A 144,179-nucleotide genomic window follows, 5' to 3' on the forward strand; every position below is an offset into this window, starting at 1 on the left:
ATGGAAATGAAAAATAAAGCAGCTAAAACATGGCATTTATATGTACATTTAAGTTACTTATTTTACAATGAATATTTAAAATTCAAGTTCTGTTAAAATTAAAAAAACAAAAAACAACAAATGAAAAAACAGGATAAAGTATGTATAAAACATTAAGACCAGAGTGGAATGCCTAAGGAATGGAAGCTCGGCATTTTCTTAACCTGTAGAATGACTGAGAGTCAACAGTAAAAATGTCATTCACAGTAACATCTTCGTGTATCTCAACAAAGACAATATGGCACCCTTAACATTTCATTGTGAGGCACTTTCTTTAGTGAAGAAAACTTGATTTTTCTGGTTCGATTACCCATTTTCTTCTTTGCCCAACTCTCTCTTCGTTGCAATCGCGGACAGACGTGTGAACTCCGAACACTAAAACATAGCTTGCATCAGAGGGCTGTTGTTCACTGCTCTTTAAACCACACAGCAGGGATGAGTATGAACTATATTTTCCATTTGCATAAGACCAGTGTCTCCTTGTCACCTTTGTACCTTTGGAAAGGCCCCTTTGACAGCAGACGGCTTGTAGGCACACACACACACACACACACACACACACACACACACACACACACACACACACACACACACACACACAGTACCAAAAAACACAATTCAAGTACACAGAAAAATAGGGATATGTACACTTTAGAATGAAACACAAGCATCTAAAGCTTTTAGTCAGTATTACAGCAAGCATGTCTGTACATTCTTCATTTGGTTACCGACAGACTCACCGACTTTGAACACTGTAACTTTCTTTACGCAAAAATAGTTGCTCTGCAATACGAAAAATCTGCATTTTTCCACTACTTCCTATTCATCCTAAGTCAGTTCATCCTTAAAGCCACTTAGCTAAACCTTTAAACAATCTTAAATTGAGTGTTCACACTTCCTTGAACGTACTTCAGACTCGTTTCACGGGCAACAGGTCCTTTCGATCGTTAGCACATCTGGGACTTGTACTAGGAGGGTTGAAATCCTCCTCTTGGGCCATCCCAAAGTCATTTTTAATATAAAAAAGAAAAAACAAACAAAAACAAAATGGAAAAAAAAGATAACATTTTGTTCCATGCCTTAAACATGAGCAAGCTCAACAATTCCTGTGTGCAGTAATTCTCTTTTCACAAGCATACACACACCACTTAGACACACACGCCAGACATTTTTGTACAACATGCTCATTCACTAGACATTGGTCACACAATAGACACTACACTGACAGACTCCCATATACAGAGACACACCTGACAGACCAAAAACACACACAGCCACACGCACACACAGCTCTCACAGGTACTGATAGAAGCGCGAATGGACCACCTGGGAACTGGTGAGTTTATGTGGGTGAGCGGTGGCCGAGAGGCTCAGATTTTTGCTCTGGGGGAAGTCCCCGTTCAGCGCCTCAGCAGGATGATGTGGGGGTTCAGAAGAGGACGAGGCTCTGGGGTTCTGCTGTTCAGAGAAGTCCAGACTGACCTCGGGATTGCTGGATCGGTGGCGCTCGCGGGCGATCCAGTCCCCGATTGAGAAGTCCTGAGAGCTGCACTTAGGTTTCAGCCGGTCCACAGCTGAGAGCTCAGACCGTGAGCCGATGTGAACCTGCTGCGGCCAGTCTCCCAAGACTGACAGCTCGGCAAAGTCTCTCTGCCCGCCCATCGTGTGTCTGCGTCTGATGTTCTTCTTCTTACTGCGGCCCTCTGAGGACTGAATCCTCTGGCTGCCCACACCGAACATGTCATCCACAGACATTCGCATGCGTACCTTCAGTCTGTCTGTGATCTTCAACTTCCACGTGGGCTCTCCTTTGTCCTGCTCACTCCGGGACACAGTGCTGAGGCTTGCGGTGGAACGACCCTTAACTGACCCCGAAGAGCGTGACGGTCCAGTGGAATCTTTATCGCTACGAGCGCCGTCCAGAGAAGACTCGCTGTTGGTTTTCTGTTGGGCGGCTTTCTTTCTTGAAAGTGTGTCGCATTCGATGAGTCTGTGTGAGGGGAGGGGTCGAAGGACTTCCTGCGGTTCTCGCTGGTCGGCTTTACCCACAGTGAACACTGACAGGTCACTCTCGCTGTCCGTCTCCATTGCCCTTCCTTCGCTGATGAGCTCGCTTCTCTCATCATCAGCATCTTCTCCGCCCCTGCTCTCAGACACAGACTGCACTTCGGGACTGAGGGTGCTGAGCTCAGCTCCAGTCAGGAAAGTCATGGAGGATGTGGTGGAGTAGTCTGAGGTAATGGAGCAAACCTCCGCTCCCAGCCCGCTGGGACACATCTCTGCTCCCAGGGCACCCACCGTCTTGCCACGCCTCATTCTGGGCACTGATGCTTGAGAGCTGGTGCTGTTCATCGTTCCGAGGTCAGACACCGTGTCATCATAGTTTGATGGCGGGTCCGTGAGAGAGGACTGGTGAACCATCGGCATACGGTAGCTGAGGTCTGGGGAATGTGTAGGAGAGGGGTAGGGGGATCCAGTCTGAAGGTTGGAGGAAATGCGTTTTGGAGGCAGGGAGGGAGAGGGCTGTGACATTGAGCTGTTAGAAAGATATTCTTTCCTGTTGGTTTTGTCCAGCTGCTCCTCAGAACTGTTCTTTTCCTTCTCTTTCTCGCTGGTTTCATCTGTCTGCTGCTCCTCCTCCTCCTCCTCCTCTTCGGTCCGACTGTGCGGGGACCACAGAGGATGCTGTTGGCTCTCCTTTGGTAGCTCCTTCTTTGTAAACACAGGGTCCAGGTCATCATCTGAACTGCTAGGCTGAACTTTTTCCTTGGGCTTCTTGCGTTTGCGGTTAACGAAGAAGGAGGAGCGAATCAATTCTTTGCTACACTGATCCTTCCCTGATCCCCACAAGCCCTGATGACACACATTAAAAATGGCATTAAAACATTAAAACTGGACTTCAGACCATAAAACTAGCTTAGACACATGAATGAGAAAACAAACACAAAGGAGCACATTACCTTTGATTTGGAGGTTTCACTACATGCTGAGTCTGCATTAAAAACAAGAGATTCATTAGTAAAAGTCTCACATCTTAAGGACAGTCTCAAAGCAGACAATATACAGAAAGAAGAGGCAGATTCAAAGTTTGCTCAGAGTGAAAGTGACAAGATACAATGGATTTAATGAGAGCAGTTACATGAAAGCAGATGATACAATTTGGTCAGAGAGAGAGAGAGCACGCGAGAGAGAGAGGTGTAGCTAAGCTAAGCGGTATATGAAAAAGTGGAGACGGCAGCAGAAGAGGCCTGAGATGAATAATGAGAGGCGAGGAAGTGAGAACCTGGCGGTAAACCAAGACACAGAAAAGCAGCTCATGCTCGAGTATCGATGGATCGACGGCACATCACGAACAAACACGCCAGTCACAGAGCATCACATATAGCCACCAACCAGCTGTGGGCATTCTTTCCCAACTCAAAGACGTCACAGAGGAGAGGGAGTGATGAGTTTGCTCTGACTGAGAGACTTAAGGGGCCTGAGCTGAACAGACCAGTGAGTGTGTTTTGTGGTTGACACAACTTGCCGCGGGCAAACTTTGGTCTAACTTGCTCTTACTCCAAGCTGCATGAAATTCTACATTTCCCTCAACAAGTAGCCTGTCACTATAAAAGACATAAAAAGCCAAAAACATTTGCAAGACTTTCTCTGACTCAAATCATGCATACTGCAAGATAAGCAGGCTTTTTACAGAAATAATGCAGCCGCAGGAACTAAATGCAGGAACAAAAGAAACCAAAACAAAACAAAACAAAACTTCCAATGAATCCTGTGTGAGTTAACGCTGTAGCAAAGATTTGAGATGTGGCATCTTGATTCAATAATACGTTTTTTAAAAACAGGAGGCGCTGTGAGGTGTCTTTGAGTGCAAGACTTAAATTTGTCAACTACTTGTTTAAAAAAAAAATAAAAAATAGGAAGATTTGCTCAGAACTTAATGACCATATATTTCCGATGTTGAGGGTGTTTTTTTTTTTTTTTTTTTTAAATCAGGTTTACCTATTTATAGATTTTATTACACATCAAACTGTTCATCGCTGTGTATTCTTTAAACTGCAGAATAAATAAAGCTGAACTGAAATACATTTTGTCACTGGCCTGAAACTCACTGTTTTCTAATATTCCTACAGGCATGTAAAAACGTTTTGACTCTGCAGTCCAGTGAATAACCAAGTACACCCTTACTGCTTCAAATGGAATAAAAATGAACAGAAGCAGCTAGGTGGTGCTAACCGATTGCACTTTTTAAAATATCAATATGTGGTGAGCATCTGTATAAAAGTAGAAGTTTGGTAATTTGCTACCCTGGAACATTCAGGTGTTTGTTAATAAATCTCAAAACAGACAATCTTCTTATGAGCAGAATTCCCAACAAACTCATCCCAAGGCCAGACCGTGCAATGCTCTGAGAAACTGCAAAAAACCCAAGAGCTACATCTAAGACTTTACAGGTCTCATAAAGTTTTAACGTATCTGAGAATAAAAAAAACAGAAAAAGACTAAATGGGTATGGCTTTTAAGGTAGGAGTGCTGCATATGAACAAACCACAAGATTTCTGAAACAATGTTATTTAGACAGACAGGCCCAAAGTGGAGATGTTTGGACACAATGCATTTGGTGAAAACCAATAGGCAGTATATCAGCGCAAACACTGTAAACCAACTGTCATGCACAGTGGTTGAGGGATGATGATCTCGGCTTGTTTTACAGACTGTGCACCTTGCAGTCATAGAGCAGACAATGAACTCCTCTGAATATCAAAGTATTCTAAACTCAAATGTGAGGCCTTTTGTCTTGATAGCTAAAGACGAGCTAAAACTACTGGACAATGATCCAGCAGCAAATCAGGTCCTTAAGAGAGCTGTACATAAATAAACACACAAACTGAATAACGCTATGCTGCACAAAGGAGTGATCCAAAATTCCTCCACGGTTATGTCAGAGACTGATGAAGTCTGAGAAATCTTTTTTTATTCCAAGTTATTGCTGTTATAGGTGGTTCTAAAAGCTACTGAATTATGGGCTGTACTTAGTTTTTCATATGACTGCACAGAGTCCAATAAAAACCTTTATCATATGACTAAATAATCGATTCCTACGACTCCTAAAAGTTCCCATGTTGTAATGGGACTACCACTATGATAATGCTGTTTTAAGTTAGGTTAAAATTTTGGTGTGTATTTGTGGGTGTGTCTGTGTGTGTGCAGAGCATGGTTGGGAGAGAGACATGCGGCTGTGACATTATGTTACAAGATATGAGAAAATGTTGGTCTGTAGTTGACGATGTGACATTTTAAAATACTGAAGATTTTGAAAGAATGACATCACAGACAACAAATAAAAGACAAAAACAAAAAAACACTACATCTTCCTAACGGGAACTCCATCCAGTGCTAGCTGAAAGCCTGAGTGCCTCTGCTTCAGTAAGTTCCTAACTACTACTCCACCTGGGAGGTGGCTGTGTGTGTTTTTTGTTTGTGTGTAAACGCATGTGTGCTGGGGAACATCCAGCTCAGTCCCAACACCACGACCCCCACCCTCAGACATCATGACAGATTATGCCACATGACCGGGAGAGAACCTGAGGTTGACCGTACCATGCTACTTGTCCTTGCGATCAGCTTAAGAAACAACAAGAGACAGCAGAAGGGCTTTCAGAGAGAGAACAGCAGCATCGCTCTGTATGCCCTCATTTTAGGGTATTGGTTTAAATATGAGACGTGCACACCACAGGAAAAATGACAAACATCGACTTCTCTTTCTTTCTTTTTTATCTTTTTTCCTCCTTTCGCCCAAATTTAAAAGAGCTGCGGGTTTCTGCAGACTAGGCAGCTACACTGGGCACAACACTCGTCCTTCTTCCTACAGTCCCAGCTGTCCATCACTGACAAAACAGAGTCCATCAGTGACATCATCGAGTGATAGACGCCGCCCACTTGGCCTGTGTCAAGATTGGGTAATGTGTGAGTGCTGGACAGGGATAAGGGAGAAAAACAACACACTACACACAGAAGGGCACAGGTCAGAAGGGTTAAAACTTCCATTGTTTCGTTTTGTTTGTTAGATTTTCTTTGGGAAAGAACATGCCGGGATTATGTGAGAGACGAGGAGGAGGGGAAGAAAAGAACTGAAAGAAAAGGAGTCGTCGTCTCAACACAGGTAAAGCACAGGGAGAAAAAAATGACTTGAGCAAGAAAAGAAAAGAAAAAAGAAGAGTAAAGCAAAGAAACGAACAAAAACAAAACTTGAGGACAGTTTAATTTTGGGCAAATAAACATCAACATCCAAACAAAACAGACTTTTATCCCAAAAAATAAACTAAATGATTGCAAGGCATTTTTCAACAATTTTCCAGTGGCTGAAGCGCAACATTGCATCCACTGAAAAGTTACTGAAAAAAACTAAACAAAACTTGCTTTAACAGAAACAAATAAAACTTGGCTGTTTAGTATTCGCTTAAAGCATATGAACTGAAAAACAAGGGATGGTGCTCGTACTTTTAGCATTTGCAATTGACACTCTACCAGCATTTAATCTTAAATAGGTCTTTACCACACAACTCTTTTAATCTACTATAATCTTAAGGAAAAATATTAATGCTGCTATGGCAGAAATTTGCTGTGCTGATGCTGAAGTGTGAAAAACACTGCTGCTAAGTTACCTGAGACTTCGCCAGGAGAGGGTGCAGTCCGCCCAATGTTGGAGAGCAGGTGGTCGATATTGGGCACAGGCTGAGACTGCACTGTACTTTCTTGCTCCGCTGTGGTCTGGAGCAACATACGGAAGGAAAAAGAGTAAAAAGTAACTTAACACAATGCAAAAAATAGGGTTTCTATCTTCTATTGTAAAATAAAATCTGGGTTTATGACATGTGCAAGTTGTTCAATTCTATTTTTACATTTTAAAGGTAATCCATAAACACTGTAGCTGCATGTCTTCAAAATCAACAACTAAACTGATCCACAGAACTGATAGACCCTTCATTTAATTTCCATCGAATAAAATAAGGAAAAAGAAATGCTACATACAACAGGGTCCTCGTCACCATCATCAGCGAAGAACCAGTCAAACTGCTGAATAAGGTTCTCGACTATCTTGCACTGGTCTGGCATGTGGTTAACCATGTTAGTCATGTTGTCCTCAGAGGTTCTGACCAGGGTAGGGCCAAACACGATAGCTAGATTACGAGGCTCCATCTAAATAGATACAAGGTAAAAGTCACATTTAATGACATAATCCTCAGAGACACTGGATTAGCACAGGATTGAACGCACTGCATGGTGTTAACTAACGGCATTAACACAGAGATCCTGTTGATGCTCATACCTTGTTCTTTTCACAGTTGTCAGAAACTCTTTTGAGGTGAGCACAAAGGAATTTCAGAGTTTCATAGTGATGAATTGGCAACTCACAGATCTGGAGGAAATGACCAAACAGGGGGCCAGTGCTCAGGATGAGGAGAATGCTTTATGGTAATAACTGTTCAAATAGGTTCCTCATATTTGATCTTTCACTCACCAGCCTCTTGAGCTCCTTTAATCTCTCCACTGAGTCTTCTATTCTGCTGGCTTCTATAAAATCTGCATACTTTTCTGTGAACAGATCCAGAAAACCTCAACTTACAATTGCAAAAAGAATAACCGCACAGGAAAAACGACATTATCCCAGAGATTTTGCAATGTATTCTTTATGACTTTAGTCTTACCATTTGTAAACAGAGGTTCTGGAAGTTTTCTGAAAAAGGACTTCAATAAACTACTGATGACGTTAAGGTCCCGCCATTTCTGCAGAGTAGATCAAGGCAGCTTCAGGTTAATGCAGTTCTTGCAGTACGAATCAATCACAGTTCAAAGATGTTGTCAGGGAAGTGGTGCGCTGTACTGTGCAACCTGACTGTCAGTCACTCACGTCTTCCTGGATGTCGATGTCATTCATGCCTTTGCTGTTGAGCTCCTCCTGCATGCTGGAGATGGCAGCGTTGTTCCCAGGGACCCTGTAGATTCCTGTGTACTCCAGGCCTCGCTCCTCCACAACCTTGCAGCACACCTCCACAATGAGAGGAACATTCTGCACAAATTACATAAGAAGAAAAAAAAAATCAACAGCATGAACCATATCGATCAATGACACCACACACTGTTAGCTCCAGTGAATGAGTGATTCAAAGTGGATGTAAAGATGCATTTTATTTGTCTGGAAGAAACACATTTCATCTTCATCTGAATGATAATGAGCCCATCTTTAAAAAAACAAAACAAAAAAAACCTGTAGAAACACAGCAGACCCACCTCGTTACTTTGTGCAGATGGACAATCATCAAGTCGGACACCAAAAGTGATGCCAGCTGGAGTCTTTTTCTCAAATGGCTTCCTTATGATCCCTGGAATGGCAATTTTCCAAGTACCTCTGTCCCGTGGTGGACTGGACTCATCTGACAGGTCAAACGTATACAAATTGAGGTTACATGCACTCTAACGACACTTAATGACACACCTTAACATTAAAAACTGGCAGCTTTACTCTTCATTGCCCTCTGCTCCTCTCCAGTTTTGGGCAAATGGGGGCTATGGTTCTTACCATCTGTTTTGCCTCCAAGGAATGGCGTTTTGATGCTCAGCGAATGTCGGGCAGGCTTGGGTGAAGGTTCAGACCTGCTGCTGGGTGCACTGTTCAACAGCAAAATATTTAAAAAATACACAGTCTAAATAAGTATTACAATTAGGAGGCCATACACTTAATACTGGTAGTCCAGTATTTTGGATCCCCCTCAGGGGTCAATGTAGTCCCTCATACCTCATGTTGTATTCTTTGATCCTTCGGCTGATCAGGTCCCGACTCACAGCTGCGTTCTGTAGCGAGAACAGACATAAACAGAAGACTTTAAAATAAAAATATATTGTTTTGTAATATAATACAATTTAATTATCGAGGTTTTGCAATATTTTTGTAAATAAATATATATGATCATGTATTTATTTATTGTACAGATCAGAAAGGAACCTTACTGACTTCCTCTCAGTCTGAAATGGAAATTTCCCCTCACACCCTAACCAAGTGCCATCCGTGGGTTTTTTTTTTTTGTTCTGCCCAGGTAGAACAGGTTTCAAGTGACACCTTATTTTTGCTTTTGTTAACCATTTTGTAAATAACTGCTGTAATCCTCTCCATCTCACTGACATGTTCATTGTATTTTATTCAAAGACAAACTCTGGGTCTCTTTGTTGTTAACCTGATGGGTGTGCCGGTTGTTATTTTCAAAACTACAGCGTGCTGTAGTCTAAACTAGCACATGCTAGTGTGCTTAAAAAAAAAAAAAAAAGAAGAAAGAGTACTACTACAGTATTATGTTCTGACTTGATAACAATTTTTTAATTATAGGACAGAAAAGCATGAGGCCAGCCAGGAGTTGGTGCACTTTAGGAAGTTTGGGGGAAATATAATCAAACCACTTAAGCTGGCAGACAGGCTGTGAGAGATCAACTCATCATGTGGTCATAACCATCACTTGGCTCTGCATTTAAGCACACAACATTTGGTCTTACCACACACACACACACACACACACACACACACACACACACACACACACACACACACACACACACCTCTTCATCTGGGTTACTGTTTTTCTGAATGTCTTTGATCCAAGACAGCATGTCATCTCTCCCTTCTGCCTGAAACAAGTACTCGCAGTCTGAGGTGGTTAGTCGGAGCACATTCTTGCGTCTTGTATCGCTATAGGAGATGTCAATCAGACAGGCCTCGATGCTAATTCGCAGTGGTTCCTCCTCGGATTGCCCTGAAGAGCGAGACAGTGCATCTTTCCTGTCTTTGTACAGGGTCAGGGTGTGACCTTGTAAAACAGCATACATTTGCTTCCATGATCTCATTCCCCCACCAACACGCTATAAGAAAAGAAAGGAGATAGAGAGCGAAATGCTTAGAAACCATAAAGTTAGTGATAGTTACAGTGTTAGATGAAGACATGAATGTAAAGAAATACCTTATTTTTATCTGTACTGAACTGCCTAAAGTTAAGCAACCCTTCTCTGGAAGAATCAGAGAAGATCACTGAAGAGGAGTCCCTTCGAGAGCCAGAATCCCCAGATGATTTATGCCCATCCAGAGCCTGCAAGTGTGAATATATGACAATTTTTTTCCTGGGATTATTAGCTGAAAGAAGACGGTGACATGAACTGTGGGAAGAGTCTGAGGGTAGAATGACATGCAGCCAAGATCTCAGAGTGGATTTAGACTGGGGATGTCAGTTTCCAGGACAATATATGATATAAATATATAAACTTCTAAGGAAACCACATTGTAAAGAATATTCTAAGTTCCCAAATTAAAAGAAACAAAGACTGGTATCATCTGACCATCCTGTAACTTCCAAACTCATTTCCATTTATGATTGTGAGAGATTTTGTTATATTTATTTATTTATATGTATATACTTGATATATCTCTCAGAAATCAAATCTCAGAAATCCAATCTAGTTTTTTTTTTTTTTTTTCAAAAATACTGGTTAAAATAACCAACTACACGACTCAAAAGTGGGTTAAAAAAAAAAAAAAAAAAAAAAAAAAGCACACAAAAAACGCTATTCAATACCTTGACACAGTATAAAATGATGCAACTGATCCTAAATTTCCTCACCTTTCTCAGCCCCCTGAAGCTGGGCAAATGCTTACTGGAAGATCTCCTAAAGAAGTGGCACAAAAGACACAAAATAAACAAAGGAAAAAAAAAAAAAAAAAAAAAAAAAGAGAAAAAAAAAAAAAGACTGTTTTATATATATATATATATATATATATATATATATATATATATATATATATATATATATACACACATATACATATATATATATATATATATATATATATATATATATATATATATATATATATATATATATATATATATATATATATATATATATATATATATATATATATACACATATACATACACACACACACACACACACACATATATATATATATATATATATAACTAAGAGCAGTGATTTTGTTCAAGATGCACTCACGCCCTGCTTTCCTCCTGATAGATATCCAGACCCTCATCATAGGACTTGGACCGCTCAGTTTTGCTTGTTGAGTCAGACTCCAGCAAAGCACTTCGCAAGGACTCTACACAGTAACGGTGAAGTATGTATGCAACTTATTTAGACTCCAAATCACTGTTAGTAAGAGCTACAATAGGCCCTCAGATACATGACCAATAGGATTAAAAAAAAAAAAAAAAAAAAAAAAGGACGACAGTATTTACATTATTATTTTTGTTTGTTTGTTTTTCTTTGGGGGGGGGGGGGGAGGATTTTGATTATTTGTGGCTTTTACCTTGGTCATGTGACAGCTGGCGTCGAATGGGAGGACATGGTGAGCCTTGACCAGAGGGAGCTGTGGATGGCGCAACAGATATAACAGCAGAGGGTGGAATAGGAGCAGCTTCCCGGTCAACGCTGGGGCTGACTGGCTCATCTATGAACACAAAGCATTTAGTGTGAACACACAGATGCAGATAAACATCATATATATTCTATAATATGATGCGTTTCCAACTTCAGTATCTGTCTGCAAGAATGTACGACTGCTGCGCTATGACTCACTGATCTGTATCCCAATAACTATGATCTGTGGGATTTAGAAAGGGGGGGGGGGGGGGGGGGAATCACTCTTTTTGTGAATCCAATAGCTAATGTGCAGCAACACATCGTCATCTAATGCCTTTTCCTTTTTAGCAGCAAGAAAGAGAAGGAAGTTTTTCATTCTCAAGTACCACCCACTCTTGGCACATCAAGTCTGAAACTGCTCAGAGTACAAAGCTGCTCTCGGCAGCCATGGGGCTTTTGGAGCTAAATTTAAAAGCAACTGTTCTAGTTAAAGCCTGAGCCCAACTTTGAAACGGGGCAACGGAAAAAGGATGTCACCATCCCCTTTAAAAGATTTCTTCAGCTACTTTGCTAAAGTTGTTTCCATCACTAAATTTAAAGTCTTCCATCCTTTTCAAACATCTGATAAGCTCAATATAGGAGGAAGTAACACTTCTAATAAACAGCACTCTGCATGCAACAGCTCATACTCCTGACAGACAAGAAGAGGGTGGTTCTAGCTAATCCTAAGCAATTTTCCCAGAAACCCAAAATAATCTGCAGGACCTCCATGATGGAAATTTACTGTTTCCATGATAAATTCCGTCTATTTAAAAAGTCATCTTTTTAAATAGATGGAACAAATCTGATAGTTATTCAATAAAATTCACATTTTTAGCAGACTGATACAAGAGGTAACAAAACAGAATAGAAAGTACCAGCTAATACTGTCTAGTCAAAATAAGAAACTATATTATTTAAGTAAAGTGAATTTATCCCCCTGTTTCAGTCTGAAAACAAATCCCTTATAAGTCTTTGTTATTGGGTATTGACCATTTCGCTGAAGAACAAAACTCAACAAGCACAAACAACAGTAAAGCCCAAAACAAATGACGCAAAATCTAACTGCAAATAACAGCTTATCCCCTCTCACCGATCCCCTTTCTACCATTTTCTGTGATTTTTAGAGAGACACACGAAGTGGCAGACAGATGGACAGACAGATCATAATACATAATACATACATAAAGAGAGACAGATGGAGGACACACAAAAAGACCCAGAATGCAGAAAAGAAACAAAGAGAAAAAAAAATTGTAATACCCGTCCCTCAAAAAAATTGGGACGGGTCCTCTTAAAAATCAAAAGGTCATCCATCTGCATTTCATCAGTATTGTCTCTAGAAATGTAATAATAGCAATATCCACATTATTCCACAACATTAAACAGAGTGACTGTTCCCTTTATTTATGATTATTATATTAATGCAAACAATTACATTTTGACCGTTTTAATTCTCATCAGACTTAAATGCCCTTTTTAAAATGGCAGACACACATAGGCAAAAGCAAAACACTGCAAGAAACTTGACATACACTTAACATGTTCATAGTAAGATAGTTACTTTAGAGATAACAACAATTTAATCATCACAAAATCAATTTTGTGACTATTTAAGTGTAATGTATCTGTTTTGAAGGGAGAACATCCAAGAAAACAATGTCTCAGAGAAATTCAATATAATCTAAAAGGCTTAAACCATCCTTCACTCTGCCCTGGTTAAATCAAACATCCCACAAACACACACTAAAAGCCGCAAAAACTGATTAATATCATCTTCCCAGGGAGATTAGTTTATCTGTAAACACAGACTGCATCTCCCCACCGCTATATTTACACACACTGAATCAGATTAACAGTGAAACCATAGGTGTCAGTTAACCTGCAAGCATCGGAGTCAGCTTTCCATCCATCCACCACTTGTGAACTGATTTTTATTAGTGCCTATAGTGCTAATGCTATTCAACCATCTACAGTATTGGTACTACTGGTCCGAACAATGTTACTACGGTCTGCGGTTGTTGCCATGACAACGAGCAGCAGCACAGCAGCAAGGCTTACTACGGATTCTCTTACCGATGAATGGAATGGAGTCCAGAGACTCGTCCAGGTTGCTGGAGCAGGAGGTGTTACACCGTTCCCCAAGGCGGCGCATTTGGATCTCTCGACGTGCATCGTTAGGAAGCCAACACGCCACCACATCGGCCGTGGAGTCACCTCCATCGTCATTGACAGCCAGGATGTAGGAGGGTTGCCGGAGGGGGCTGGGGTTCTTTCCAGATGGAGGCTTCTCCCTTAGAACCACGATACTCTCAGAGGGGCTTTGCCCATTTACTTGACTCTGGGAATCTGAGTGAGGTGGCTTGAGGATGCTAGGCCTCTGGGGCATCTCTTTGGGAGCAGAGCATGAAGAAGATCTGAGTCCTACCAATGCTGCATCTCTGCCTACCTCAACAGGTTGCATGGTTTCAGCCTGCACCCTGCTTTGAAGTTGCTGGAGAGCTTGGCCTGCAGGGCTAACTTTGCCTGAAACTCTTTGGTCAGCGAAAGAATATTCAACACTTGAACTCTTTGCAAAATGTAAGGGTCTGTCAGAGAGCATGGGTGAAGAGCGAGTTTGAAGAGAATCGTGTCCTTTAGTATACAGAGAAGGGACTGGGGGCCCCCTCATACCGCCACTGTATCCCACAGAAGGCCTGTAGACCATGGCCTGCCTGGGAATGGCTTGCCTACTGAGCCTCGTACCTTGGTCTGCCCTTCCATATCCCCCTCTCCTGTCACTGGGCCGGGCCAGCTCTGCAGGGTCCACATAGTCTGTGGATCGGGCCCGGGATTTGTGAACTAGGCCATCTTGGGACACGCTTCGAGGGGGCCAGTTCCTTGCATTACTAATCCTCTCTGCACTGCTCATGCGATCCTGTGAGGCACTGCGAGGGGCAACTTGAAGGTGGGGTGGAGGTCCTTGGTATGACCGGTCATGGGAAGTACTCCTTCGCCGTATCACCTTAGGACCCCAGTCTCCCCGCATAACGTGATGAGTAGGGCCAAAGCTGGCCTGACCAGCAGCTCGTAAACTGTCCAGCCTCTCCTGGATAGTCCGACTACCATGAGAATGGATCCCTTTGTTGTCAATGTACTCCCTGTATGTCTGGTAAGTGCGCCAATCAATGCTCTGGTGGTTTCCTGGGTAGTTTGACACCTGAGCTCCATATGGAACCATTCCAGGACCACCGGGATAGACATCTGCCTTTCGAGGTTGAGGATACTGGGCCAGTGACCCAGGCCTCCCCCTAACAAAGGCAGGTTCCATAAATTCCATCCTGTGTGCTGGAACCATGCGCCCCATATGGGCTGTATTATGAGGAGCTACCACTGTCCTCACACTGTCATTGCGCATGCACACTGCTGTTTGGCTCTTAGGATACGATGCCAGAGGTGGTGTTGGGGGCACAGTAATCTCCTTACGGTACCCATGGTCTGGAGGTGCTGTTGGCGCTCGGCAGACCTGCCCCACCGAGTCTGTCGGCTGGGCCATGCCCGTAGGCTTACAGTCTACTCTGGGGTAGCATAATGAAGGTGGATCAGGAATGTGACAGGCATTTCCGCTGTAGCTACTGTGGCCACGGAGGTAGGCATCCTGGGAGTAGGCCTAGAAACACAGCAACAGAGAAATGTTTATAACAGATGAGAACAAGTAGCAATTGCAAAGTGTGCATAACACACGTCAGTTCGATACTAGCTACTTACAGAGAAGTCAAGCGTGATATTACAAATGTTACTGCATGTATGTGTGTGGGCAGTGCATGTTGCAGTGTGAGTGAACGCGGAGGCGTTTCAGGCAGTTCAGCTGTGTCAATGCTCTTCATCTGCTCCTTATTTAGAATTCTCATGGTAATAACGTAGGCTAGTACAGTATATAAACCAAAGAAGAAAATTTTTAACTAAAAGAAACAATGTTTCCAACACATTATTTTATTTTACAGCCTGTGTTCTCCAAGCTTGTGGTTACACAACAGCTGTCCTTTTTAGTATAAGGAAAAATGTCTCGCCCATCCAAGAAACAAACATTTACCACAAACGCTAACACCAAAAGATAATTGGCAAATGGTGCACAAGCCTACTGAACTTATTTAGCCCCAACAGTGACACTTTCTGTAACACCAGTATATTAATAAGCTAACCGACTGGTTTATGGGAACAAAATCGATAACATAAAAACTGTCATAAATGGACATAAATGTGGAAAGATAACCAATGTTTCCATTTACCCACCTCAGACTGACAGATTACAGCCTCAGACTGACAACCGGTTCCTATCGCTCACAGAGAAACTGCTATATTTATCCCCCTGGTTATTATCCAACGTTCGGAAAACCATGCTCCATACACATGCTAATAAAGTCATTTCTAATAAATACAAACCTAAACATAAAACTTCTTCTAGCACATTAAACTATGTGCTGTTTATCTGGTATACTCAGCATACTGTACATACAGCAAAGCATGAGACCTGTAAAGGTATGAGGACTTTGATCCCAACAGCCTTACAACCTTTCATAAAGCTGTGTGTTTCACAGAAATCACTGACTGACTCAGTTCTTCCCTTTACAGTTCAGAGGTCAATGGCCTTTATCAAACTAATGACATCTGACATGGAGAATGAAGAAGGGGCGAGGCCTTGCTGAGATGCCAGCTGGATGCCTACTGAAGTGTTCAATCTAACAGGTACTGCAGGCACAGTGCATCGCCCATTTCTACAGTCTACACATTTCAATCATGAGCACGGAGCTGAGTATTAAACACTCATGCGAGCCAACTGAAAAGCAATCATGTAAAACCTGAAGTCAACATCCAGCAGTAACAATGACACACACGCATGACATATGCAAAATGATACAGCAAGCACAACACGTCAACATCAAGAGGCTACCCAGTGTTCTGTTTCCTTACCAGATTAGTAGTCTCCAGAGAAATAGGCTGCCATCACAGCGTGAGAAAACGAGAGCGTTAAGAAATCATGGGAGAGAGGGTGGAAGAGAAAAAGATGCCAGCAGAAGAAAATGCACATGTTGGGAGAAACAAAACAGATTCATCGGGGAGAAAACATGAATCAGCCATAGCTGGGCTTGACATGCTAAAAATATACTAGAGCTGCAGTGGCAGTAGAGACGGATGAAGAAGGAAAGATGAAGCAGGGGGTTGCCACGTTACGACCTGCCTATGCCAGTCTGTCCTGGGTGAGGTGACAAGAGCAGAAGCTTGCCTCTCATGCTGCTCTCATGTCTTCACGGTTTTATCCATATTCAGCCAGAATATTACGCTAACTGAACAAGGTGCCTCCAGTCTATGTCTCCCTCTCCTTCCCTTTGGTACTGCTCACATGACAGAAGCAGCAGCTGCTGATTATACATTCAGCTGTGATGGTACAGCTCCCCTCCCACTCCATCCTCCTCTCTCCCTCTCCCTTAGCATCAACCTGTTCAAAACACAGGGAAGTCAGCTGATTTTATCTTCTGGTTTCAGCTCATCATTCATCCTGTTCCTTTTATTTCCCACTCTGCTGTATTTTCTCCGCTCTCACGGTGTGCCGTCCTCTTCCCTTTTCTGCTCCTACAATGTTCAATCCATCTCTTTGCTAAGCAACTGCTGCCTGTCTCCAAGCACTGAGTGTGCTGCCTCCTAAAGTGTAACGTCTTGCTGCCAGCACCTCCAATAATCCTCTTGTTCTTATGGACAGTTCCTATTCGTGCCTACATCAACATATTTTTGCGCGCGCGTGCGTGTGCGCATGTTTGCCATTTGCAACACTGCAACCATGGATTTAACAACACACGTGTTTGAGGCTGAACTGTGTGAATGATTACAGATGGGAAAAATGGAGGCAGGAGGGAAAGAGAACCTATCAGGGAGAAGGGGTGGAGTGACAGTCAATTGGTTACTAGAAAAGAACTGTGGGAGTAGTCAAGGGAATGTGACCAATAATTTATTTCTCTCTGATATTTACAATGTTAATTCTAGTCGACTCATTAAAATGCTATACATACAGTGTAACGTTTTACATAACTTGCCTGTTGTGGGAGAAATGTGAAGCTTGCAGAGAGATGACCATTTGCTAAACAGGATTTTGATATTGCAAAGGTGGATGCCAAAATAAATGATTCATTGAATTAACCATCAAGTTTATTATGAGAATTTAATCTAGCCATAAATGACCCCTAAGGAGTTTTTCTAGGTAACACAGAGAGCCCAGCTCGTTTATTATCTAACTAATGAACAGGATGTCAGATAACAACAACCCCTAGGGAGAGTATTCTTTAGCTATTTGACAAAGCACTTACAGTAATTTGCTATAGATATGAAACAGATGAGTACACTTTCACTTTTGTCTGACTGTGTAAAATGCACAGTAGCTTCAAAGAGCTGCCTGCAGCATGCATGAAAGATTAATGATGAGATCTCAAGTGTTCATAGGTATGAGGACTTATCTCTGCACGTTAAATTGTTTTGGGGACATGCAATACTCACAAAGAACAAAGACAAAGGCAATATATGAACCCTAAATATTGAGCTGTGCGATTAGCACACAGGGTTCACCCGTTTTTGGGTGAAAAGCTGGAACTACCACCATTTTTGTAATACCTAGATCATTACTAATCAATTTTTCCTCCAATCAAAAACCGTAAAAAGAGACAACCAAAAAAAACAAAAACAAAAAAAAAGAAAAAGCTGGATTGATTGCTAATTAATGTTAATCAGTCTCACAAACTAAAATAACAGCAATAACATTACCAAATCATACAGCAACTGATTCCAAAATATAAACTTCAAAATACTGTATTTGTTTACATTTTAACTGGGACTCTCTTGTGTTTAAACCTTCTCATTTTCCTGACTCTTAATCACAAAGTGCTGCCACAACTAAAGCTGGTTTTTAGCTCACATGCAGCTTGGAGGGAGGGCATTAGCTTCCTGTTACCAGTGCCGCTTCATTGACACTGGTAACAGGATAAGCACTGATTAACTACAGCTGATATAATTCAAATGTGATGTCGGCCCTTTTAACCAGCAAAAATGCATTGCATGTGCTACCTATAAATGCAAACTATTCTAACACCGCCAGAATACTTTCTATAGAGATCTTTTAAAAAAAATAAATAAATAAATCTACACCTGATGCATGCATTTTTTTTATTTATTTTTTTAAAGTTATTATTACTACTACTATTATTTTAGGAACTGGATCCAAAATTGAACCAAACTATCAGCAACCTAATTTTAATGGTTTCATATTTCTTTCCATAATATTTGAACTCCGTTCCCATTTAGCTTTCAGCTAAAATCAGTCCTTTTTAACATTGCATTTTCTGAGAAGTAACAGTAACAACATGCACAGGTTACTGTCGTGGATTTGAAGCATCACTGCCACTTCTTGTAAACCACTTACTCAACTTTTAGTTGTATTACAAACAATAAATTCATTATCTAACTTCTACCTAGAAGTAAACAGCTGAGCTGCAGAGAACATTTATCCACAAATGGTGAGAATAAAACTTCTTTTAAAAAACAGTTGATGTCTTTCATTCCTTGGTTTATTTTTAATGTGCATGGTACTTTGTATAAACCCAGATGTATAGATGAAATAAACTCAAAATATATGCGCTATTTAGATTGGCCTGTGTGTCAACAAGTTAAATGTATTTTTTAATAAAGCTTCCTTTACCGCTCCTTTTGGGCCATTTCAGCGGTTCTGTAAGCAGCACTTCTGGAGGACAGAAAGGGTGCACTGGCCTGATTAGGAGGCCTAGATAGAAAACTCTGATGGGATAAGCTAGCTTGCCTACATCTCATAACTGCTGTCCCGACATGAACACCTTAAACTAGAGCAGCTCTGTCACAGAACAGAAGTTATTACAAGGCTAGAGAAAAGAGAGCACTCTTTCAAAAAAACAACAACAACAACAACAACTTTTTAAAGCTAATTTTCAAAACAGGATTGCAAAGGAAAACTTACCAGTTGCAGTACATCCTCATCTTTTGGCATTACACAAAGTTCAAGGAAGTCACCACTGCAGGGGAGCAAAAGAAGTTTTAAACAAGGCAAGTAAATCAACAAGCATGAAGCACACAAATTCATACTCAGTCTTACCTGTCTTGGATCAAAGATATAACCTCGCAATAAGCTTTCCCAATGATGCTTGCTCCATTCACCTTCACTATTCGATCACCTGATAGAAAACAAAATCAAAAAGAAAAGGCTTGAGTGACATCAGTGACAGAATCCTAGGAAAACTTCAAGCTCTTTGTGTGAGGGAAACATGTGCTCATGACAGAAAATAAAGACTTGAGCACATGACTATGACTTCTTAGTAAGGAAAAAAGTAACATAGTAACATAATGAAAGTTTTCAATAAGTGTGGTTGAAGGGTTCCGTATTGACTAAAATCCTTAAAATCATTAGGGTACCCGGCAGAAAGCAGCAGGCCTGGCTTATGTTGTGCATAACAGTGAAAGGAATGTCAAGACAACTTAAAACTGCACTCCTTGCATTTTTGCCCCTATGCTTTCAGTAGGACAATATCATAGAGGAAGTTGCAGACTGTGTTACTGTAATATGCCTCTTCTGTTGTAATGCTGTGACTTCCAAGAAATTACACCCCCATGAACAACCTCTTTTTGGTAGTTTTTGGTAAATAATGATGACTGGCTGACATTTGACAGACCTGTGCAAAGTCCAGCGCCATGAGCAGGGCCACCTTCCTTGACCTGCTTCACAAAAATAGTGTCCATTGGTTCCAGTCTATTTCGCTGCCTTCCTGCTGATAGTAGAGAACAGAGTACACTTATTTATAAACCATATGCAATACAAACACATGAAAACATATCAAATGTATTACAGGGTAGTTCTGAAAATTTACTCTTAATGAGGTTTCCAACTTCATAACAAAGAAAATCCTGACAAAGAAAAGATTTATAAAACCTTCAGAGAAGAAAATCCTAAATGTTTAGTACAAATGACAACAATTTCTTACCGAAGTACAAGCAGACCTATGATGTAGATTCATTTTTTAACCTTTGCCCTTTTTTCACAACTAAATCTAAAAATTTGGAAAAACAAAAAAACAAAAACAAAAAAAACCCAAGCTGACCCCAAGACGTAAAATTGCTTTATAAATTGTCACATATGAGAACAGAGAAGTTTGTCACAAGCTTTGGAAGGATGCAAACCAACATTATGCCTGGATAGTAAGCTGTGGTCTGTCCAATTCTTTCTCAGTTTTCAATAGACATGGTCATTAACTGATTGAGAGAGGGAGAAAAAAAATTAAACAGGGAAGTGGAGCTTTGTGATTTTAGGGACAGTGATAAAAGAGAAAGAAACCCGTTTGATCATGCAGCTCCTGTCTCCTAGCAGCTGCAGAGCCATAGAAAAGAGGGAAAAAAAAAAAAGGGGGGGGGGGGGGGGGGGATACTAAAACTAAGACGAGGTAGAGTGACAGTGTGTTCAGCTGCCTCAACTCCCACTCTTTCCTTATAAACTGAGCAAAAGCTCTGGGCACAGCCAAAGAGTGGCCCAATCGTTAACATTCTGCTAGTGAGTCATCCCAAACTAGAGCAGACAGAAAAGCCAGCATGAGAGCGGGCGTGATAGTATTAAAATACTCCACATTTGTTGTTGTTTAGAAATTCAGACATGATCTTGTAAGACACCTAATGATCATGCCACTGACAGGCCGATAAAGCTAATTATTTTTACACCAGACCAAACTCAAAATTTATTTATTTTTTTTCTCCCCCTCCTTTCCACACACCCGTAATTACTCATGCAGAATCACATCCTGGGGACATTATGTAATATAGTACAAGACTCCCATACTGCTACACCAAAAAGAGATGCTCCATCTGGTGGTATTCTGAGAAGTTGCAAGTCCTAATTTCTTCAATGAAGCCATCTAAAAATGCCACTAAGAACATCTAGATGCATGTTGGGAGTTGCACTGAATAAGAGACAGACTAAAACAAATGGCAGTATTAATGTCACCAAGGTATAATAGCTCACACATAAGCTTAGCACCTCACTAATCCCGTTGGCGCCAAACCATTTCCTGTGCATAACCAGTATTTTGAGAAATACGTGTTTGTTTGCTTTATCCAAACGTGGATGTGCAGATAAAGATTAAATTCATTTCTCAATGTTCGGCACAGATACACAAAAACAAATGCACATGCCACAAAAGTTTGAGTGTTCCTTTAAAAACCTTTCCAAGAAAATGGAAAAAAAAAAGGAACAGGTTTGGATTGCTCCAGGAAAACTCAAGAGAAGTTTGTGCCCACAGCTGACTCATATTTATCTATGCAGGTTTCACCGTTATGTTAATGAAGACTATTAAAATATAGTGCAAAATAATTTCTAGGCAAAAACTGAATAACCCACCATAAATTAGCTTCATGGTTAAAAACAAAAATATTAATGCCTGTCCCCCATAAGCAGTTTTAAAAAAGACAGAGCTGTGAATGAGGTAAAAGGCAGCAATTATCAGATCACTGGTGAACCCAAACGTGACCCGAGCCATGACAGAGCATCTTTGTCTTGGGAAGAAGCGGACTCTTGTACAATTTGTGAATGGATGGTGATGTGGCACACCATAACCACAGCACATCCATACCTCGGATTCTTTTTTTTTGGGGGGGGGGGGGGGGGGGGGGGGCTTGTTGGTTTTAAGTAAATTCACATTTCCGTCTTCAGAATAACAACCAGCCTTCATCTGAATGATCAGTTATGTCAACAGCAAATTAGGGTGGATGCAGTGTTTTTAAGACTCACTGAGGTCTAATTACCAAATAACCCGAAACCCGATTTTGAGGCACAAAACTATGTTTATTAAACTGTTTAGAGACGTTGGGGATCGTCCTAAAGGTCATTTTCTTTTTCGGATAGTTCACATATACCAATTCTCTTGTTTGTTTTTTTAACATCCTTGTATGAGTTTCTATTAACTTTAACATTTAACCTGGATGTGGTAAAGGCTAGCAGCAATAAGACAGCCACCCTTAAACATAAGTCTGTTGCTGTAATTTGCTGTTTTCATCCATATCCATTAAGGTCAAGTTCCTTAAATGACTTAAAAACTTTTGAGAAAACTCTTTATGATTCGTTTTATATTATTAGTGTTTCCATCACCTTTTCATGTGAAGGTCATCTATGCAATGAAGCTCTTTCTGTAAGTAATTCTACTTCATCCAATTCTTCCCACATTAATTTGCCTCCTACTGTTGTCCCGACAGATTTTTTTGCAAAAATACACAAAACTGATGGGACCATTTGCACAATAATAAAACTGAGTTGCACTGTAAATAAACCTATAGAATACTGCTTTGGTGTATTTTTATTCTGAATAAAGAAATACACGTCAAAAACTGATTCATAACAACAACAAAAAAACATCAGAGGTACGACAGTGCAGCTTTATCCTCCACGTTTTGGGGAGGCAGCATGTTTGTTTGCTTGCTGACTCAGACTGGACTGAAAAGCCCTCAGGTTGGCTTTTTTCTTGCTGCCTGTGAGCCCCTGTGAGGAGCATTATAAAACTACCGGGATTCTTTAATATTCTCCGGCTTACCTGATCCAAAGCAGCAAAGCGCTGGGCAGAGTGCTGGGCTTCTAAAGTGTTTCAATTTTGGGGGGTGAAACAGAAATAATATACTTTAATGGCACCTTGCTTTCCTGTAATGTTACTTGAGGTTTTATATCTGAACAATAAGCAAGCTCAATATCTGCTGTATAAAGTATCAGAAAGTGTTCATAATAGTTTTATTAGAATAAACACCTAAGAAATTATCTTGGAAAGACATCTCTGATTTAAACAGTAAAGTGTTACAGCTTGAAATTTCTATTTGGCCTAACTTGTTGAACTGTGAAGGGAAAAAAAATACCCAGAGGTGAATTTCCTTTTTAAAAAGACCAACACTCTTAAAGATGGCCACTAAAGACATTCTTCAGAAATATTAGATTTTGTTCATATTAGCCACTAGACACTAACACTTAACAACTTTAGATCGTGATCTTCCGAGGACTTTATGGGGCTTTCCATTTTGTAAGAAAACAAAACGATTACTTGTACATTTAATAAATAACTTCAACATGTGCGAGCAAATTTACATGGCTACTTTCCAGCACATGTTTTGCTCTGCCGTGATTATAAATGTCTCATAGATTTACTGACACCCACAAAAATAAGTTGAGCAGATGGACCAACGTTCTTATTCAAAATAATTGGAGCAAAATTTAAATGAAATCCATTCTAGCCCAACAGGTACAAGTACATGCTCGGTGTCCATTGAAGAATGACAACACAACATTGTTTGAAAGATCTGAAAATACTTCCTTGCAGTTTCAGTAATTGAATCTAGACATTTTCAGTCTCACTTGGCAAAAACTCAAGGACAGTGCATTTCCTCAAACCTGGCCTAAATCCAAAAAAATACTTACAAACAAATAAACATTACAGGCACTTTTCTAATTTCTCTTCTTCTCTACTTTCTGTTTCACTATATCACACTTTAAACAAAGCATGTGACGTATTGGTAACTTCAGGCTACTCCGGTTATTCTGGTCACATACCGAAAAGGTAAAAAACAGTAATGGATTGACATACGTCTGCCATAGACAGGGTGTGAATATTTATAACGAAGAAACCAAACCATAACACTCACTGTCAAACACCGCTTGTTGAAAACTGAGACCATCTCTTTCTAAGGGCATGAAAAAGGCTGAAAAGCAGCCAGAACAAAATGTGTAGTGAGGAGAGTCAGAGCAGGACAGAAAGAGGTGGTGCTAAACAAACCTTTCACAGAAACTACATTGTACCCAATGCACTTTATGTACACATAAAAAAGGAAAATCTTGGTGTATTTTACTGCATATAGTAACTATCTTTACATAATATAGTATTTTGGGGTTGTTGTTTTTTTAATTACCAGTCTGTTCTTCTTATTTATTTTTTTCTACTTTTGTATTGTTTTCTAATACATCTCTAATTCACCTCTTCCTTTTGGCCCTTGTGCTGCAGTAACAAGCTAATTTCCACAGTGTGGGATTAAATAAAGTCTATGTCTACTCACTACGTTAGAAGAAAAAAAATTAAAAAATAAAAAGAGCTGAAGGGTGGATGCAATTCAGATGAACTGCTCTGATTCAGCAGTACTGAAAGGTAGGAATAAGAAGAAACAGCTGAATTTTTCTGCTTACCTCTGCGGCCATGATCTTCCTCCTGTAAAAGCACAGAAATCCTCAAGTGACTTTGCTGCTCATGGTCAGAGTCTTTTCAGTACTAGGCTTTTTGCTGACTTAATGCTATCTTATGTGATAAGAGGCAAACAATACTCAGGTCAATAAAACTCATGAAAGTTTCTGAGATGTGAAATCTACCGGAAAGTAGTGCAGCGTTGACTCCGGCGGGTACACAATGAAGTGTCGAAGGGTGAAGCCGAAGCCTTGGGATGTGCGATGCAAACGCACAGTTTTCGGCCTCGGCCATGAGAATGGCTCGTCATCTGTTGGGTACGGCGCTGCGGCCGAATCAGCCAAGCTCCTCCACTCTGGAGTGTCACTCTGAACAAAGAAAGTTTTAAGAAGCAATTAAAAAAAAAAAAAAAAAAAAAAAAAAAAAAAAAAGAAGCATCTTTTTCTAAAGAAGATTTAAAATAGTTCTGATAAAAGAATTTTTTAGCTACATAATCTAGGAATGGGCACAAATAAAAAGATAAAGTTAAAAACAAAAACAAAAACAAAAACAGAACTACATCATATGTTAAAGCCACCACAAATTCCCACATCAACAAACATCCTTTTCAGAGGAATTACTGTGCATTAGCATAGGGTCATTCATTTCAGCTTAACATAGTGAAGAGGAGAATGGGCTTATGAAAAACATTAGTGGTTGCCCAGTGTTTACCATCAAGTCATTTCAGAGTATCCCATTTACACAGCTGGAGTAGAGCATGTCAGGCTTTAGACATCACTCCTGTGTTTACTGACTATTTATAGCTTCACACCTTTGTGGTATCGTGTTTGTAGCAACGCCTCCTTTACACAGAACTCCTCCTTTCAAATATGCACTACTATTTCAGTTCGCAAACACTTTTTGGGCCATCTCTCATTAGCTTTTGAAGGATGGCCCAAAAAATAAATACAATTAAAATCTACAGCGTCGTTAAATGACGCAAGCCTGTTACTTTCACATCACTGCACGTTTTACTGTTTGTGTTGGCAATAAAGGCAGCATCTGCTGCGTAAAACACAATGTAAATACGGATAAATTATTTATTAGTTTGTTCAGCAAGTCCACAAATGTCTTTGTGGCTTTCACTTTCAATGGTATATTATCAAGTATCTTGCCTAATAAGTCATCCCCCAGTGAATGCAAGCCTTAAATGGTTTTGTAATCACTTATTTTCCTCATATTTGTCAAACTGTGAGGACAGGATGCACAAACACAAGAAGCATGTCCTTTTATTCTCACCGTTTTCAGAATGTATATGCAAAATACATTCGACTTTTTCATTGAAATTGTCTTAAAGAATAAATACAAACATTAAAAAGTACATCAGATATAAATATAGCATAGCAAATATATAGCAAATATAAATAAAACACTTCGACAATAATGATTTTAAAAACACAAAAAGAGCTTAACGCTTTGATTAAAATCCATAGGCTCACACTTTTTGAAAATTTCCAAGTGAAAATAACAACTTCGTCATATAATTAACAGCTGGTTTCTGTCACTTAACATAACAGCTTATAAATCTGTCCTACATAACCTCTTTTTTTTTTTTTTTTTTTTTTTTTTTAAACTGACCTCAAGCCAGTGTTTATACCAATCCTGTCATTCTCCACTATAACTTTCAGAACACCTCTATCCAATCAGCCTTGAAAAGTCTCAATAAACATAAATAAATAAATCTAATTTCCTCATCCTGTCTCAAACAAACCCTCCCCCTCCCCACTGAAGCACAGACTTTCCCCAACAATGTGAAGAATTTGATGAGCTTGCATTCAGGCCATCTCTGCTTGGGCAGAAATGTTAAACAAAATGTCAGAAAACTGGGAGGAATTACATCCATTTTCAAACAACCTATGAAAAGAATTTGAAAGAATTTGTTTGTACACATTAAAACAAACAAACAAAACTTGTTTTTGTTTGTTTTAAGCAAAACCAAACAGCTGTTGCACACAGTGATGAACGGACAAAACAAACATTTCAAAAAACAGTTTGTCAGCACAGACCTAAAACTTTCCAACTTTCCACCCAACTACTCTTGAGTACTTCGCAGACTGATCAGACTGTCTCACACTCATTGACTCTTCTCAAATGTTATGCATGCCTGAAGGTGTATACCAAGTTAAGGCATGTTACACTGTGTTCTCTACAGCCTTCTTAACAGTCTTATTTGGCCACTTTGACCAATATATTGCTGAAAGGGACAAACTATTTGAAATACATTTTACTTCAAGCAACATCACAAGCAGGGCACATAAAGGTTTCAAATGTACACAGGATAAGAAACCAGAGCACTAATAGCTGGCTGGGAAACAGAGCTACAGGTGCAGCTGACACCCATGTGTTTTGATTAAACCAGCAGAACAGGTTTTCCTTTGAATGAGCTTTGGCTGTACTGTGATACCAGCACTTCCACATTAAAGTCTATGTCTGTATGAGCTCTGGTTGTATTAAATGTGTGCCCAGACGACTGTTTCTGGTGATAGGACTGGATGTTTGAAATGCCTGCACTGCTGCCCTTGTGTCTCCAGGGCAAGTCAGCCTCAGTTTACTGGATCAGATTTAGCAACTTGTCCAGAGAATAATTTCCCAACCTTTAATCTTTAGACATGGTCTGGCCATGCAGTGTTATCATTGCCACTCGCATAGTTATTAATGATGTGACATTCCAGTAAATTCTAGATGGGCATTTCCCTCACTTAATTTAAAAAACCAAAACAACAAACAACAAAAATGGGTATTGTTGTGGAGGAGTTGTACCAACCTCACAGTTGATACCACTTTTAAACAACTGTGAGAAGAGGTCAAAGGGGAAGCAACATAAAAGAAAATCATGACTTGTGAAAAAGGGGCTACAAAGAAAAGCACATGAAAGGAACGTCCACATCAAAATATGACACACCTCTCTTTCCTGCCCACAAATGAATGCCTCTCACCTATTTATGAATCACTAGAATGCCAGACTGTTTGCACTGGGTGAGGCAGTTTGGAGAAGGTTTGAGAAGGCATTTGCTAATCTGGTGGACGTCTGTTGGAAATTAAAAGTGACCAGACCCGCATCTCAAATTTTGGTGCTGTAAATAATCACCAGAGCAGCAAATATCAAATATTTAGAGGTTTTAGAAAATTACCAAGTAATTTTAAAGAGTTCCTTTTTTATTCTGAATGAAGGGTCTAAAAGTCAAAGACAGCCTGAGAAGCTGGAAAGACAAAGACAAATGCAGTATTTGAGTTTTTAATAGTAGTGTTTCAATATGTTTGAGCTAATAACTGCTTGATCCAGCAACACCGTCTGCACACTCAGACCAAGCTAAATGTGAAGACTTGTTGCTCCTTTGTAAAAACTCATTTCTTTCCTCAGTTTCCTCAGATGCTTTTGTTTTTCTACTAAGGGAAATATTACCATTACTGCTCTATAAAGTAAAACCTAACCCAGTTCCATATATTGATCCCAAATGTTGACTAAATCTCTAGTAAGAACCACTAAAATTATCAATTAAAAAAAAAGAGGGGTAAGAAAGACTGACAGATAAGATTACAGTAGATACAATGCATCTACAAGAAGACAGACCCACCATCACTCTTCTGCTTTCTCCATGTTCCTTGCATCTGTACACTGTTGAGTCCTACCATTTAAATGCTTCCCTGGGTAAAGAATGGCCACATAATTAAATAATGTGACAGTGGAAACAGTAACACTACTGCAGTGCACGAGCATTTAAAACACCAGCACCCTGTGACGTTGACTCTGAATGGGTCGGTTGTAGGGAGTTCAGTTAGTGCATCACATTGATACCTTGTTTATGTTAACGTTTGTACTGTAACGTTTGTGTTAGCTTACCTGTCGGAAATTTCTCAGGATCACGCTTGCAAAAAGGAACACCTTTTTAGTTCTGCTAGCTAATGAGTGAAATGCGATAGTAAACCAATACACTGTCAGTTAAACAGCATAATTGGCATTGAACACTAAACCATATAGGGAAACTATGACATGCAACCAAATTTGTGATTAGTAACGTTTTTTTGTTTGTTTTTTAATTCTATTTTGTCCTGTTTTACTTGTATTAATCAAAGGCGTGTAGCTGATTTTGTCCTGTAAAGACAAACTCAGCCAAATGACTTCAGCCACTCTGTCAAATGGCTGAAGTCATAACAGAGCGCATCTTTAGCATGGTTATTACCAGCTGGGAACATCATCTCACTCCACAGCATTATTTTAACTTATTGACAGAAGCTATTTTTAGTTTCCTAATTACACACTTTAAAATAAAAAAATACTACTACCACTTTAATTTTTATTACGTAATTTTTTATTTACTTCATTTTTATTCTGACGGCCCTATTGAATATTGATAAAAATACACATGTGATTATTTTCAAATTCATTTGTTTCCTGGGTCAACAGGGTGATATTCACAAGTGGGCAGAATTTAGCAGGTGAGGTACTGGAGCCTAAAACAGGAGGTTTGCCCCGAGGAAGCGAAGATCAGAGTTTTTGAAAAAAATTGTTGACTAATCAAATGATCAAAGACAAACTGGCAGATTAGTCGACTACATTGAGAATCTTTAGTTGCAGTCCTAATATTAAGTACGGATCGCACCATACAAGAGCACTGAGATGCCTTAACATATCAAAGACCATACCTTGTCTTAATGCACAGACAAAATAAGTGTCTTCAGAAGTAAATGTTCTTTGACAAATGACACAGGAGTACATACACTGTTTCAAGTATGCTGAATCCAAAGAACAGGTGGTTATCCCCCAGGAGTTTTTATGCTGACTACACCATTGGTGCCCCTACCACAGAGATTAGAGAGCAGTTTTCACATAAAAAACTGATATACAACAACATGACAAGTGTTTGTTAACAAATCTTATGAAACCACACTGCGAGGCCTGTATGTCTGAAAGCCTCTGCTGACATCACCAAATCAGACATTACATGCACCACATGACATCAGCTTTCACATAACCTTCAAATGTGAGGAAACATAGTTCTCTGTGGGCTGCTAAATTCTACACCACATCCCATCCAAACCAAGCACTTAGCTGTGAAAAGCCTAAGATAATGATACAGAGAGCCACTGGTGAGCACTGGGCGTTCCAGCCTTGTACTGCAGGACAAGGTTAGGAGAAGTATCATTACTCAGTCTACAGTCTACACAGACACGTGGTGCATTTTCTGCACGCCACACTTCTACTTGTAACATATGGATGAGAAGGAAATGACTGAATGCCATTTATGTGGGATTTTTTTTTCCCGTATGCTGACACAGATCTGTGTGGTTTGGAAAAAAAATTACCTTTTTGAAGCTTCGTTCAGTACAGTAGTTCCCCAAAAATTTTAAAGTAAAAAAAACAAACAAAAAACAAGTTTGCAGCCCACATCTCACAGTTTTAAATCAATTACTGACAATAAAATAAAAGATTTACACTGAATTTTACTTAAACAGAGGTGCAAATCAGCAGTGAAACCGTTCTCTGTACTGCCTTAGGCTACGTCCACACTAGGGCTGGGCGATATGACCCAAAATTCATATCTCGATATTTTTTAGCTGGATGGCGATATAAGATATATATCTCGATTTTTTTTTAAAGCCATAAGTTAAGAACAAAAAGAGAGTTCTTAGTCACACTGTGTCCCAGATGTCACACGGGCACTTTTATTTACATACAGCGTAGATGTACATGAAGAAATTACTCAAAAATAAATTATCAGCATTTATTAAATAATCATGGTCCATAAATAAAAGAAAACAATGTTGTTTTTGTGCATAACAAAAAGCTCACAATTGTGCAGTCAAAATGTAAACTAATAGACGCTGAGCGTAATAACAAAGAGACAGATTTCACAGCTGCACCACGTCTCTGAACAGGTGCCATTTGTGGTCCTTATACACACAGTACGTATCACTCCGCGAGGCTCCTCCTCGGTAGCCGTAATCCTCCGACAATCCATCAAGTGGTGCAGCTCCGTAGCTTAGCAAAGTCATATTAAAACATTTTTTGACAGATTGCTGAGCGCTGTGTACCACATAAAATCGGTTCGCGGTCAGTAAGCACAACCAGAATTCATACATAAGGCGCACTGTCGATTTTTGAGAAAATGAAAGGATTTTAGGCCGTGCAGCCCCTCCTGGCTGCATGTCGTTAGCGCGGTTAGCTCGTTAGCGCGGTTAGCTCGCTAACACGTTGACGCCGTCCAGCCCCACGCACGGTAACTCGCTAACGGAGATTTTCCGCTTTCATCTTGTCATTGCCTGCAGGTGAAGCTATGGGGGAGGCGGAGTTGTGTTCAGTGAAGGAGAGGCCAGGCCGAGTAACGTTGCGTAGAGACAAAAGTGGACGAAAGAGAGGCAAACCTGCGGCTCCACAAGTATAATTATAACGTAACATAGACTATATCGATATAAACGATATTGTCACATCTTATATCTCGTATGAAAATATATCGATATTTTTTAAAAAACTCGATATATCGCCCAGCCCTAGTCCACACTAATGCATTTTTGTTTGAAAGCGCATTGTTTTCTCTCCGTTTTGGCCTCCCGTCCACACTGAGACGGCGCTTTCCCCAAGGAAAAACACAGCGTTTTGAAAACGCTCTTGAAAACGCATACATTTCAAAACGGAGCTGTCCCGTTGCGGACACTCGAAAACGCAGGCTTTCTAAGACGATGACGCATTTCAGTCATGTGATGCAGTCATGTGACCAATTAAACAAAGATAGCAGAGTGCATTATACAGCAGTTGTTTTGACTGCTCTCAATTTTGACAGCCCTAAAAATGATTAATATCAGTTTGTACAGATAGCTTTTCTTCAAATTCTTTAATTCTCACTCGCTTTTGTGAAAGCGCAGGACTGGAATGTAAGCGTTTTTGGCCGTTTCAATGTGGACGCACAACTCTGTGAAAACGACTGAAAACGCTAGTGTGGACACAGAGCGTTTTCAGACGAAAATGCCGTTTTCACATCTATCCGGGCTAGTGTGGACGTAGTCTTAGTGTCACATAAAACCCAAATGGCATTCCTTCAGGCCGAGGTGTACTCCATTACTAGCACACATTTGACTTCTGGTTTGTTGAGCAGTAATTTGATCTCTGTTGTTTTAAAATGTGGAAATGCCATCTCACCTTGGCACCTGATACCCCCTCTCACTCACAGCAGTGATCCTCTTTCCTTCACCTCTCACTGTTGTCAGCTTAGCTACTTTATCAGTATAATTAGTCACCTCTCATAGAAATCTCTCTAGAAATCTTTTATAAACAAAAACAACTAGAAACCAAACGAGCAACTTTTGGGACAAGCCATCTCCTGTACCGCTGTCAGAGATCCTACTCGCCTGTTGCAAGAACACGTCTATCTGAATCTACTCTGCTCTGTCAGCAGCAGAGAGCACCATCTGTGAAAGAGGGCACATAGAAGTTTTGCACAATGTGAAAAGGGGGGGGGGGAGGGAGAGAGAGAGAGAGAACCCCCCCCCCACCCAAAAAAAACCACACAAAAAAAAAAATCAAGACAAGACATACTGTTGGTTTCTCTTTGAGTGATAATTAAAAATTTTAAAAAAATATACCCCACACTCAAAAAAAAAGGGAAAAAAAAAAAAAAATCACGGCACAACCATTGTCTTATCTCGTTGTCTTATAAAGCTTAATATCCTCATTAGTCCACACTGTGCTGGTCGAACGTGCCAGCATTAACAACTTTTCTGAAAGAAATCCTGTTACATCCCGTATGAGTTTGTCATACAATGCTGCTGTTATAAACATTAAAGCTGGTAAATAAACAGTCTTGCTCAGCAGCTGTAAGCCCACCCCTTGGTTGTAATTTTGAACATACTTTCTGTTGATCGTTACTGAAACCCCAGAGGGCACGGAGAAGCCTCTTTGCATACGCGAAAGACTAGCAGTGAATTATTTAAAAAAAAAAAAAGACAATTTCAAAAAAGCTCAGCACCAAGGAGTTGTAGTGATACTTCAGTTCTCTGCAGGATCATTTGCTTTAATTTTTCATTCTACTCAATGGGTGAAATTACTGATGCCACTTGTTTTCTGAGCAGACATGTCAAAAACACTGGCATTATCTCACAAATTTTACTAAAAATACAAGCTACTGAAAACGAATAACATGTTAACATATTTGATAGAACTGCCTATATTTTAGGTTTTGGACCAAAAACACTGGGACATGTGTAACGGGCATTTTGCTTTCAAAATGATTTAGTGAGCAGTTGTTAAAAAGGAAAATATCCCCTCTTATTGGATTTGTCTGTAACCATCTGTAATCTTTCTTAGTTGTTTGAACAAGACACAGAGCATGTCACACAGTTTTCCATGTGTAGACATAGATGTTTTACAACACAGTGAGGAAAAACTGAATCACACAGCCCATCTCGTATGTTCTCTCGTGAGACGCTGCAGACACAATCATAACGCAACAGGAAGTAACAGACGACTTCTATCCAATTGAAGGTCAATTTTCCCTTCCGATTGCCATCAGTTAACCATACGATGCCTGCGCAGAGGGTTCTGTAAAAAGGCAGCAAGCCTAAATCAGATAAACACTGAGCTTTAATGAAGCCAGGGTTGTGGTGACAGGGGAAGTCTGTTTGTCAATGGTCTCCTACGGTGCTAAATATGGATCATGCTTCATCATCCAAAACAATAATCCAGTTCCAACCACTCTCATTTCTGTTGTTCTACTAGAGAATGAAAAGCTGGAATTATCCATCGTGAAAAAGGCATTCATCATACAGAAGCTGTAGGGGGGAAAACCCATACAATAGAGTTTGATTTAGTAAACACCATAGGCCAATATAGAAATTCCTAAAACACACATAATCACACAACAGCACACTCATCAGCACTAAGCAGCACTGTGCCGCTAAATGAATGTCTGAAATCCAAGCAGAGGAAGGGCTGTCTGCTATTTGGATTCAGCTGCAATGTCTGAATACCACGCACTATTCAGCTGATAAAGCAGACAGACACTCCAGTGTGGAGGAGGATAATGCCACCAATCAAACTCTTGATTCAAATAACAGATATTTTTCCTCCATTTTTAAGCGTCTGCTTCACAGTATTCACTATAAACACTTTCCACATGTCTAATAGTTATAACGGATGAGAAAACTTTAAAAGAACAGGACAGACTAGTAAAGAATTAAGCAAGGGTGGGTGAGAAAGACTTTTCCCCCACCCCCAGCTCCCGTCCCCCTGATGTAATTCCAAGAACACCAACAGTGACATGCTTTCTCTAAATTAATATACAAGTCTTGTATCCAAATGATTTTCTTGATTCCCAACGACTGCAGCCATTTCACGCTCTTTTAAGATACTAAGAGAAAGTGAAAATCCGCCTAGGAAAATTCTTAGGTCATTAATTAAATCCAGTGTCATCATTTCCAGAAAATCCCTGAACCAGAGACTCCAGGGGGTTTCCGGCTCAAAATTAGCACATGAATTGGTTTGTGTGGTAGTCTTATTAGAGGGAGTGCTAAAAAGGAGGATTTCCTCTCACGGCACTATGCTGTGGCTTTCCCTCATGGCACATCAACACTTACTAAAGTATTCACAAACAGGTTTCTGGGATCCTATGCAAAAGAACTGTCTATTTTCTCTCATGCTGTATTATTCATTCATTAAATGAGTGTAGTAGTGGCAAGCATGTATCCAGATGGCTGAAATAACAAAAGGTAAGCACATCATCTAAGTTTGTTTTCTTAGCTGTGACAGTGAGATGCAGCTAAGGCTGTGTCTGTTGAATGAGCTTCAACAGTGAATGCGCTAGTATGTGGTGTGCTGGTTGATCCAGAAATTTTAATTTCAGGCCTCTTAGGAAAAAACAAACAAAAAAACCTCATCCCTGTGAATAAATTAGAAAAAGAAACCCCGGAAAACCAACTCTATTATTACTCTGTAATTGATTCATTATAATTTTTTAGGCATTATCTGCTGCCCTGAGTCTGAGATACAAAAATCAAATTCAGCACATCTACCTAGTTTAAAGTAACAACATAATCACCTGTATGTCCCTCATTTAGGGATGGTGATCATGCAAACTTGGGAGGCTTAAATGACAAGCTGAATATTAGATTAAAGGCAATGGAGGAAATCAAAGAAAACTACAGACTATAAATAGGTGCCCTTTCATTTCAAAGAGTCCCAGTTGCTACCTACTTTATTACAGTATAAAGGTCTTCATTCAGGCTGCAAGCTTTCAGAGGAGCAGATGGTGTCCTGTCTGGTACAGGGGTCACAGCTTAAAAATCTGAAAGACGGGTCTTGAATAAACACCATCGTTTGAGTTTGATTATAATTTCAAATCTGATTAAATGTTGTAACCAAAACCTGTTCTTTTGATCTGTTCATCTACCACAGCCAATCTTAGTTGAGAAAAATCTGAAGCACTCAAAAGAAACAAAAATCTGATGGGCATATTTATGACAAGAATAGATAAGAGGCACGTTGTTGACATAAAGAGCAAAAGAATTCAGCAGGGGTTGCTACAAACACAAACAGCTGGTACTTGGTGTCAAACAAATCCCACCCCCACCCAAAACCAAACTGAAGGAGGTGGGATAACACTGAAACTGCAATCAGTTGGCCACAGAAATCCCTTTTGTCATCAGCATTTAACACATTTCAGGACTTTAAAGAAGTCTGACTCATACTCACCTCACAGAAAGAAGATCTTGCTCGTTGCCTCTCATCGTCTTCACAAGAAGGAACCCACCGTGATGCCATCATTTAGCTTCAGTTAAAATGCTGATGTCTGTAAAGCACCACATGAAAAATGTAGCTCCACCAGGATGTTAAAAAAAATGCTCCAATCCGATTCACACCTCCATACTTGCTGGATTTCTTAATCCATCTGTTTGAGAGATATGAGATGACATATGTGTTTAGTGCATTTAAAAAAATGAATTCAAAGGCAGATTTAGGAATCAGCTGCACAGCAATTACATCTCACACTACTCCAAGAGTCTGTACAAACAACATGAATGAATACCTTGGTTGTTTATAATAGCAGACCACTCGTGATTAATTCTAGACAATCAGCATTATGCAACAGGGTCCTAACCAAACGCTACTTCTAAATGCTGTTTTTGTGTCTCATCCTTGGAGAGCTTCACACTCAGGTGCTTGAAAACAGGCTGATTCAGGGTAATACTATGTGACGGCACATAATAAAAAGGTAGAACAAACTTAATTTGACAGTCAACTGTAATAATAATTCATTTTAACTAACTTAATGAAGTCTAACAATGTTGTAGTAGCCAACACCAGGACTATAACCAGCGTAAAGCACAACAACGTGGAGAGCCAGCGGTGCATTAACTGAATAGCCAGCAACAAGTGGACTGGGGACTGTCGGGAGGCTGGGCGAAATATGTCCGTCGCATTCAAAATTGAGACACGAAACCCCACAGAAACTATTTCTTACAAAATAAAAACACACGAGCTTTATTTGCCGTTTGTGTTTCACGACAAAGCCGACGTTTGTGCTTTTTAGAGGATGGATTTCAATCACTTGATTGAAATCGATGTTTAAATGAGACACGAAGGGAGCATGCCGAGCTGTTGTTCCCGAGCGCTCAACAAAAGAAGCTTTTCCCTTTGTTACTTTACATAAAATACCACAATAAAAGCGGTCCAAACGTCCACACGAGGCACTGCTGCCCCTTTTGCGTGTTTATGGAAGCTCCCTGTAAAACTAGCAAAGTGGGCAAAAGCGACAACCAAGCAAACTGCGGCAACAGGCTGCTAACAGTTAGCCTCCATGCTAACGGTTGGAGTTAAAACAAAGTTACCTGTGTAGTTGAGAAGCGTCATTACAGGCTGTCAACGACGGCGATGCTTATCCATAAAAATCCACAGAAAAAGTACAAACATATCGTGTATGGTCCAGTGTGGAGGGCGTTGTCATAATTTAATAGAGTCTGAGTACAAACGACTTTCCGGTGATTAATCCAAACCTACTCAGTGGAGGCGCATGGTGCAGTTCGGAATTTTTTTTTTTTTTTTTTTTTTGTGCCTCCACTGTTCCCGACTCTCTGGGAGTCCACCTTCGGTCAACAGGACACTATCAGCCAATCAGGAGCGGGGTTGTATTTGACCGGGCCAATGAGGCGTGAGTTTACAATAAGCTTGTATCTGCGCTTGTAAACGGTGGCGTTTTTTTTTAACCGTTCCCGTGAACTATTAGAGCAGTATTCCCGGGAGAACAGGGGAGAAGATGAAAAGATGCATCGTGTAACAAATCCGCAATTCAAGCCGTTCAAAAACTCGTCGTGGTTTTGGTTTAATACGCACAGCAAGGGTGAACGAGGAGTCACATGCCCCGGTTCAAAGTGAGGTCGAGCTGAGCTAGTAATGTGGAAGGCAGTGGTGATTTCACACATACCACACAGCATAAAATCTTTTCTTTCATCTTATCCACGAAGCAGATAGTTAACAATAAATGGACACTCCTTCGCTGCACTTTAGCTGCAGACTGAAATAAGTGCTCGGATTCTCGGGCCTCTGACAAATGCCCCTTTTATGCCTCTCCAACATAAGGAGCCACCTGTTCCTGGGACTGGCAGCTTTTGTTACAGAGGTCAGTTAGGGAGGAGAATTTCACAAAGCTGTCCTGTCCAGCCGGTTCTACTTTCAGTGGGTCCAAGTGGGATATATCAGCTCTGAAAATTGATATAAAACCTAAATACTTAGCATTATATCTTCAAGCAGCTGTTTTTCTTAGATTTATGGTGTACATATTATTTATTAATGCAATTTGAGCTTTTCTCTTACACAGTACCAGTATTGTACTGTTATTAACTTCATTTTAATTTTTTTTTTTAAATAACTATATTGTTTATTATTGTGTATTGTAAATGTTGGGGGGGTTTTTTTTCAATTATTTTTAGTTTCCGTTTGTATGACTTTGTAATTCTGGAGAAATCACTCATTTCAGCCTCCATTAAAGTCAGCTGCACTAAAGCCTGTAGTTATTTAGATCCAAAAACATTTTTTTTATTACAATGTGATGTGTAATGCACATGTAGCACCCATGCACCCATAGTGCTGAAATTGCACTAATTCTTTCAGACATGTAATGCTGATATAAACACATATTTATGTCACACACATTTATATTAAAAGGTTTTTGTGCATTTGTTTAGCTGGACTACACAGCTCACTTGAGATTATATTGGGCTGAATGTGGTCTGTTAATTAAAGGTAGTTTGACACCCCCGCTTTAAAATATTACAACTATATTGAAGTTTGGTCCATAGTAAACTGAGAAATGCTATTGACATCCAATTGTAAGATATTATACATGAACTTTTTCTGTAATTGTGAATATTTACAGTGGTGCATTGCTGCTTTTGCTTCTGAAAAAGATCAGACTACTTCTTCCACTACTGTAAAAAGTACTGACTACAAATTTAGGGGTTGCAATAATGTAATTCAGTTGTAGCTCTTACTTTATCACTGTTGGAGGTCTGGTGAGTCAAAAAGGCAAAGTCTATTCACTGTCCCAAGAGATGGTTTTCTTTATGGCACGTTGTGCTCAGTGCTTAAGCAAAGGGAGTCACATGTCAAGTGCATACAAAGAGCACAGCAGCTCAGCACAACGAGCTCTCTTTTGTTCATTTTGTAAGTTCACTTACAGTTAAAACCCCCTTTTTAAAACAAAACAATGGCAACCTGATGTTTCAGGATGCTTTTGGTTTAAAGCTTTGCTACTTCAGGGCCTATATAGGTGCCAGTTTTCCATAAAATTAAGAGAAGCTCAACACCATTAAAAAGACATATGAAAAAAAGAAAAAGACTCCAAGCCCCTTTTGTATATCATCAGCCTAAGAAACATATTACACAAGGTCTTCTTTATATTCATAGCTCAGCCAAGGAACCATTGTAAATCAATTAGTACTAAAAACATTCATTCATAAAATCATGTGGGAACATTAATAGTAGAATGCAGAAATCTTAAAAAAACATTTTATTGTATGTTAGAACATAAACTGATACAGAGAAATGACAAAAGTACTCTACAGCAAGTGAAAAAACAAGCAAACACACACACAAAGGAGGTAGTAATGGCACTTAGTGTTGACAAGACTCGAACTGTTTCTCCCCTGTGTGTTAAAAGTGATGGAAAATCAGATGAAACTTTAAAAAGGCATCGCACAGGTGGAGAACAAATTAAAAAAAACCCAACTTCCTTTCATTTTAGGTTTTGTTGGTATTCCTCACATGCAGTGGTTATTGAATGCTTTACATTTCATAAAAGAAGCAGTACACCTGGGATGATTGGATGCTTTAGATATAGAGTTAGAACAGCATTCCCCCCACTTAACACTACACGTTTTAAACCTGAATCACCTGTGTCAAAGCAACAAAGCTCCGACTTATCCTCAAGCATGCGCTTTTTGTGTTCAAATCTCCAGTTAAATGTTGCAGTGTGTGTTGTTAAAAATGTTAACATGTTCGGAACCAGGAATGTTATAACAACGCAGGCATGATTGGGATCAGATGTCACCATAGCAGCTGTAAGTCAATGGCATCTCACAGGAAGTGTCTGGGCTTGCTGTCCGATGACATCTGCTCGACAGTCGCCTCTATCGCCGGCCCTCTCTTTAAATCTTATATTTCATCTTCCCGGTGTCGCTGATCACGCAAATGTGCTAAAAGAAGCACCAAAGCACAGGTCTTTATTGTGTTACTGGATTCCCAATACAGTCGTCAAAAAAAAAAGAAAGAAAGAAAGAAGCCAGACACTGACTTACACTGAGATCTCTAAAATACTCATTGTAGTCTAAAGCATATCCAACCACAAAACGATTGGGTATCTCAAAGCCGACATCTGAAAGCACAAAACGACAAAGGCAAATATTTCCAATAGTTTGGGACTCGGCAAATGCAACAATTTTTTTAACTGTGAATGACTCACTGAGCCATAAAAGGGTTGGTCAGGTACGTACAGTCAGGAACACATGCTGAGCTATGCGGCACTCTCTTCACCAGCAATCTGAGGGAAACAAAAGCAGACATTATTTACAACAGCCGACTCAAACCGTCTCAGGAGACAGCGTCACTTCAAAAAAACCTGCGGTACCTGAGATCTGCATCACAATGTTAGTCTTTGCCTCTCTGTGTGTCTGTGTGTGTGTCTCAACTGAAAGGGGAAAACAGTGATTCGCAAAGCAGGAAATTGAGCTGGTTTTGTTTGGCGGCTTTACCCTGCTACTTTGATCATTTTGGGCCCGAAGGCTTCGACGTGCTTCAGGAGAGTCTTCATCGTCTTTCCGGTGCCTACAATGCCCTGTGAGGGTGGGGGTGGAAGATGTAGAAACTGGACTGAGAAAGTAATAACATGGCAGTGAGGAAAAAAAAAGAACAAAAACTCAATTCTTCTTTCTCTGGACTAGAAGTGATACAGAAACTAAGTGCAGTCAGTGTCACACTGTACTCAAATTACGCAACTGTTTACAAGCATTCACTAGGAATTACTTGAATTCACTGAAAAGAGGAATTTAAACACAAACATGTGATATTCAATCAAAAAAAAAAAAAAAACGTCATCTGACCTCTTGCTCTACGATGTAGGCAAACGCTGAGGCGAACCAAAGCCACAACAGTACGCTCGATCATGTCAGTGTGCCGCTGGTCAGTACGCACTACAAATATGTGAAATGTGTGACTGTCCTCACACATTTTTCATCTGTCACTGAATATGAGCCAGAACAGACTAACAGCCTTAGCCTAATTATAATACTGCAGGAATTTAAGATTTTAAAACCTATTTTACTTATTTTTAAATGCACTTTGCTTGTTTCCTTCTCTCATTTCATTTAAATTAAATGACCCATATTTAAATTCCTTACACAAAATAACTATTATGATGTAGTATGATCTGTTTTCTGTCAAGTCAGCTCAAGAGCCTCTCACTACCACAGTGAATGCTTTATAAATACTTTATTATCACAGTCCTGGTAAAAGTGGGGTTTCTATACAGAGGTCAGTCACTACATTGGCTGCACTTGCCAATAATGCCAAATCCTGTGCTCAAAACGTTGGTATTACTTTTGACAGGTGTTTGAGTTTTGAATCTCATGTCTCTAAGCTCATCCAGTCATCTAAGAAATATCGCTAAAATCCTTTGCTGTGAGCCCTGAACTACACACTTGCTTCCCTTCACTGGCTCCCAGTGAAATTCAGACCACACTGCAGATTTTTATCAATCACAAAGCCCTGCATGGCCTGCTGAGGTGTTATATCACCTGATCTCTGATCACCTGATCCGGGTCTTTTAACTGCTCCTATCTCCTATTCTCCTATCTCTCTCGTATCTAGTGAAACATTTTGTAACCTTGTGTGTTTCAGTGCGTTAGTATTAAAGTCATTACTATCTATCAGTGCTTGTATTTTACCCCTTGTAAATACCATGGAGTGATGACTGCCATTTTACAATACTGATAGCAAAAAGGGTTTTTTACTGACCAACCCACTACACAAGTCAAAACTAAGACAAGGTTGTCTTTTTAAAAATGCAATTGCATAACAAGTACACAGCAGTATCTATGTCTTATAAATATGGAAAATTCTGCCTGTGGAAATCCTGTCGGCTGAGTCATCGACCTCCTTAGAGCCTTTCCTGATTTTGACTTTTTATTTCCTTTTAACTCTGTTACTTCCTGTACAATGTGACGCACCTGATGTAATGTATTGGTTTTTATGAGACGCTAAGTCTTTCCATCTTGCTTTATCCCGATGACGTTGACACACAATAAAGATTTTAATATTACTTAAAGCTGAAGCGGCCACAGATTGCGAGTTCCCTGTCACACACAGTTGTGCACTGACTAAAGGGAGCTGTTTCAAAATGTTTACTCCTACAATCTTTTTACAGTAAGTATCATGAATGCCCACGATGATGACTGCAGGCCTACATTTCCTTTTTATTTTTTTGCAGTGCACCTATTCCAGTATGTAGGGCAAGGCAAGATTTTCAATGATGTTAGTTAAAACACACACACACACACACACACACACACACACACACACACACACACACACACACACACACACACACACACACACACACAAAAATATGGGTCAGGCAATTAAAAAGTGTCCTCATGTTGAATTCAGGACCTTCAAGAAGAAGATAAAAATTTTAAATGAGTTTTCCTGACCTGGAAAACATCATCATCAACAACAACAACAACAACAACAAGGAACACAATAAGGTCCATTTGGTGAACACGGGGAAAAGCAGAGTAGCAAAAACATGGCTGACTCACCTCCACAACCAGAACATTCTTATGGAGCGAGCATGTCGAGGAGAAAAGAGAGGGCAGGAACAAACAATTACTCTTGATTGAAAACTGATAATCTGCTCCACACTTACTCCAAGACTAAAACTCACACGTTTAAAAAAAAGACAAAAGCCATTTAGAGGTGATTTAAGAAGCAATTAATTATAAACAGAGAAATACACTTTGTTGTGTTCTAAAGTGCAAAACAAAACCAACTGACAAATAATGTTTCAGGAAATGATCAGGCTGCAGCTGAAATAAAAGCAGAAGTACTGAAATATGGCCAATATCAGCTAAACCAACCACATTTTTTCATACACTACATCCGCGAGACTCTTTGCATTTATGATATCAGTGATTCAGCTAAACGAATGATCCTAATCCAGATTGGAAAGCTATGTTCCTGCAGCGCTGCCCTGAATGTCGCACAGAAATAGCTGAAATTCTGCGAATGTCTGTCTAATAAACTGAAGACGACTGGGCAGTGTCTTTATTAAGAGCCGCTATCTGGGCTTCGCTTCAACTTAGCTAGGACACGATGAAAAGTGAAACTCTCTAACTGCCGGAGTTTACTCCACTTTTTTAAACAAAGGGTTCATCCGAGGGTGCAGTCGTGCTTTGTTTAGGAATCATTATTCATCCAGATTTATTTAGAGCGCACTAAACCCTGGAGAAATGCAAAAGCAATGAGCTATACAAGATATGTAAAGCTCACTGTCTGAAAACTACATTTCAGGGAGGTCAAAAAGCAAATGAACAGTAATGTGTACACTGTTAAACAATTAGGTAACCTCTTCCTGGAAAGCATCACCTCATTCTGTTAGGACCTGGGACAAAAATTAGCAGCACGTCACAGTGAGCTCAGGGATTTCACAAGCACACTAAAGATTCTGTGAGGAAAGCAGTGAGTCAAGCCTACTACCTCATATCCTATTCAAGTTTTAGGCACCTGGCTACTGTGTGCATGTACTGCTGAGGTATGCGTATGACTGTGAATGTTCATATCAGCTGACTTTAATTATCTAAAAATACCACTGCTGACTTGTAACTCCCATAGTAACGGTTAATGATTCATCCCTCTGTATGCTTACATAGATATGTGCACGTGTGTGTGTGTGAGTGGGAGTTAAAGCTGCTTACTTGGCAAAAAGGTTGTACACAGATTCTTTTATAAGAAATATATGGGTATGAACAGCAGAGCTCACATAATTGTGAGATGGTTCAAATCTCTGGTGAAAATTGGAATTTAGGCCGGTTTTATTTATTTATTTTTTTCTAATAAACCAGATTTAGTAAACAGAAATGTGGTTTGAATGCTCTGTTATGCCAAACACATTTACTTAATGCTAAGAGGAGTGCTGTGTGCTCTCTATAGGCTCATCTTGTCTGTCTTTTTCTTTTCTTTCTTTCTTTCTTTCTTTCTTTCTTTAATTGTGTAATTTAGGCCACTTTCCCTGCTGAATAGTCTTTGAACCTTTTAGGACTTTCCAGATTGAATATAAGCACACAAATATTTTCTCATTAGTTTTTATTTCAATTTTTTGTTTTGAATTCTGCTTATTTTCAGTTAGTTTCTTGTTTCAGTTTAGTTTTTATTGTATAAAATGTTTACTTTTACTTTAGTCTGAATTAGTTTCAGTGTTAGTTTCCATCTTTGTATTCACCATTGTATGGTGGGCACATGTCCAAGGCAAGATTTGGGCAAATCAGCAGAGGTATTACAATAAAAACACAAAACCATTTGAAAGCAGTTGACTCACTGTCTCATGGACATATAAAGACATCCATCAACGCCTCATCAGGCATGTTGTAACTACATTTTTACCAACCTAAAACTAAGGGTATTTCCTCTATACTTTTAATTTTATTTCAGTTAGTTTTCAAAGTTCACAATATTGTTTCAGATAGTTTTAATATTTTTTAATTTGTTGCTTTTATTTTTGTTTTAGTTGACTAAAATGTTTTAGTTTGGTTTAATTTCACTTTAATAATACCTCTAGTGGTCACTCAGCACTATGAATGATCTGCTGCCGTCACAGAACCCCATCATGCTGTAATCAGTGCTGATTATTCTTTCTAAATCAAACTAGTTACATGTCATGTAATCAGGGCCTTTAATGTTAGATTGAGTCCTTCCTAACCTGCTGTAAACAAACAAATAAAATGTTTTCTTTGTCATTTTTTTCCGAGACACAAAAAATACAATTATGTATATATGTATTTTACAAGAAAACAGGATGAAAGCATCTAAAAGTTTTGCTTTTCTTATTTCCAATCCTGGAAATGATTTTACAACTCTTTATAATAAGGTGACTGTCATCACCACAAGTCTGCACTGTTTCACTGAGACCCTTTGTTAGGTGGCATGCACTATCAAAGGCTGGCAACAGCCTGCACACACACTCGAGTTCTGTGAGCTACCATCTCTAATTACAGGATAACACGACGAGCCGTAGAAGAGGGACTGTGTTAAGTAAATCTGTCATCCCCTTGATCTACCGAGGTACGCGCTCAGTATGGCCTCCAATTTACACCATACATTTTGCTTCACTTGAGATAAAATGGAATAAACCTTTTGTCATAGATGGCATGTGATCAGCGCTAGGTGTGTCAGAAACTGCCATCTTTGATCTCATTCACTGAAGTGAGGCAAACAGCACATTAGAGGGAAGGGTGCCCTCTTGAGGCTGCTGTCTATCAACAATCACCATCTCCATGCTACCTATTTTTACAAAAGCAGGGCCCATCATAAGGCTCAGACGTCTCAATGATAATGAAAATCTTACCTTTCCAGCTAATAAAGACAAGTCCTCTCCTCCGAGGATGTGAAGATCCTCTGTTGACTCGTCATTCTGTGGACATAAAATACAGGAGAAATATTTTCAATTATCCATTCATCTATCTATAAGAGATATGATCTCTCAAGAATGCACTGAGTCTATCCTGGAGCTTCATCTCATTTGGACATGGCTGAAAAAACACCTCACCCAGGAGGCATTAGGGGTGGGGGGAAAAATCGATACTGTGTAGTATCGTGATATTTTGTTTGCTAATAATGTATTGATACAGGGACAGCAGAAATCGATATTTTGTTACAAAAAAGGTTTTTGTGCTCTGACTTCAGAGCATGTTGATCCTTTTTCTGAGCAAGAATCCTGACATTCCTTCACTGTCCAAATGTGTTTAACTTTTTTTTGGCAGCAATAAACATGACAGTTTACTTATTTTAATTTAAGACATGTTTTATTTTAATTAAGTTTAAAACTTTTTTATTTAATGTAAAATTATATTTTGTTTTAATTTACTTTCAAATTCTTCAGTTGCTGAAGGGGCTGCATAGTTTTCACAAATTGCATAGTTCAGAATAGCTATAATTGTACCAGATGGTTGCATTCAGTTAAGTTGGACTAGACTGTAATACAAACCGTTCAGTTTGTCAACAATAAAACTGACTGAAATGAGAGAAAGACTGAGTGTGAGACTTTGATATTAGATAAAATGAATATTGATAAAGTTAACCTTTATGTACAGAATCTGAATTTCGCAGATATTTTAAAAAATCGCAATAATATCGTATCGTGCATTAAGTATTGTGATAATATTGTATCGTGGGATGTATGGTGATTCCCACCTCTAGGAGGCATGCAAGTCCAATGCCCGAACCAGCTCAACTTGTTTAATGAGGTATATCTGTTCAATTCCTCATTAACTCAGATATAATCAACTAATCACATGACAGCAACTCAAAGCTTTTATGTATGTAGACATGGTTAAAATGACCAGCTGAAGTTCAAATCGAGTTTCAGAATAAGGATAAAAGAGGAATTAAGTGACTCTGAGCATAGCTTGGCTGTGACTGTGCCAGACCGGTCTGAGTATTTCAGAAACTGCTGATCTACTTGGATTTTCCCACAGAACCATCTCTAGGGTTCATAGAGAATTGTCCAAAAAAGAGAAAATATTCAGTAAGTGCCAGTTCTCTGCGTGAAGATGCATTGTTGATGCCAGAGGTCAGAGGAGAGACTTCATTGATCTGATAGAAAGGCAACAGTAACTCAGATATATCTGTATGCACATCACACTGAACCCTGGAGCAGATTGGCTGTCACAGCAGAAGACCACACCGGGTGCCACCTTCGTCATCTAAGAACAGGGAATAATTCTCCACAGAGAAGTTTAACCCTGTGTAGCTTGAAGGTGTACCCAATAAAGTGGCCAGTGAGGGTATCTCACCAGCAGTACTTCACAGCTAAAAAAAATTGTCAGCAATCACATCAAATCATAACAGCACTTTCAAGGCAAAGTTAGAGGAAGACACCAATGTTCTAATGCATGAAAAATAATACACATCTTGTGACTAACTCTAAACTCACAGGTGATACTTTTGAGCGTGAAAATGCTTTCCACTTCTCACACAAATGCCACTCAAGATAAACTGTCAGCTTTCTTTGCTGGAGTGGGCAACAGCTCACCAAGTAACTCTTGAGACGAATGAAGTGTACCGTCATGGGGATTGTGCGGTTGGAGTTGTGGCTAAGGTCCTTGATCCTGTCCACCAGGTCGGCACAAAACTGGTAACCTCCTTTCAGCACGCACAGGACCACAATGGCGTGGTTCCCCAGGTCATCCATGATGTTTCTAGCGAGACGTTCTGTTCTGTGTACAATGAAGAAAAGGTGAATTACCTCTAAAAGACCTCTTTTCTCGTCAGTTAAGACAGTTTTGAAATCCCTGTCGGTCCACAACCATATGTGATGTTTAAATTTGTTTAGCTTTGTGTTATTATTTCACCATATTGAATAATTCTGGTTAAATATGCAAAGACAGGTAAACTGATTGATTAACCGTTTACTACATTTAAATAAATGTTTTAAATATTTTATAAGAAAGAAAAACAGATGGCTCACATGTGATTTAAACTGACTACTGGCAAAGCACTTTTTGACACTAATTGAGCACCTAAAACGCTTATTCAGCCAGTCGCACGCACATTCCTACTGCACTTTTTATTCTATGCCTAAGCAACTTGTTTAAACATCTGACCACAACTATACATAGTAGTACATGCCCATGCTTCAGTACTGTTTGCTGTTTGACATGAAATGATAATCATAAGGTGTTCTACGTGCGTAAATTCTAAAAATGGTTGATTTGAGCCCATTGCTAGCTGGTTGCCAGAGAACCTCTTTTGTAGATATAAATTACAACTACTGTTATTACATAAAACTGACATAGTTCTGTTAGTGCACGGGTATTAAGAACAGATCATTTTAGACCTTTGTTAGACGATTGCTGGGAAACATCATGATGTCATGATATCGGTAATAGATTAAAAACTTCAGGTGCATAAAATGTACCCGTGTGCCAAGTTTGGTTATTCGGCTCCTGATCGTGTAACGGCAGGTAGCAGAAACATAAACAAACCCACATACAGAGCTTTTGTGTTTTACAGTAAGATAAAAAGCTTTGTGTCACGTGACAAAAACACTAATTATTTAATTAAAAATTCATTTTCTGATTTCTTTTATAGACATACAGAAGTTAATGAGTACTATTTAAAACAAAGTATGATTGAACTCCTGCTGGCTTTTCTCTTTTTACCAAAAAAGTATGAATACACGCGGGGAGTTACTGTGGGATTTGAGCTTTCATTGGGGAGCTGTGGTTTTTTATTTGTTTTGTTTGTTTCTTTGGGGAATTTCTAAGCTTTACCAGGATTCATTTCAATAACAGCATGCCAAAACCTCCGTCAAGTTCATATCGCATAATCTGTGCATGATATCCCCTGGATTTCCCCAGAAACTGTACAAAGGCTTTTATGCAGCCCCCGTGCAAAAGCATATGGGAACATTACTTCCTTGATGCACGATTTTATCAAAGAACAAAGAAAGCGACTTCCCAGTTGTAGCCATGTACCTGTCCATAATCACGCCATGCGGGATGATGACACAGTCTAAATCTCCGGAGTAGTGTGCTGGATAGCTGAAGAGATCTAAACTGTAGCCTGGCCAGTCATCTTTAATCTGCAGGGGGGGAGATAAACGCAAACATCATGTTTCTGCTGTACTACAAGGAGAAAAACAGCGGGTACGAGTTTTATCTTGTTTGCACCAGAAGCGCATGTGACTTTAAGCAATCTGCAAGGCGCGCAAAGTTGTCTGCCTGCGCAAATTGTGCATCCATACACGAGCGACGCTTTTCTTCGACACTTGTCCCTTCCCCGTCAGCCCCCTAATTTAATTACCACAATCCCCTCGCTTCTTCCTTCGGACTGGACGGCAAATTCTGCCATGTTGTTTTTCCACCGCCACAAAAGGAGCTTTTGTCTCAGGAAAGTTGATAGAGGGAGTTGGCACCAACAGGAGAGAGGAGGAGCATCGGGGTGAAGGAATGTTAGGAAACCGAACACTTTGCATTTCTCGCTGTCAAACAGCAACCATCCAGCAGGGGCGCTCTAACATTACATTTACATGTAGTGCTGCTTTTCATGGGGCCCCACCTTTCTGTGTGTACCTGTTCAAGGGCTAGTAATGAAGTGATCACTTTTTGGCACAAAACCGGGCAGTGTTGGAGAGAATACCCAAAACTAACAGTATACTACAGCATACAATCATGAGGAAAATCATGCAACAAAAAATATATATATTTATTAAATGTTTTTATTATTCAGAACGGGCAGTGCCGTGGAGATCGTTTCATGAAATCTGCCTTTTTCTAACCATGCATCATTTTTACAAAGTTACAAGTCTTTCAGCTGAAAACTTCTTCTGTAAAAAGGAGAGCAGCTCTGAAATGCAATCATCAGTATTCACCGGAAGGCTTGATATTTGTTGATTTTGAATTGCCATGTTTTTCACATATGCATATCATTCTGCTGTCACTGTTTTTCCATGAGAGGAAAATACACAGAGACTGAATCTGAGTGGTTTTCTGAGAGAAAAGAGTGAAAGAGATGGATCAGCTGCAAAGAAAACAGAAGAGGCGTCATCACTCTGGGGATATAACGAAAGTTTTTAGTGTTGTGCAAGAGTAACTGGGGGAAAAACCCAAAACTGAAATGCTGATTACTGATAGGGTAGGGTTTTACTTCAGTCAAAACATTCCCACTGGGAAATACTGAAAGCAATCTTTCCTGTTCCATATCACAGTGTGGAGGATGTGAAAGTTTTGACAAAATGTGTTAAAGTCGCCATCTAGTGGAAGAAGACAAACACTTCTGGCTCTTCTGTACACAGCTTTTCTTCTGATCAATCATTTTGTCTTCATGTAACTGAATCTTTAAACAGCCTGGATACATGACCCCTCTTAAACATTCATTAAAACGTTGCCTTGTGCCATTATAAAAATAAGAGATGAGTAACAGACTGTAATACAGAAAAATTCAGGGGCCACACCCTGTCTCCTGTGCATGATATAATCTGTGGGTTACAGTGTGTGAATAAGTGAATTTAAGATGAAGCATCCAGGCAATGTGTGAGTGGTAGTTTCACTGCATATTCAAGCAGTATGGGCTCTGCTGAGAAGAGGGAGACACAAGGTGTCTGAGCCACTCATCCATGCCCCTTCCACAGCAGCTGCAATTTAAACAGTGCTTCACTGACAGCTGGAAAACAGATGTCAACAGCAGCATTATATTTCAGTTGGCCTGTGCAGTGTCACCACCTCGGCGGTGTGAGAATTACGCTGCATGACAAAAAAAATCCCTCAAAAATTAAGTAAAACTCAGTCTGCGTGAGTTATCTCACTTGATGTTATTGTTTCAGATGACAAAGCTGCAGGCTTGACACTGGAATAATCTCGCTCATGAGCATCTACTGCAGCACTGCAGAGGCCAGGAGATGAGAAGTCTTGTCAGATTGTTTTTGAGGCCCTCTCTGCTGGTGAGCACAACCCGGCTCCTTCGCTGCCCTCGGGGTGCAGGGGAGCAGTTTGGCTTTGGCACTTCACACTCGCTCAGCAGTCAAGGCCTCTGACCGTCCGCAGACTATACCACCAACTGCTCCCACATACCCTCGGCCCTGTTGTTTGGCCAATTATGAATATTCACTTGCTATGAATGTAATTCTGTCAGACATGCAACTGTCCATTCAGATATTGTCAGCGGTGTTGTTTGTATTTGAAGAATCTGATCATTTTCTCATTTTCTATCAGATTTTGAGCCAAATCACGGACTTCAAGTGATTTTGCTTGAGCAATGTCCTGCATTGTTATCCTACTAAGACACATCATGAGCCACACTAAGAACTGAATTTTAAGCTTACAGAAAAACTCAATAGACCATAAAAATTTATGTAAGGTGTAAGGTGAGACTTCTTTGTTTGAATTTTGGGTTGATGAGGGGAATCCAATCAGAAAAAAATTGGGTTTTAAGGAGGAGGAAGGTAACTGGCAAGTGTAGATGAACAGAGGAGTCGCACCAAGCTGTGAATCATACAAAGCTACTTTGGTCCAAGAATAAATATATTGAGCTGGAAGAAACCAAAATAGGTCTCCCATGTAATGTTTGTGCTATATGTGTAAGGTCGGGGGGGGTCCTATTTCACTGCAGGGCAACCTGCATGTGACGAATAAAGCTTTGATTGATTGATTGATTTAAAGGCCTCCTTCCTCAGCAGGACACAAAGAGCTTGGAGCTTGGTGAGTATGACAGAGTAAGAGATTTTTTTTTTTTGTCTTGGTCTTTGGATTTGTCATGACATGACGTGAATCACATTGATTAATGCAATAACCTATTGTGCAACAATCTAAACCCCTGGGTCCTGACATTCATGTGAATACTATGCAGACATACTAAGCACAACCCACACAGCAGCAACAACCGCCATCAGCAGCAGCCTCCCCCAGCACGACAATTTGTCATCATGAAAAACTGCTCGAGCAACATGACAAGGAGCTCAAGGTGTTGACCGGGCTCCCACGATATCAACAAACATGACAAAAAATTATATTAACAAGACCAAATCTACTTCAGTCTGTAACAACTGCTGAAAAATACTACCAATTAAGAAAGAGCCTGTCAGTGTCAGCCAGTGAGAGGTGCTGATGAGTATATACAGAAGCTTTTGTGGCTCACAGTCAATACACTCTAAGTTTCTGGATGGCACAGTGGTGTAGCACCACTAGTCACAACAAGAAGATCCACAACTGGGACCTCTCTGTTTGGAGGTGCTCCAGCTTCCTCCCTCAGTCCAAACACATACCTGTCAGGTTAACTGGTGATTCTAAATTGGACTTGCTTGTGAGGTAGATAAAGTGCTTTAAGTGTACAGAATAAATTGCTCTATGAGTGTATGGCTAAGGTACAACCTGAAGTTAAAAATGCTACATAAACACATGTGTGTTACATCCTCAGTACACACAAAACCCTCTGTTCACTGTAAATGCTTGGATTTGGTTCAGTGTGCTTTTATCTGAGTGCATGTGTCCAAATATGTTGAATATGTTTGGACAAGAGCCATCATGAATGGTAGGAAGATGTGGAGCCATTAAGGGAGTGGGGGCTCACTAACCTTGGCTGACTTTCAGTTATCACAGCAGTGATTACCATCGCGCCATTGACGCCTCCGTGTGAGCAAAAACGTAGAGTCGTTGCTGTCTCGTAAAGCCACAATAATAAAAAATGCTGGATGTATGATCGCTCTGCATTACATATCATTTTAATGTGTTGAAAACCCTTTTCCAACAAAGCAAGTCAAGCACAGTGGTGCACATTAACACATGTTGAAAACCCATGAGCTAATTCACAAGAATAGGAAAACAAAAAAAAAAAAAAAAAAAAAAAATAGGAGCCTACATTAAGCACACCATAAAAAAAATACAAATACAAACAAATAGGCCACACAACATAAAAAGTGTCTATAAACAAGGTTAGACTGCTCAGAAAACACATTATTTGACAGAATGACTCGTCCCTTCTTTAAGTACTTCATCGTTAACGCTTCCTTGTAAAACTTTGATACTGAGAAGAATCAGCCTGATAGGTATGGAGGCAAGCATGACTTTAAACATCTATATTTGTTTTGGTGTCAGTTCTAGAGTTACTAAAGCACTTCCAGCAGAATAATGCACTGATTTATATGCAAATGAACATCCTAACAAGGACACAATTCAACAAAAAATGCGTAACACGTCAAAAACTGTCCTCAGCTGAGCCGCAGTTCATCCACCTGCTCCTTCCGTCGTGACGGTGATCATTGGCTTCATGCTACGAGCATCTGTGGGCCTGCGCCGCAGCTTCAGGAGCAAAGATCCACTGTGCGAGCATGTAAAACTCTATTAGCATAATGACTTCCCCGTTTAAGTGGATTGCAACAAACTGAGTTACATGCGTCTTTGACAAACTTTTGTCTGCGATGAAAGCAATATTTCTTTTCATCTTTCTCTCGGAAAGGATCGGGATTAGTAACAAAGTAACCAAACACGGTGAGTAAACTGAGCAGTTTTGTTTTGGCATGATCAGAATCTGCTGCGATAAAGAAGAACTCAGAAAAACACAATTCTTACTTTTCCTATTAAATCTGTCATTCGTGTATCTGCAGAACCAAAACCAACATTGTGTAAAATCGTCTAGGTTAATGATTCTTAATGAATAATGTCAAGCTTGTCTGATTTGATGACAGGTATTTATTTATTGTTTTACAGATAACATACTTCACAGGGTTACCTTAGAGGTAAAAATCTCCTGACAGAACTTGGTTTTGACTCGTCGGAGACAGCGAGGGGAAGATGAACATACTTTTTGTCAAGCACACATTGTAAACAACTGAGCAATATTTAAGTCTAAATGGCGTACCATAGAATAGGTGAGAGACAACAAAATGTAAGTAAGAAGATGTGCCTCTTGCTCGCAAAGACAAAAGTTTCATTTTTACAAAACAAATAATGGTCACTGACATTTTTCTACTTGTTTTTTTTTTTTTAAGTGGCTGAGAGGTAGAATGAAGTATTTTCAGTTAAAACCAATGATTTTATTTCTTTGCTTTATCTTATCGTCATAATGAGCGAAAACATTACGAGTGAATAAGGAACCCCAGCCCTCTGATTATAATGTGAAATCTGTACAAACATCTCCATTGATTGCAATATCGTTTAATTTTTTGAAATATTTTTTATTGTGAAACTTTTTGTTTGTATCCCAAAAGTCCATCGTTATAAGCAGAGGAAATATTATTGAATTTTTCTGGTTAGGATTTCGTGGTACCTCGCCGTACGGTGGGGCAGTGAATTCCGTTTTTTCTTCTTCTTTTTTTTAATACTGCGAATAGCAACGTCAGTTCATGTTTTTTACATTTTTTGTTTGTTTTTCGTGGATGGAGTGTAGAGATGGATATATTCAGTTGGAAGTATCTGAATGAACGCTTCCGGGTCCTTCTGTGGGCGATGTCACTGACGAAGGAGTCGGAGCATCTTGCCAGCCACCGTTTGTCTGTAAAGACACAAGAAGACAAAGTTAGCGTGAATATGAATGTGATATGAAATATCATCATTCTTTATATTAAGGATGGGCTGCTAAATTGTGTCAAAAATCTCAAACACGATTAGCTTGGTTATTGTTCAGGGTTGTTATTTAACTGACTTTGGAGTCATCATGCATTTACAGAGCTCTTTTCTTCTTTAGTTTTCTCCAAACCAAATCACTAAAATTAAAACAAATAAACACAAACTACAGTTAATATGAAATAAAATAAAAAGAGTGGTTCTAGATTTATAAGAAAAGAGTAAATAGAAGGAAAAAAAACATGTTTTTTACCCCAAAATAAAATATTCTTAGTAAAAACTCTCCTCCTCCTGTTTGTGTTGTGAACAAGAGTTAGGTGAGGAGTTTACCTCACAGGTTCATGCAAACCATGAGGCTGGAGCCTGGAGGTGTTTAACTCGGCTGGTTCTGATCAGATATAATAAAAACAATCTGCACGTTGGCATATTGCTACTCACTAACACATTATGTCCTGTTTTCTTTAAAATCAAAATATGCCAGGGATGACGCTGGTCACAACTTCTACACTTCGGTTTTGTGCAGAGTAAATTAATACGTTATAATGCGTTAATTAATCTGCAGACTCCTGTCAGAGCGAGGCTGGAATATTTTCTTTATGTTGAGCCAAATGACCACACAGGAGAGTGGTATTAATCTGCCCATTGGACTCTTAAACAGGGAGACAATAAGACGATTTATAGAGCTTTTTGCTGTAAAAATGAAACTTCATCATATGCTTTCATTACAAGGGACTACCGGTGCACTACACCCTAGTTTTATAAAGTACCCATACGCCATACAGCTACACTGTAACTGATTATACTCTAATATCTACAGGAAGATACTATAATAGGTGTGTGCATATGTGTTAGTATGCTGGGTCACTACTGTAATTCACTGAGGTAAGGTTGCTTGGAAAAACTAATGAATAGTGAAGATTTCTTTGAAAATTACAGTTTTACTTTAAAATATACACAAACCTTTTTACAGTGTGCTGTACAGACTCACCCGTCCCCCCCAGATATGTTCAAATAGAGCCAAATATTGAGCCCAACAAAAGCACTCTTTGCCTTCTATATGACATCTATGTAATATAAACCACACTACTTAATATTTACATCTTTAGTGTATTGATTGAAGATAATAAATGTGGAACTACACCTGCCAATAAAAAGGAGTACGCTATAGGTAACGCCTTCGAAAAATATTCACAGCAGAAGGTTTTGCTTAGCAGGTTTTGTTGTTAAATATATATGAAGAATACCAGGTAAACCCTAAACGTAAAAACAAATATAAAAGACTTCCTCAAAAGCAGTGATGTTGCTCCTAAAACCTCTAAATGAAAGCACTAAAAACTGTCAAACGATGCTTTCAGAAAAAGAAATAAATTATCATGCCACTTCTTTCACTTGGACCTCCACATGGTCGACATAATGTGAGATAAACAGCAAAGATAAAACAGCGAATACGCAGACCTTTCATATATCTCAGAATATACCCCTGAGATGGATGATAAAAGAATAAATTATCACAATAAAAAAAAAGCTCTTTAAAATGGAAGCCTTCTCAAATCATCATAAAAGGTTGGCTAAAGACCATTAATTGCAATTTCAACGCTATTAGTGAGTGCTGGGAATGTGCTTTGGCAGCCTCTTATTTCCAAACCCTGTTATTTTGTGTAAAGACCGTCTGTCATCTTATTCAGAAGCAAGAAGAGGGAAAAAAGAAAGAATGAGGAGGGGAAAAAAATGCATTTCCAGTCTCAGAGAAAGTCGACACCCACTAGCAATTTGAGGGGCTGTAATTGCTGTTCAAGAATAAAGAAGGAGAGGTGAACCACGAGAGTTCAGTCAGTAAATCTTAGAAAGAATATAAAAAAAAATATCATTTGGGCTAAATAGATGCACGACTTCATTCATAAGCTTCAATAAAACACTGCAATTTTTGTTAGTAAAACTGTAAAAGAGCCTCATATTGTTAAGAATTTCCGAAATAGTTATTTCTATTCTTTTCTAAAGCTTTCAAAGTAAGTGTTTCTACTCAGGCTGGATCTGCGATCTATTTCACAACAAACAGCACAATTAGTTTTAATTATTTTTAATATATCGATTACTGCAATTTGAATTTTGCAGGGTGGCTCATTTGAGTTTTGGTGGGGTGGGGCTTGCCTTGACAATAAAAGCACTTAAAAACCAAATGCGTCGTTGAGCATCCAGTTCCAATTTATTAATGAAGCCATTTATGGTAGCTGCAGTTTAACCACTCATTTATGTATGACAATTACACTGCAGTCATGATACGCTACGTTTCTCTGAATTACTAATTCGTTTGATATTTGATGTTTAAAAAAATCCTCAAAGACTAATGAAGATAAAAGAAAAAAGCATTTAGAGCAGAACAAAGTTTTTTATAATCCTCTACTACCTCCACATATAAAAAGCGTTTTTTTATGAACAAAAAGCAAAATTAATAAGAAAAAGAAAGAAGCCAAATTAGCTGCGCGACTGAGGTCAGAGATTCATAATTTGGTGTGTTGTTATTAGTCTAAATTACAAATGTAAAATGAGCCTGTTGCATGCTGCAGCGCGCTGGACGCGTCCTCGTTCTTATTTTAGCACGAGGGGTGTTGCAGGCTTGGCTGTCAGTGCTGCTATTCCTGTGGATGAATGATCTGGCCAATGTGCTTGGACTGTTAGCCCAAAGCCTCGCTCTTTCTGTCCCTGTGACTGTCGTATTGATTCTGTTCAGCCCCGCTCGGCCTGTCGCTGTGGATCTACATGCTAACACACTGCCTCGAGTGCTGCCTGTCCCGCCCTGCCCGGCCCAGCAAGGAGACCGAGACAACTGGCTGAGGCTTTGACAGGCTGCTTAACGAGTTATTTTAAGGATTAGCAGCAACTCTGAACTTCTTTTTTTTCCAAGCCAGTCTTGGAGGGGGAAATAAATATGAGTCGTCCTACAGTGGCAATGACAGAGCAGCGTCTGGTGCGACGATGACACCTGTGTCCTTGTTTCTGTCGACTGCAGGTGCCTCGCTAACGCTAATATCCTCCGACAGGCTAGGAGCATGTCCAGCTACTCAGCCTGGTAGCTGCCTCGTTGCCTGCCACCATAGGGCACGACTGGGGCAGAAGACAGAGGGGGGTTGGGGGCAAATGGCTGGACAACAGCCCAACCCCGGCAAAGTCTGCTAAGTGGCATTTTAGTGTGCATACAGATTTAGGCGATATCACCAACATTGTGCAGCTGGGGAATCACTGCAAAGTAAAAGAGCAAAGAAGCACTGAGAAGGACAGAATGAGATTGTTTACAGGTCTTACGTTGATGCCCTGTGGACTGTACATCTGGCTGGCTGCGAGGCTGTCACTGTATCCTCCGGTCTGGCTGATAACATGGCGAAGGGTATCCACCTGGAACAGCGGGGACACAGACAAAAGGACCAGTAAGACAAAAGCTCTGGATAACAAAGACAGTAATGCACAAGGAAAGGTCAGTCTGATAGTAAAAGGGTATCATAAACAGGAAAAGGTTACAAACAGCGAATCAGAATGATTTGGCCTCTATTACAAGCTCGATAACAGACGCCACAAAAGGACAAAAACACAGGAGTAAATATAGGATAGCTAATTATCAATGTATTTGTTGTTCTTGTTGTATATTCTTATGTCCAGACTTGTGTCTTTTCTTTAAACTATTTAAAGTCGAGCAAACACTCAGATGAAGTGCCACAGTATCACCTGCTGCCAATAAAACCATGGTGTGATGCAGGATTTGTTCTACTGTTAACATTTTGTCATGCTCTTTCCAGATTCCACAGTCCAATTCATATTTCTTTATATTTGTTTTCCCCAGAAACACACTTTCCATATGGATTTCACAACAAATCTGACTGCTCTACCAACTAGACAAACATATATGAATTTGTACTTTGTGCCTTTTTTATACTTGCAAATCTTTGAGATTGAGGTCATTCATTCGTGATCAGAAAAATAAACCCTTTCGGGTTCAATAATTAAGGGCAAACCCCGAAGACCTTTTTATCTACGATAAGGGCCGTCCCTTCTGCATATTCATGAACGACCTAAAGCGATTGGCGTGCTGATCAGAACAGAAGAGGAGGAATGGAGGGAGAAGGAAGTGATGCCGAAAGCACTGAAACCAAATGAGGCCTTCACTACGGGTGGTGATTCCTTAATCCGTGGTGAGAGTTGTAACACTGCGTTGGTCATGACTGTCCACTGGGGCAAGGTCAGGGAGCTACAAAGTGCACCAGTGGCTATGTGAACTCTTGTCAGAGGTGCTGATGAGTGTTGCACCGTTTCCAAAACTGTCCGCAGTCGTCTACTCAACTGTGGCTTGACAATGGTTTCTACATTAATGTAGTGCTTCAGGCTAAGTATAACCTCCGTTTCACAATGTAGGTCAAGTTATTGTGGGCATCTAAACTCCCAGACTGGTCAGCGGTTAAACCACATCACAAACGAGCTCAGGAATGTGCCAGTTTATGGCCACATGGGATGCTAAACTTGGAGAGGCGCCTACCTGGGATTGTATGTTGGCCCCAACCTGCCCCCCTTGGTACGAGTCCCCATTGAGGGACTGCACACTCATGAACAAGTCTCCGGAGTTTGACATGTTAAAAGAGCCAGCAGAACCTGAGAATACACAGAGGCAGAAGAAAAAGAAAGACGCGCAGACAGGAGGAGAAGGATCAGAAGAAAGGGGATAGTAACAGAGAAGAAGAGGGGGACAGAAAAAGGAGTTAAAATGAAATCATGCATAAGCACAAAGGCATTGAATGGGTTAGTTTGAGAGCGTGGCAGGCATTATGAAAAAGACTTTTTCTACAAAGTTGCACACAATAGACGCACTGAATCAACCAGCAAGAACAATCCGACAGGTTCTCGTCGTAAAACTGTTTAAGATCCAATTAAAACGAGCCTCATGGATCATATTACTGTTACATGTCCGTGCTGCTAGTGTTTCATTAAGGAAGTAATAATTGATCTGCAGGAAGACCCAAAGAATCGTATTCGTCCTTTAATGGACCCCAGCTCCCCAGATGTAAAGAGACCATCGCGTAACTTGATTTCAACACCCGGTCCTAATCCAATACAGTCGCAAAGTCTCTATATGACAAAAGACTCCGCTTGCCCTCTGAGCAGCTTAATGGCATACATGAGGTCAACCGGACAAGAGGCAGGAAAAATTAACGTCCACAAGACCAAGAGGTCAATAACAGAGAGAGAGAGTGAGAGAGAAAGAGAGAGCGAATGAGTGAGGGAGGAAGATAACGACGGCAGAGAAGAAAGGAAGAAAAATGGAAGAAGAACGGCAAGAAAGCCAAAGTGTATTACTGGGTTAATTAAGGAGAGCGTTCTGTTAGTCTATAAGAAACATCACCAGAGACTGAATTCTTGAGTTGTGGCTTTGGTATGAGAACGTCAATACGCTCCATCTTACGCTTCTATCTGCTCTGGTGAACAACAAATATTGATAACGCCTCTATTGATGGAACTTGTTTCACTATAGCCCAGCGGCCTTTAATCAGAGCCCGAAGCTCACCTGCTGAATTGGGAGTAGATGGGGAGTTGGCCTGGCTGCCGTGAGCGGACACGCTGGTTGCATTGACTGCAGTCCTCGCTGCATACATGTTGGCCTCTTCTTGGAACTTGCTGATGTTTTTCTTGTATCGGATCCTCTTGTTCCCGAACCAGTTTGATACCTGTCAAGACGGTAGCAAGATAAATAAAAGCAAATATAAGATGATACTCTGCACACCTAAAAAGTCTGAGTCATGCCATGTACACCAGTTAGCACAATAACCTCCTCTCTTCTTTGCATGGTATTTCATGTTGCTTGCGAATTAATTCTCATGGAACAGAGCAATATGGAAAGCCCTCCATCCACTTTCTTCTGCTTATACAGACACCCAGACCTCCCTCTCTCCAGCCACCTCCTCCACCTTATCTGGGGGAAAACTGAGGCCTTCTCAGCACTACAGAAATATAACAGCAGTATTCCAGTAGCACTCTTCTTGTTTTGATGAGGACTTCATGGACCAGATTTAACTTTTTCCTGCAGTTGAACTGCAAATGACTGTTACCACCTAACCTAGAACCCATTTCATGTATTTCTACAGAAAAATAATCTGCTATTGAAGATAAGTCAGAAAAATAATCTTGTATTGGTGCAAAAAACCCCAAAACAAAACAAAAAAATTGGCAGATGCATGACACTGCAAAGCTGCTGAGTCCAAAGTTGAAGCAATCACAAGAAATTCACTAACGACTCTTATATGCAGATTCTCTGACATTTACTGTCATAGAAATGATACCAATTCATGCTGCATAGTTACACTGACTGGCTGACTGGCTCTCCAATAAAACAGCCCAAGGCAGAAGTGGCTCTGCACTTCAAGCAGGTAAATGATCAACTTTCCATATTCAGCTTTTGCCACGCTCTACATGTTTGAATTTGGTTGCTATTCCCTGTGAGTTTTTTAGCCCTATTCAAATTAGATTTTTGGGTGGTCGTCTTTATTACTAGTATTTATTTAAGAAGTGATGGAAAATTATAGCCAGCGTACCAACTGAGTAAAAAAACAAAACAAAAAACAATGAAACAACCCAAAAAGAAAAATGAGGATCCATGATAAAGCAAAAATGTTACAGTACAAAAAGAAAATGCATGCAAAAAAGAAGCTTTTATAGTTAAAGTCTTTGTAACTATCCAGTCTTTCCATGAAAAAACTGTGAATCATTTTTTCATCAACTGACTGTCAAATGCTCCTGGAAAGGTATTGGTAGCTTTGGAAACTACTGACAACTTGCTAAGAAAACCAACTGTTTTTAATGTGAGTGTTTCTAATGGTAACCCCAGGCTGACAGTGCTCCCGACCGCTGAAGCACAGAGCCCTGCTGATTTAGAATAATTGAATTGTTTTTGAGCAACACACTTACCACAGAGCCTAATTTTCTCAATTTGCCTAGGATCTTACCTGTGACACTGTGATGCCACATTTTTTGGCCAGTTCTTCTTTGGCCTCCTCGCTGGGATAGGGGTTACTGAGATGGGAGTAAAAATACTCGTTTAGGATCTCTGTCGCCTGTTTGTTGAAGTTCCTCCTTTTTCGCCTGATCAGAAAAAACACAGAAGAGAAAAATGACTCCTCCCTTGCACCATCAATAATCAATAACTGTAATAACAAAATCAAATGGAGTGATAACAAAAAAGCAGCTTAGAGTCAAATAGAAATATAAGTACATATGAATAAGATTTAGTTGGGGGCGCACAGACACACACCTGGCATCAAGAAAGCGTGAGCGCAGAATCATAACAGCTTCACAGGTGCTCTGCTTCAGCTGCATCTGAATGGAGCTGAACTTGCGGTGGATGATGCTGACCATGCGCTCGATCTCTTTGGGCGAGATGGGTCGTGTTCGAGACTGCTCCCTCAGCAGGTTCATCACATGGGTGGTGAACTCATTGCACGCCTGGATGCACAGACAGGCAGGATTCATAAAAAGAATAACTATCGCAGAGGCTCGACAGCTTCAGACAGAACAAAAGGATGAAATTGGATTCTGGTGAGCCTGCACCTTCACTGGTAAGCCTTGGCACGAGCAGTGCTGACAGTGTAACAGCAGTAGTGTTAGAGGTAATAAGAATAGTCTGAATTAAAGCGGCAGACACGCAGCGATGTTTCAAGCCAAACAAATGTGGCAGCGGAGTCATACAGCGGAGGCAGCGAGCACTTGCAGTGCTCTGAATATTAAAAAGACTTCTCTTCAATAGCAGAGAGAATGTGACAAGTGAAGAGAAATCTAAAATGACAGCAGGCTTTCAGTCCCGTTCATGTTCAAGAGGTTTAAACTGTCTCCCTCTCTTTTCACTCCATCTTTCCGTCTACCTCGTTCTCTCTCTGTCTGAATCAGTCACTGGATATGACTGCATTCAGAGTCAAGGTGTCTGTTGCTTGTCAACACCAGGGTTACGTCAGTCAAAGTGATGCACTGAGCAGCCGTTCTGCTTGCACACACACACGCTAGACACTACTCACTCATACCACGTGAGGTGTACATAGCGTGGTGACACAAAAATGCTCAGGTGTATATTGGCTTTGACAGTTAGCGATGACTAGCCTTCCTCGGAGAAGATGACAAACCCAGAACGCTTTGACTTCCACGGGAATGACAAGATGTTACAGTCTTTGGAAAAGAGCTGGTGTGTGACTGATATAATGGCTGTTTGCCTGCTGAAGATAGCATCTCCGAAAGGCTCGGCTTGCCTGTCCCACGAGTGCTGATTTCAAGAACATTATACTCTTAGACTGACAAAATTACTTAAACATCCTCAGGAAAATATCTCGTCTGTCCTTTACCAACTTATTCCTATTTAGGCTGGCAGCGTGGAGCCTCTCCCAGCATGCAAAGGGCAAGAAGATCTGGTCTGGACGGGACGTTAGAAAGCTAAAATGAAAAGCCAGATCCTCAACATTACAAAAACAGTGAGGTCATACTGACAGAACGGCAAGATCTTCCATCCACATTGATTTTTGGAACTGCTGAAATTTATGCCAACAATTCTCACAAAATACAGATTCTGTATCCATCAACATGAAAGTGCAACGTTTTGCCTTTTTTCAAACACTTAACACCAAAGAATAGAAAAATCACATTTTTGCTGACAAAAGGTTTTCTCTAATAAAATAATGAATTTACACACAGGATTCCTTGTTACATATATCCATATACACAATCCAAGAAAAAAGGGAGTTTCGTACCATTGACTGGCTCATGGGCACATCAATACGGGAGATCATCCTTTTAAAGGGGGGTTAAATTTATGTGTCTTTCGTTGAGCAAAGGGCTCAGATTTCAGGAAAAAAGCCTCACTTACATACAGCTTATGTATGCACTCGCATTATACTAAAACAGCAACATAAATAACTTGTGCACACAGAGGACCTGAGCTAAATCCGTGATCCATGATAGCTGAGGAAGTGTTGAATGTGTTTTGAAGCAACGTGTAATAAAGAATGAGCTTGCTTTACCCCCACCTGCTCGTACTTCTCCAGCTCTGTGTGGTAAATTTGCCGGATCTGAGACAGCTTGGCCCGATAGTCAGAGTGCTCTGCTGAGTTGTCGGCGCCAATGCCGCCGGTGGCTGCCGCTGCGGCGGCCGCAGCTGCCGACCCGCCGCCTTTCTCCGGTCCGGCCACGCCCTCCGCCAGCAGCATGTTGTCCAGTCTCATCAGCTGGGGGTCTGGAGGCTCCTCCTCCTGGGCACCTCGAATACTGAGCACTGTGGAGGACAGAAGAAGAGGTCACGAGAGCAATGATGTAATACGGGCCGATCTGCATGGGTGTTCAAAATGACTGTGGGTATAAAAATTTTACAGCGCCTGAGAAAGGAGTCTTAAGTATTCTTCCATTTTACTGAGTAGACACCCTGAAATACAGGCGTCATTAAAAGAGTTCAAGTCCACGCCATAAAAACCTGCAGCCTTACACAGGCTGGCAGCTGAGCGAGAGCATAAAACTATCATTTCATTATTTTTGACTATCATTTCATGCAAAAAAAGAAAAAAAGAAAAACGACACAGACTCCTACCAGAGTTCATGTTTCATGTCTCTAGCTGAGGTTCAGTTTCTAGCTGAGGGCTTTATTATCCTGTTAATGTCTAAACAGAAAAACAAAACAATTATGAGTCCTGCCAGAGTTTGAGTTAAATAAAATAGTCCCAGTGCCATATTTACACACAGAAATGAAAAATGATGAGTACATTAAAGAAATATAGTAACATTAATCATAATTAAGAGTTCAAAATGCATCACTTAACAAAGAAAATATTCTTTCAGTAGGAATAAATCTAACATTTGTTTCAAGCTGTATCCATATCTCTCCCTTCTGTACACGGCCTAATAACAGCACGCCTCGGACGCTGGTGCCACAGCCACTGTTTAGATAGGACAGCGTCTGAAGCTAAACTGAAGCTTCTCATACCTACAGGCGCTCAGCTCTCGGCTGACACTCATCTCCCATGGTGTGGAGAGTGAAGTGTAAACACAGCAAAGACAGGCCTGCTGAGGTGGACAAGCACAAATGACATACCACACCACAACACGCACAAGTGCAGGCTCAGCTCGCACGAAAACTCTCCGCCGGTGGCTCTTCTAACACTATTTTAACTGTGCACAAGTGGTTCACCCTCACTTTCAAACAGAGAACGAGGTTTTTTTTTACTGCCCTGCCTCTTTCTGCCACCAGAAGGCTCCCTCGGTAAAGAAGCAGAGCGTCCTGCTTTTCAGCGAGCAGCTGAAAACAGCCGACCAGGTGCAGCCCCTCCGTTCCATCCCCTGTCTTCAAGGACAAAGACAAAGCTGCCACGACATTTGTCATGCACACTTTAATCCACACATCAATCAAAATGCTTAAAGAGGACGGTCTTACATTACATACTGTACGTCCCTTCCGTGATGGCTGTAGGCAGTGAGGGGATGTGACAGGCTGTGTGACAGAGAAAGCCATATTGTAGCTAAACAGTCTCAGGTCACAGCGACGGCTCCTTTGTAATGAGGATGTAAGGCTGAGACGCCCTGTGACCTTTCCGGGGAGCAGGGGGTCCAGATGGATTCCAGGAGCCGCGTGGGGAGCTTGTCTACCACAGTCCACCTCTTTTCAACTGCCCCCCCCGTCACCACCCCGACCACCACATCCACCCCCTCCACCTTTTTTTCCCCTTCCCTCCCTTTTTCTCCTCCAGCAATAACATCATCCATTCCCATCAGCTCCAACACGTGAGCAAGCGCAGCTCAGGAGGCAAATGTCAATGGCTATCAGACGGCTGGAAAAGGTCAGGAGTTCAGATGGGGGGGAGTGGGCGCATGTGCGCGAGTGTGTGTGTGTGGGCGCATGTGCACATGTGCTGGTAGATGAATATGTGGATATTTTTCATGTGAATCACACCAGCGGGAAATTATAACACTCGCCAATTTGATTCTGACAAAATAGTGGCACATCCCTACCAGAGGGGGAATCTAATGAGCCTAAGAGTGATTTATTCATTCCCTCCAAGTCCCCGAGTGCACAACTAAAAGCATGAAATGGATTAAATAAATACAATTAATAAGGAAAATCAAACAATTCACTGTGCTGTGGCATAATTACCCCAACCACAGCCATCAGCTTTATTTATTTCTGTTCAGTAATAGCAATGAAATCGATTAGACCTCAATGCCAGTCAAAGCGCTCGTCGTGAACTCTGCGACCACGGACTATACATTAACGTAATCACCTGACAAAGGCGAGTGCCCTCTATTAAAATAAGTCACCCGCTCCCAACAGTTGCACAACAACAACAACAATGGCAGCAAAAAAGAGAAGAAAAACTCTTTAACACACACTTTTGACTTTCTCTGGTGGCGACAAAGGAGCGGAGACCGCCCCACTCTGCGATTCTCTTATTCCACGGACAGTCACAGATTAGTATCTATAAAAGGAAGATGGCCATCATCTCATCTTGATCATTACCGACAGACTTAATTGAACAATGAGAGGACGCAATTCCCCTCTCTGTCGCTTCCTCCTTCCCTCCCTCCCTCCATCCTTCCTCCTGTCGTCTCTCCTTCCCTTTGTTTGCACGTTCTTGTGTCAATTCTTTCCCGAGATTTGGGCCACCAACCCCACAACCACCAAAAAAAAGGGCAAAAATAAATGTGCATCGCAAACTATTCTCGAGCCACTTCCTATATGATGAATGGACTTCTAAGAATAAGCCTTTGTTTTGCTTATTGACAGGATTAATTTATGCCGTTTTACTTCCTTAAGAGCTGGCTCATGCCCATCGCCGCACTGCCTGCTGTTTGCAGACAACAGGAGTGTAAATAAACATGACGATTAAGCCACCCACTCATACAGGGAGACTCAAGGTACAAGGAACGCACACACACACAAACACACATGCAAACACACTGGATGAACAAATGTAAGCACTCTTAATAATGAGGAAGCACATAGTAAAAAAAAATACACAGCTACGCACATTGCCGGACTACCCTGAGCACCCAGCCTGGCGCCCTGCAAGCTTTTTTAAATGAAAACATGTTTAATTAATGACGTCAAAGTATTCTGTCACAATTAGGAAGATTTACAATCAAACAAGGCAGCAGTGATGTCCCTGACAGCCACGATGAAAGTTTAGCCTTCTTGCCTCTGACTGGCAGCTAGCAGCCAACACTGGACTGGATCCATTTCCCATCAATACAGTAATGCAATACACTCCACAGCCCCGTAGTGTGTATGTATGTGTGCGTCCTCTCTCTTGCCTAGCTCTTGTCCACATCACATGACCCCAGAGAGGACCAGGCAGTGGCTGTGCTCTGTATTGATTGTGTGGGCAAACGTCATCTTGGGTTTCAGCAGTTAATAAATCAGGCCTGCTCCTGACACAAACGCGTGTGTGTGTGTGTGTGTGTGTGTGTGTGTGTGTGTGTGTGTGTGTGTGTGTGTGTGTGTGTGTGTGTGTGTGTGTGGGCCTGTCACAGACCAGTCAGCAGGAGTGAAAGCGACAGCCACATGATAATGTAACATCACCACCATTCATCCCTGCCACACAGCATTCTGAGACAAAACAACAACAACCTAGGAACCTGAAAAAAGCAGCGTGATTTACAGCAGACATGACAAGTATCACTAATACAAATCCTCCCCCCCCCGCGCCTTCAAGGAGTTCACCATCCTGCCCTCATCTGCATCTGATACAAGCCCAATAACGCAGTCTTCATAAGAGGCAGCACTGAGCCATATCTCATGCAGACACGACGTAGAGGTGAACTACATTTCTACACAATGCTATTATCATCAGCGAGAGCACTAAATGAATATTGCGTTACATTACGTCCAATTTACGGTATGCGCTGTGTGATCATTCCTCCCGAATTCGATTTGGGCTTTAATAAAGAAAAGGACAATCGTTACGAATTCGCCAATCAGACATCTCAACAAAATATCAGCCGTGAAAACATTTAGATTCTTCATCCTTAAAGTCCTTTTTTGCCATGTTTCTGCAGGATGTGTGATTTATGCGCGAACTTTCTCCGGCTCCGTACGTTCTGTCAATGAGATAATGGAAAGCTGTTTAAAGATTACTGCGCCGATTTAGCGTCGCGCACCTTTAACACTGTCTGACTCACAATGGACAGTTAAATGGACACATTTTAAATTCCATTCATTCTTCCTTAGTGTCAAAATATGGCACCTACATTACCCACAATTCAACGGCTCAAAATAATACTGCATAATAGCAGAGACGGCGACATGTGTCAGCCTCTTTCTAGTGCTCCTTAAGACCTGCAATCACACTGTGATGTGGAGCTCTCTTTAAACGTGGCCCAGAGATAATTCTCCTCTCCAGCGTGCATTGTTTCATTGAACTGCTTGCTTTTGGTTTATTTCTGATGCACTGAAACTATTTTAAATTTGATTAATATCGCGGCAGTTCAAAGGGTAATTCCTCTCAAAGCGAGGTGAGGAGCTCACAATTTTAGCCGCGAAAGAGTACGTATTTCAGCATCGATCTGTAATTTCCAAAGCCCTGTCGTTTTGTGCGAATTACAGCACCAAGCTCAAAGATATTAGGTTACTAAATCGACTGCAAAAACTGGAATCCTCACGACAGGGAGCTGCAGCAGGCGATGCCGGTCAGTTTTTGACCCCTGCATTCGTCACAATACTCTGTGATTGAATTTTCTGTCAACTCGCCGATCAGGTAATCACTGTTTCATCTGTACAGACGAGTCCGACGGCACTGATCTCGGCTTTCAAGCTCGACACTTCAATGCTCACAGTTACAAACACATTTCACTTGGTAGCGGGAAAGCAATCATCATAAAACGCGGTATTGTGACATTTTTCAAACTGACCCCACAGAGTTGAGGTAAACTACTGAGCAATGCAATTATCATTACCGAGAACACTGAATGAATATTATGTTACATTAAATCCAATTTACTGTATATGTGGTCATTTCTATTGAATTGAATCTGGGCTTTAATAAAGAAAGGACAATCATTATGAAATTACTAATCATAGCTCACAGCCTGCGCATGAAAACTCTTTAACACTGAGCTGTTTACAGGGGCAAGAGACGAGTTGGGGTTCTTTTTTTCTGACTTATTGTCATGAAGTAATTAAGGCTCGATTGCGTAACCAAAGCAGGAAGAGGATATAATGATGGACATGGAACAAGTATGGAAACCAATATGGAAGCAAATATGGAAACTGGCTGACAAGTGAAAAACACCCATGTTTGTTGGAGGAAAGCAAAAAAATAAAAGGAGAGTGAAAGAAACTGAAAGTTTAGCATTTTTTCAGTGTATTTGTTTTTTTTTATTCGCTTTAAAATTTTCCATTTACTGCCAATTAGTTTCCAGCTCATTTCATTTTAGCTTTTAAATTCCTTTTTAGTTGAATTTTTATCCGTATTCGTGTTTTTTCTTTATTAAGTGAGGCAGGGGTGGGCCATTAAATTTCCCAAGGGGCCATATAGAGTAACTGGGACACCAGTGAGCTTATAAAGAGATAAAAATTAATACTGAGCAGAAATGAGTTCAGCTTACTGGTCCCAGTTACTTACTGTTGGCCCACGGGAAAATTAATTATCCTTTTTTTTTTGTTATACAGCTAATTATTGTACGTATTTATTATTATCAGTGAGTAGGGGCGTGCTTGTCCGGTGCCGCTTTAAGGAGTCCTAAAATGTTTTCCACTTCAAGCTCAAAGCGAGATTTGTGGCTATCCATGAACTCATGGGAAACTTTCTCAGGCCCAAAATGTTCTCTCCATCACCAGATAATGGGAAGCTGTACAGCCTCAGTACACAAGGGCATAGTCATAAAGTACCGCTAAAAACAGCTTTATGTTTTATCAGCCATCTCGAGTATCATGTGCAGAAAAGGGGCAGAGCTGAAGTGTTGTATCTGTCACTGGGTGGGGGGATGGGGACACAAAAGGACAAGGAAAAACACCAGAGAAATACTGGAGAGACAGACAGAGATGAGGAGATGTGGATGGTGCTGGCAAGGAGTGATGGAGAGAGAATGAGAGGCGAAAAATAGAAATGGAATAGGAAAGCGAGGTGTCAATTAAAAAAATGAACCCCAGTGCATTTGGGAGGTGACAGCTGGTGGGAGACGAGCTGACAGGCGTCACATTAGGCGGATTTGGTGGCCGCTCCCCTCATCCCTTGCTTTTTTTTTTCTTCCCCTCTGTCTCTCCCCTTCTCCGGCTTTCTCCACTAGCGACCGGTAGTTTCTCATTCGGCGGCAGCAGCGGCGGTGGTGGCAAGAACTCAGCTTGGTGTTTTTCAGAACAAGTTCCCCCTGCAGCTACTCCTAATAACGGTAATTATCGTCATCATCTGAGGCTTAAGCAGGCCAGTTTGAGGCCTGAGGGGCTGGCCTGATAATGAGGCAGCCAGCGCCAGAGGAGAAGACCATTCAGTGCACCGCCCTGCCACCAATGCAGAGCACTCCCATTTAAAAGCCTTCATTAAAATAATTCATTATTCAAAATAGGCAATACATTAGCCCCTGGGTGTCTGTCTCTCTTAAGGTGTCTTAAAAAATATATATCTCCTTGATTGAATCAAACTCATGCTCAGCCCATGCAGTTCCAACTGCTCGAGGCTGCGTAGGAAACCACAGCAACTGAATAGCTGAGAAGTCACAAGCTTGTGGACCAGCGAGCTGCACAGGCGGCCTGCAAGCAGAGAGACAAAGATGTCTCTGTGGAGAGAGGACAGTCCACAGGATACCACAAAGTACACAAAGACTGGTCGTATTCATTTTTGGATAAACGTCAGGCAGGGTTTGGCTTTTTTAAAAAAATCTATTTATTTTTAGATGTTTTATAAGATTTTTTTCACAATAAGACAGGTGACAAGAAGAAGAGAAGAAGAGGGACGAATATACAGGTGCCAGAATTTTAACCATACATGCTGAATTTATCGTCTGCCCATTTTTTGAATCTGATATTCATGGACTTTAAAGAGAGTGGCCGGGCGTATGAAACATTGGCGTCAATCCTTCATGGGCTTCAGTACTGGCAGAAAAATTCTAGCCTCATAAAAGGGTGGGCCAACGCATCAAACAATGTCTCAAAACTACTGGCAAAGTAAAATGAGTTTCAGCACTGATGAGATATTTGATCCATGAAGCCCCATTTTTTAGGCGAGCTGTCAATATTTTTTTCCCCCTGCTGTTTAAGTAGCTAAACAAACCCCTTTTTTTCAGCCTCTAATCAAATGCCAGCGCACTGACGCTGTCCTGGGCAACAGTTGGTGAGGAGGTGATGTGTGAAGTGTTCGGAGCCAGGAGGAGGTTGTCCGTGATAGTTAGCGTCCTGCCCTAACTGCTGCCCTACAAGCCCTCCCAACGCACCAGGACGAGACACAAAACAAGAGGTCCACTAAAACAATCCTCCTCGAGTCCCCGCGGTGTGTGTTCCTGTGCATGGCACATTTCATAAGGCCTCGCTCTTTGACTGGTGATGAGTTTATGCGACGGTAATTAACAGTAATTAATCCTTAATTACAGCAATTAGCAGAGTCGCAGTAAATTAAGCCACATCTGGAGGCACGGAGCAGGGCGAGACGAGTAGGGGTGGGTTTTGACTAGCGGGGGGAGGCAGAACCCACGTGACCGAGATTGTTTAGGTCTACCTGGGATGCCCAGGGTTGCCATCCCTGCTCAAGGCAGTTTGACGGGAGCTGTGATACACTGTGAGATCTCAGAGGTGGATGATGGGGCAGGGTCTGATGAACACGAAAGGCTGAGAGACGAGGTTCATTGCTGAACAAAATTGTTTCATCTCAGGGAGAAAGGCTCCCTTAAGCTACCATGCAAGGACACCCACCATATGGCCGCTCATAGACAGTAGTGCTTGTGGTTCTGCTTCGCTGTGCTCGGCTTCACTCGACAACATGTGAACATGAATTTTTACACAACCGTCACCGCAAAGCAAACCTGGCTCACAGTCTGTGGAAGAAGGAGAAGGAAAAAAACTACACCCACTTTCTTTTTTTACAGGGGAAAATATAGAGAGAACAGAAACACAGAGATGCCGCCGGGACATTTTATTACTAACATGATGCACAGAGCCTATTCACAGTCACATGGCTCAGTCTGCGCTATCCTATACTATTAAAAAAGATTCTGAGTGGTTACTTAGATTATCCCATGATACATTTCATGCCCACTGGGAGCAATATCTCCAATGATGACAATGCGTCCCTCCATAAAGCACAAGTGGTCACTGAGTGCTTTGAATGGCATGATAATGATGTTAGCCATATGCCTTCTGCAAATAGATCCTTTTGTCTTTTCTATATATAGATAACCTACAGCGTATACATTATCTGTGCATCAAGGAAAAGTGACATCAGAGCCAGATCCAAATGAGATAAGTGCTAGTGTTGTGTGCTTCTTGACTGGTCAGTAGTTAATTTGTTCTGTTTTAGAGACAACATTTGTATATTTCATGGATTAAATCACTGGTAGCTGTTCAGCTTCCCTCATTTGTACCATACAGCAAAATCCCTGAAGCTTTCCACAAGTTTAGATCACACTCCAGCAAATCCATAAAAGACACTTTTGTTGCCACATGATAAGTCACAGCAAAGCTAAAAATATCAGCACACTTTCCTGGAGGATGAATTTCCGGGATTTAAGCTATAGCCGCAAGAACAACTACTCTTCTTCACTCGAGCTGCTGCAATTAAGCACAACGTGGAGGAATTTTGGACCTGCAATGCTGTTTTATGCTTCTGAACTACATTTCAGAGGCAAATTTACTTTTTACTCCACAACATTTTCATGACAGTCATTATTTTGCAAATGGCAGATTTACAAAGAAAGCATATCTTAAATGAATATCAGTTAAAGAGTAATTAGTTTAAATGACTGCAACGAAAATTATGTTCATATTAATAATGTGAACATCTGTTTAATCAGCACATTTTTATTACTTTTGTTACTTAAAGTATTTGATTGAATTCAAATAACTATCACAGAAGCTTTATTAGTTAGTGTGTGGGCCTCAACGTATCTCTGCTAATAACAACAGAGTTTAACTTTACAGCTTTTCTCGATCGCTTTGGTGCAATTCTCACATCAGAAAAGACATTCTCACTACTCTTGCAGTTCTCAAATCAGTAACGCAGCCACATTAGACGTGATACACTTCTCACTTGAATCTCGCAACTCTAATTTATATGATGTAGTCCCGAAGTGGGCCATTAATTTTCCAAGGGACATGCTGTGTTGGACTGCACTGGTGTTTTCAGCCAAATTACTTCAAACTTGTATAAACTAATAAAGAACAAGGCCAGGAACACAGGGCCAGTAACAGCACTAAAACTGCCCTTCAGTTAGAAGCAAACATAAACACAGAGCATACTCTTAGCCTTGTGTCATGGCACCTGTGACATGGCAATGACACACGGGCTTGTACTATACGTATGCACTCATTGGTCACTTTATTAGGTACACCTTGCTAGTATGCGGTCGGACTCCCTTTTGCTTTGTTGCTGTGCTGCTCAGCACAACAAGGTGCTGGAAACAGAGAATTTGCTCCATGCTTACATCATAGCATCACACAGTTGCTTCAGATTTGTCAGCTGCTCGTCCAAGTGTGGTCCAAGTGCAGCCCATCTGTGCCACGTTCGATGTGCTGCGTGTTCACGGATGCTCTTCTGCACACCTTGTTGGTAACGAGTGGTTGAGTGAGTTTTTTTCTTGCCTTTGTATCTGCTTGAAGTAGTCAGGCCATTCTCCTCTGACCTATGATTACGAAATATAAGGTATTTTCATCCAGAGAACTGCCGCTCACAGATATTTTTAGACCGTTCTCTGTAAACCCAAGTTGTGTGGGGAAAATCCCGATCGATCAACAGTGTCTGAGATACTCAGACCAATCTGTCCGACACTAACAATAATGCAACGTTCAGTCACTTTAGCAGGCTGTCTTGACCATGTCTGCATGCCTAAATGCTTTGCTGATTACTTATTTGCATCAAGGAGCAGCTGAACAGGTGTACCTAATAAAGTGGTTTCTTAATGTATGTAGATGAATTTACTGGATTACACAACAGATGGTGCTGTGACCAGATTGTATTTATTTTCTTTGCCTGTTTTCTGATGCATACAGTTTCACAAGTATTTAGCTTTTGGAGATTTCAGCAATTTTGCAAAGTTTTAAATAAATCCTTCACATTTTATTTTTGTTTCTGGACACTTTTTAATGTACATTAGGCCTTCATCTTTGCTCTACTCTCTGTCAGTAAGATTTTTAATAAAAATGTTTTTAAAAGAATTTGATGTCTAAGTTTCAATACAGTGGTGAAATGTTTGTTTTTTTCATTCATCAGAGTTGAAGTGCTTGACTGATTTCTCATGTTTTGATATGTGTAAAAAAGAGAACTGCATTAAGAGTGCTGACAATGATTTTTCTGATGTGAGAATTGCACCAAAGCAATTGAGGAAAAACTGTAATTAGCAAAACAAAAAATGAACAACTTTAACAATTAACTGTATTTGAATTTGTTTTATCTGATCTATTCAGGTTTTGCACATAAACATGAAAAGGTGAAACAAGTAACAGTCTGTCTGTTCTTTAATAAAAAGAGAGGACAAATGTTTATCTAAAAGATAAAAATGACTCTTCTTTATAAAATCCTGAGGTGGGCCATTCGTTTTCCCAAGGGATCTTATGAGAAACTGGGACTGTTGTGGAGGGCCGCATCAAAAAGCTTATAAGGGGCAGTCTAATCACAGATACCCACACCACCGTGTATCCAGCCACCTCCTCCAGCTCTCCTGTAGGCCAACGAGGTGCTCCCAAACCAGCTGAGAGATGTAATTCCTCCAGCAAATCTGGGATCTGCCCAGGGGTCTCCTCCCAGTAGGACATGCCCAGAACACCTCAACTAGCTGCTTTCAATGTAGTATTGGAGTAGTATCAAGTTTCAACTCTACTCCGAGCTCCTCCTGGATGAATGAACTCCTTGTCCAATCTCTAAGGCCCGACACGCTCTGGAGGAAGCTAACTTCTGGTTTTCTGGTCACTACCCCCAGCTCGTGGCCATAGGTGAGGGTAGGAATGCAGGGTGACCGGTGAATCGACCAAATCACTGGCAAGGATCTTACGATCTTATCGCCGAATAAAATAATTTGTTTGTAAATGTCAGAAATCTGCAACTGAGCATTTTGTCGCATGAAGCCATTCTGTTTGTGATGCAAAGCCGAAAAACAAAAACACTCACATTTGAAAAACTGGAGTAAATGTTTGATCATTGTTTTTGTAATACAATATGTGCGATCAACTAATTTAATCAAGCAATTAATCACCATGAAGTATAATACTTGATTGAAACACATTATGCACTCAATATTTGCACACTAATAGATCCTTTGAAAGCAGAACGGATTCGCTTATCTCATGCTCGTCATCAAAACAAAAGTAAAGACTGCACCAAGGCTCACATTCATGCCCGAATGCTTGATGGGTTACAAGTTGCCAATAATGCTGCAACACTTGGGAGATATGCCCGAGCAGGAAATATCATCTTTCCCCGCATTTATCAGGCAAGCTTCACACCAAGAGAAAATAAGTCATAGTGGCTTTGTTCCTGCTGCGTGTGCAGTTTGTTAGGGTGCTGTCACAACTACAGAAATCCCTCTGAGGTTTGCTGTTTTGCCAGGCCTGATGTTCAAATGCAGACTAGTAATGCTCAGTGTGCCCTGAGCTGTAAGGAAAGAAAAACAATGTAAGCAATCACTGTCCACGAGTGAGACCACCTCCGCTGCATTCACTCATTTTTCTTGGCTTAAAATGTTTGTTAAGATCTGCTTATAGCATGCCATATGTGCGACTGTTTGCCTTTGACTTAAAAAAAAAAATAGCACCAGACACTTTGCATAAACAAAACAGAATACTTAGAAGGAAAATGCATGCACTTTTTTTTACATGGGGAACCTCACTAGACACTACTAGAGCTGCCTTAATTTCAAAATAATGCAAATAGATTTGGCTAATGACTGCTAAGGGAAGCATTCTCACTGAGTAAGGGTTAGAGCGAGGTCAACTTGGGACACCAGTTTAGAGCTGTAATAGTGAATATGATAGTACAATGGCTGTAGGCAGAGAGAGTGAGACACGAGTGTGTTTACAGCAGAGGTAGCGGTCCAAGCAGTCTAAGTGGCCCGGCTGGCAGGCCTACCACACCACTAGCGGATAAAGCCTAGTCATTAATCACTGGCCTGTGGGATCGTCCCACTGTAGCAGAATACTAGGTCAGGGGGAGCTCCTGCTGTCAATCAGCACTAAAAAACGTGCGTGAGAGTCTAAGTGGAGTGGGACTGTAAGCGGAGAAATGTGCTTTAGATAGGAACGTGTCATTTTCAGCCTGCAGCTACAAAAAGCATACAGTACTGAGAAATTAATGCATTAATGCAAACACCGGCGTGCAAGTGCTAGACGCCATTTACATGAAAAGCACATCAAGTCATCTGTTGGGAGTGAAAGCAGCATTTTCTGCCCTAAAAGCTGAAACTTGATTTTAAAAAATAGAGACAACACTGCTCTATTTTTATGTTTTTTTAAAGAAGAAGAAGAAGAACAAGGAGCAAACTGATATATGGTGCAGACCGTCCTGTGGCACTAAGACTGCACGCCGGAAACACTGATATCCCGCTCAGGTATGAGAAACCTGTGCATTGAGGGACTGCCGAATGCAGGTTCAACCAGTGTTTAGCCCTTTTTTTTTTTACGGTGCTTTCATAGGCTAATTCAGAGTCATCACGGCATGAAAACACTTGCATTGGCAGAAAACCAGCGTGGCTTTAACATGGGTCATGATGCTGGGCTGATGAGGTGATAAGAGAAGTGAGGAAAACGCAAAAATCTAAAGCCGGTGAAACGCACTGAGCTCCTCCGACCGGCTCACTGTAGATGAGAAGTGCAGATAGGCAGCATACTTTTATAGTCTCCGCTCTATGCAGCTTGTTTGGTTATCTACTCTGACACGCTGTACTCAGTTTACTCTTACGTCATGCAGACCCTCTGCTCACGCTGTGTTCAGCTGTGTCTGTTTCGCAGGGGTCACAAAATGTAAACGTGAGGTCGTATCTTTCCTAGTAAACTGAGGGATTAATAAAATATACCGTGCATTCTTAAAATTAATGACAGCCTCTAATAAGATCATTATTACTAAAATGAAACTGAGTCCATATCTGTCACAATTACTGCAGTTCTACTTGTTTTTTCTCTCTCCATTGACCCACATATCCTGTGTTACTGCTCACAGATTTAAATAGACACTCTGAATATTTTCACTCAATTTGTTCTGCAAGCTGAAATTCCACATGCTTCCTTCAGGGGTTGAACCTGTGCAGATGGCACGAAGAAGCACTGCTAAGAGCCCTCCGCAGAAACTCGCTCAGATCGCTGTAACCATGGAAACAATGTCAAACATTTTATCAAGCTTACAGATGCCCAGCTGAAAGCGAAATCACTAACGAAAATGAATAATCCACCAAACACCACCATCATTTGACTAAATTTAAGGCGTCTGATTTCTTCTCACACTCAATTCACGTTTTTTTGTTTTTTAAGTGATAAAATGTTATCCTCTTGTTACTACTGCTGATGTCCGAGTTTCTGTCCTTATTGTGGTTTTGTGATTTACTTCAGCACATGACGACAACGCTAAGATCATTAAAACAGCAGAACAGCAAAAAAGGACAAAAAGGAGGGTAGAAACGGGTTTTTCAGAGGCACACCGTTAGCTGACACCCCTTCATGAAATGGGAAAAAGGAGCAATGAAACACCATTCTCCAAAAGATTAAGTGTTAGATGGTGACGGTGGTGGTGTGGAGCGCAAACATGTGGGCTCAAAATCTCCCTTATGTATTCAAATAGGTTGAAATCTTGTGACTGCGAAGGCCAGCATGTGACTCACATCATTTTCATATTTAAAACATTCAGCGTGGCCAAGTGAGCCCAAGAGACCATTCCCAAGAGAATAGAAATGCTTCATCGTAGGATCAAGATCAAAGTGTCCTGATGTGTAGTAACCATTCCCTCTAAGTGCGGACAAGCAGACTCAAAGCATGCCAGCAAAAATGCTGTAACAGCATAACAGAGTTCATGGATCCTGGATGGAGGTCAAAGGTCTGCTCTGCTTGTTTCTCAGTCTTTGTTACGTGGAAGTGCACTGACAGTTTTCCTGAAAAAAACAGCAAATTGATTTGGATCCGTTTATTTTTTCTAGTTTTCCATCTTTTCATTCATTCAGAATTAAAAAATTAATATTATGCTGAAGTTCCACTTCTTAAACTGGATCATGCTGCAGCTTCACCCGCCCTCCCCGGCCCCCTGGGTGAGACAACAGTCATATACTGTCGGTCAGCTTCTACACACCTGCATCCCCAGCTGGACCTCAAACTCCCTCCCCCTCCGCCCAAGCTCCACAGCGCTCTACTCCCAGCTGCCTGGGCTATTTATAGGCCTTGTTTCATTTCCACACCTGCAGGGGGGCAGAGTTGTCACAGTGGGCCCACAGAGGCTCTCTGGAGTACTGCACGGGAATGAAAATGCACCTTGCTGATGCAGGAACTTATTCTTGTCACTCTCTCCCTGCAGACTCGCACGGCACTATTTTGTTGTGCATATGCGGTGCAGTATGTGGTGCAAAGATAACGCGAAAAAAGCAACGCGTGTAAATAAGATTCCCCCGTAAGTAGCGTGAGGTGTATTGACATGGATTACACTTTGAATAATCAGGTGTTTGCAGTAACACGCACACACACACACACACACACACACACACACACACACACACACACACACACACACACACACACACACACACACACACACACACACACACACACACACACAGAGCAGCTTGATATTATATCGGCACATTCCCTCACAACATCCTGCATGGACACTACTCTTTTTTAAAACTTGATTAAGCGGAACCAGCTAGGTGATATGCAACAACACCTTAAAGTTGCTATTTTTCCTCCTACATTTCTGTTTTTTTCCTGTCATGCTTTTCTACTCTGGATGTAGTGGGCTGAGGATCCAGTCAGCGGATTACATTATCAGTCTGACCTAGTTGCCAGCTATCTCCTGAGACCTGAGGAGCCAGGCTTTCTGCACAGCCTTCCGCTGCTACAACACGCACACTGTGTAACTTTAATTTATCAGGGGGAAGAGGAGGGAGAAATGTGACAGGTTGACAGTTCTCTTTGCCTGCCACTCCGAGCACTCCCCTCTCCCCGCAGTGTGCTGGTTAAGTGTCCTCGCTATAGAACAGTGCATTACAGGAGCGACTATTATTCAGCGCCCTGGAAACTCATCAGCTAGGTTGGAACCCTCTTATTAACGCGAACACTTAAAGTGAGATTTGCACGGAAATATGCGATTCAGGAGGTGAGGCGGGGAGCTATTTTTTTCTATTTTGTCTAAAAGAAGCAAAGAAGTCGATACACGATGTAATACACGGGAAGTAGTCACGTCATTCGCTTATGCACCTAAGCAAAAGTCTAAAAAGCAGTCCGTTACAAATAAAACAACGAAGAAAAGCAATTCTTAATATCTCTGTGGAAATATAGGTGGTACTATTTAAAGTATAACAAATACTGGCTATAGCCCTGAAAATACTTGATCTGGGTCACATGTTAATACATATCACCCAGGCTGTCACTTTATGATTATCATTATATAAAATTGCAATAATAAAACTAACCAAACCAAATGTTTTTCCTGTGTGTTGTTGTGGCAAATTAATTTAACAAATGCAAGGAGGTGCTCAGACTAATCTGGTGTGCAATATTACAGAAATAATTCTGACCTTAACCTCAGAATTCCAACATTTGTTTCAGAACGACTCAAATTCCTCTAAATTCCAATTTTATTGTTATCATTTAATGTCAGAATTCAATTAAATTTAATGTTAATTTCAAGGTTACAGTCAGAATCTCAGATTTTCTGACATTTGTGTCAGAGTAACTTTGGAATTGTACGGCTGGTGTCGGGATTTGGACATTCTGACTTACTTTTTCTCAGAATCCTACGATTTGTTTCAGAACAACTTCTTTTCTCAGCGTTCTAAAGCTGAAGTCAGAATTCAGACTTTTTCCTCAGAGTTCCGATTTTTAATAAATCAGAATTTATTCTAACTTACTCTGTTTTGTCATCAAAATTCCAAAACTGAAGTTACATTTCTAACTTTTTCCATTAGTATTAAAAATCTCAGACTGCTGACATTAAAATCTGAATTCTGATTCTTTGTCTCAGCATTTTAAAAAAAGTCATGACCTATTTTTGTTTGTTTCATGCGCTCTAATCCTCATGATTGAAATGGGATTGACATTTAGTTTTTGAATATCACTATTAATGTCGTTGCAGTTAACTTGACAACCCTACTTGTCGTATTTTAGGTGTGAAATGTAAGAACATTAGTGGAGTACTTTGGTTTCCTTCCACCAGTGTCATCTCACGTTAAGAAAAAGCCACTGCCTAAAGTCATATTAATAAAATCATATTAAAGCGCACACTAGCAGAAATTATTTCTTACTGTAAGAATATGGCCTCCATACTGGGCGACTACAGGAGCTTTCATTTAATTTCATAAAGTCAATCATGTAGCAATTAGTCAAGGAAAGGCATAATAGGCGCGCAAAAGAAACAATTTGGGGCTGTTATTCTGAAAGCACAAAGGACTTTAAAAAAATCACAAAGCAGTTTTCAGAAGCAGAACTGAAATCATGACAAACTCAGACATGTGAAAGGCAGCGCGATGACAATATAGTCTGAGAACAAAAGACTGGACTAATCAGCCTGCAGATTTAAAAAAAGAAAGAAAGAAAGTTTCCAACAATAGCAGCTCTGACGTCTGGAAAAGGAAAGACGAACCGAAAAAATCGGTACGGCTCAATTAAATAAAACCTTGAAAGAAGAAGGGAAGTAAAAATTCAGGAGAGGAAATATTATTTATCCTCCACGTTGAGCGTGCGGTGATAGATGATCAGTCGAAATATCAAAACAGGCTGGATTAATGGAGCCATTCTGAAATTGTTAAATATCAACATCTCACATAATATTCAGGCTGAGGAGAGCCGAACGTGCATATGAAAGATTTTTGGGTCATGACTGTTTCCCCCAGGTGGAAGAAGAAAAAAAAAAGAAAAAACAGCCAGTATGGTTTTTCTGTGAATATTTGGGGGTGGGAGGGAGGTGGAGGTGGGGAGGAGAGGAGAGGAGAGGAGAGGGGAGGGGGTGCTGCCAGATTAGGCTACAGCCTGTGCCAAGGTTATAAACAGGCTGTTATCAGGCTTCCAAACAGAATAATCCTCCCTGTATCAGCGCCCAAACATATGGGGCCACACAAAGCAGCAGCAGCCCCTGACAGACACCCCCTTTTAATTACATAGAGGAGGGGGGCAGGACCTTTCTTCCAGTGCCTTTCCCTTCTCCGCTTTACTTTCTCTCCGTCTGGCTGTCTTGGAAATATATTTATTCTCAGATGTAAGATTGCATTTGTCATAAAAAAAAGAGCCTACAAATGAACATTAGAGAGTTTAAATTGCCTCAACGTTTTAGGTATTTTAGATCAGACAGCTGGTAGATTAATCTATTAGATGACTGTAACAAACAGTGATAATTCATTTTTTTTGTAATTGTATACTATCTTTGGGATTTCAGCTGTTTTTTGGGCAAAAAAACCAAACAAAACATAAGAACATATGCAAACACACCTCAACAGTGAGTTCCTGGTTCAGTTCCTGTCTGTCTGGGCCATTTGCTGCATATGTCTTGTCTCTCTGCAAAGTATCAATCAACCAAATGCTCATCAACAATGAAGTGATCTTAGAAATGTATTTAAACATGTCATTTTATGCTTTTTTCACTTTTCATCCTTTGTCCATATTGTATAGCTGAAAAGATTAAAATGACTAGCAGACATTAGTAATGTGATGATTGCACCTTGGGTGATTGATCAAAGCAGCTATGATGGAGACTTTTAACTACTGTGTAAAATTTAATTCTTAAAATCGAGAAAATATTTTGAAGGTAAAATAACAGCTTGTTGCAGTAGTTTAGATATTAGAATAAAAATAAAGCTATCAATTCAAAAACATGCAAAAAAAATTGCGTTTCTGTTTCAGTCAGCGCTTAGCAGTTTGGAAGGGGGGGGGGGGGGGGGGTTCCTCCCATCTGAAAGAGATAAATTCCTCATTCTTTTATATACTGCCTACAGATTTTAAAGTCTTGTTCAATAAAGTTTAAATGTCACAGAGGTGTAATAATGGGGATCATATAAAAGCTGGGCTTGGAAAAGCTATGCAAAAATGATGGCGTCCCGTTCAGCTCGTGCAATAAACTTTTATTTGGCTGAATCGGCCAATAAAAGTGAGCTTTGAAGGTTGTCAATGGGGAATAATTGGTCCATTTTACAGGAGCGATCATATTTCTTTGAGGCTTCTTTTTTTTCCTCATAATGTGTGAATGAGTCTCGACACGAGGAGAATCTTCTCGTTAGGAATGTGACTTATCCACCAACCTTCAGCCAGCACAGAAGGGCATATAAACAGCGACACAAAAAAAAAAACATCTGGAAAACCGATGCAGGGCAGGTAAATGACACCATCTGCAGCTCTGGTCGCCTGCGCTGCAAGCCCTCCTCTTTTGTGAGATTTCACCATGAATGATGGAGATACACAATAACGGTGCACGCTTTTGGCAGCAGCAGAGCCCATTTCACACACTCCCAGACAGAGGGAAGAGTGTAGACCTTAATGACGTCCAATCTTCTCTGTCACGCCGGGCTGGAGGCTCACCGGGGCAAAAATCGACCGACAGTTCCAAGTGCTGTTAACCGGTTTTGAGAACTTCTCGCTGATTCACAAAGCACACCTTTATTTCAAACGCGGCTGTATGTCATCGCTTTCTTTTCCCACAATTAAAGTCGGGCGATCACAGTCACACTACATATGCAGACACATTCACAAATATTCAGCGGCACAGCTTGAAATGCTGGCTCTTATAAAATAAGATGCTCAGTCTGGAGGCAGTTTCGCTTGTTTCAACATACCTGGTGAGACATAAATGTCAACCACTGTAAACAAACACAGTCCAAAGAGGATGATTCGCTCAAAGAAAACAGAAGGGGTTACCTTCATTTGCCACAGACAATCATTCTGAGATCTGAAGACCTTTTTTTGTCTATGAGCCTTTCAGACCATCTCTGTCTGAAGTCTTTTCTCTTTCTCTTTTGACTGTGACTTTAGCTTTTTAACAACAAAAACATGTGTTGCGGCTCGTAACAAATAAAATCAGCGGCTTCCTCTTTTGATATTTTCAAGCGGCTCCTTGAACAAATAACTCTTATGAACCCAAAGGTTTTTTCAATCCTGCTTTCTCCTAATAACTGAATGACATTCGGTAAAGTAATACTCATTTAAGCGAAGGAGAAAAAGAGTTTTGTTTTTGTCATCAGGTCTGGGCTAGCTCGCCGATTCGATTTCACAGCTGCAGAAGCATTTGGTAAGAAAATATCTGAGTGCAGCTGTAAGCCAAAGTGTCAGCGTCTATCCATCCTGGTAGAAAAGGCCCAAAATAATAATCAAACACTCGAGCCTCTTCGGAGCAACGCTGCCAGTGCCACACAAAAGCAGACAGACAAATACAATGAGTATCTCCACACCCCTGCTCTGACAGGAGGCGCTGGCAGAGTCGGGGTAAACGGACTGCGCTGTGCGGCACAGCAACCCCTAATGATCTCCCCTCTGTTTCAGCGGACTGAGAAAAGCCATTACCTCCCGCCACATTACCCTGCCATCCCTCACATGGTGGATGGCTCCTCTCTCCCATGAGCACCTTGCTCCAGTCATGGCTGGCAGTGCTCACCTCCTTACCGCCTCCTCCTCAACCCCGTCGCCCCCCTCCTCCTCCCACTGAAACCCCCAGCTCTATACATCACATTTAACACTTTGACACTAACAGTCTATAATGTTTCTATTCTACAAAATCACTCTGCCAACTCCAGGATAGCAGAGCAGAGTCTGAGGAAAATAAATACCACTCTCAGCCGCTGGCAGTAAATTCTAAAGGAAAAGGAAAAGTACAAAAAAAGAGGCTCTTATACACTCGGCCTCTTCACTCGCCATCTAAGAGGTCTTCTGGCCGCAGTGGAAGCGAGGGGGTAATTTCAGTCGATACACATTACAGCTCCCACTGACAGCAACAGCTCGCGCTTTTTTGCATGGAAGATCGTCGGCGTCATACAAAGAAGCCACATAAAACGTGGACGTTCTTCGCGAGCACTTTATCGGCGTATGAAATAAACATCTCGCTGCTTTAATTATTAAAATCAAAAAGTGGCATGAATAAATAAAAAGCAGCCTGAATAAGTGATGCGACAAGACAAAACTCCAGGCATGACCTTTGAAAGTGTCTCAATGTGTCAGCAGACCAAAATAGAGGGAGGTGCTTTAAGGAGGAGGTTTAAAGAAAAAAAAAGAAGGAAGCAAGGAAGGGAAGAAGGAAAGGGAACAACTGGGGGGGGGGGGGGGGGGGGGGGGGGGGGGGGAAACACCAGCCATAAATGAAAGACGTCAGAAGAGATTAGTCTACTCAAAAACAGAGGAGAAACAATAAACATAGAAGGCACCCACACCTCATTGCATTACAATTTGTTTCTCTTGTCTCTCTCTTTAATATAAGTGTTTACTTGGGCAAAATCCAATCATTTCATTCTCTCCGAGCGTATTTCATGTATATAAACAAACATTTGCTCGACCTCACTGGAGTATTAGCTTTAATGTATCGTCAGCAAGCCTGGCTTTGAGAGGGCATTAATTTCAATTCGCCGATTTAAACACTCCAGTTTGTCGCAATCCTTCATCGCAGTACGCCACCAAGTCAACACACACAATGGGCCTATTTTTCAATCTAATGGCGGGGGCTTACTTGCCATTAGTTGGGGGGGAGAGGAAAAAAAAACGGCTTTTGCCTTTTGAACAAGCCACTCAAAATGTAACCCTGCATTTCAAAATGAATTTGAATAATTAATTGCAAGTTAAAACAGCCCACGAACCCCAAGAAACGGGCTGGGGGGACGGCAGCTCGGAAATATATTTCTTGCCCCGAGGCCAGAAGATGTCTCATCTTAGAAAGCTGGAAAATCGCGTGTTTGAGGATAGAGTGTGTAATCTCCAGTGAATCTAATGAAACAAAGTAAAAGATAACGCCACATTTCATCACATTGGAGACAGAGAGCTTCCTCTGGCTTGCCCTTGAGGTGGCAGGAATCCATAATCTGAGGAAATCAGTCTTTTTATGTAGTTGAGGTATCACGAGCCCCTATTTGACCTGACTCTCGCGACAATTGATTTATGAGCGGATCGGATACTTGAATCAAAAGTCTACACCTCTCCCCCTCTCTCTCGCTCAAATGATTTATTTTGAAGACAAGGCTTTCTGGAGAAAATATTACAAAACCAACCACCGTCACAAGTCATTTCGGATGGCACGCGGCCCGTCGACGAGACAACGGGTCTTAACCAAAAATGTGCACTCGATGATAATAAAGCACATCTGCCATCAAAGCAACACAATCTCACACATGTCAATAACACACATTTACAGAATCTGCCTCTTCTCCCGCCGTCCTTGGCCCATTCCTTTGCAGCGAGCTTGTCTTTATTATTTAATTAAGCCACTACGGCCATTACATTAATAATTGAGTGTGAGAGGAGACCCAGGGCAGCCGCAGGCTCTGGCGCATTGGGCTTCCTGGTGAGGAGTGTATTAAAAATGTGTGTGTTTATGTCCCCGGGGCGTCTGTCCTGGCTGCATAAAATTGAATTGGTTATATCTAATATATCATCCCCTAAGGGTGACTGGGTGGGTGAGGAAGAGCAGGGAGAGCTGGGGATGGTCGCATCCTGCCAGCAGGGAACGAGTCTTAGAGATTCAGAGAGAGAAAGAGGGAGAGAGAGAGAGATGCATGAGGCTGTGACGTTAATGTCCCTCAGAATCAAATCGATGGCTGTCCAAATCCTCAATGAGCATGGCCTTAAGCTACGAAGCACAAGACAAGCCCAGAACCAGATTAAACCCACTCGTTACCGCAGTCTTTGTTCACTTCTGGTGTCTGGTGATGCATTCAGTGCATCAGTGAGAATGGGTGGAGGATTTCTTAAGAAAACGGATTACAACCGGATACCAAATACATGCGAGAGATAGAAAGACAGAGAGAGGAGAAGAAAAAAAAAAGCTTATGGCATTCATATGGATACTAAGAGGATGAATGTTGGTGACAATGTAAGTGTCTGAATGTAAAGGCAGGAGAAACATCACTCATGATCCCTTCCTTTCACAGACTGAGGGGCTGACTGCAAATGCACTCTCCCTCTCTGTCTTTCTCCACCTCTCCTCTTATCTGCTTTTCCCACCATCCCCCCGCTCCCACCTCCACATCCAACGAGCTCCTGCGCCTTTATCCAACTCCTGCACCTTTAAGGCCTCCAGACTCCAGAGGAATGAGCATTTTAACACCACCATTAAGGTCAGGGCCTAAATTATTGATCTGCCACCTCTATCAGCATAACGGTCACGTAGCCAGTATCACAATCTAACCCTCGGCCAGCTCGCTGCAGCTACCTCAATTAGAGAGAGATTCTCATTACAAAGAGAGACGGCGAAAGTGAGAGAGAGCGAGAGAGAGAGGGAGAGGAGAAATAAAAAGAGAGAGAGAGAGGTCCACGTCGGATGATGAAAAAAGGGGACAGAGAGCATTCTTTACACCCACCCTCCGCCTCCTCCTCCTCCTCCTGCCCCCAGTCCACCTCCTCCTTCCCCTTGAAGTCTCCCATCATCTCCCCAGACAAGACCCAAAGATGACAGGTCTTATCCTCACCAAAATGCGGGCGATAAGGCAGCTGTAAAAGAATAATAAAAGAATAATGCATGGAGGATGAAAGAGGAAGGCAGACAGGGAGTGAGGCGGAGAGAGAAAGAGAGAGAGAGGCAGGCCAGGGAGGGGGCAGCAACATAAATAAAGATGCGGCACTGTAGGGCTGGATCTCCTAATGAATTCGGAAGGTCCTGGATCAATAACATCAGCACGCTGACGACACATCACAAATGCCAAAGGAGCCGTCCGCTTCAAGCGGCGCCTGAAGAAAAACAGACGTTTACTGCGTGCCTCTTCTTCTTCGCAAAAATGACCGAGAGCGTCGGAAATCGTTGAAAACCTCTCTTTTAAAAACGAGCCGAAGTCGTGAAGTGTGTGTTTGTGCGCGATACTGCTGCAAGGAGCATCAGGAAGCAGGAAGCAGCTTTGATGCTTGGTAATGGGGATGATTTCCACCTAGGAGATGCGGTTGATAGTGGCCGTGCTATCAGTGCCATTAGTAATGCTGATGACAGATGGTTTCTTTGTCTCTATTCAGATTTATTTTCACAGCTGTCAGAGGAAAGAAGAAACACACTGAGTACATCATTACCCAGAGCAAATAGCCTGAAATGAAACAATCCCTGATATGACGGTCAAAATGTCTGCTGATCTGTGAGGGGGGGGGGAATAAAAACTGGAGTATATGTTAGAAAGTGTTATAGCAAAGAGTCTCTTAAAAATGGATCAAAGCAGAAGTTGAGGTCGGTCTCGAAAACGTGCCCTCTCTCCCCATTCGCTCATACACAATCATGGCCTAATGGCATCCATTAACATAATTGCCAACATAACTAGTGTTCCGTGTCTGAGAGCCGTTCCCCAACTATACGGGGAAAAAAATACAGATACAAAAAGATGAGAGGAGATGAAATTGAGCCAAACTGGGACCATCCCCAAAAACATATTGTGGGTGTTCAAGCTGGAATCGCCTCCTCCTCACCCGCTTTTCAAAGCTACAGCGCTTTGTGGAGACCCCCTGGGAAGACTCTGGCATCTCAAGGAATGTGATGCCAGTATGTGTGTGTGTGTGTGTGTTAGAGAAAATTTTTTGTATGCAGCACAGATAGCGGGTGAAAGAGCAGAGAGCTTCCTTCACATGTTGGTAGCTGCCTCTGCGTTCAAAGATTGGGCCCCGACGCACCAAACACAACCTGCCAGGCGAAATGAAATTCCCATTATTTTTAATTAATCCCTAATTAAAATATATTACTCCACAGATTCCACAAATCTCTCTTAATATGCAAATGTGGCCAATTCAAGGATATTTACATGTCATTAATTAAGGCAAGCACATTCTCTTAGTCTAATGAGCTGTGGCCCGGGTCTGCCAAGGAAAACTAAACACTGGGCTCAGGAGTGAGTAAGCACAGCCACGGGGGGATGCCGAGTCTCTGTTGAGTCAGGACTATCAAACACTAATGCCGGGGTGAAGTAGACAACAGCTCTGCTTGGGCTCACAGGAAAAAAATCCACCCTGAAACAGTCTGACATCATTAAAAACTGCTACCGGTGACGGAGCTTACATCTGTGTGCTTTTCTTTTTTAACAGCTCGCGTGTGATCTTCTCAATCCTGAGCATAACTGGCCAAACGCAGCAGCTGTAACATCAAACTGATGCACTTCAGCAGAGCTCTTTGGTTGCTATATGCTACAACTTCATGTACTTACATCTGCTGAAAGTACGGCTTAAACAAATAACAGCCTTTCAGCGCCGGTGAACAATCTTATGTTACTCTTTGATTTTGTTTCAGCTCCTTACCGAGGCCCCCTTTTTTACGACTACGTCAAAGTCTGAATTTTATCACCATGACGTAGTTTTTCAGGGATTTTTTTTTTTTTTTTTTGCATTTTTTGGAAACTTTAAGATCTTTAACTAAATTTAAAGGTGTGAGTTGGAACAGTGTTCGGATGCATAGCAAAGAGAATATTAAATTACTACTCTGAGATACAACCCCATTCCAACACTGGGAATGCCCCACAACACAGGACAGTATACGTGTTTACCACTGTGGACTATGTCAATTGGCATTGTCTTGATGATATAAGCAACACCTTCCCTGCTCCAAACCCATATTTAGGTAAGTCAGTATTAATAATGCCTTCACCATCTGCACTAATGCACTTGTGCTATCATCACCATGGATGTTCACTTTTGAACTGTGGTGCTTATGTAAAATTCAAACTGAACGCTAATTAAAAAAATTACATTAAAATGGCTCAATTTCAACATTTGAGATGTTGTATTTACAGGTCACAAATAATATTAGACAATCACTGAATTCTTTCTTTAAATGGCAACCTGTCTGCAGCGTACTGCCTCTCTCCCAGTGACATCCGAGACAGGCTGCAGCCCACCCATCCCCCCTTCCCACGCCTCTGAATTGGATAAGCAGGAAAGGAAATGGATGGATAGATGGATGGATTGCTGGCACATCTACTGTATGTCACTCGAGTTTTGAAACCATGCTCTTGCTGCACTGCATGTCAGCAATTTGACACCTTCACTGTTTACTCTGTATTCAGGAATTTAGAAACTGAAGTATTTACACCACAAATACTGTGTAACACATGTCCTTCAAGTTTTGCCATGAAAAACTGCCATGAAGCAATCTGAGATGTTTAGGGAAAAAAATGGAAAAATATTCACAAGTCACTGAAATATGCAACAAGGACACGCTTCTTCATTACAGGCCTCATAAAAAAATGAAATCACCTGCACCTTGACCAGAAACAGCACTGAAATTACACTAATGCTAATGATCCCGTAACATATTCAAATGCTTGAAGGGCAGACCTTATCCAATCATCAAACATCATAAATGTTTATACAAAAATAATAAATGATAACACGCATACACAAATGAGAGGACACTTGAGAAGCAAATATCAATTAACAATAATAATTACTGCAACTGGATAACAAACTCACATTCTGGAAAGACCTTTTATTGCTCATGTAAATACCTCCAACCCCTAAACACTCACCACCCTGCAAACACATGGCCCCCTTTTTTGTGCTACTGTGACGTCAAAGCCAATTGTCCATTAGTAGTTTAAAGTCAGCCCTCAGGGACCTCCTAACAGCATCGAAGCCCCAATCAACAAGTCACTGGTGTGATGTATTTATAAAGTAAATATCCAAGCTTATTGGATTCTTCCTTTGACCACCTCTTCATCAGGTCATTTTGCCGAATGTAGTTGTTTTCGACTTTTTAAACACTTGCCTGCTTTTACAAAATCGTAATTTCATACTTTTGTGTTATTTTACTTATTTTACTTTAACTGCACACCAGTGCATGAGGAGCATCAATCCCAACACCAGCTTCTTAATAATTAAAGAGAATATGTGTAGTGTATCCAACCATTTCCCCAGTTGTTACATGGATACGTTTCATGAATATCATGTTGTATGAGGTGATTTGAAGGAGAGTGAGGAAATGAGCTGGGGTAAGATGTACCTTGCTCATCTCCTTGTTCTCCCCTTTTCCAGCTGCTCTAATTTGACACCTTGAGCTGGGGGAGGGTGGGGGCGATGACGATGGGGCGGTGGGCAGGGTTAACTAGGTGGGGGAGTGCAAAGACATAGCGGAATTCATTAAGAATAGCAACCTGTCTCTCCCTTCAACCTCCCTCTGACGGTAATGATATCCGAGGTTAGCAGAGAGCACACCAGCCAGAAGATGGGAGGAGAAACAAAGACAGAAAGAGGGAGAAACCGAGAGAATGGGGAGCTCCGGAAAATTAGAAAGACCTCAAATACATCTATTTCCAGTGGAACAAGTTCATGGTTCAGCTCGTACATCGGGCACTTGCACTGAACCATCTCACTGAGGACCCTGTTTGCCTGGTTGCTTCTGAGTGTATTTCTGCATCCTGTTAACATTCACATGAAATGAAAGAGGTTTCAAAAACTGTTATTTTGCCTCTGACAGTCCTAATGCACTATGATGACATACCAACAACCAACTGCAGACCTTCGAAAAACCCATTTACGCCACACTTTGTAGGTTGGATGGAGTGCAATCAGACCTTTTCAACATTGTGATTACCACGTACTGGCACAGTAATCTGTGGCTGAGGAATTGGCTGGCTAATGGCAGTTTCACATCAGCCATCTATAGGGACCTTGCAGACAGGTAAAGTGGTAGTTGCAAGATATTGAAATGGCCAGTGCCACCTGGGATGAAAGGCCTTTAAAAAAAGTATTAAGAACTTATTTTTTCCCCCCACTAGAAGCAGAGGCACTGAGTGTAAGTCGAGCAGCTTTATCTCTGCAGTGACTTAAAACATCAAACACCTCGCTTTCCCTCACAGCCACCGAAGCTGCAGCTTGATTTTAGAGCTGGAGGGGGAAATGATTGAGGGGTGAGAGGGGAAAAAAAGTTTCAAAGCTGAGCTGAAATCCTCGCTGAAACAGTGTCCCGAGACCTTTCAAACACTCATTTCCATTTATCTAGCAGCGACATTTTTCATGACGTACTCTCTGGCAAACTATCTGACTCATAAATCCAATTCAAGCCTATTACTGGAGAACTTTTAAAGCTATCCTTCATTAATGTTAATGGGGGTTTTTAGTGGAGGCCAGTGGTGGTTAGGACTACATGGCTGCTTTCCCAAGCTTGTTTAACAGGCTCCAGACAGAGATGGATGCTTCTTGCAGTCCGATAGGCTCTCAAAACCATCTATCACCCAGAGGACCCACCCACAGAGCTGGCGTTCCATAACAAAGGGCAGGCAGGAGAGCTCCTGATTGACAGCTTTATGCGTGTGGTGGCTAGTCAGACAGCAACGAGGAGACACGGTATCTGTTTGTGGCCTTGGGGCTGGCCCCCCTTTCTGAAAATGAGTTGTGAAGAACAGAACAAAATAATGAGTGAGCAGGGGAATCGATCAATATGCCGACACGCGAGATAAATGAGAGAATCAAACACACGCACACACACAGAAAAAAACCCCATCCCTAATGCTGCTGAGTAGGTACAAAACTAATCAGGCAAATGAAGCTGCCTGAGCAACATAAACTGTGAATGGAGAGCAGTGTTAAGGCATAAACAGTTATTATCACAAAGATCATTACCCTTACACCTCCAGACTCACTAATTACCATGGTAAACAGCCATACTCTAAAAATGTATGGCTGGAGCATGCAGTAAAACCCGCTGCAACATGTAAATGCAGGTACGAGTCACAAATAAAGGGCTAACGCCCTGCTCAAAAACACTAAAATCTATAATAACATATATTTTAAACAACGTTAAAAAAAAGGGCCAAGTGATTTGCTTCTGTCACAGCTGCAATCATTTTACGAGAGGCCACAGTAGCTCTCAGGGTGTATATATTCTCGAAAGGCAGACCAAAAAAAAGGAAGGGGGTGGGGTGTTTCAGAAGAGACACACTAAATTTGGACAGTAAGTAGTATCACCCCGTCTGCGCGGTACACCGCACATTCGCAACGCCCCATTTAACCGCACACGGCGCTTCCCTCTACTGCCTTCATTTGCATACTTCAGAGGGGCCCTGACGGATGAAGACGGATGGGGCAAAATCAGCCTCACTGAAACAACTGTTTTATCAAGGTTAAACTATCCAAGAAGCTCTTAACCCCCACGCCTTTATCACACTACAGCTCTCCCAATATCAATCTATCAATATGATCTTATCGGGAGGGAGGTGGGAGAAGACGCTCTTCATAAACTCAAGTAATAGGAACATAAAGGAATTTTATGTGTTTAGGGGAGGAGACTGCTAAACATGGTGCTGAAGGACATCAATAAAATCCAATAAAACAGGCTGCAAGGTGGTGGCAGCAAAGCCAAATAAAAAATATTAGAAGAAGAGCTGCTCCCCTGAAGGCGTGAGAGGCATGTGCGGAGTCACAGGGTCGTCGCTTCATATCTTGTGAACGACTCGTGAAAGCATCGGCGAGAAAGCACTAAAATCCTCCTTTTACAACATGGCGTGGGGGAACCTGCACATACTGTCATGCGGTCTGCCTCAGGGAAGTCTGAAAATAAATTATCCATGTACGCTCACTCACTGAAACTTATTCAATGAAGTGGTAATAAATGCATGTCTAATATTACTTGTCTTTGTGTCACGTGACCTAGTTTAACGTAAAAACGAGAGGTCTTGTTAGGTTAAACTAACACAGTTTGCCTTCCTGTAACAGCAGAGGCCATGCCTGTGTGTATGTGTGCACATAGAAAGTGAGGGATTTCGAAAGGGTAGTCCATAAACCTAGACATGAAAATAAGAGTAATTAATAATGCACACAATGGGAAGATTCCTATAATTCTTCAAATGAAGTCAAGCTGACTACACCCAGAGAGTGACATCAGAGCATCTACCCCTAACCTTCAGGCCTACCCGTACCTATAAGGTAACTTAAGTGGTAATTAGACTTATACTGGAGGTTTTTGCTAGCTTTTACTGCCTGTGACGTTTATTCACACAGATATGTGAAAACACAGATGTGCAAGTTAATTTATCATGTCATTCTTTTTATCTTCATAGAGAGACAGCAACAAACGGCTGTTCACGAACACCAAACAAATGAATAATAAATACATACAGGTATTTTTCTTTTTGTAAGCTACACTTTTTATTGTATGAGATGCACAGTTTCAGTGTTTGATGAACACTTATTTACACATATTCGTAACAACAGCGTGCACATGTAAAGTACCCACAGTATCAAAAATGTACACGTAATGTAATGTTCCTGTAATTTCTTTCAAAATTTTTATTTAGCTTTTATTTAAACAGGTATTCCCATTGAGACTCGTTACAAGAGATACCTGTTTCAGGCAGGTACAATGTACAATTGTACCAGTTAAGATAAGAGATAAGATAGAACTTTATTAATCCCTCGGGTGGGTTCCTCTGGGAAATTCGACTTCCAAAAAAAGCACAGCAACGACCAAAGTTACAGTTACAGAACTGTTATATATATATATACACACACACACACACACACACACACACACACACACACACACACACACACACACACACACACACACACACACACACACATATATAAATACAGAGACAAATATAAATAAAATATACAAAGGGGATAAATAGAATAAATAGGAATAAAAAATAAAAATACAAGTGAATTGCACATTTCAAGTATTGAGTCTATTGCACTGTTGACTATTTACAAAAAGTATTGCACAAGGTATTGTACAGTGAGGTGCAGAGGCACTACAGCTTAGTTGTTCCCCCAGTTAAATGCCATGTCACCTTTCATTTTGAGATCAGCTACTACATATATAATTTGTAAGGATTTGAATGTTTAAAAATGCATTTTAAATGTCTCCCAGAAGTTATACAAATGTCAATAATCCTAGTAACCAAGATTATGATTTTAAATATTTCCTAAATAATGTCGTAAACTGTAAGTATATAGTTTATATCCTTCGTTTTATCCAGAATAATTGCATCTAGGAAGAGTTAGGGAACATACATACACTGTGATCATCAGTGCCAAAATACTAAAACTACTAAAGACCAATAAAAACTACAAAAGACCATTGAAAGCCAGCAAGTCTTCATCTTAAAAGCACCAACAAAGAGCAAACCTTTGATTGTAATTGGAAAGCTTGTCCAGCAATTGTGGGCTGCTGCTCCAACTTAAAGTCAGCCTTACCCACTAACCATGATGGTGGAACAGTTAAAATGCAGTTCTTCTGAGGATATGAGAGACCCAGAAGGAGAGTAGAGACAGGGAAGATTTGAAATGTACCCAGGTGTCAACCTATTCAAATAAAAGGATCTTCAAATCAGTTCTGTATTTAACAGGTAGACGGTGCAGAGAACAGTGCAGGTGTGATTCTTTTCTCTTTTTCTGGTACCAGTTAGGAGTCCTGCACCAGCTGCAGGAATAAGATGTTTATGTTTGTTCCTCCATACTAAGTGCGTGAACACCTGAAACTTTTGTAACAATGCCAAAAACAACCTTGCGGCATGATGGCATCCAGGGTGGCAGTATTGCCAAAACAACACAAAAGCATCACACTGGCAAACTGTCAAACAAAGATTAAAACGATATAAACCTTACACAAGTTATGTTTCGATAGGCTCCAGCACAAGCACTTCTCAGGTGTCACTAGCACAGCGTTCACACCACATTCGGAGCATTAAGACAACTTTTATGGCCCAGAACAGCTGATGCAATTACAAACTGATACAGAAAATAACAAATTGCTAATAGCATAAAAATACCCATAAACCCGCATGAATATACACAAATCATAAGAGCAAACTACCTCCTAACTTTTAATCTTTTGAAGGGTAAAAACGCCGTTAGGAGCGGCTCGGTAATAAATGAACAGAAGTATATAATTTGCTGATTATGCTCAAGTAGAAAAAAGAAAATGACAGCAATTAACATAATTTCAGTAGGAGTTAACTGTCCAGAACTAACATCGCCAAAGGCAAGCTGGCAGACAGAAGGCACAGTGGAAATCCACAGCTTTCACTCTTTGGGTAGGGGATACAGATTTTTTACTGTACAGGGAAGCAGCAAGGAAGCATCACCGCATTATCAATCCTCATGGCTGTTACTGCGAAAATTGGGTACATATTTAACCAAACAGAAAATGGTTTGGTTAGTTTTCACGCTGAAAACATATAATAGCAACGAGGCAACGGATATCTACACAAAACAGATTAAGATAAAACTTTGAGTCAAACCTGCTGACGATTGAGAAAATCGGCGCTGCTTCTAATGTAATTTGAGTTTAACGACATTTTATATGACACGAGTGGCATTAATGTATTTCTTTCTAACAAAAAAAAAAATCTTTCACTCTAACACCCTTTTTTGAAAAAAATCCTGCATGTTGAGGTTTCCCTTTTTTGCCTGCCTCCTTCAGAAGCAGGCTTAAGGGCCCTTATCTTACTCTCAGAGATGGTATTTACACTGCCAGGTGGCTAGGCCAAGTGCTGACCTGTGCTAACATCCGTGCTCTCGCCCCACTGTGCTAAATGCTACCTGTGGTGTCACATTTGCCAAGGGAAGTGATCCAAAAACTGCAGGAACCCCGCGTCTCTATAGGCCCCACGGAATTAGCAGCAACAATCCCCAGAGACAGCCTGCCTGCCTGTTTCTGCCCCTGCAACACACACTGTGACACGCGCGCAGAAATAGTACATACCGTACACCGCACTGAAGATTGCCAGCAAGAGACTGTTTGATTTTGCAGCCACAAAAACAACTCTTTGTGTGGCTAAATTTATCATCGCTCTCCGCCACAGTATTTGTGTCTTTCTCTACAGTTCAATATCTCTTCTCTGCTTTTTTGTGTGTGTGTGCGTGTGTGTGTCTGCATTGTTCTTTGTCTGTGCCTTTCCTTCCAGCGAAGGTGCCGAGGTTACCAAGGCTCATCTGTGGCCCCTTTTGTCTCTCACGGCACAGGCGAGGTTTATTAACATAAATTAGAATAGCTCACCGAGAGAGTACCTTGTCGCTATGCGTTACCCACGGCAACCTCTCCTCCACTCTCAATCCACCTGAGCATGTGCATGTGTGCACGGTTGTGTGCGAGTGTTTGTGTGTGACATAAAGAGAGAGAAAGATAGAGCGAGAGAAAGAGAGCACACACTCCCCTGCATCTAAATGTGAAACTCTGAAATGAGGGAGACACATCCACACCCATCTCTCCCCTGTCCTGATTAAAATAAATGGTGCTATCTGCACTGCATGACTCACTACACCATGGCATTACTATCAGTAATTGAAACATCCAATCACTACTGAGCCATCAGCCTCACTGCTCTCCCCCATCTGACTTTGTGGCACCTGATTGAACGTCACACTGTATGGGAAGTAACACAATATATGCCCACGAGTTTATCCGAAGAAATGTTGAGGAGAGACACAAGAGTACCGCATCGAATAGCTGTGTGTGGATGTACAGTACATATTTAAATGTGTGTGTGTGTGTGTGTGTGTGTGTGTGTGTGTGTGTGTGTGTGTGTGTGTGTGTGTGTGTGTGTGTGTGTGTGTGTGTGTGTGTGTGTGAACCACTCAGCATCCTAAGCAGATATCTAGTGAGAGTCAGGCAGCCTCATTGATTGGTGTTGATTCCATCTGGGCAGCGAGCAGCGACTGACAGTGGATCTAAGCCGCTGCGAAAGGCAACCATTAATCTTGGTCCTGTTTAAGCAGCATGTATTAATTTGTGTCATTTTTACTAAGTCAGCCAGGGAAGAGTGCTTGCCATTTTATGTTTGACTGTTCATCGAAGTCAGGGGGTCCTTTGTACGACCCCAGCATGCTGCCTACACACCACTTACATTTTAGTGGCAGGGTGCCAGGAAAACACACCTCCATCAAGAAAATCTGAATATGTTATAACTTACATTTTTTGGCACAAGAAAATATATGAAAGGTATTTAAAAAAAAGGCCAAAAAACCCCCCAGTATAATTCAAAGGTAGGAGTGTATGGTTAGAGCCCCATGAACATATCAATAATAAGATCTGCAGGTGTTTCAACACCAACAGTATGAGGATATATGCGTTTGCCAGTCACGCTGCGTGAAGCAATTCCATGAGACTGTGGAAAATCCAATCAAATCCAAACAGCACCAATAACAAAAACAATGGGTGAGGCAATTGCAGTTGCAATAATGTCACCAGAGCTGTTTTGTAGACACTAAAAGCTGCTCTAGAGACAAACATCTGATAAAAAAGAAACTCCACTCTGCCATAGAGCAAATTTCCTCTCTAAAGCAATTTTATATTCGATAAGTGGGAAGGCATTCTTAGCGTAATGGATCTGAATATGATCTCTGTCAGAAAACTAAGAACACAGTCTTGAATAAAAGCCCGGCGTGCAGAATGGTCAGCGCTGCTGCATCAGATAACCAGACTGAAAAGTGCAGGAAACAAACTATAGAAAGAGACGCAATGAATTCATATTTCTCTTGGATAGGTGAGCCGATAGCTCCGTCTTTCTGTCCCTATTGCCCTTTCAGCGAAGGTGAAGCAAACAGACGTGGACGCCAGTTTAACTTGTGACTACGTAAAGAGGACAAAAACAGTGGAAAGGTAAACACACATTATCATTGTTTTTGTGTGCTAAAGAGGGCGAGAGGTCTGTAAAAATAAGGAGTGAAAGCAAACATATAACAAGCCCAGCAACATACCTATATCTCACACACAGACACACACCCTTCCCATACATCGACACACAGAATATGACCATTCTACAGCCAGATCTGTTATCACGGCTAATTACAACTCCCACCTCACATATACAGGGCTGTAATTAGCCTCTTAAAACATGATTAACATGTCTCAATTAAGCCAGTCAACATTTGCATAATATATTAGCTGTCCTAATTGCAAGTGAGTTTATATCAGAGGACAGGAAACAGCAAAAATACTTGCTGTTGCCCCTGAAGTGAATATGTAGTGAGCATAAATATGAATATAGAGGAAATGCCAGTGAATAAAAGGGAGTCCGGTCTATTTACACATGTCATAACTCACTTCAAAAGCAAAGATAAACTGACAGTCAGCACATCCCCTCTCCGACTATACTTATAAAAATATACTACATGTTTATTATTATTCACTTAGACGAACATTTCTGGTAAGTAGAGGAAGAGTTTTCCGATAAATGCATAAATCAAAGCCAGGCAATATTTTTCTCGGGAAAACTTCGCACACATTTTGAAGTTATTTATTTGAAGTTATTTATGAGAGAACAGGCAGAGTCCTATTCAGCCTTATTTCCGTGGAAACTAAAACATAGGGGGATAAACTGCTGCTTCGGCACTTCCAAGCCGGGGACAGATATACAGTCTCCCAGCTAGCGCGGGGAAACCAAGGACATAGCCATTAGTTTCAGGACAGCGCCACATTGGAGACTAATGCCTCCATCTGTCACTGGAGATGAGAGGAGGGTAACAAAGAGAGGCAACACTAACCCCTGAACTCATCATGGACAGCCATGTCAATTAAATACTGAAAAACTGCAGGACTGGGAGCCATAGTGACCAGTTTATCCACGGCTGAATTGAGCCCAACCAGTACCTCTCCAAGTGTTTAACGCTAATGTTACAGAAAACGGTAATTTGACATTATCGCCGTGCACCTTTGGGCTTATTTCAGTCAAGCAAAGCAGATCTGACACCACTTATTTGATTAGTAATTAGTGAACAGTCAAAGTCAGGATCCATGATGCTCAATACTGCTATTTACTGCTATACTGATGTTACTGAATATGATCACTTATTCGTTTCACTCATTTATTTAAGCAAAATGCCAACTCTTGTTGGCTTCACCTACTGCATTAAGAAGCTTTGCTGTTTTTCATGGTAAATAATACATATTTTCAACAGCTGATCAAACAAAACAAAACATCTGGATATGCTGCCTTATCCCATCTGGATTTTGCAGTGATGGCATTGGACAAATATGTCATCTATTGGGGACTGACTAAGTCTACTGCTCAGTGTTACACTTTTTTTTTTTTCCAGTGCTCTGCTTCCTTAATTAAAAGCTTGGTAAACACAAGTTGGTGCGTTTTCCTGCACAGAGATGCTGATGGAGATTCTCATTGGTATGATTACCAAGCTAATGCTAAGTATGCTATCAGTTGCTACTCATCTCACCTGGTCATTTACAGGCTGCAGTGTGTCCTCGTTTTGCTGTTTTGTTTCAATCCATTAGACTGTTTTTTAAGGTTAAAACAAAAACAATCCCATATAATCTGAATTACACATTGGCAGCCACCAGTTGTTGGGTTGTTAGAGACCATTTGGTCCAGCCGGTATTATTGGTTAAACTATCATATAGTTTCTAAGAACTCTAACTGACAACATATAGAACCAAAAATCAGCTTTTCTACAATGTAAAACATTATTTTCATAATAAAATTAGTAAACTTTAAAGTTTACCTCAAACTGCAGTAAGTTACAGATTTTCTCTTGCTTAATAAACTACTCTGAAAACAAAGTGTTATGCTACCAAAATGAGGTACAAATAATAACCCGACAGTAAGTCGCTGTGCACCCACCTTTACCTGACATATTTTACAAAAGCAGGTGCAACACATTTATATCGCAAGACAAAAATCAAGTCCTTACATCATTTTGTAAAAAGTTTATAAATTCACCAGATAACAGGACTTGAACCCTTTTTTATTTATTACTCATCCCCAAAGTAACTATCCTTTGCTCATACTGAGGCTCATTAGCTTTAACCACTTTACCTTTGTTAGCTTCTTTAAAATAACCATGTTCAGGGGGGATTTAAGTGTCTGATTAAAGTTTGTTCTCACTAAAGTTTTTCTGATTGTCCCCCCAAAGTGCACACACCACTTTTTGCCTGTGCCACTGTGCCCAAGTTTTACATGCAACGAATCAGGTCTGGACTGAGAACACTGAAAATCTGTGCCTGGCTGCTTGATCTGTGCATCTCTACTATCAAAGAGTACTCTTGAGCCATCAAAACAAAAGCCGCCTTCTTGACACTGAAAGAACAACATTTGCTCAAGAGTTCATGACACCTCCAAAGTGACCAGATCAACACCACTGTGAATATCTAAATTGTGTGTACACGTCCAATTAGCGGCACATGCATGGGGAGGAGGGGGGGTTGAGAGCGGAGGGTGGCACTTAGCGGGATGGACTGATTCAGCAGGTCTCCAGCTTTGATAAGTTCAAGCGGCGTAATGCATTATCCGTCTGATCACATTAGTCATGCAGGAGCTCGCCATCTGACCCGAGCCTGCATGGGAGTAATGTGAGGCTGCTGACAAGAGTGGCCTGACGAAACGGTCGCAGGCCCACAGATAGACAGAGAGTGAGAGAGGGAGAGCGTAGGCCTGAAATCTGACACCCAGAAACACTGACTTGGTGGCTGGCTTCTCTTACTTAGTCAACCTGTACGTGCCAGCTTGTCTCGCCGTAATGGTTCCACACAAACAAAGACGCTCTCCGGTTCTCTTCACAGGATGTGAAGCAAGCACAGGAAAACAAATTCTAAGTGCTCTCAGGAACTGCAGAAACAATGATGATAGTTTAAAAAAAGAAAAAAGGCGAGAGGGGACAGAAGACGGGCCAAACAACCCCGGTGTCGAAAGGTACGACTGTAAGTCGTAACACAAATCTCTGTCGCTGCTTTTCCATCGGCCAGCGTGTGAACCTGAGCTTGTTTAAGCTTGCTAAATACTCTAAATCTGTGACACAGGAACGACCCCTGCGCAAATAAACAGGGTGTGGGGGTGTGTGAGGTCATCAGTTAAGGCCTGCTATTGGCATGTGCTCCTGCCTTGTTTGTCAGCTGCTTGCCAATGGACACCTCACTGCTCTAATGTCCCATATTGCTGCTGTCAACACTCGCACCACAAAGAAGAGGCGCGTACAAGACACACACACACACAGACACGTGAACATGCAGCACCTATAGATGACGTAAAGAAGAAGGAGAAAAAACACTTCCTCTCTTCAGTTAAAGGTCGAGGAGAAAGCGTTGCTTCAAATCTGCCCTGCTGTACTCATCGCCCCCTGCTCGCTCTTCTTCTCGCAGACACTCTCACTGCAACAGTGTAAAAAGCAGGGAGAAGCTGACTCTTTATAAAGAATATAAAAAAGGCTGACAAATTACAGGCTGTACTCCGCTCGCATACACTGCACTCAGCACATTTGGCTGTAAATGCCATGGTGAAGGTTTGAGTCATTTTCTCTGTCACTGCAGTGAAAGGATTTTCAGTTTCGTCTGCACAAACCTCCTATGGGCGAAGATGAGCCGCGGCTCAGCTCTTCAAACGCAGACAGGGAGGACACAGAGAGGCAGCCATTCACTCTTGATTCCCTCACAAATTGCTTGGGTTATTCTTAACTTTTTATACGTCGTTCTGTCGCCATCAAAACAATGTAGCTATTTAGAGCTCGCTGATTTGTGGTTTGGGAGAAATGTTCCCCAGCCACATTTTAAGTAAAAATAACTGATCCGATGCATTAAAAAAAAGAGAGCGAGAGAGAGAAAATGTAATCCACATTGAATTGAATTATGTTCCTTTTCCAAACTTGGTGCTAAGCGGAGGGGAGGGCAATTTGCAGTCTGGGGGGAGCCTCTCTCGTCAGAAGCCCTGTGAAATCCTGGTTGCCAAGAACGGTGGGAAGAGAGGAGAGGCAGGGGGGAAAAGCCAGGAAAAGGTCCAAGTCACTTTGTTCTTCTTTTTGGAAACGAACTCTGGTTGAACCCGGGGAGACGCCAGACAGTTTACAAAGAGCCAGGCATTACTCTCTCACTTTTCCAAGCCTTGCAATTTAGAAGCAGGGCCCCAGCCTGCTATAGCTTCTTCCTCATGGGCTTCACGTTTTAAATGTGACGAAAATCAAGTGTCTACACGTTCTCCCTTCATTTTTTTTTTTTTTTTTTTTGGAGGGGGGGCTGTGCCAAACTGACTCATAAGAGTGAAGCTTCAGTGAACAACAGTTCATGTTAAATTAATGAAAACGGCATTGCCTCCATACAGCACAAGCCCCGTGTTTATTCTCAGCTGTCTGCATGGCTGCGACGCGACAACCGAGCAGCCAAAGTGACAAGGCTCTCTCAATAATCTCAGACAGCTTCAAAGTTGTGTTCACAGATAAGGTTATATTGGATCTTTTGTTTTATTTCCTCCCCTTCAAAAGCAGCGCTCTGCCACATCCCTCAGAGAATAGTCACAGGCTTTCATCATGTGAGGAGCTCTCCTTTTAATCTGCTGTTAAGAGAGTAATAATTCACACATTCTTTTTCATGACTTTGACCCAGGCTGCGAACATAAACAGAAAATCCCCCTGACCTGTCTCTGCATGCAAAACAGCTCACTTCAGCAAACACCATCAAACTCGGCCAAGGAAAACAGAGAAGAGAGGAGCGAGAAAGAAAGAAAGAAAGAAAGAAAGAAAGAAAGAAAGAAAGAAAGAAAGAAAGAAAGAAAGACGGTCCCAAAGAGGCCCAAATGTCCAATGACAGCGAGCTATCCAGTGTCAGTGAGGTTTGTGAAAGAAAACATGATGTAAATACATATTTACTGGTTTGGGAGAGTCAAGTCTAGATAACCGTGACCTCTGCTTTTCTTTAAAAATGCTTCAACGATCAAAAGAAGACACCAAAAAAAGAGAGAAAAGAAAACAAGTGATGCTGACACACAAGGAACTGGCCATAAAAGTGACCTTACCTGTTTTCTCCTTTATTTCACATAAGACGTTGAAGAGAGCCGGTTTCATTCTGTGGCAGTTGAGTGCATGTTTTCTAAAAAAACAAACAAAAAAACAAAAACAAAGGAGGGATGGGGGGACAGGACACCACTTTCCAAATCAGTATTCAAACAAGTGGCAACACAACTGAACTTGCTGAAATCCCCGAAAGGTTACATTTTCCCAACATATATCAGCTGATTGTACTTCAAAGCATGCAAATATATAAAACTTACAGGAGCCAAAGCATGGGAAAAAATATATTTGTTAAAAAAAATCAATCCATACTTTGTGGGTATAATTCTTTTGAAAATAATTTAAATGCACAATGCATGACTTCAAATCTTTGGAAAACACAGATTTATCCTATGCAGCATCCAATAAAATTCACTCAGGTACTACAACTTGCCTCAAATGTTTGCTATATGTATATTTTATTGCTAGTGCAGGCTATAGAAAGGGATCTGCAACATGTTATTACAGCATAGGATTACAATGTAAGCTCCTTTGTAACAAGGCAGAAGACTCTCACTTTGACTGAGGTGCCTCAGTGCTCCACAGCTAAAACACACCCCCGTGTCAATCTCATATAGCCACGCAATCATTTATAGTTTCGATATATTACCTTAAAAAAATGACAGAAAAGTTTTTGCAAAGAATTTACCACGAATCGTGACAAGTTTTTAGGGTCTTTCTTTCGCTTTCGCGCAGTCACGGCACTTCGGTGGGCGTAATTGCTTTCATTTAGAGGCAGTCTTGATCCGAACCACAATGTTATGATCTCTCCCCCCCCCCCCCCACCCCCTCTCCATCCCAAATATTTCCATTTTCACGTGAATAAATAAAGTGTTTTGTGAAGCCTCACCTCGCCTGTGCTTCGTCTAAGCTTTGGTCTGTGATGGTCATTATTTGCTGTAATATATCTCCGATGTCCTGCTTTCTTCCCTCTCCGTCCGTCCCTGCCGTGCCATCCTGCATATGCTGCGCCAGGCCGGGGTGTCCGGCCATGCCTACCCCGTGGGAGTGCATCAGCCGAGGCTGCTCGTCCATCCTTGACCACGGTCCCTGCTGCCTCCACTCCAACTTTTAAAATTTTAATATCAAAGAGGGGAAGAGAGGAAAAAAGAAAGAAGAGAAAATATCCTCGGAAATTCCTCTGGATTCCTCGGTGTCTCTCTCCCAGCCCACTCCTCCTTTTTCCTTGGTAAGCTTTTCTGGATTTGGGAGGAGGGAGACTGACAAACCCTCTCTCTCGCTTTCTCTCGGTCTCTCTCCCAGCTGGTTTAGGTGAAATCTGATCTGAATCGCTGCTTTAGGCTTTGGCCACTCCTGCACCGCTACTGTAGGGAAGGAAAAAAAAACAGGATTGAACATTAAAGGCTCCTAATGTGATTAAAAGTGGAGAGCGTTGTGCTCCTCTTATGAAACCTCCGATATACTCAAGAGCTTGATGCGCCAAAACGCGCTAAAGACTCAACTTGCCTTTGAAGGTTTTGGATACAAAGTACCACCAACTGTTATTGTTTCGCTTATGTCTGGTAACTGACTCATAATCAGAGTGTGGATGAAAAGCCTCCGCCCCTCGAGCCACGATTGGAGAAGAAGAAGCGCGCAAGTCCCACCTCGGTCCTCTCCGAAAACGTCAATCATCTTCCTCGGGAAGGTGGGACACTGTAATAAACATAAAGAGATGTGACCGGACCGGGTGGCAATACAGTGATGGATCGAGGGTGCATATGTAGCCTAATAAATAATTGTGAGTGGCAGTGGAGCTCTGACCCAACAGGACAGCATGGTGGTGCTCGGAAAAGACACTCTGTCATCCGGACTATATATTTTCCTGCTGAATATTTACACCCGTGTAATCAGTCAAAGGAACAATAAATCAAGATGAATTTATTAGAGCATAGAGCAGTTTGTGGAAAGCGTTTTACAAGTCTTGAGTTGGAATATTGGACCACAAGAGTCGTAACAGAAAGCGGTCTAACTAGCAGCCTTCCTCCTTTGGAATCCAACACAACAGCCTACTTGTGAGAGCAATAAGAGCTAATGCTATTTAATAATATAATATATAATAAAGATTACTCCAACCATCAGTTACCCAGTAACAGAAAATGAATCTCATAAAATATCTGGATAATTGATTAAAAAGAAATGTGATCATTTTTCCTATCAGTTTACAGCTGTTGGGGAGTAATACTGCTGGCCAAAATAATTACTTTTTATAATCTAAAACCGCCTCAGTTTATTGAGATGGACTTTTAGGCTTTTGCTATGTAGGCAGTTCAGTATTTCTCACCCTTTCCTGTGTTGGTCAGTGGTATCCTTCATTCCTACTGGTAGCTGCTTCACCCACCTGCTGTTATGACTAGTTTAACTTGGTACCTGCGCACTTCATATTGCTAAAGGTTATTTTGTTAGTCCAGAACGTAGGCTGCTACCGAATGAACTAGCCCAGCTTTCTGTCATTGGATTTCCATTTTAAATCCAATTAAAAATTGCATTAATTAAAAATAAAGCCCTGCATGGGGAGCTCCCTGCTGAGTCGTTATTCCAGCAGTTGAAGTCTCTTATCATCTGATCAGGGTCCATCTGTGTTGCACACACAGTCCAGAGGATGTAGCATCCAAACAGCCCGTCAGGACACTGAATCTGTAGTTTGTTTTAAACAGCTGCCAAAAACTCAGTTTAATACCTTAGCTTTCTCAAAACCTCAAAAGTTCACACAAAATGTGTGCATGTCGGTCGTGTATCAACAAATGCCCTTATATCTGACCGTGTTTGTACGTTGGGTGTTTGGATGTGTCTTCATCCAAACACCTTGTGTTTTGAAAAATGCGAGGGCTTGTTGAATAAAATGTCAAAATTGTGGAATAAAATGTTTTACACGTGGGAAAAAATACAAATATGTAGTCTAATACTTACACAAATACACTGAGAGCTGAAAACCTATAATTTTACTCCTATTTATTTATTTACTGTTTACAACCACAACTCAGCCACTCAAACGTGCCCCCTCAAGTCACAAATTCACAAATTTGCACACTTTGACTTTTGCAGCACTTCTTGTGGTAAATGTGTTGCAAAACTATTACTATTATTTTTCCTGTCATCTTTATGAGTTACTAAACTTAACTGACATTCCTGGTCTCAGGTGGAAAATTACTGATAGTTTGTTATTTATTATTATTTTTATTTAGCAATTAAAGAAGAGGGCTTAAAAAAATCACTATGAAGTTGACACAGCAAATGAAACTATCAATATAAATTTTTTTTGTACCTTTCTTTAAATGTGTTTATTTTTCTTCCAGCTCAACTTTGCCATTTGAAGCCTGTGTGGATAGATTCACCTTTGAAGTGAGCCTCAAGTGGTCATTTGGTGAACTGCACTTTTTTTGGCACCAACGCATTGGCTTCATTTTGTTTTTAGCGGCATCACACACGAAACCTCGCAAACTTTAAGACGAATACCTGCTGCTGAGAGAACTTTGGCTCTTTGCAAGGCTACTGCATAGATAGCATGCTAACACTAAAGTAGTCAAGAACCGAGAGGGATTTTAAAGCTGAGTGTATGCCGACCCCAGCCCCGCAGCCAGAGCCTGAACTTCGACAGGTAACAAAAGCAGTCATGTTTGTAGCCTCCATTTCTATCCGAGCATGCTTCTAAAGTAGAATCAACTTGGCTTTTTCATCTTTGTCTTGTGTTGTCAGCTTTGTGTTCATACCTAAATGAGACATTATTTCAGGTCATTTTACGGAGTGACGAGAAAGTAATGCAATGAGTAGTGTAACAAATTACTGTGGTGAGTAATGTAATGTGTAATACATACTTTTCTTGAGTAACAAGCTCAACATTGGGAGCCGGTACAGTAGGAATGAAGACGAGCAGATGCAATTAAAAAAGGGCACTGTATCTGCTTTGTCGTATTTACTTTTTGACTGTGACAGCTATTTTCTGACATGTCATAGACCCAATGATTCATCAAGAAATGAATCAGATGATTAATACATCATCAAAATAATTTAGTTGCTGCCTTGCAATAGTATTTCTCCCATTAACGCCTGAAAAATCGAAACTGTAACGTGGATAAACTGCAGTTCTGTGCCTCGGAGTGTGGTCTGTTCTTCTTCTTTTTTTTTACTGGCCGGACAGAAATCGATCAGTCAGTTTTCTCATTACGTGCTGAATAGGGAGGTAGAGTAGTAATTGTCACAAGGGGCAGGGTGAGGTTGAGGGTAGTGGTGGTGATAATGTCTGACACTCAGGAGCTGCAAAGACTGCACAGCACAGCCTTGAAATGGAAGTCTCCAGTCCAGCAGCCATTCGGCTTTATTTTATTCCCTATTTAACTGTGTCATAACGTTGGAGGGGGCCTCATATTTATCTTGTAAATCTTCTGAAGGGAGATGGTGGTTCAGCTGCAATCGTGCATGCTTTAAAGTGAGAGAAAAAAAACCATTTAGGAGTCAAGACAATTAATTTTCTTTTCCTTATATTTTTTACTCCATCATTCAGCTAATATAAAACCGCAGTGTCAGGTTGGTTCTTCAAATCCCAATCTGTGTCAACCCCCCACTCATCAGTCTCCTAAGTTCTGATTTACAAATCAAGGCAGCATTGATTAGCGTGAAATATGATCGAAAGAGCTCATTCTGTTCACTCTAAATTCAAATTTATTCCACTGTAAGCCAATAGACAAAAATGACCTTACTGCTCGGATGCCGTTAGGAAAGTAAACTCTGAATAGAATAAATAAGACCTCATTTGTGGCTCTGATTGCTGTATTGAGATAAAGCAGCATTTTCAGCCTTAATGAAAGAGAAGAAGAAGGGGGAAAAAAATCGTCTGACACTGCATATTTTCCCTCCATTAAAACCAAATGTGTTGTTGCAGCATTAATATTCTCATAAAAAGTAGAGTTTGATTATAATTGCAGATGAATTTTGATGTAAAAATGTTCTTATAAACAGTCGATGTTTTCTGCAGAAGTTGCAGAGTTGTTTTTTGGAGACTAAAAATGCTAAGGAGTTCGATATTCCCAACAGAAATGTAAACTAGTTGAATTTGTTGGCGAAGCTGCTCTGATGAATGGAAGAAGACAGATCGTACCAAAGATTATAATGCATCCGGGACTGGAACTTAACTACGGCATGAACTATAAATAAAAATAAACAGTGGCATAACATTTTAGAAACTCCCGTTACCTCTTGAAGCGTCCAAAACCCCCCACAAAACTTTATGCACTTTAAAAGCCTGATAATGTGTAATAAACCATGTATAACATGGGTAATTTAGTGGATTACACACTTCCAGATATATTCGCCTGGTTTACCAAACCAGGTGAACCAAATCACAATATTTCGAGCTTCATAACAAACCGATGCTGACTCCACAGCACATATTCTCTTATCTGGACCAGGGTCAAACAGCTCCTCCTGGAGAGAGAGCTGCGGGTCAGGGCAGGGTAAGTTATGTATGAGGTAGGAACACAGCGCGGGAAAGCAGCAACTGCATGGCACAGGAAGTAACCTTGATGAAAAATTCAGTTGTTTGCTGCTCCTGGCGTCCCTCAGGCATGAATAAAGTGAGGCCCAGACAGAGAGAAAAGACCTGGGCTCAGCTTGAAACTACTCACCGACCCACTGCTGAGGAGCACACACACACACACACTCGGCTAGCATTAGGAGATGGGCACGAATTAAACTTTAATCACGCCTCAAATAGATTAAGCGACAGGAGCCGAGTCAGCATTTCCAAGCCCCTGCTCTGCTTCAGTTGACCATCCTCCTCTGAACTCCTACTAAATTAAATACCCACCCGTTCCAGTTTCTTTGCACCTCAGATTAACGATTAAGGAAATTAAATACTTAAACCAGGAGTCGACAACAAAAGCTGCGCATGGTTAATGTAATATTATACATAAATCCTCTGAATGAACAGCTTCTGTTTCTTGGATTTCGACTGCAGACGAAGAAGAAGAAAAAAAAAACTAGATGCGTAAGGATGGAGATGCTTTTGAACCCTGCAGCAATCTCTTGCATCTTTGAGTCAGTGATCATTTTTACTGTGGAAAAAGCCGGATGTGTTTTTGTGCAGCCGAGGCTGGGTCAGGGTGAAGAATGACTGATATGAAGGGGTTGACCTGTCACACAGCATTTGACTTACTATCCTTGGAACAGGATAAAAGGGGAGCCAAATGTCAAGTGATACAAGTGACGCATCCTCAAACGCACATATCCGCACACAGAGAGGGATTTGGAGATGAATGGTTTATAATAAAAAAGCCCCAAAACCCACCAGCGATTCTGTGGATGGCATGTAAAAACAGTAAGATGATCATTTTCATGAAAATAATAGTCACCGGTGGCACTCACAGTGCATGTCAGCCACAGGATTTCCATGCCCTTTTTTTCCCCTGAGTGTGTCTGTTCTTGCTGTAGGGCCCCTGTAAGCCCTTAGACCTCTTGGCAAAGCGTGGGTTGTGCCTGGTGGGGGGAGATGTGACGGATGCCGGAGCCTCGGAGCCCGCTAGCTACTCTGTGAATTTTCCCAGACTCATTTGCATTCATAAAGAGCCTATTCCTTGTCACAGAGTGTTTTTTAGAATGCCTCCAAAAAATCCCGTGCGACTCTTGGTGGGAGTGCACCGGGAAAATCCGACTGTCAAAGACGACAAGACGAATGAATCCCTCTGTCAGACGCGTGCGGCTTCGACGATGACAGATGGAGGAGAGCTGTCCCTCCGTCGATCGGCAGGCTTCATTTTATAATGAATAAATCTGAATTTCGGCCCCTCCCGTAATTACAAGCGTTGCTTTATTTGACAGCTCTATGCGTTTGCTGATGGGGGTGTGATTGTTTGTGCGTTTGGTGGGTGGTGGCACCGACCAGGTGACAGCTTGATCTCATTTTTACATGGGCACAACTGCATTGCATTGTGTAGCGTGACTCTTGCTTTCCTGTGTTTAGCACCAGTCACCTAGAACGGTAGCTGGGTGTAAACATGCTAGTCATCGCAGCATTTCCCTCCCTCCCCTCACCTGCTCTGCCGTGAGCAAAATGTTGCAACGTTTGAAAAGTTGTTCTGTATGCAACCCTGCACTCTGACCTCTTGTGGACGAAGGGCAGGATCCTCATAAGGAATTCTCAGGCCTGGTTTCCCCGTTCTTTGATAAATGAATCCTGGTGGACCTTTTGTGTGTTTACAGCTGTTTCATAAAGCCATCACCACCATTGACATCACCAGCATCGAGCACTTAAGTTGGGGTCAATCAAAGAGAAAAGTCACAATCAGAATGAGGCGCATGATCATCTAATTAGTGAGTAGGCCTTGCCATGTTTCTTTTCACGTCATGTTGAGGCAGACAAAAAAGAATAGGGGTGTTCTTAATCTGCTACAGCATTTAGATGGGTGGTCGACATCTACATCTTCCACATGAACACAAGGACTCGAGGTGTACTGTTACCAGATGGCTTCACCTGCTGATTGTAGCTGATTGGTGCGTTATTTTTTGAAATAGGCAAATTGTTATATCGATCGAATACCAAATAAATACAGGGCCAGTATTTCTGACAGTTTCAACTTATTAAGGGAGCTTATGTAGGGAAGAGCAGTGTGTCATGACTTATGAGATAAATCATCGTCAATTTGCAAATTCTGAACACATTTTATTGACCACTGAATTACTGTGATTTTTACTATCCACAATAATGAGTTAACACACCTTTTGGCTTTTTATGTTTGGTGAAACTGGGTTTTATGGATACCTGGGATATAAATGTGCCTGTTTCTTGAGCACTTTGGGTCAACCTCTGTTGTTTAAATGTGTTATAGGATAAAAAGATATAACCACAAAAAGGGTCAGACATTTTTCATAGTGCATGTCTGTGGTATATTTTGTCATTTCCAAAAACATAATTAATTTACACACAATTTAGTGAGCTACATTCTGAACTTCGAGGGTAGAAGCATCGATCATATCATGCTAGTGTTGACACAATAGCAGTGCCAACGATACTATCGATATTTGGATCGATCCGCCCATTGAGACAGCGATAAGGTGCAGACCAACCAGACCAACATTTAGGAGTACACAAAACATAGGAGAACAAAATAAAATGATGTTGCCCACAGGTGGCAGGTGGTCCACTTGGCCTATTACCCATAATCTGACTCTTCCTCAATTGCACTCAGTGCTACCACGGGCCTCTAAAAGGCACTCAAGATGCCTGGGTGGGGGCTCTTTTGGCCTGAACACCCTTGGGGAGAAAACACTTATTAGGATATGAACTTGTTTTCCTACACAGTCTTATTTTCTGTCGGCCTAACCAAAGGAAAGACTTTCACCAGTATCACCAAGGCAACACCTAAAGAAAACATCAGCCTTTAAAACATCACAAAGCTCTTTGTTTGAGTGTATTCTTTTATACACGTGTGTGTAAATATGTGCTGTTTGCATTGGTAATGAAGAGGACCTGCTTTACAGTCTGAATACGGGCGAGCTAGCTTACTGCTTTTAGATTATATGCCACGTAGCTTGTTCAGCTGCAAACTCCTGCAAGGATTACCCTTAATTATACTGTTCAACGTGTCATAAGTTAGTTTGGATCCAACTCAAAGTGAATATTCAGTCAACATGAGCTGGAGCTATGGGTCTGTGTTATGTTAGGCCAGTTCAAAGTTGTTAAAACATGGATTTGGAAGCGTGGTTTGTTGTTTCCCTGCCAAAACGTATGCATTAATCTTGGAAGATTAATACTGTAAATCTCTTCTGCTTGTGAAAGTATGAGTTGGACAAAAAGACATGATCAGTCAGTAAACCTGCAGACTACAGACAGCCCTGCTGATGTCATGTGTTTGGACCTCAGTGATCAAAGACCAGCAGTTTATATTAGTCAGTTTTTCCGAAGCCACAATACCACAAGTGCTTAATTGTACATTTTTTATTAATATTTTTACTGTTTCGGTTTTTTCTAAATATAAAACTAAATAGAATTTGCTGTAATTGTGATTTAAAGGTCTCAATTATTAGCACATAATTTACTGTCTAAATGTAATTTGCTGAGTTGTTGTTTGTAATAACCTTCCTCCTTCAATGACAGAAAATAAAAAGGCTTTGAAGAGCATTTTGTTTTTACCCACAAAACAGCCGAAAACAACAGAGCAAGTTGAATGTGAGCAGCACAGATTCTCAAAAACCCTCAAAGAACACGGTGCAAGTGGAGGATGATAAAAAAGGAGAACATCTGGTGAGCAGAGCACAGTGCCAGGACAAGACAAAGCCATGTGTCTGGCAATCATATACCTACACACACACAGGGAACACAAACACACATGCACACAGACCCAAACATTCATTCATGCATGCACACTCAAATCTGCCTGCCCCCAAACTTGCAAACAAGCAAAAAAAAAAAAATCCCCCCTACACACAGACACACACACATACACACCCATACACCTTCATTGTGCCAGCGCTCATGCACAGCAGGGTGCAGTTAGAGCGAAAGAAAAAAAGTAGGATGTGATTGGAGAGTCCACTGTTCAGGCAAGACTAATCTGCATACTCAGAGGCTTAGAAGTGAATATGCATGAGAGAATAAAATGATATGCCTTGAAGCAGACCACCCGCTCTCTTTGGATTACTGTACCCACCTCCGAGCCTTTTATCTTCTTGTTGGCATGCAATCAAGCTGATTTAGTGTGCACTTGCTGATGGCTTTACACAACAGATAGGCCTTATAAGGTACATAACCTGTTGAGAAAGAAAAAAAAAATAATGTCAAGAAAAAGGTTGATTTGCGCTTAAAATGTCACCAAAAGTGGTTAAAAAAATACTTTTGCCCATATGTTTTTTGGCCATAGTTTTTTTTTATTTTTTATGTCTGATTCAGTTAACTGTAAGTAGATTCAACCATCTGCAGACAGAGAAGCAAAACAGAGAAAATGAATATTTGGAAGAATTGCACAGTATTAGACACAGAGCTCTGATGACCCATCAAATATTGAAGAAATGTCTGCTGGAACAGACTTCAGACAGACTTCCTCTAAGACTGTCCCTGCCAATGAATGAATATTTCATTTCAGAAAATAAAGTGGCCCTGAGAGGCACCATTACCAAACTCTAATGTCAGGGGAAAACATTCTCCACGTTTAGCTGAAAGTTAGGGTGAAATGATAAGAGCCGTCCATGCATAACACAATCTGATGGGGTAATGCATTGGCATCACATTAGCATGACTGTATTTGACTGAATGACTCTGTGTGTGTGTGTGTGTGTGTGTGTGTGTGTGTGTGTGTGTGTGTGTGTGTGTGTGTGTGTGTGTGTGTGTGTGTGTGTGTGTGTGTGTGTGTGTGTGTGTGTAGGTTTTCCCAAATGACTAAAATGAGAAACTGGAGAACTCAAATCACATGGCTTTTCAATTTATCATCTTCCTCATTTAGTAAGAAGAAACAAAAGTCAAAGATGTTTAAAACTCACCTCGCATGCAGTTAGAGCTGTCGTTCGACGCTTTGGGGCAGTAATCTAATTTTGAAGAAAAAAAGCATGCAATATGTTTGAACTATGGGCAGCACAGTTGTGGAGAGGTTAGCGGGTTTAAGATTGGCCTTGTGATGACCTGTCCAGGGTGTACCCCGCCTTTCACCCTGTGTCTGCTCCAGGCTCTACTGCCCCTAGAGTAATATGTGCAGAGTATGGTTCAGCAAAGCCATGTTGGATTAAGCAATATCCTACCTGAAGAAGATGGTGTAAGGATGACAGACAGAAAAGCATACAGTGCTTAACAAATTTAATAAACCACCACCCAGTGTGAGGTTTATGTCCTAAATTAACAGTACTGGTAATTTGCTAATCGCCCAAAAAAATTTTTTATGTTACAGTCTGTGCAAGCTATTTAATCAAGATGATAGTTTTAATACTAAAATATAATTATTATTATCCATCAATTTTCTAATTCACTGTTTTACAAAGAAGGAGAAACTAACTGTAGAAAAGCACAAATTAATTTTTTTTACTTGCATTCCTGAACCGAAAAAATAATTTTATTGGTTAAATATTAAGCTTTAGCAATTTATGTCTTCTCAGACAAGTCCAATGTGCTCAAATTTGGTTATAAAAACATGAATTTGGTTAAATATCATTTTAAACTATTTGGTTATAAACTTGTTTTTGACAGATTTCTAAACTATTTGTTTTCCTTATTTTTATGACAGGTGATCTAATAAATTTGTTTATTTATCTTCATAGCTGTGCTTTCTATGTGCACTTATGCAAACGCAAATGGATGCTGATCTTTTTTCTTTTTTTTGCTGGATTGTAGGTCCACTCTGTCCTCTCTCCGAGGACGTGAAGTTAAAAAACAATTTTAAATCCTGAGTGGTGAGACCACAGGAATGTTTTCTGCTTTCAATTAATCTTCGCTGAGTTTAAGTGTCGAGAAAGCGGTGGCATTCCTGCAGCTTGTTTGTGTCGGTCTTCTTTAATTGTACAAAGTTCAATTCTCCACATTCACTATCTTTTACTAATAACAAGTCCTGCAGCATTCTTTTAAGCAATGTTGCGCTGAAATTGTTGAAGTATTTGACCATGCACCTTCCACTTCCACCTTTTTAAAAACACCTCATGTATAGCACTGTATTTATGTAATTCTTTTCACAACATCAGAGTCACATTTTTAAACATTCAGATATAGCACATTATTCTTTTGTTTGCATCACTTCCGTGACCACACAGGACCAAACACCAATCAGTCTAACATGCGTGTTTATGGGAAGGAAGCTGAGCGATTCAGCTGGGGTTCAAACCAGGAAACAACTTGCTGTGAGGTGACCATTTTAACCACTATGCCACCAAGCATGCTACCCAGCTGTTCCCAGTTAGCATGTATAGTTGTGCTGTTTTTAAGAACTTCACAAGTCTTCCCGTCTTTTGCGTACGCCATCTGAACTAAAAAAAAAGAAAAGAAAAAAAAGAAGAAGAAACAGAGAGGTACGTGGGTTGCAATAAAATCACGTGGGGCTATTAAACTATCATTTCTCAGTTTCAGTATTTGACACTTTCACTTTGGTTTAAATCATTAGCACATAATTGCATTTTGTTCTAACACATATTTTACACATACTTTATTTTGGAAAGAGGTTTGCACACTCCTGCTGAAGGAGCTTGAATTTCCTTTCCACTGGATGCTACCCGTACCACTTAATTCTCTTCCATTACATTTATTTAACAGCATTATTTACTAACTCCTTGGCTGAGGGTTGTTTAAAGTTTACATATAAAACAAACAATCACCTTATAAATTATGCATTATAATGGAATACACTACCTAAGCAAACCAGTGTTCAGTGCTCAGACGGAATCGAAATGAAGTGGTGGTGCAGCTGCATACAGTAGGATTCAATTGTGAGGGAAAACTGGATGCTGTTTTGCCCTTTTATGACTAAATTTAAGTGAAGGGAGATTGGAGGAAAAAGAGAACCTGTAGGAAGTCACACAGCAACTCATCACAAACATATTTCATGTGTACAGCAAGCTACACTGCATTGCCGAAAATATTCAGTCACCCATCCAAATAATTGAATTAAGATGTTCCAAGCACTTCCATGGCCACAGGTGTATAAAATCAAGCACCTAGGCATGCAGACTGCTTTTACAAACATTTGTCCAAGAATGTGTTCCTCTTAGTGACTTCCAGCATGGTACTGTGATAGGATGTCACCTGTGCAATATTCCAAAGCCAGCTGTTAGTGGCGTTCTAAAAAAGTAGAAGTGATTGGGAATAACACAGCCACAAAATCACAGAGAGGGGTCAGCAGAGTGTGCAGACAACCCCAGACGTCATGTGGCCTTCAGATTAGCTCAAGAACAGTGCGCAGAGAGCTTCATGGAATGAGCTTCCATGGCCGATCGGCTGGATCCAAGCCTTACATCACCAAGTAGAATGCAAAGCGTTGGATGCAGTGGTGTAAAGCATGCCGCCACTGGACTCTAGAGCAGTGGAGCTGTGATCTGTGGATGGACAAGTCCCTCTTCTCTGTCTGGTAATGATGAATCTGCATTTAGCAGTAGCCAGGAGAATGGTACTTGTCTGACTGCTTTGAGCTAGGTGTAAAGTTTGGTGGAGGGGAATTATGGTGTGGGGATGTTTCTCAGGAGTTGGGCTCAGCCCCTTAGTTACAGGGAAAGAACTCTTAATGCTTTAACACAGCGGTTCCCAAACTTTTCTCGCTAGGCCCCCCCTTTGTTTTACAAGAAAAATGTTGCCCCCCGCGCATACACGCACGCACTAACACATCCTCCAACCACACACACCCATATTTTGCTCCATTGCGGTTTATTTCACATCTCAAACATTTAGTAAACAATTAAGCAAATACAAATAATCTGCAGGTAGTAAGAAAATAAACTACTAACACTTTTACGCTACGTCCGCGCCTACACGGGTATTTTTGAAAACGCAGCTGTTTCGTCCAAACATAAACGGCGTTTCGAATCACCAAAAACTGAGATTTTTTAAAACTCCTTTTTTGCGTTTAAGTGTGGACGAGGAATACAGAGTTCGTTACACAACGTTAAAGGTATGTGCCTTTTTTTCACGTCACGCTGTGCGCCACGTTATTGTTTACATGAGATGAATTGCAGAATGGCAGATAGTCAGATTAACAGCATTTTGTCTCTATCTTCAGGTTTTACACGCTTACATACACACACGCAGTTACTGTCCCTCCATTTAGAAAGGCAGAGGTGTCACGGTGTAATTGTTTTACATGTAGTTGTAATAATATTCGACATTGCTATCAATACATTTTTTAAAAACTGCCTCTCTGTGCAAAATGGGTTTAAAAACATAAACAACTGTGGGATGTCGTCTGTGAAGGTTCTCAGTCATCCAGGTCATCGTAGTCTAAGGAGCTTGCAAAGAAAAGCGTCTGGACTTCTTTAAGTTGCTTGAAGATGTTTCACCTCTCATCCGAGAAGCTTCTTCAGTTCTAAGGTCAAATGGCGGAGGGAACTCAAAACTGGATTATAGTTGGTGTCGTAAACCACCGCCTCTGTTCAAAGATGGTCGCTCACAGTGGACATAGATGGCTTCATTCACTCCTCTTTCAAACCATCTGTCCACTCTGTCCAAACTGTGAACACTGGCTCTTCTATGTTGTGCCATACGTACCTCCACAGGACAAGACTCAGCAGTCCATCTGCATCTTAAGGATAAAGGACACTCTTTCGAGGATGCCAATGTTCACATTGGTTCCCTCCCCAGACACCTTAACGCCCACTCACATCCTGGGCCATCTGACCTCAGGAAATCGCATGATAAGGTGAGGCCAGGTTTCACAATGAGCTCACCCGAAACCCTGGCTGATTGGGACCCACACCCAGTTTCACACCTTGGCTCAGGTGATTAGAGGATCATCAGGGGTCCTTTTGTCCCTCTGTGGGGGGGTTACTCCCACTAGGTTTAAATCTGGGACTCTCCACCATTTGACCTTAGAACTGAAGAAGCTTCTTGGATGAGAGGTGAAACGTCTTCAAGCAACTTAAAGAAGTCCAGACGCTTTTCTTTGCAAGCTCCTTTGACAACTGTGGGATACCGTTTGTCCGTGATTTAGACAGGGGGAACAAATTGCGGCAGGATCAGCCTGATATTATTTGTATCCTGCTGTAACTTTACTGTATAAAGAGCTAACATCTCCAAAATGTCAGGAGTAGTTAGTCATTACCACAAGTGTGTGTGAACTAAAAATCAAGAATGTGGGATACTGTTTCTCTGTGATTTGGAGAGCAATTATGCAGGGGAGACCTACCTTGGCAGGTGTGCAGGTGAAACCAAAGGGAAGATATGCTTCACCATATTTTCTAGTCTTTGGCTTAGAATGAAGTTGGTTTGGAAACATATTCAGTTATGCTTCATCTCCTGCTTTGCGTTTGTGTGGGCGCCCCGTGCTAGCAGTGTCCAAGCGTTGTTGTTGTTTTTTTTTTCCCTTCATACCGCGCCTCCCCTGCAATGGCTCTGCGCCCCCCCTAAGGGGTGGGCCTCACACTTTGGGAAGGTCTGCTTTAACATATGAAGATACTTTGGATTATTTCATGCTTCCTACTTTGTGGGGACAGTTTGAAGATGGCTCCTTCCTGTTACAACATGACTGTGCACCAGTGCACAAAGTAAGGTCTGACATCACAAATGTCCTTACGGAAGAACAGTCAAAAATTTGCATAAACACTCCTAAACCTGTGGAAAGACTTCCCAGAAGAGCTGAAGCTGTTATAGCTGCAAAAGGTGGGCTGACATCATATTAAACCCTATGGATTAAGAACTCAAGTTCATATGCATGTAAAGACCAATGATGAATACTTTTGGCAATTTAGTGTACGTATGACTTAAATAAACAGTAAACAATAGACAATAATTACAATGCTAATTAGATTCATTATCATAACCAGTTATATATTCACTATTCATCATTTTGGTTACATTTAATAGACAGCAAAGTAGAATAAAAACTGATGTAATAACAACAACGACTGACAGTGTCACACTAGATGAGACATTCATATGAGTCATACATGTGAGATAACCCCAACTACAATAAGACATGTAGTCACCATCGTCTTAACATAGAAGGTTGGAGTGTGTGGTACAGGAGCAGCAGAGTTTTAGAGCGACAAGAGCATGCACACGCTTTGCCCAACATCCTGCCTTCAATCATTTTTTAGTGCGTGTTTGCATTTAGACGCAGTCACTGACACAAATGTCAGAGCGTGCACGGTGTATACCGAGAGGAGCAGTAGAGGTCATCGCTGAGTAACAACACCTGCAGAATCTCTGCTTCCCCTTCTACCCTTGAATTCTCCTGGCACAGAAAGAAAAGACAAAGAGAGGGTGAGAGCCAGAAAAAGATGTCCGCAGTGTGGAAATAGTTAAAGCCATAAAGACGTACAGTACCTCAGCCCTGACCCCATGCCCTCCTAGGCATCCCTCTGCGCAGAATTCTTATTCCCTACCAAACTGACAAAGTGTTTTTAATCTTTTCTTTCCCTCTCTCCTGGAGATTGGGGAAACAAAAATCAATAGCTCCTGGCAGGCGATCTAGCAGGCTGGTGAATTACAGGGTCTATGCTGCAACCACAGCGCTGCATCACAGGGACCTTGGAATGAGAGACCTTGGGAGAGACATCAGAGACACAAAGGTTGCAGGGTCACTCTTGGTCCGCAGTCTGAGGAGAGAGGTATTTACTGCCTCGGCCAGCTCGCCGCTATGAAAAATAACTGCCACTCAGCACAGAGAGGGATGGCTGAGGTGAGAGAGGGAGACAGACAGGCAGGGAGCCTGGTGGTGTTTGTATAAGCAGCTTAAATGTTGGTAGCTGCAATAAAATGTATAACACGCGTTATGTGCTATGTGCCGCACAGGTATGATGTCAGGCTGGAGACTAATGCTTTTTTCCTTCTTTCACACAAACAGGAAATGATTCATTAGCGTTTGGTGATTTAGAACGTGGCAGCGCTGGCCGATCAATATGCATGGGCCCATCTGTCAATACGTGATTTCTGCTGGTAATTAGCCGATGTGGGCCAGTGGTTGTGAATATTGCCTGGCAACTGACAGCCTGGTTGTTTCTGTCATCACTTGGGGGGTGCACAGGTGGTGGCAGCTCACAGTCGATCAATAAAATACTGTGCTTCAAGGCCCAAACCAGCTTCATAAAGACATCTACTGTGATAAAATATGGGGTTTAGAGGCGGTTCCAAATTTTCATTTCGATATAAAGGAGGGTCCAGATTTATGGCCAAAGAGTCAAAGACATTCAGTTATGAGACACAAATAACACCAATGAAAATTACAGGTTTAAATGAATGTTTCTGCAAACGTACATTTCTGTATCCAAGGCACTATTGAGAAAATGTGTCAGATCACTCAATTATAACTGCTCAAGACAGCTGGCAGCAAGACAATTAAGAGTGTGAAAATGATAATGATGATTATGATGGAGATTTTTTTAAAATTGCTTTGTTTTCAAAGCAGGAAGAGCTTTACGGGCATTATGTGCAACCCTGAGTTTGTAGCTACAACTGATATGAATTTCAGCATTGCTTCAACTGTTGGCTTAAAGTAAATCTAATAATTACCCTCCTATTATTCTCCACCAAAAACTATGCATCTCTAAATCTTTTATTCTACTAAATAATCACAGAGCATGTTCCTTTAAAGGCTGAGGGAAACATATTAGGTTACATTTACCAACCAAATAATTTGTCATGGAACCAACAAGCATTTGTCGCAAGTCAGCCAACACAACCACATTGACTTGAAGAATGGGATGCCATCCCACAGCAGTATGTGACCAAGCTGGTGACCAGCATGAGGAGGAGATGCCAGGCTGTTGTGGCTGTGTGTGATCCTTCCACATGCTACTGAGGCCTCCGGCTTGTCAAATGAATAAATTATTAAATTAAATTCCAACTCTCAACTACTCGACTCTGCTGGTCAACCCACAAATCCATTTTCCTCACATATGTGGCACCAAGAGGAAATAAATAGGCTTTCCAGTGGTATAAGATTTATTACCAAGAAGCACTGTTGCAACAAAAATACAAGAAATAGTCACTCAAACTCAATTTTCCTTACTTTTTGTGCTAAGTGTATATACCGTTAAAGTGGTCAACATTAAACATCTTTAAAGTTTCAACTGATGAGGTCAGCTGAGGCTTCAGTTCAAACACTTCATTTCTGGCATTTTTTTTTCAACCCTTGGATCTGAATGATGTCAACAAAAGCTCTAGCTATGAGCAGAGAAGTCGAGAAATTTACGAGGGGTGGCCAACCAGAAGAAAGCTGCCTTAAAAAGTGAGTGTGTAGGCCTTTTGTTACACAGGACTGTGAAGGTCCATCTGGTAACCACCAGTCATGAGGAAAATGTATGTATTTCTTGACCCGTTGCGAGTGGTAGTTGCTAGCATAAAATTGGTTGCAAAGAGGTATAAGGTGCTGCACCAGAAACTTCTTTTCAGTTGCGTAAGTCAGTGACAGAATACCACAGTTTGTTTAGTTTGCATGGAATATCCCGACTTGTCTGCACAGACTTCCGAACTACTCACTTTCAAATTACAAGCTGCACCTTTTGAAATGTGTTGGTAACGGCAGTAAAGCAAACAGGTTGGCATTTACATGCAAAGCACGAGCCAGCAACCAAAACGCTGACAAGCAGGTTGGTGCACCCCCCTCTTTAAGACTGATTTCATCTAGGGACAAACAGCAACCATTTGCGCAACATTTTTGGAGTACACAATTTGCCCTAGTGGTGGTTGTTAGCTGAGGGTCGCTGGTCTGTTTCTAGACCTCTGTGTATGTGCCTTTAGCAATCAGTTTCACAGCAACTACTTGCAACCAGTCAGAGAAAACATATTTTTCCCTAGCAGAGGTTGCCAGGAGGTTGCAGACTGGTTGCAGATGGTTGAGGTGTTAAAATGGCATTTTTCAGGCAGAGTGGACTGATTGGCTGTACAAAACTAAAAAAAAAAGAAAGATATATTTGAATTTTTACTCTCAAACTTCAGCAAAAAGAATAAAAAATAGCACTGGAAATAATAGGTCAACTTTAAAAATTTAAAGGTGGATTCACAAGTAGGTATGCTGTGCACAGACTGCAACATGATGCAAAAATGATCACCAAGAGACACAAAATGCCTACACAGGGAGACAAAACAACCATGAACAGAAACAAAAATGATTACAAAAGACAGGGCTGCTCTGTGCCTCTTTCAGTGTGGGTGTCTTGCACCTAGTATGTAGGAGGCATTGCTGGCCTCCTGCAGCTACGGACCCATTGTCTTATAAACCATCCACAATCATCACACACTGTAAAGCGGGGCTGTAGGAAAAAACAAAAGTGACCAAAATACTCGTGTTTTTATTACTCTGTCCAGAAACTGTACATACCATAAGGTCATGTCTTAAATAGTTGAATTTCTTGAGCTCCTTAACACCTAATTACCCAGAGCTAGCTGTCAAATTTAGATATATTGATTTCATTTAGGCCTCAGTTCGTTTTCTGCTACACTTGTAGCTGCAGTATAAGGAGCTTATTGAACGGTGCTGCCTCGTGTCAATAAAACAATTGCATTCGTTGAACTCTAAACATGAAATCCAGAGAAATTTACATTTGCTCTTAAACTGTTTATCTTCAGCACAACACCTGAGCTGTGACATATGTTATAATCCTTCATTTAATCCTCACAATATGTGTCCAGGTTCATAAGTTCACTCAGAAAGAAAAGCCAACAAGCAGGGCTGGTGTAAACTCCTGCAGAAGGATGCCTCTCTGTCTCTCACTGGCATTTGCATATTAGAGTGTTTTCTGGGGAAAATGAGCTGTAGAAATTAATTCAGGATTAATTGGTGCCTTTATCTCGTTAGGACAATCTAATTTAGGGGATGATGGAATTGTTTAGACTCCCTTTTGCATAATTGGATTGCGGTGAATGGCTGTCATTACCGTCTTTTTAGCATCGTCTGTGGGCCCCCTCTCTCTCTTGCAGGCCCCAGCCTCATAAAGAGCAATCATGTGTTACGCCAGTGTTTTGCTAACCCCTGGAACACACCAAGCACGCTGCAAGAGGCAAGCATGTGGCTAACCGCGCAGTAGTGATTAACTCTCTTTTCAGAGCCATTAGCATTACAGCAAGCAGCACACTGTTGGGGAGATTTCACATGAACACATAGGCGCACGGCTAACAGCACAGCGATCATCGCCTGTTGGAGACAGCAATTAGTTTTTAGTCTCAGCCCCTGTTATGTTCTGTGGTTTGTGTTTCTGACAGCATTACTTGATCCCCCCCCCCTCTGGAGGAGCTGGACGTGACATCTCAAAAATCTCTCAATGCTTTTTGAGAGGCTTTCATTTTCCTTTCTTTTCTTGTCCAGTGCATTTCCGACACATTTCACCCTTTCATTACTTCCACAATATCTCTGAGACAGTGTGCTGGGTTTTTTTCAACGTGGGATGAAAATCAATAGTAAAGGAGCAGAGCTCATGTAAAAGATCACTCACTGGAATACCTGATCTTCTCACTTCAACAACATTGATGTAACTATGGAAACAAGTTCTCAGGATGAACAGGGATATGTCTATCTACTGACAAAAGGCTTCTTTATGTCTCTCCCAGCCAGTTACCCCATGCCACAGCACAAGAGAAGCTTATATCTGGTGCTCCCCCACTATGATACTGTCATCATTTTTCTGAAAGCACAAATTGTTTAGATATTATTCTGCGGCCGCTCTCTGGTAAACAAGGCTGAGTGAAATCTAATCTATGGTGCTGATACTCAGGCTGTGCCAGGCTAATTGAGTTGATGTAGTCTGTCCTTCTAGGAGCTGGTCATACTGTAAAGACAGACTCTATCAAGTCATATAGTTCATGTATTGTACTTACTAGACGTGTCTTGCTTTTATATTGTCACTAGGAGTGTCACGAGTCTCCAAATCCAAACAGTTTGGTTCACACCTTGAAGTTTTAGACATTGTTTAGGGGGGGAAAATATCTTTTTTTATCATGTATTTTCATTTCATTGTTACATAAAGCATCTCCACATGGCAAAGGCCTCACTCACACAGGCCTAGAGACCACTTGGCAATTCACTGACAACCTCCACTAACCAGGGAAAAATGAAACTTGAAAAAGCGCTACACAAAGCAGAGACAGAGAAACAGTGGTGCACAAAAGGCACAACTTTTACTTTCATAGTGAACAATTTTCGTTTCACAACAGCTCGACTAATAATCAGAAAGTGCTTCCAAACAAGTTGTTATCTTTTAGATAAACTACAGGCGCCCTCTGCGAGTAACCAAAGCCACTGAAAGCAGATTATTAATATAGCACTTCCGACCAGTTTCACCTAGCGACAGCAAGCAACTTCCCACAGCCACTTGCCAACAGCTCTGGTATATACATTGTTCTCTAGCAATGTTTATGGTCTAGCAGTGGAACCATGAGTGCCTTTAGGTCTTTGTGACTGAGGATAAGCAATTGATTTGACTATGACGAAATCAAAATTTGCTGGTTTGAAGACAACAACTTCAAGCAAACACTCACAACCAGTGGAGGAGAGCTCATTTTTCCCTAACAACCAGTGGTTGCCGGAGAGTCACTGAGCAGTCTCTAAACCAGCGTTTAACACAATAGTGCCCAGCAGACTGTTCACAAAGCTGAGGGATCTAGAACTCAACAGCCGTCTGTGTGCATGGGTGTTGGACTTCCTCACTGGCAGAACTCAGGTGGTGAGGGTGGGTAGATGCGTCTCTAACAGCATCACCATCAACACAGGAGCACCACAGGGATGTGTCCTCTCGCCACTGCTCTACTCCCTCTACACTTCAGACTGTGTGGCCACCCACGGCTCCAACACCATTGTGAAGTTTGCTGATGACACAGTGGTGTTGGGCACCAGCTCCAACAACGATGAGCGGCCTACGTGGATGAAGTGAAGAATCTGGCAACATGGTGCCAGGATAACCATCTCCAGCTGAACGTCGGCAAGACCAAGGAGCTGGTGCTGGACTTCAGAAGGAGTCCGCACAGAGACTACAAGCCCATTACCATCCATGGAGCTCCAGTGGAGAGGGTCCAGTCCTTCAAGTATTTCGGTGTCCACATCTCCTCAGACCTGATATGGTCTGCCCACATTCAGGTCCAGACCAAAATGGCTAGGCACCGCCTGTATTACCTCTGACAACTGAGGAAGTTCAGGGTCTCACCAGGGATCCTCAGGACCTTCTATGCAGGTGCTGTGGAGAGCATCCTCACACAGAACATCACATCCTGGTTTGGGAACAGCTGTGTTAAGGACCAAAAAGCTCTTCAGAGAGTGATCCGTACACACCCGCCCTCTCACATCATTCATAAGTGACTGAGACAGGACTCTCTTCTAGACACTCTAAACCCACCGGCACGTTGTACATTTTAAATTCTTTTAATTTTAAATATGTTCATATTGTCTATTTTGTAAAATGTTCAGATTGTCTATTCTTATTTAATTCACTTAATGTACAGAATTCACCTGCTTGCTGCATACATGCTACTACTGCACATTCACCTAATGTATATAATATATAAGGTACTTTCCACTCTCCCCCCTTTTGCACAAGTCGAGGAGCATGTCAGGTTACATTTCACTGCGTGTTATACTTGTATAACTATGCTTGTGACGAATAAAGAATCTTGAATCTTGAAACCTGTGTGACTTGGGCCTAACTAGCATGAGCAATTTCTGCACCACTATAATTCATGCTAGATGTAGGCAGCTTCTTTCAATAAAAATAAGAATAAAACTGTCTTTTACCACAAAGCTTGGCTGCTAACGTCTCTACAGTTAATCGCAATCATGATATCCTCTGTTTATGTCAAGATCTGTAAGCTGCAGATTGTGTGGAGCTGAATGTGGACCCAAATGGAGACAAGACACTGAGGACAAGAGAGAAAGGGAAACGCTAAACAGCCTAAAATAATCCTGACTTACAGTTCATCTGCCATGGCTGTCACATAATCCTTCTGCTTTGTTTGTGTTATGTTCATGTTGCTGCATTTAGGTTTTACAAAATCTCCATGTTTTATTAGCAACCTATTGAAAGCTTAATAGCAGTGGCAACTTGTTGGGTGGGTATAGAGGGGTAAGACAGAGCGTTCTCACTCCCGAGGCGTAACATGTCGACGTTTTGTCACGTCCCGCGGCGTTCCTGAGGAACGCGAAAGGAGACCTTCGGCGTTCTTATGGTACGCGGCGGGTTATGGCTGGAATCCAGTGCAATGACGCTCCCGCGGGAGTAGACGTTCCAGCCCTGTATTCCAGCCCTAAACCTAACCTTATCCCTAGCCCTGACCATAACCTTATTCCTGACCTTAACCAGGACTTTAATGATGTTAAATAGCGTGTTTCTAAGCGATTTGAAGAATAAGAGCGAACATGTGTAGGTTCAGTCCAGACGGTTCTCATATTTCCTCTTTTTCCGAGGTCGTCATTTAGGAACGTGGTGGGTAGCCGAAAACGTAATATGGTGACGATTTGTCACCTAGCGTAAAATGTTACGCTTTGGGAGTGAGAACGGGTTGCAGAGTAAGAAGTATCACAATTTTTTATTTTCTAAATAAGGACACAGATGTCAGCAGATCCTTGGAGGGAGATTGCTGAAACTATCTGAATGGACGTGAGGGAATCTATAAACAAGTGGAAAAACCTGAGGGACGAATACATTTGCCTCCGGAAAAAAACGAGGAAAAAAAACTGACCACAACAAAGAGGTGGGGCCCAGGAAGGAAAACAATTGCAGCATTTTATTTTTTTAAACTGGTTGGCGTCGCATATGAAACACTGGGACACCACCACACAGTAATTAACTCGTAATATATCACACACAAGCATAAATGTGGGCAACAGCATCAGCCCCTTAGGTTACATCATAGGCTCTCCAAAGGTTCCCTGCAGAAGTCTCAATCAGGCCTTACAGGCAACCGGCTAAGACGCAGCACATCAACACGGACTGTAACTGTAACAAGGAATACTCCCTATAAGCTTTTATGTGTCCTGTTAAAAGTAACTAATGACATAGCTGTCACAAAAATATAATATCAGAAGGCATTTATATGATTACACTAGCTGTTTTTCCGAGCTGGTGCAACAGGAAAAACTTTTCCAGTAGGATTTTCTCCACTTCGGTTCGGGACGGTTGTTTGCCAAGGGCACAAGTGAAGAGTTGGTCCTGGGGAGGCCTAGAGACCACCAGAGAGTCTGCAAACCCACCCACCCCACATAAGCATAGTAAACGTTGTTAGAGAGTTACAAACACACTCACAGAAGTGTATTTACATTCAGAAACTACTCTTTTTTTTTTCTCTGCAGCTGTTGTTCCCACACGGATTCAATTTATTAGCGGACCAGCACTTTTAAATTGCAATTGTCTTATTAGATTTATCCACGTGAGGTCATGAGAGTCATATTTTTGAGTGGCCTTATGAGTAGATTGTAAAAGGGAGTGAGCAAAAAAATGAACTGTTTGGCCCGCGGAGGCTTGCCATGCAAAAATAAAATAAAAAAGCAACAATAATAACATAAAATAAAGGGGAGACATGTGTTTGCGAGCCATCTCACTGTTAAATAACAACCCTACCCTGGCCACGCTGATAAAAACTGCCTGGCTCTGCCACTGTTCTTACATATATCAACCCACGCTTCCTCTAACAGTGTTAAAACTGTCTTACCTTATGTCTGCTGTCACTCTCTCTGCCCCCCCTCTATGTTCATCATGCATTCTGTGTCATGTTTTGATGCATTTTAGCCCCCCTCTCCTCTAGTCTGGTGCCATTTCCATTCTTTGCATAAATGCAGTCTAACAGTATTAAGTATTCATGCGTGTTGGGGAAGGTGGTGCCTGTCCTTCAGGGTAAGTGTCAGGCCTGTGTGCGGCACAAGAAAAGCCCCGGGGAGAGGAGAACATTAGGATCCATCAGCCTGACAGACAAATCATTCTCTCATGTAAACATAAATATGAGGGTATGTTTCCACTGCCATCCCACTATCTGTTGCTAGGCTACCTTGCATTAAGCAGTGTAGCTGTCCCTGTTCATTTTGCTCCAGGGATTCCAGCAATACCATCATATAACCTGCTGAGTCTTAATGAGAAGGCCTGCTCATATGAGTGGATATGAACATGGCGAGATGTGAAATTTATTCAAAACGCAGGATTTCAGCTGTCTGTCAGCGCAGAGGCGGCGCGGAAATGTTTATGAAGCTGAAGTGTTTTGGAAAAAAAGAAGCTTTGAGGGAAATATTTCTCTGCCTTCTGCACAAACACACCTGACACAAGAAAAGGTCACAACGGATCAGTGCACGCTCACACGCATGTGCGCGCGCACCGACGCAGCACGCACGAGCACACACACAGCAAACAATATGTGACGCCGAGCTCCATAAAGGTCATTTGTTGTGGAGAAATCACTGATCCCCAAATGCATTAACAAAGTCAATTAACTATTCTCCCACAAAGAAGAAAGAAGCCCATCTCCAATAAAAATAGAGCGTCGTCCAGGTACCCCCACAATTACAACAACTGCGTCCCCAGATAATTAGGTGCGCTGTAAATGGGGGGGGGGGGGTAGAGAAAGACAGTAGAAGGCAATGGTCACTGTGAAGAAAGAGCAAGGAGATGAGGGAGAGGAGCGCCAAACAGCTGGTTTGAATAGATTGTGTGTGGGATGAATTAAAAAGTTGAACCTTTCCCTGGTTGCATTCAGATGTCTGCCTCCTGGTGATTAATCATGGCCGTCAGGACCTGTAATCCTTTTCAATGGGAAACAAATGCAGCTACTGTCCTCTCTTTTGCAAAAGCGCCCAGGGCCCAGGGCCACAAGCCCGCCCGCCTGGTCACAATACCTGAACCACAAGAGGAGGCACCCAGGGGAGCACGGATGTGCGGACACACTGTAATCTGCTCCAAACATGATGGGATGAACAAAAACAGTGGATTTCAACAAAACTGTGGCATCCTTCACTGGTTGTCTACATCCTTTTTGTATCTCACAGTCAATAGTTGAGGCTTTTGGCGCAGCTTCAGGTCCGACTGGTTGAACATAACTGAAGCAGCTATTTTTTTTAAAGCATCTTTTTTAGCTGCAGGATCCTCTTTTTGAAACAGAAGAAGGGATGTAAAGGGGCTTGCGAATGGTGTCAGGGCATGTGACAGGATTTCAGATGACAGGGGAGTTTTTCTCTCTGACTGATATCGGTCCTCTCCGCTCGCAGCTGCTTTAGTCAGTGAACTTCATGTCACGCTCCTACATGGTGGTAAACAGCTGATCTAGTTTCGAAAAAGACAGTGAGAAAGTCAAGAGCCAGCAACATCGAGAGCCCCGGAGAAGAAAGTATGTCATCAGCATAAAAATAGAAGCCCGCTAACGAATTCCTAATCATATCCCCCGTGTCCTCGAGGGGCTATGCTAAAGAGGTTAAAACAACGAGCCGGTAGATGAGAATGTGTGGCGCATTTGCTCGAGAGATTATTTCCTGGCATTTCAAAGGTTTACACAGTTATTGATTGTTAAATACACCATTATCTCCACAGAATTGCACAGCATGACTATTCTCTGTGCAGCCGTGTATCCTATCTGTAAATGTTAAAAAGTGCAATAATTGAGAGTGATTCCTCCCCGGTTTCTAACACCAGATAGGATTTGAGGGCTGCTCTGCGCCTCCTTCGCCAATCAATCAAGCAAAAAAAAAAAAAAAAAAAGTAAAAAAGATAACTCGCAAGCAAAATGCACCGCTCAAAAGCGTCGCTCTCGACTTAAGCTCAGCTGAATCAAGTAATGCCTGTGCAGCGTTTTACGAGTGAATAAATCGAATGCCCCTCAAAAGAGAAGGCCCCATACTGATCCTAATGGTGTATGTGACCTCTGAGTAATCACCTGAAAAAAACTTAGCATTAACAAAATCCATTGTAACCAACAAAAGGCAAATGTCAGTGTTCCCACTGTGTGAAAGAGTGCTTTTATATGTGTGAAAGGTTGTGAGGGTAGTAATTCAGTGTGGCTGCAGAAGGTGGTGCGTGTTGGCAGCGCGGCAGAGTGTGGAGAATGGGCCACGGCCAGCCGTTTCCAGAGCCTTTGTGTGTCTCTGTTTGACCAGGCGTCTCCTGGTCCACAGGAGCACAGCTTCAACACATCTAGCAAAAGAACAAAGAGGCCATTATCAGCTGTATCTCGTCTCCACCCTGCCTCAACTCAATGACACCCGGGGACAAACAGCGGCAGGGCCCGGCCGCCCAGCTTTGCCGGGGCACTCAGTTTGAAGCGGACACTGAAGCGGACTGGGAGGTCCATTAAGCACAGAGGCGACACCTTAGCTGTGGACAAACATCAACACAAAAGCATGCAGCGCTGGTTGCCAGGGAGATGCGAGAAAACAGAGTGCAGTGCAAGTGGTGACAAAGAGAAGGAGGGGTCAGGCGTGATGGGCCGCTGCCAGCTGAAAAGCCTCTGCAAAGTGAAACACAACACCCTTTTTTTTTTTACTTTGGGTTGCAAACATTGTGAAAGCTCCATTCACCGACACTCTGAGGAATCACTGTGCCAACAAGTCAGCTGCAGAATTATCTGCTATAATGAAGGGTGTTTGGTAATGAGAGTGGGATCTCTTGGTTTTCATGAGCAGGTAAATATTGTGCACATTTCAGTCTTTACACCATATCACAAAAATGCCAGTGAATCCTCAGATCAACATGGGACAATGCTCAGGAGGTTAAAACACATAATGCACTGCAGATCTGCTGTGAACCTGACAGACAAAGGGATTTAGACAGTTTAGCAGTTATTTGTAAAAACCAAACATATGTGCATATTTTGACTCTCAGTGTATCATTCAGAATCAGAATCAGAATCAGAATACTTTATTGATCCCTGGGGGAAATTATTTTTTGTTACAGTGCTCCATTTTAAACCAACATTAAGACAAGACAGACAATACGCTAACTAAGAATAGTACAATATATACATATATATACATACATACATACATAAGTCACTTATAAATAAATATTTGGAAAAGAAACATGTGTAGTTGTAGCAGCAAACAGTGTGTTAAGTGGATGCGTTGTACAGGGAGATGGCCACAGGCAGGAATGATTTCCTGTGTCGTTCAGTGGTGCTTTTCGGTAATCTCAGTCTCTCACTGAACGAGCTCCTGTGACTGACCAACATGTCATGGAGTGGGTGGGAGGTGTTATCCAACATTGTCTTTATCTTGGACAGCATCCGCCTCTCCGACACCACCTTGAGGGAGTCCAGCTCCATCCCCACAACATTGCTGGCCTTACGGATCAGTTTATTAAGTCTGTTGGCATCTGCGACCCTCAGCCTGCTCCCCCAGCATGCAACAGCATAGAGGATCGCACTGGCCACCACAGACTCATAGAAAATCCTCAGCATTTTCTGGCAGATGTTGAAGGACCTCAGTCGCCTCAAAAAATAGAGACGACTCTGGCCCTTCCTGTAAAGTGCTGTGGTGTTTTTAGCCCAGTCCAGTTTATTGTCAATGTGTACTCCAAGGTATTTATAGTCCTCCACAATGTCAACACTGACCCCCTGGATTGAAACAGGGGTCAAGTGTTTCCTGGTCTTCCTGAAGTCCACGATCAGTTCCTTGGTCTTTGCCACGTTGAGCTGCAGATGATTCTGCTCACACCACGTGACAAAGGAGTCGACCACAGCCCGGTACTCTGTCTCATCATCCCTGCTGATGCATCCAACCACCGCAGAGTCATCAGAAAACTTCTGAAGATGGCAGGTCTCTGTGCAGTGGCTGAAGTCTGTGGTGTAGAGGGTGAAGAGGAAGGGGGAGAGGACAGTCCCCTGTGGTGCCCCTGTGTTGCTAATCACCTTGTCAGACACACACTGTGGGAGACGTACATATTGTGGTCTTCCTGTCAGGTAATCAACAATCCAGGACACCAGAGAAGCATCCACCTGCATCGCTGCTAACTTATCACCCAGGAGGGTCGGCCTGATGGTGTTGAAAGCACTGGAAAAGTCAAAAAACATGACCCTCACAGTGCTCGCCGGCTGGTCCAGATGGGTGTAGACACGATTGAGCAGGTAGATGATGGCGTCCTCTGTTCCGAGACGAGGCTGATAAGCGAACTGAAGGGGATCCAGATGTGGTCTTACTATGGGTCGCAGCTGGTCCAGGATGAGCCTTTCCAGGGTCTTCATGATGTGGGAGGTCAGTGCCACGGGCCTGTAATCCTGGGGGCCACTGGGACGAGGCGTCTTTGGTACAGGGACGAGGCATGATGTCTTCCACATCACCGGGACCCTCTGCAGACTCAGACTCAGCATAAACAGTTTATGAAAGACTCCACACAGCTGGGGGGCACAGGCCTTGAGGACAAGGGGACTCACTCCGTCTGGTCCAGCAGACTTGCCTGAGTGAAGTCTCCTCATTTGCATCTCAACCTGGTATTGAGTGAAGGTGATGGGTGGGGGAGGGGTGTCAGGAATCTCACAGGAGGCAACATGTGAAGAGAGAGGCTGGCACAGTGGTGTGGCTCTGGATTCCAGGCTGACTGCAGGTGAGGTTGTGGGGGTGGGAGCAGACACTGTGGTGTCGAATCTATTGAAAAACAGATTCAACTCGTCGGCTCTATTCTCACCTCCCTCAGCTCCCCTGCTGTTGGTTGGCCTGAATCCAGTGATGGTCTTCATGCCCCTCCACACCTCTCTCATGCTGTTCTGCTGGAGTTTCCACTCCAGCTTCCTCCTGTAATTGTCTTTAGCCTCTCTGATCTTGTCCTTTAGTAACACCTGGACCTTCCTCACCTCCTCTTTGTTGCCCCCTCTGAAAGCCCTCTTCTTGTTGTTGAGGAGGGCTTTGATGTCCTTAGTCACCCACGGCTTGTTATTTGGGTAACAATGAACAGTCTGAGCTGGAACAATGGAGTCGGTGCAGAAAGTTATGTAGTCTGTGATACACTCAGTAAGCCCATTGATGTCCTCGGCGTGAGGCTCACAGAGTGTTTCCCAGTCGGTCACCTCGAAACAGCCCTGTAGTTCCGCTATTGCCTCCTCTGACCACCTCCTAACAGTCCTGGTGGTCACAGGTTCCCTCCTCACAATTGGCACATAGCGGGGGGTGAGGTGAATCAGGTTATGATCTGACCTACCAAGTGGGGGGAGGGAGGAGGAGCTGTATGCATCCTTGACGTTAGCATACAGTAAGTCTAAAGTTTTCTCTCCCCTGGTGGGACAGTCCACATATTGTTTGAATGTTGGTAGTGTATTGTCCAGTGATACATGGTTGAAGTCACCCGAGATCACAATAAAGGCACTCGGGTGCTGAGTCTGTAGCCGAGCTATGGCAGAGTGGATAGTGTCACATGCAGCTGTGGGGTTAGCAGAGGGGGGAACATAGACAGCCACCAAGATGACGTGAGAGAATTCCCTGGGTAAATAATACGGCCTGAGTCCAACAGCACACAGTTCAGTGTCCGGGCAACAAATCCTTTCTTTGATTGTTATGTTGGCAGGGTTACACCACCGGTTGTTAACTAAAACAGCAAGCCCACCTCCTTTACGCTTACCGCTAGCGATGCTGTCCCTGTCCGCCCGAACAGTGTGGAAGCCTTCCACGGAAGCATTCTCATCGGGAATGACCTGGTGCAGCCATGATTCGGTGAAACACATCAGGCTACACTCTCGGTATTCCCTCTGACTCCGTACCAGTGCTGAGAGCTCGTCGATTTTACTTGCCAACGATCGCACATTTCCCATCACGATAGACGGCAGACACGGTTTAAACCTCCTCCTCGCTTCGAGCCTCCGCTGTCTCACCGTCACCTTTTTTCTTCTCTTCTGTCCTTGACCTTTGCATCCCCGATGTGTTTTCCTCCAAATTTCAGCTGGTACTTCTGCGGGCACTTCTGCGGGCCTGGCCAGCGAGCCGGCCGGCATCAGGGCGATCAGCTGATCTCTGGAGTAAACAGTCCGTGCGTGTAGGAGATGTGCCGCGGTCCCGTTCCATGATAAAAGTAACAGTTCCACGGCCACCAGAAGAACAAAAACTCTCTCAATCCACATGATTGAGTAAGAGATAGAAAACGGAGGAAAATACAAGTCAGAAAAAAAAAGAATACGTAAGAAAAACACCTGAACAACGCACTGGAAGATTTCTTTTTAAAAAAATGCCCATATTTTATATTTTCACATAAACCGAAAGGTTAGCTAGTAAGTTGAAAAGTATTGTAACGATGGTTAAATGTTACTGGACAGTGACATGTTGGTTTTCTCTGCACACTGTTGTTGTTCCTTTAAGATTCATGTTTGGTTGGGCTGCAGGAAGTAGTGAGGGTGGTGTACAGGAAGGGGTGGGGGGACCTGGTAGTTCTGTGTGTGTGCCAGGCTGAAGAGAGGTGTAGTTCGAGAGCGCTCCCCCCTGAGTTAACAACCCGCTGGCTTATGTGCCGAATAAACGGACAAACTGAGACCCCAACCGTCTGGTTCTTGTGAACGTTACATTGGTGTCAGAAGTGAAGAAAGAAAAAAGAACCCCAGAACGCCCGAGACCCTGTTGCCGGCGACGCTTGCCATTACGAGACGAGGATGTTGCCGGGCAGGATTAAGAAGGAGACGGAGGAGAGGGAGGTTCGTCCGCGCTCGCCCGCCCATGGAGTGAGGGAAACGGCGCTGCGGCTGTCTGCCGAGGCTGGATTTTCTCCAGGTTTGACTAGGCTCGGGAACTGTTCGCACAGCGGCCGCGATTCCGGCGGGAAGGAGTCGACCTCGCTTGGCGCGCCGTCACGTGATGTAAACAAACATGGCGGCGCCCAGCAAGCTGCAGCGAATATAAAAACGCCTAAGTTCAGCGGCAAGACGCCATGGGAAGTGTTTATCGCACAGTTCGAGCTGTTAGCTGTTGCAGCTGGCTGGTCTGAGGAACATAAAGCTCTCCAATTGGCTTTGTGCCTGTGTGAGGATGCAGCTGCATGCCTGCTGCTGCTGACCGAGGAGCAGAGGGGAGATTATAATGCTCTGGTCGGAGCACTTCAGAGGCGCTTCGGGCAGTATAACCAACCAGTGCTGCTGAGGTCGGAGTTCCACAACAGACGCAGATTGCCAGGTGAGCCCCTCCGCATTTTGGCCCATGAAGTCGAGTGCCTTTGCCGGAGGGCGTATGACAGCATGCCACCATCAGTGCAGGCGGAGTTAGCTCGGGACCAGTTCCTGCAGGCCCTGAGCCCTAAAGAGCTCCGCATGCAAACTCAGCTTGCTCGGCCGGCCACACTCAGTGCAGCCCTGGAGCTAGCGTTGGAGAGGGAGATGCTTGCAGGATCCTCTGGGGGCGCTGATGACGCACACGTGGTGAGGGCTGTGTCAGCACCTGTGGAACAGATGGAGACGCCAGCGGGCCTGTGCAGTTTGGTGCAGACAGCTTCGCTGCAGTCGCCTTCCCCTCGGGCTGGCCCACACCGCCGACCTCAGAGCTGCTGGGGATGTGGACAAGTCGGACACCTCATCAGGCAGTGCCCCAAGCTTGCAGCGGTTCAGGGAAACGCCCACGGGCCCGTGTAGGCGGGAGTACACGGGCCTGGGAGAACGACATCCCCACACCACCGCCACCTCCACCCGGTGCGGCCATCACTGTGGGCTGGACCCAGGTTGGCGGCTTTTGCCATGTTCCAGTGACGATTGCGGGGGTGTCCTGTACGGCCCTGCTGGACACGGGATCCAATGCAACGCTGGTCCGACCCGATATTGTCCCAACCGGAGCTGCTGTACAACCGACTAACGTGCAACTTAAGACTGTGACCGGTGATCTGGCCCCAATGAGAGGGAAGGGAGTGTTCCAGTTCAAGGTGGGGGACCTCGGTGTGTCTTATGCTGCCTGGGTGGCTGACGTGCAGGACGCCTGCATCCTTGGGCTGGATTTTTTACGAGCCATTGGTGGTGTACTGGACTTAGGCAAAGGCCTCCTCGTACTCCCTGATGGGAAGAAGGTGCCGCTTATTCCTCCCCCGGTCTGCACAGCATCTGCCGCGGCGTCCACCTCCACCGCAGAGACCCCTGCAGACCCGCCAGCAGAACAGCGAGCGGAGGAGGAGGAGGAGGAGAGGCTCTCAGCAGTGAGGAGTATCTGGTCAAAGAACTGTGAGGGGCTGACTCCACAGCAGCAAGAGAGTCTATGGCAGGTACTAAAAGAGTTTAGTGACATTTTTGCCCTGAAAGAAAGTGATGTTGGCTTGACACACTTGGTAGAGCACGTCATTGAGACCGGGGATGCCCAGCCTATTAAAGTGCGCCCCCGCCGCCTGCCCCTGGCTCATCAGGAGGCTGCAGACAGGGAGCTGTGTGAAATGATGAAGGCGGGCATCATAGAACCATCTGATAGCCCGTGGGCCTCCGCGGTGGTGATGGTGCCTAAGAAAAAAAGTCCTAGGATGCGTTTCTGTGTGGACTACAGACCACTCAACAAAGTGACTAAGAAAGACTCTTACCCCCTTCCCAGGATTGATGAGTCCCTCGACTTAGTAGCCGGGTCCTCCTGGTTTTCCACCCTGGACCTGCGGAGTGGCTACTGGCAGGTGCCACTGTCCCCGGAATCCAGACCGAAGACAGCCTTCTGCACTAACAGGGGACTATGGCAGTTCAAAGTCCTGAGTTTTGGCCTTTGCAACGCTCCTGCGACCTTCGAGAGGCTCATGGACAGTGTGCTGGCTGGCGTCCCACGGCAACGGTGTCTGGTTTACCTGGATGATCTTCTAGTGCACGGGAGCTCCTTTGATGCTGCCCTGGATGCCCTGAGACAAGTGTTGGAGAGGGTGGCGGCTGCAGGCCTGAAGCTGCATCCCGACAAGTGCCACTTCATGAGGAGGGAGGTGGAGTTTCTGGGCCACAAGCTGGGTCGTGAGGGCATCAGCACTTTGGAGGAAAAAATTCACACCATTACCGAGTGGCCCACACCAGCAGACCAGAAACAGCTCAAAAGCTTCCTAGGACTGGCGTCTTATTACAGGAGGTTTGTGAAGGGCTTTTCCTCCATAGCCGCACCACTCTTCCACCTGCTGCAGAAGAACCGTGACTTCATCTGGACCCAGGACTGTCAGCAGGCGTTCGACACCCTCCGCAGATCGCTGACAGAGTCCCCAGTCCTTGCCCCCCCTGACCCCGCCCTGCCTTTTGTCCTGGACACTGACGCAAGTAATGTGGGGCTGGGAGCGGTGTTGTCGCAGGTTGGACCGGAAGGGGAGAAGGTGGTGGCGTACTTCAGCCGGGTCCTGAACAGGAGCGAGCGGCGCTACTGTGTCACACGACGAGAGCTGTTGGCTGTGGTGGCGGGGGTGAGACACTTTAAATACTACCTGTGCGGCACAGCATTTGTTGTCAGAACTGATCATGCTGCCCTTCAGTGGCTGATGTCTTTCAGGGAGCCAGAGGGACAGGTGGCTCGCTGGCTGGAGGAGCTCCAAGCCTTCAATTTCACCGTGGAGCACAGAGCAGGGACGCACCATTCTAACGCAGACGCCCTCTCTCGCCGCCCATGTGCTGCAGCTGGCTGCCGTTACTGTGAGAAGCGAGAGGAAATAGAGCGGGAACTCACGACAATAGACGGAGCAGCACAGCTCGCCTGCAGGGTTCTTCTGGTGGTGGATGCAGCGGAGTGGAGGGCACGGCAGGAACAAGACACAGACCTGCTGCCGGTCCTGCAGTGGCTGGAGAAGGGGGAGCAACCCCTTTGGGATGAGGTCACTGGGTTTTCCATCTGTACCAGGGGGCTGTGGGCCAAGTTTGCAGCTCTCAGGCTGAAGGAGGGGGTGTTGGAGCGTGCCTGGAAGGATCCTGCCACGGGGGAGGAGAGGTGGCAGGTTGTGGTGCCAAGGTCGCTGAGGTCAGCTGTGCTGGGAGCCTGCCATGGGAGCACTGGCTCTGGCCACTTTGGGGTCTCCAAGACTCTTCGCCGCCTCCGCCAGGGCTATTACTGGGGTCAACAGCGGAGGGATGTGGAGGACTTTTGCCGCAGCTGTGATGCATGTTCCTCACACAAAGGGCCACAGGACCAGTCCCGGGCTCAGCTTCAGCAGCAACCAGCAGGAGCTCCAATGGAGCGAGTAGCTGTGGACGTCATGGGCCCATTTCCTCGCACAGACAGAGGAAACCGCTATGTTCTTGTGGCCATGGACTATTTTACCAAGTGGCCGGAAGCATACGCCATCCCAGATCAGGAGGCTGAGACTGTCGCTGATGTATTAGTGGAGGGGATGTTCAGCCGCTTTGGGACAGCAGAGACCCTCCACAGTGACCAGGGGCGTAACTTTGAGTCCAAGGTATTTGCTGCCATGTGTGAACGCCTTGGGATTAAGAAGACCCGCACCACCCCACTTCACCCCCAAAGCGATGGGCTGGTGGAAAGGTTTAACAGGACGCTGGCCCAGCAGCTAGCCATCCTTACCTCAGAACACCAACAGGACTGGGATTACCATCTTCCCCTTACCCTCATGGCCTACAGGTCGGCAGTGCAGGACTCCACCCAATGTACACCTGCCCTGCTCATGTTAGGGAGAGAGCTGAGAACTCCTGCAGAGTTGGCTTTTGGGAAACCCCCGGACGCGCCAGAGGCACCACCGGGCCGGGACTACGCAAGGAAGCTGCAGGACCGGCTGGATTCTGCACATTCCTACGCCCGAGAGCAGCTGGCGAAGGCAGGCCTGCGCCAAAAGAGGAATTACGACATCACCACTAAAGGGAGGCACTTCCGTGCTGGGGAGCTGGTGTGGGTCTACAGCCCAAAGAGGAAGAAGGGACGGTGTCCTAAACTGGATAGCAGCTGGGTGGGGCCTTGCAGCGTCCTAGAGCGAGTGGGGGAGGTTGTTTACAGGGTGCAGTTGCCTCCTAGGGGGAGGATAGTAGCGCTGCACAGAGACCGGATGGCCCCCTACAGAGGACAGTCCCTCCCCTCCTTTCCAGAGGGACGTGTACAGAGCGTCCATGACCCTGCTCAGAGGGGCCCCCGACCGGGGCTGCGTTCCCCCCCCTCGGACTCTTCACCCCAAAGCCCCGAAGCTCCGCGTCCTCCTCAGGGGCTCAGGAGGTCAAGGAGGGAACGTAGGCTACCGCCCCGCCTCAGAGACTGTGTCGTTCCCTCGGGGACGAGGAACTTATTGCTGGGGGGGCAGTGTAACGATGGTTAAATGTTACTGGACAGTGACATGTTGGTTTTCTCTGCACACTGTTGTTGTTCCTTTAAGATTCATGTTTGGTTGGGCTGCAGGAAGTAGTGAGGGTGGTGTACAGGAAGGGGTGGGGGGACCTGGTAGTTCTGTGTGTGTGCCAGGCTGAAGAGAGGTGTAGTTCGAGAGCGCTTCCCCCTGAGTTAACAACCCGCTGGCTTATGTGCCGAATAAACGGACAAACTGAGACCCCAACCGTCTGGTTCTTGTGAACGTTACAGTATCCTCATGATTTCAACAAAAGGGCTTAAAATGTCTAAGCTTTTGGTCACATAGACCACTAGAATATAATGATACACTATATGTACATTGGGTACACAATGTTGGAACACACCTTTAAACCTCTGAACTCAGGTGCCACAGGTATATAAAATCATATACACTGGCCTGCAGTCTACCTTCACACAGATTGGTAAAACATTGGGTCGCTCTGATGAGGACTGACAAGAACAGTGGGGCAGTAACTGGATGTCACTGTCACTTTGTGAAATTCCATGATCAGCTGTGAATGATATTATTGCAAAGCTTGGCAACTCAGCCACAAAGTGTCGGATTGTGTAAAGGTGCATGGTGCATGAGCATACCTAATGGTCGGCTGACTCAGTAACCGCAGAGCTGCAAAACTCTGGTATTAACATCAGCACAAAAACTGTGTACTGGGATCTTCGTATTATGAGTTTTCATGGCTGACCAGCTCCTGGAGGTGCAAAGCCTAGGTGACCGGATCCCCCGTACTCTGCTGAACTATTCAGACATTAAGCTAAGTATAAGCAGTGGAGGTCGGTGTGTAAACGTATTTAGCTGCGCCAAAATAACTACAGAAATCATTGTCATCCTTTCAGACACTAACAGGAACATAACTCACTACACGAACATGATGTTGTATTGAGCATGACTTAAAACTAGCGTCGTCAGGGAGGTGTTTAGTGAGGTCACAGAGGAAGAGATCTGAGGGTGGGATTTCTACAGAATTTTATACAGCGGATACATTTTTCACCATCACAAGAGTCGCCTCCTGTTGGTCGTTGGGCAAAATGCAGTTTGTGGCACTTTTGCGTTGGCTTTGCTTTTCAGACCTGGATGCAGCATCTATCCTTCAAGTTTCCAACTCCTCTGACTTTGTTAAACCACACATTCATTTCAGCGTAGACTGCTACAATGTTTCTATTTGTGTGCATAAACTGTGAAACTGCAAATGAGTGTGGTGAAGACAGTGTAGCTCAAACTTGTGCTATACAAAAAGTCTGTATGCATTAACTTACAAAGTTGTAATGAGGAGGTTGATTTGAGCACTACACATTCACGTTTTAACAAACGAAAGTACACACAATTAAAGTCTATCAATGGATAATTGATCATGACAATGTCTTTTTTCTAATTGCTGAATTTTAGGTCATTTGTACCTTGAGTGATTATATTTTCTCGCTGGTTTGTTACAAACATGCATGAAGAGTTGAGGTTTTGTGTTTAGAATATTCAAAACTGTGTAGGCCAAATTAATTAGGCTACGCTGAGAAGTCAAACATGCTTGAAGTTTATTTTCGTAAAAAATTTGCCTCATATTCTGCCGATGTTTCTTGCTTTCAGTTTTTATTCAGGGCAGACCGTACGTGGTGATTTATAGTGTATTTCTGCATCACAAGCTCTAGCTGCTCAAGCCTGCTTTCTGACTCTTTTTCACTTACAACCAGCGAATAAAACCTGTCGATACAATCATCCCCTCTAACCTCAGAATCTGACAGCATGTCTACTAAACACTTTTACTATAAGGCTCGGAGAAGGAGCTCATTTCTTTCTCTCTTTCTTTCTAACAGCGTCTTTTCCTCTCCTTTCCTCCTGTACTGCTTGTGTAAATAGCTCTTCCTTCTCTCCACCTGCCTGAGCTGCTGTGGCCTTGTCTGAATCCTCTGAATTCCCAGTCCACTGCAGCGTATCCGGCTGGAAACACCACAGATGCCAGCATTTGGTAAGTTTCATAGAAAAAAAAAACAAGGAAAGTGATGGGATAAAGATGTCAGTTATGGCAAATAGAACTCTGTCACACTCCTGTAACATCTCTGTCACTGATTATCAGACCGGAGATTCAAACTCACACTCTCTCCCACACACAAAATGCCGGCCTCGTAAACAGAAGCGTATGATGAGCTCTAAAAAAAGGGAAGGAACGCACAGCATTACAGGAGGAAGAGGAGAGGAAGTATAAGCAGCCAAAGCCCCACTCTCCAAAACTCAGAGTAAATAGTTGTAGCAAGACTGCTTAGCAGATTCATCCATAGACTGTATGGGTGCAGCTAGAGATAATTGCTAATTATTATACGTGTTGTGCATTTATAGTCTAACATACGGAAAAAAGAAAAGAAAAAAAATAATTTCACTCACACAACTAGAGCACAGAGGTCCTGAATTATTTGCTAGATAATTGTAATGAAAATGCTTCACATGCAGATCAAGAGTTCAGCTCAGTGATTGGAATTAGCTGAGCTGAATGCTAACATGGAGCTAACAGCTACAGCTTCTCATTTAGGCATTCATCTGTTAGTCAAAGTGACCACGCCCCTGGTAACGGTAACTAACCCATCACCAGGGGCCTAGAAACCAGTTGGCAACAATCTGGCAAACATCAATCATGAGAAAAAAAGTGTACTCTCTGAGTGGTTGCTGGCAGTTTTTGTGAAACTTATTGCTAAAGGCTGATTCACACAGGTGACCAGTGACAGGCCAGTGACGCCCTGGTTACTACTGGTTGCTAGAGAAAAAAGTGTATTCTACAACTGGTTGACGAATGGTCGCTGGAGGTTACTTGATGACACTAGGATGAATTTGGTTGAAAAGAGGTATACTGTGTTGCACCTCGAAAACATCCTTGTTATTGCTTTGGTAGCTAGCAGGTTACCATGGTCACCAGTAGTTTGAATGGAAAATGCAGACTTCTCTGCAAATGCTCGTCAACTAATCGGGCCAGTCACTTTCAAAGCAGTTGCAGCAATAAAGCACAAATTTCGGTATGAAAGAAACATTCTCATTCTGGTTTGCATCAAACTTTTTCAAGTTTTGCTACTACTCTGAGAGTAAATGACGGCTATTTGCAGACAGGCCAGTATCTTCTGTGCAAACTAGAGGCAACCCCACCCCACAGGGAGGTTTTTGGTGCAGCAACCTCTTTGCAAATGATTTCACATACTAGAGCCAGCAACCTCTCCCCAGCCGATCTGGAAATATGCTTTTTTCCCCCAGCAACCAGAGGTTGCCAGTGGGTTTCTGACTGGTATGACTGAGGCCTTAAACAAGTGAATTACTTATGAATGGGGGGAAATAGTTAAAAAGCTTTCTTTTGCACTAGTTTTTAAACTTTTTTATTTCTGTTGTAAATTTGAGCATTTTGATGGAGACCCTGGCTCAAGTGGCTGTGAAGAATGGACGGATTTAGAAAGCTCTAATGCAGCAGAAGTACAGATATAATCTTTTTATTTTTATTCTTTTTAGTCAAAACGCCAGCCCTAATTCTGCTAATTCAGGCATGTTAGGCTAAGTAGCTGAAATCTGGAAAGTGTTTTAGTAACCCGACCCCAACACCGACTTCATATCTAATTTATTTCTCTATCCAGGTTCAAGCAAAGGGGGGACCTTAAGCGTTTGGATTGTTTTTCTTGAGGCCTTTGGGGTGCGAGATGAGGATCACAGGGTGAGGAGTCAAGGGGAGGACAAGGTGACTGATTGAGTCGAGGCGTTAGGTCACCATCAGGCAGCTGAATGAAACCCAACCAAGACCCTCCTCGCAACTAACTATGATCAAATACATCATGCGGCTTTTTCAACACACGTGTCCAGCTGGACGCGATATTGCTTCCACATGTGCATATGGACCCGGCTACGCAGCAACACACAGTAACAGGCTTATCAGCACACAGCTCACAGCGGAGCGCTGACAAAAGCAGCATTTTGGCGGAATAATGGATGCGTGAAATCAATCTGCGAGTTTCAAAAGGTCATCATGTGCAAAGGAAGCCCTATCATCTGCACAAAAAGAGCCTCAACAACGGGACATTAATTGAAAACGGATGAACACGAGTTGTTTTAAAATTCAAAACGTGTGTGCTTTATACATTAGCCGGATAATTAATGTGACGCGGCCGTCACAAGTCGCCACTGGGACGAGAATTAATGGACGGCAATCGCTCCATTTCAAAGAAAATGTATGGCGGAGTACATGATTTCTTCTCCGCAATCTTTAAACATTCATCCAGCAGTATTTTCAATGTAGAATTCAATTATGTAGAACACCTGAACAAACAATATCTCACACCCAATTATTCAGCGCCCTGGAAACCATCGGCAAACAAATTAGCAATGTTAATGTGAGAGAGAGACTTGATATTTTTGACTGCGTGCATGCACAAAAGCAGAAGCAGAGGACACCCCCACCACCACCCACCCACCCTGCGTGCTACCAATTCTGGGCTATTGTTGACTGATGAATTAAACAGGGTGGATTTCATTTGAGAGCAATAAAGGAAATTTCAGGTGTCAACCCTCCTGCTCGTCCTCACATTAGAGTGCTCTTTAGACTGCGATCAGTGTTTTCATTATTGCCAGAAGCTTCCAGGTCATAACAGCAGTGTTTTTGACTACAGACAGACATATTTCAGCTTCACTTTGAGCAGTCCTATCCTGGTTGACATTTCAGCTTCCGGACAGAACAATGAAAAGTTACCATGAGAAATCTTGGCAAGGCTATTGCCCTGTGTATTGATTGGGCAAAGGCCCAACATCCTCTCACTAAAAAGAGATTAAAATATCAGACTTGTCTAAGACATTTATAGAGTCTATGACCTCAGCCAATGCTAAAGTGGAGTACATACATCATAGTCCATCTCTGTGAGCTACACGGACTCTCGAGTAGCACTGACAGAAAGAAGAAAGAGGGTGAAAACTCAACTGCACCTTCACGGGCTAATGCAAGGAGCAGGGGGGTAGGTTTAGCTACAAATCGTGGGTGTAAATCAATCGTGTTGCTGTTTCATTAAAAATTCACACCACGTCGTTGCATGTAAATGTTAAACACTGTGAGCTGTTGTCTCAGATGCTTCTCTTACACCTTCCTCTTTGGTTAAAATGGATGAGAGAGATTCTGTGGGAAAGGCGGGGAGACAAAAGCTTGAAAGATGTGCGCATCCATTCACAGCTCCAGAAGACCTTCATTACAGAACAAGCAGGTCCTGTCAACGTCTTTTCATTACACGGCCCCATATATCCACCCCTGGTGTCCAAACAGTCCGCTCTGTCGCCTGTCAAGGAAAGGCACTCTCGGGGAAAGTCCTCCTATCTCCCTGATCCCCCTCGCCACGCCTGATTCCAGACTGCGAGGCGGGAGAGGCCAGGCAGAAAGGGAGGAATCGTGTTTGCCATCAACAGCTCAAGAGAGTAGCATGGCAGCAAGATTGATGACACCCTCCCCGAAAGTAACAAAAGAACTCCTGTGCACGAGGGCCCGCTTATGGGGCTTGATAGAGTTGTCATCCTCTTAATAAACAGCTCTGATATGTCAGCGGCAGTGGCAGCAGGGACTATACCAAGCTCACCCACCAAGCCACGAGGCAGGACCACCCACTGGCATCACAGCACTCTCACTCCAGATCTGGGGAGAGACAGTAGCGGTACCTCCAGATGGGAGGCCTCTGAGGGAATTAGCAGAGCAATTTGTTGAGAAGAATAAATAAATGACAAAACATTAATATCATTGTTGTGTCACAGAGACTGGAACGAGTGGTATTTGTTGATGATTTTAAGCTTCGTGCATAGGAAACAGCAACAGGTTTTTCTCTGTTTAGAGCAGGTACAAGTAAGAGGCCAACTGCTTCACTCCTGGCAAGAAGAAACTGGGCATTAGCTCGATGCAGCAACTTCCTGATGCTCTTGCGCTGCTAGGCACCTTGAAATGATCTGTAAGCAGTTGAAATCTACATTAATCCCAGTTAATATATGTATGCAATGTTGAAATGTTCACGCTAAAGAACTACAGAGTATCAAAGAATTTATTTCGAATAGGGGATAACACAAAGTGCTTTACACTTTGTTGCTATCATTAGATTAGAAAATATCAACGGACAATGGAAATGTTTAGCTTAGCCTAGCTCAGAATAAAGAATGCTAGCTATTTGGTGCTGCTTGCTTTTACCCTGGGATTTCTAGGACTTAAGTACTAAACAATTAAGATTAACATATATGTGACTCAGCATGGGGAAAAAGCTGAAGAAAGAAAAAGGCAGAGAATCCCGGCTGTGCATAACACTGCTTGAAACCAATGGTTTCTGGGAACCTTTAGTTAAACCTTTAGTTTTCTTCTTCATTACTAAACAGCAGTAATTCAAAGATTACACAGAGTTTGACTTATTCAATATAAGAATTTATAGAAAATAAACCAATGTAGGTAAATGAAATCTTTTGTATATACTGTTCTGGAAATTTAAAAATCTACATGTGACAGAACGTACATTTTGAAATGTAAATTATGCCACATATTATACCAATTACATGTCTTTTGTAAATAGAAATATAAAGTAGCAGCTGGTTACAGATCAAAGAACCCACCAAACATCTTTTTGTTCCAA

At 42.1% G+C, this 144,179-nt stretch overlaps 3 protein-coding genes across 14 annotated transcripts; all 3 read right to left on the reverse strand.

Annotated features, from left to right (window-relative positions):
- Positions 1-580: 580 nt before the first annotated feature.
- arhgap21b (Rho GTPase activating protein 21b) lies at positions 581-36,836 on the reverse strand. Of its 4 annotated transcripts, none has more exons than XM_085388145.1 (25): positions 36,594-36,836; positions 35,458-35,653; positions 24,923-25,105; positions 24,743-24,764; positions 20,217-20,309; positions 19,643-19,721; positions 19,508-19,562; positions 16,447-16,473; positions 13,573-15,145; positions 11,405-11,545; positions 11,092-11,194; positions 10,698-10,743; positions 10,044-10,169; positions 9,646-9,945; positions 8,834-8,889; positions 8,618-8,706; positions 8,329-8,471; positions 7,949-8,107; positions 7,746-7,824; positions 7,559-7,632; positions 7,367-7,456; positions 7,069-7,236; positions 6,702-6,807; positions 3,000-3,031; positions 581-2,892 (listed from the first exon to the last, which is right to left on the reverse strand). In XM_085388145.1, the coding sequence occupies exons 2-25, from the start codon at positions 35,527-35,529 to the stop codon at positions 1,333-1,335; spliced, it is 5,376 nt and encodes a 1,791-aa protein (XP_085244271.1). In that variant the 5' UTR covers positions 35,530-35,653; positions 36,594-36,836; the 3' UTR covers positions 581-1,332. The 4 variants fall into 4 exon arrangements, with proteins under 4 accessions (XP_085244271.1, XP_085244270.1, XP_085244273.1 ...); XM_085388144.1 differs by having other exon boundaries at positions 20,217-20,312; positions 36,594-36,835; XM_085388147.1 differs by lacking the exon at positions 16,447-16,473 and having other exon boundaries at positions 36,594-36,835.
- Positions 36,837-38,760: 1,924 nt separating this feature from the next.
- Positions 38,761-48,479, reverse strand: prtfdc1b (phosphoribosyl transferase domain containing 1b). 4 transcript variants are annotated; one of them, XM_085390450.1, is made up of 9 exons: positions 48,334-48,479; positions 48,006-48,112; positions 46,592-46,745; positions 44,876-44,941; positions 42,075-42,092; positions 40,011-40,093; positions 39,753-39,799; positions 39,558-39,634; positions 38,761-39,455 (listed from the first exon to the last, which is right to left on the reverse strand). In XM_085390450.1, exons 1-9 carry the CDS (start codon positions 48,379-48,381, stop codon positions 39,408-39,410), a joined length of 648 nt encoding a protein of 215 aa, XP_085246576.1. In that variant the 5' UTR covers positions 48,382-48,479; the 3' UTR covers positions 38,761-39,407. The 4 variants fall into 4 exon arrangements, with proteins under 4 accessions (XP_085246576.1, XP_085246577.1, XP_085246574.1 ...); XM_085390448.1 differs by having other exon boundaries at positions 38,762-39,455; positions 46,562-46,745; XM_085390451.1 differs by lacking the exon at positions 42,075-42,092.
- A 3,254-nt stretch (positions 48,480-51,733) lies between these two features.
- Positions 51,734-103,430, reverse strand: pbx1a (pre-B-cell leukemia homeobox 1a). 6 transcript variants are annotated; one of them, XM_085390441.1, is made up of 10 exons: positions 103,288-103,430; positions 102,671-103,145; positions 101,787-101,860; positions 62,621-62,871; positions 60,871-61,061; positions 60,566-60,701; positions 59,131-59,290; positions 58,108-58,220; positions 56,886-56,975; positions 51,736-53,514 (listed from the first exon to the last, which is right to left on the reverse strand). In XM_085390441.1, the coding sequence occupies exons 2-10, from the start codon at positions 102,853-102,855 to the stop codon at positions 53,422-53,424; spliced, it is 1,293 nt and encodes a 430-aa protein (XP_085246567.1). In that variant the 5' UTR covers positions 102,856-103,145; positions 103,288-103,430; the 3' UTR covers positions 51,736-53,421. The 6 variants fall into 6 exon arrangements, with proteins under 6 accessions (XP_085246572.1, XP_085246567.1, XP_085246568.1 ...); XM_085390444.1 differs by having other exon boundaries at positions 51,738-53,514; positions 62,627-62,871; positions 103,288-103,429; XM_085390442.1 differs by lacking the exon at positions 103,288-103,430 and having other exon boundaries at positions 102,671-103,221.
- Between the last annotated feature and the right edge of the window lie 40,749 nt (positions 103,431-144,179).

Source organism: Rhamphochromis longiceps, linkage group LG18 (assembly GCF_057381845.1).
Source record: "Rhamphochromis longiceps isolate RC_006_pf linkage group LG18, R_longiceps_female_GT1.1, whole genome shotgun sequence".
NCBI lineage: Eukaryota > Metazoa > Chordata > Actinopteri > Cichliformes > Cichlidae > Rhamphochromis > Rhamphochromis longiceps.

Coding starts and splice junctions, on each gene's coding strand:
- pbx1a (XM_085390441.1), bottom strand. CDS start 102,855: ATGGACGAGCAGCCTCGGCTGATGCACTCCCACGGGGTAGGCATGGCC. Junction 62,872..101,786: donor TGAAATAAAGGAGAAAACAG/GTAAGGTCACTT, acceptor TGTCCTCCACAG/TGCTCAGTATTCGAGGTGCC. Junction 53,515..56,885: donor ACAGTCCACAGGGCATCAAC/GTAAGACCTGTA, acceptor GTGTCTTTACAG/ACAAACGGTGGCTGGCAAGA.
- arhgap21b (XM_085388144.1), bottom strand. CDS start 35,529: ATGATGGCATCACGGTGGGTTCCTTCTTGTGAAGACGATGAGAGGCAA. Junction 16,474..19,507: donor ATGAGGATGTACTGCAACTG/GTAAGTTTTCCT, acceptor CTGTGATGGCAG/CCTATTTCTCTGGAGACTAC. Junction 8,108..8,328: donor CATCTGCACAAAGTAACGAG/GTGGGTCTGCTG, acceptor TAATTTGTGCAG/AATGTTCCTCTCATTGTGGA.
- prtfdc1b (XM_085390448.1), bottom strand. CDS start 48,381: ATGGCAGAATTTGCCGTCCAGTCCGAAGGAAGAAGCGAGGGGATTGTG. Junction 46,746..48,005: donor CATGGCGTGATTATGGACAG/GTACATGGCTAC, acceptor CATTGTACACAG/AACAGAACGTCTCGCTAGAA. Junction 44,942..46,561: donor TTCGTCTCAAGAGTTACTTG/GTGAGCTGTTGC, acceptor TTATGTCCACAG/AATGACGAGTCAACAGAGGA.